Source organism: Pseudorasbora parva, chromosome 9 (genome assembly GCF_024679245.1).
Source record: "Pseudorasbora parva isolate DD20220531a chromosome 9, ASM2467924v1, whole genome shotgun sequence".
In the NCBI taxonomy this organism is placed as follows: Eukaryota; Metazoa; Chordata; class Actinopteri; order Cypriniformes; family Gobionidae; genus Pseudorasbora; species Pseudorasbora parva.
Genome location: NC_090180.1, coordinates 39,902,071 through 40,026,644, shown reverse-complemented (window position 1 = coordinate 40,026,644; position 124,574 = coordinate 39,902,071). Strand labels below are relative to the sequence as shown.

Sequence of the window (124,574 nt, the reverse complement as noted above, 5' to 3'; positions counted from 1 at the left end):
GACACACCTCTGATGCAATAAAGTCACTCCCCCTGTTTCTGCTCCAAATTAAAGGTCACTACATAGCAAATGTTTAAAGGTCACTACATAGCAAAAGACTAAAGCGTCTGGCTTTTTTAACAATGCTTATTTATAAAAAAATAAATAATTATGAATGATTTAGATATAATTTATGTAATATACCCTTAATCAATTACACATTTCTCATTTTAGTTAATCAATCATCAATGGGCACTTTGTTAAAAATAGTTTTTTTTTTTTTTTTTTTTTTTTTTTTTTTAAAGAAGCTTACTGAGCTTACATGTTCAATTTTCCCTATATCAAGTAAACTAATTTTATAACTTTTACTTGCATTGACGTATACTATTTTTTCTTTAAATTGTCCTCTTTCATAGACAGCTTTTCTTCTTGCTGTGTATTTTTTTTATTCTTAATATTTTTCGAACATATAATATTCTGCAGAAGAGAGAAATTAATCTCACTGCTTGTCTCGCGAGAAGTGAATCTCAGTTCCACAGCGTGTGATTGGCTGTTCACTACTGATGTCACAGCTAAACTCCTGAACTCAGGATCAAAGCCTGAGTTGACAGAGCAAGCTGATGATCAGCATCATGGGACCAACAAAGCTTTAATACAATGGTTTGGTTTTGTCAACTCAAAACTAATCCTGTAACCCTGAGTTTGTTAAACTGCCATCATGGTACAGGCCCCAGGACTGCAGGACTAGTTTACAACAAACAATAAACCAGACTATTTACATGTTAAGCAAGCCATCTCATTGGCTGCAGGATCAGCAGAGGCCAATCAGCTTGTCATGTGGTAATGATGCGATTAATTGCAGATTGCATGTAAAGGTCTTATCAGCTTGAGTTTCATAACTGAACTGGATATGAATGTGCAGGCTGAAAACATCTTGAATAGTGTTGTAGTCAAGACCACATAATCTGAGACCAAGTCCAGACCAAAAGCAATGTGTGTTGAGATCAAGACTTTGAGGGGTTGAGAGAACAAGACAAAAACATGACAAGCACTCCTTAAATTCATATAGAATTTAATAAGTATAATAAGAATAAGACACTATATGAGTTCTTATTCAAATAAAACCTATAACAAAATGGTTTGCACTGCAAAGGTGGTACAGAAGATGCATCTGAATTGGTAAATTACAAATTCATAATGTTGAATTTTTTTTATTACATGTTTAAAGGACTATGTTAGTCATGCTCAAATTTGTGAAAACCGCTCTTTTGATATTGTATATCTTGATATTGCTTACAGTATGTCATGTTATTATATAAAAATCCAGACCTCATACAACTTATCTTGTTTAATTTTAGTGACATTTTTGACACAATCCCTCATAAAAAAAAAATTGTAACCCGGCATCTGAAGCATTAGGTTTTACATCCAAATCCAATCACATTAATGTTAATAAATAAATCAGACAATGCACCGGCAATTTAGTAATATTCCAGCAGTTGTGGTCTTGACCAGTCTTGAAACAAAATCCTGAGTCCTTTAGTCTGAGACAGAGACGAGACCAAGACCTTTAAAAAAGGGTCTTAAAGGGATAGTTCACCCAAAAATGAGAATTACCCCATGATTTACTCACCCTCAAGCCTGGGAGACATTCATCTTTAACACTCTTCCAAGCTTTATAATGGCAGTGAATCGATGGGTTTTTGTAAGAAAAAGATCCATATTTAACACGTTATAAAGTAAAATATCTATCTTCCAGCGGACCGCCTTCCGTATTTAACTTATGAAGAAAGAGTAAGTTCAAAATGCTTATGCTATGTCCAACGTCAGTCACACGTTATACTTTTTTTGTAAGTTAAATACGGAAGGCCTCAAATATTGAGCTATAATGCTTGTATTAGCAAGGATATATTTTAATATGACTCCAATTGTATTCTTCTGAAAGAAGAATATCATGACTCGTATACACCGATGGCTTAAATTTTTGGGAGAACTATCCCTTTAAAACCGGTCTAAAGAACAAGAACGGTACTAACACTAATCTTGAATGATCAGTACAGCCAAGAATCAGATTATGTATTCCAACAACAGTAACAAAAACGGCACATCTAACCCAGAAAAACAATATAAAGCTTGGTTATTATATTTATTTAAAAACAAAAAACTGTAACCGTACACAATGCAAAATAACATTTACAAAAATCGTTAAACAATACAGCTGATAATAATTAATAATGGAGAAAAATAAAAATCAACAAACCACATATGTATATGAAAATATATAAATACACATATACAGACACACTTATACCTTGGTCATTGCAGGCAGAAATAGCAATGCAGTGCTTTGGGTAAACTAGCTGCCAGCACTCTGCCTGACACGTTCAGATGAATTGCTGAAAACGAAACTGATACTATGATACCGATGTAAAGCAAGTGCACATCTGTTTCCAGAATTGATCATCACTAGAGCAGAGAATGCAACTATCTAACTGCTAAAAATGAAACTATTTAAAAGGTAATTATTTAAACACGTACATTTCACACCAACATAAGAATTGCAGTCTAACTCAAAAGAATCAGATGCAATCTACAGCTATGAGCATTATTCACCAAGCATGACCTAAAATAATAACACAGATGAAACAAATAAAATAAAATAATAATTATTGTATTTGAGTCAAATGTATTTACACTGAGATATATTACTAACACTAGTACAAGTGCATGATTGGGGCTCTGATAAAAAATAAAAAAAACAGATCAGAAAGGCACGTCCTGGTCGTCACAAAGATAAGATGCTTAAATATGGGTATGATACAAAACACATGAAAGAAAACAAATTCACAGCTGTACGGTTCATTAGGAACCTAAAAGAACCAGACGTGACATTTCATTGACCTAAATCAGAGCTGTCCATCACTGAGCTCCTGCTATGAGCCTTAGGGTTTCAAATGCTCTGAACACACAAAAAACCTCATACAGCATGTCTGATGTACTGTTTAAGTGCTTGCTTTTATTTAATGAGCTCAAAAGTTTCATATGATGTAGAAAGAGTAAATAGCACATCAACCCCGAGACAGAACCTAAAAAACGGTTTCGGTCTGCAGACTTCTTTTCCATGTCGAGAAATCAAATCGTTGTCAAAAAAATAATAGAAATACAAAAAGTTAAAGGCATAAACAAATGAACATTTATAAAAATAAAAATAAAATGAAAGAAAGAAAGAAAAAGTACAGGAGCATTTGTGGAGTCTTTTTTTTTAAATCAGAGACGGTTGTCATAATTACCGCACCCATGCAATTACGCCGTCAGATCTGACACATTCTCTGAATATGTGTTAGTTTAATGATTTTGAATTTGCTTTCAGTTTTATATGTTTACTGTTCATGTTAATTTTAGTTTAATGTTTAGTCATTTAGTTATGTGCTTTGTCATTTTATTTTATTTATTTTTTAAATATTGCTATTCAGGTTTAATAGATTTTTCTTAATAAAAATTAGTTTTAACTAATATTTTTATTTTACTTTAGCTTTATTTCAATGGACCCTTTTCACAAACTGTGATGACATTTCCACAATTTACAAGTTTTTCTTATTTATTTATTTTTTATTAATATACATTTATAATGCTATAACTCGTGTTATATATTACCTTGGCAGTAAATCACAAAAAAATGATAAACGCTTTTGCGAGGGTTTTTAGAATATAATGGCTGAAACGACAATCTTTCCCTCTTCGTGGATATTTTAATTTGTTTTTGGAGCAAACAGGAATAATTATATTTTCCACTCCCGAGAATGGAGTGGAATGGAGTTTCTGAATGTATTTCAGTTATGAGGAAGGTTATGTTTTATATCCGTCTTCTAGAGAAACGAGTAATGACAGGAAACTGTTTTTGACAGGAATGACAGGAAACTGTTCCCTCGTAGATAACGATCTAAACAGCTTTGGCATGATGACTTAATCAACTGTAACAGTTAAACAGTTAATAAATTATGCACATTTGTTTAAAAGAGCACATCCGGTTATATATGTACAGATGAGTCCATGTTTGGGAGTTTGCATGCGTGTTAGTGGATGCTATCATGGTTTGCGTTGTTTCTCGTTGAAACGGTGTATGGTAACACAGCCATGGTAGGAGATGGGACGAGGCATGGCGGCTGTGCTTGTGATGATGCCAGTGGCTGGGTCGTAGCACACGATGTTGTCAGATGCGTCGCCATTTTCTCCCCGTCCACCCAGGATGTAGATCTTTCCATTACAAATTGATATACCGCAACTCTCCTACACACACACACACACACACAAACACACACACACACACACACAATCAGTATATGGGACAAAGGGACAGGATCTTTTCCCCTTTGGGTTTATTAGCAGCTGTGGTTCAGGTACCTGTCTGCTGAAGGTGTGGCCCACATGCATCCAGTGGTCCTGTGAAGGATCATAGTAGTAGATGGACTTGGTGAGCCCCCCGCACACGTAGATGAGGTTATTAAGGGAAACGGCAGAAATATTGGGCTTGGTGAAGGGAATACACGCCCTCAGCTGCCAGCTGTCTGTCTCTGGGTCATAACACTGGACCTGAAACACATATTTGTAGAGAAAGAAGAGAGAAAGCTTTTTTTAATAAAAGGCTTAAAATGCTAAACTATACTTCATTTAATACTTTTATTATAGTATATACCCATATACTATAGTAATCTTTTGTATTAATGTTTATTTACAGTTTTGATTTTTATTAGTTTTAGTAAATTAGTTTTTATTAGTTGCTGTAAGTTCTTATACGTTTATGTAGACATCATTTTTTATATTTCAGTTTCATTAAGGGGGGGGGGGGGTCTAATGTTAATTCATGACTTCTGACATAATTATACTGTTAAAGAGTTGGATTCTCATGCTTTTCTTTGGCAAATTAAAAAAAAAACTAGTTGGACGCATGATAGAATATTTCTGTAGCAAATACAAAAGCACGGCCATCAACAAGCTTCTTTCGGGTTACGAGAGCCATTGGCAGCGCTGTCATTTTGTTTTTAAACCACAAAATCAATCAACAATGTCACAAAAAAGTGTGTTTCTGGTTGCGAGGTAAATATCACCTTGTTCAGCTTCCCAAATAACTAAGGGTTAAGGAAACAGTGGAAGCAGTTTGCTTTTCAGGAGCAGCAACGGCTCATTAGTCGAAACCGCTGCCAGTGAGTGAAACTGCATTAAAGGCAGTGTATGTAAGATTGGGGCCAAAATGGGTACCGCAATCACTTTCTAATTACTGTAGAGGGGTGTATTCCCTCTCCCCCTCCCCCTGACTCGATGTTGCCAGATAGGTTGCAGATTCCAGCAGGATCATTTGTAACTTTGTGTGTGTGTGCTCGTGACTCTAGCTCCACACACTGCACGCCTCCATGAGTTCGGAAAGAATTGGTACAGCGTATCCATCTTATAAAATATGATAAAACTAAAGACTCTTCGGAGATACGAAGGATGCAATACTCCTCTATAGGTACTCAAGATTAAATTGAGATTAACAGAAACTGTGTGCGATATGTACCCTTAACTTATTTTAGTAAGCTGCAAAGGCGATTTCTTTTTCATTTAATATTTATATTTTATTTAAGCTTCATTTCAATTATTAAAACATTTCATTTTTATGTCCTACTTTTCTGCTTATGAAGATTTTACAATTTTTTGATTTTTTGATTTGGACAACTTTCAGCAGCTTCATTTACTAGACAAATCAATGTAGAGCTATTTAAATCCCAATCCTAATACTACTAATAACTGAAGCACACACACACACACACACATTTTTATACACTCTTACTCCTGTGTCCAGAAATTAAACTTACACGAATGTTCCATTCTTTTTTTTTTACATAAATATGCAGGTGTTTTAAGTGATCAAATACCATAATTTTCTTATAGCCATCAACATAGCCAATGTGTAATATAATGAGCTGAAAGCAGAGAACAGGCCCCGAGGGTGAGGAAACAGACAACAAACTAAATCTATTATATGCACTCTTCAGTGCAAGCATTCTTTCTCTGTGCTAGCTGATGTATAGAGTTAAAAAAGATTGACAATATGGATGTCACCGAAGACATGCACACTGACAGAGAGTAAAGATGTATTGTTGAGTAGAAACCATTTAGAAACTTTCTGGTGACAGACGAAGCAATTACATGGAGGAACATTCAGCATTTTGAGGACGAGAGCTTTGTATAAAACTATATCAGCTCCTTCGCTTTCTGTTCCAGATGGTAAGTAAAGAATGCAGTAATTTGAGCACCTGAAAATCAATGAGAAACCTATGTGAGATGTTATCTGAGACAGCAGCAGTGTCTGAGGACAATAAGCTCACAACAGAGGTCCACCTGTTCACTACGTTACAGACCACCTGCATAAACACACACACATTCACTCCCCACCTGCCCTGCCATTAGCAGCCCTTCTGTTCAAAAAGATGCCAACATTCGAGAGGTTGCATGAGACGCCAGATAAAGATGAGTTTAGCAGGATAAAGGATAAAGATGAGTTTTACTTTCGTAGTGTAAACGCTCATGTGTTCGAATGAGTTTGAACACCCACAAAGACTTTGTGCCTACTGATTGAATGCAGGATTTAAACTTTGTTGCCTGGAGACCCACGTTTGGTTTGAAGATGAAAAACGTACCAAGCACGAGGTTTTCTCAACATTCCAGATTTCTAAACACTCACACACACACACACACACACACACACACACAACAGCAAAATTCTGTCTGGTCTTGCGGCTGTCAGAGCAGAAACAAAAGCTGATGCTCTCTTTATGTTTATTCATCATCTCTGTGCACATTTAGCTTATTTTTCCATAGATCCTCCCCTTGAAAAAATCAGGACAGTTGAAAGTGGACAAAAGAGACGGATTAAAACACCAGGTGTCAACGGGAATGTGCCTCCCTCATCTACTTGTGATTCGATCAACCAAAGCACATCTTAATACCAGGTGTAAACAGAACCTTAATAGTCAGCTCATCAAGTTTGCAGCAGAGCCTGCATGACAGGTCGGTTAAACTCTCTCTGGCTCTGGTTATGGTCTATTTGCTTCATAAAGGCATTGTGTTAAAGAAAGAAAAAACATAACAGTGATATTTATGACTGATCTTTTCGTTGGAATGAGTGTGTGGTTATCACAGGTAACAGATGACCGGTTTGAGGAACGGAGCAAAAAAGACATTTTATATGATAAAAGGCAACATCTGTCTTTTTTTCATAAAAAAATAAAATAAATCAAGACTTTTTTCCCCTTTAGCACACATAGTCAAGAGCAATCATTGGAAAAATTAACTTAAAGGGTTTGATCACCCAAAAATGAAAATTCTGTCAATAATTACTTACCCTAATGTCGTTTGACACCCGTAAGACACCCGTTCATCTTCGGAACACAAATGAAGATATTTTTGTTGAAATCCGATGGCCAGGAAGGCTTTCATTGACACCAATGTCATTTCCTCTCTTAAGACCCATAAAAGACGTTATTAAAAGCCCATCTCACTAAAGTGGTTCTACAGTAATTTTATGAAGCGACGAGAATAGTTTTTGTGCGCAAATAAAAACTAAATAACTTATATAGTGATGGGCTGATTTCAAAACAAAGTTTCGAACCGTTATAAATCTGTGATTTTATCGGTGATCGATTCATGATTTGGATCGCTAATGTCACGTGATTGAAAAGTGACATTTCTTCATTTGTGTTCCGAAGATCAACGGAGGTCTTACGGGTGTCGAACGACATTAGGGTAAGTAATTAATGACAGAATTTTCATTTTTGGGTGAAGTAACCCTTTAAAAGTCGGTGCTGAGCTCTGCCTTATTTTATATTATGTGTTTGTTTAGTGTTGTTTCTTAATCACCTTATTGGAGCAGCTGTTTTCGTCAGGTTGTCCCCCGATGACGAAGAGTTTTCCTGCACAGCTGGTGACCGCTGGAGAGTAGACGGCTTCTTTCATTGGGGCCACCTCAGTCCAGCGGTTGGAGAAGGAGTCGTACACCTCCACGTTACTGAGACAACACTGCCCATCAAAACCTCCAACTGCATACACCTGCAGGATACATACACTAGTGAGCCTTATGATGAAACAAGCTTCTAAATCATACAGAATGAGGTCTTTTTTGAACATGTAAAACATGTAGAAAGTTTTCTGTGATGGGTATGGTTAGCGTAAGGGGATAAAACTTATAGTTTGTCCAGTTTAAAAACCATTATGTCTATGGAGAGTCCGCACAAAGATATTGAACTAGATGTGTGTGGGCATTCAATTATTTGTTATTCGATTCATCACATAGATCTAAAATGATCATCATTATCTGTTCCTAGCTCATGGCTGGTGTTCACGGCAATATAAAATTGGTCTCTGTAGCTGCTCAAAGACAAACACTCCTCGTTTCCTCTCCACAAAAACTTTTATCCTCAAACTGACACCGCAGAGGAAACATGGAGGGGCCACAATAACAGCATAATGACACTGACCCACATTAAAGCTGTTCAACAGGAAACCTGTTCAACGGCAATGAAAAACAGATCGCAGTTGCCTAAGGCCTAAGATCTTGTGTAATCTAAACACGCATAGAGACAAATGACCTCTGACCTAGGAGAGTTAAGTTCTCTCATTAACACTTTCTGATGCTTTAAACCCTGTCACACCCTGCCCTCAATGACTGAAATTTATTGAAATATAAGTAACTGTATCCATACCAAAATATCAAATGTTCTCTTTTTCATAGTGAAGATAAATGGCGATCACTGCCAAGTTCAGCTGCAATTTTCCTTGGTAAAAATAAAAAATACATAATAATAATAATAATGATAATACAAATAAATAAATAAATAGGATAAGAATTTAAACCCCACTCTCTTTGCTTGCTAAAAACAGACTCATATGTCATTTCACACACAAAGGTACAAGCAAGATAAGAGAATGATGGATGGATAGAGAGGTAGATTAAATTTTCTAGATTGTAGTTCTATCCTGTAGATGATCATATTTCAGCAAAACACTCAAGAGGTTCTTCTGAAAGATTCTTTACAGGGTCACATAACAGAAAAAGAAATGATTTAAGGGATGAATCTCGTTCATCTGCTGAACATTCTTCAAAATATCTTCTTTTGTGTTCAGCAGAAGAAGAGAATTTTCATTTTTGGGTGAACTATACCTTTAAAAGTAAACCTGAGGGGGAAAAATAGAATGGACGATTGAATGAAATAAACATGTAAAGGGATACTTCACAGGAAATTCACTAACCCTCATGCCATTCCAAACATGACTGACATTTTTTTGGAGCACTAAAGACAGTGGTGTAGAGTTTATACCGGCCCAAAGGGGAATGATGTCAATTTTCTGCTACATCACTGACAATCAACAAGTCTTGTTGCAGGGATATACCTAATGCAAAGGAAACGTATCCATATGAAGTTAATTTGTCTTAAATAAGAGGCTATCTGGCGCTGGAATGGGTTGCTTTTGAAATTATCCTGAGTGTCCATTGGCGCTGTTATTAGTGGCACGGATACATGTTCTCTTTTGGCCTGTGCCTGTGTCTTCTCACAGAAGAGTGCGTCAACCTATCGCTTAATGCCGTTGCGGACTCTCTATTCTTTACAATACCCATTCTGCACAATAGTTAGTGTAGATACAGTAGAATTTACAGCGCCTCAGGAAGCCTCCAGAGCTCATACTCGCTGGTTATGTTAAGGGCCATTACATTTACAACAGTGGTAAACCAATCTCAATAGACTTGGGCTGGCTGACCAATCAAGACTACGATATTCAGAAGACGGGTTTTAAAGAAACCAAAATGAAGTGTTCAGACAGAGGGGGAAGCAGCTGCTGCAACAGTGTAAATTATAATAAAAATATGTGTTTTGAAAAATACATGTAGATGTATTCTAATAGACCATAGAATACCCATAAACAAAATTAGGAACCTGTAAATGACCATTTTTGGGTTTGGAACAAGGGTGGATAAATGTGAATTAAAAATTTTGGGTTAACTATTTCTTTAAAAAGAGGATTTGAAATGAGTTTCCATTTTAAAGCAGTTACAAACATCCTGAAAATCAAGCAAACGTGTTGTAAACAACCAGGAGGATGGGCAATGGGCAATGGGCACTGGGCGGAAGGAAGAGAGAATTACAACTGCTTTTCCAAGGAAAAAAGATTCTCAAGAGAGCATTATGTGCATGTTTATGCCTCTCTGTATGCGCAAACAAATAAATCTATTACATCCAAGCAGGCAGAATGTTATACCCCCCGTATGCGTAATGAAATGCATATGTCTCAAACATTTACAAACACCCACAATAAAATATACATTTAATGCAGCATCAAAAGACCATCAAAACACTTTGCATGAGGAATTACAGGAAGTGGATCACAATTCTTCATAAGACAAACAAAACCTTCAATATATGCGGCAGCTATTTTCTACAAAATTATCAACCAAATGGCAACGGGTCAAATTACAACAGCACAAACTGATTAGAGCTGTAAACATCTGATCGCAACATCAGTCCTAAACACGCACAAAGTCTGGATATAACAATGCCCAAGTGACATCTCCACATTTGTTCACACTGCACTGATTATAAATATAAATGTAATTTCATGCTGCAAAAAAACAGTCAAATTAGTTTGATAACACTTTACTTAATGCCTTTATGTATGCATTATAAAAGTATATTTCATGCATTAATTATGCCTTGTAAGGCATTATGGTCTCACCACAGTTATAATACACCTTAAATCTGTGATTATTATAATGCATTTTCACTTTGGTTCCAGTTTATTAAATTATATAAAGCATTATAATGTACATGTAATGTATTATACATAAAGGCTTTAAGTAAAGTGTCAGCAACTGTTTTTGTCTTGTTTTAAGCATGAACCACACTAATTTAGAACAAAAAAAGAACAATTTGAATAAAGATTCAAATATTAGATATGAAGAAAATATTAATATCTTATGAAATTTTGTTCTTGATTAGTTGTTTTACTGGAAAATAAGATTTAAAAAAATACAGTTTTTACTGAAGTTGTTCTTTCTGTATGCATAATTGATTTAAATGTTAAAATGTGTTAGCCATTCATTAAAAAAAGAAAAGACCAATAACAACACATTATCCCAATACACACAAGAGAGGAAACCATTTGCAACGGGAGATGTTAATTATAATTAAATGGCAAATCTAAGGCTGAAATTGTCGATAAAAACTTTCACTTGAGTCGAAAGTGGCGACAGTCGTTAAGTGCATCAAGCTGAAATATTTGAAGAAAATTTTGGAGAAGAAAGAAGTAATCAGAGGGATAATTATGATAAGGAAATACAAAGGAAGGGGTGGGGATGTCTAAAATAGATGCTGTAACTAATTAGGGTAGCTAAAATTATCTTTATCAAAAGTTACGATTTTTCCAAGCAACTAAATAAAAAAATAAAAAAAAAATCACAAATACTGTATTACATTAGAAGTTTAACCAGCGAAAAACAGTCTGTTCTCCTTATATAGTTCCACTGCTCTAAAGGAAGTGTTCCTCTGATTTAGGAAATGGGACACTGGGACTGGAAACATACACACATGCACACCACACACTCTCTCTCACCTTCCCCAGAAGGACGGTCATCTTGTGTCTCCAGCGTCCCTTATTAAGAGAGGCCACTCTGATCCACATGTTGAGCTGAGAGTTATACATCCACACGTAACTGCTGTTGATGCGTCCACCTATAAAAAAAAACAACCACAACATTAACAGCTGCAAGAGCAGGCTGTGTGTGTCTGCACACCAGCTTAACCATATTCTGGGGGGGAAAATGTGCCAAAAAGTGAGCTAAAATCTTTTACATTGTAAAAACAGTAATATTTAAAAGAAATAATACAAATTACAAAAACATAAATAAAAGCTAATTAAAAATATAAATGAATAGTATAACGGTATATAAATAATCCTAAAATAGCACTGGCAGGTATAATATTTAACAAAAACCATCTGTATATAATCTACTTAACAATAAAGGCAAAGTATTTTGACACTTGCTGGTTGTCGATTAATATTTTTTTAGCCCATATAATGCCATTGAATGGGTGCCACTCGGCTGACCCTTGAAAAACAACGATGGTGACTGTAATCCAAAGGACCCCAGTGGAAGAATCAATGGGTGCGTTTACATGCACACCAGTAAGCTGATAACTTTAAAAAAAAATCAGCTTTTTGAAATAACCAGTTTTCCCCGTTTACATGCAAACCAGTAAACGGACAACGCAAGTAAACTGCGTTTACATGACTATTTTTAAACCGGGTTATTTCCATGTAGTGCCGTCAAAAATAATAATGTCCGTATATCAGACTCTGAGTTTTTCAAATGTTACGTCAGTTGTGATGTTAAATAAAGCATGCACCGTGTCAGCGGGAGATTTACGGCTCATATTAACCCTTATGCAGTTATGAAGCGTTTTGACTGAACCTCTTCTACTTCTGCTGCATGGGTCTTAAACAAGTCTGCGTTTATGATACATGTCCTTATTTCATGCAACACGCTAGCTCGCTCTGTCTGGATGCGTTTAAATCTGCTCTAAATTTGCGTTTTTGTCACCTATCACACATGCGCACCTCAACAAGCCGACATAAAGCAGGTTAATGTGTTTACATGCAGCGCAAAATCGAGGTGAGAGGCAAAAAACTACCTGTTCTGACCGGTTTATGCTTACGCCGTTTATGACATTACTCCAATAAAAGAAAACAGGTTACCGCATTTACATGACCATGTTCATTGTCAGCTTATTGGGCATAATCGGCTTAAGAACGTGCATGTAAACGCACCCAATGTCTTCCGGCCTACTGTCACACGAGCGTTCATGAGAGTGATGCACGCGAGTTGAGAAGCTTGCACAAGAAGTAAAAAAAGGGACCATCATTTCTTGTGTGAGCTTCACAATGTTGTATGGTGGTTTTCCAAGTGTCAAACGAGAAGCACCCATTCAATGGCATTATATGGGCTCATAAAGATGGATTATTTTTATGTCTATCTGAATAAAGAAAGTCATATACATCAGGGATGGCATGACGGTGAGATAACTTTCATTTCTTGCGTGAACTACTCCTTTTAGTGTCAAAATACTTTTTGGAGCCACTGTATTGTTATCAACCACTAGCAGCTTGTTTGTGGTTAAATATTTCAACTTGCAAACCCACAAACATGTTATTTAGTGCTCACTTTGAGATAACACCATGTCTGTAATTACACAAACCACAGGGCTTCACCTGCGTTCCTGTTCAACAGAAATGCTCCATTTGATCTTAACATCCTTTCTTGTTGTCATCTATGTTTATCTAAATCTGCTGAGGGCTGTTCTATTCAGTGCCACTTCACATCTCGCCCAAATGGCTGTTTATCCAAACAGCACGTCTGAGGCATGCTCTGACAGTCCTTCTCTCCCACACACACGCAAAACACCTAAACACCTGGCGGCAGGCCGTTCCACTTTATTTCTGTTAATGGAATAAAAATGTCAGAATTTCTCAAATAGCAAATGAGGCCCATACCTCCCTTTCAATACCCGTGAAAGTCCCTTCAAGGCAAGTTGTTGCATTAACCGGCCATCTTGGTACCACCTTCATTCAACTATTTTCGCTGCAAGAAACACTCATAAGCCTTTTTATCAAATATAATTGAATGCAAATGCATTCAAGAGTAAACATATGCTAAAAATAACTGGCCTTTTTAAACGCAAGCAGAAAAAAAGGAGAAAAGGGAAGCTCAAAGAAGGAAAAAGTGGAGGTAGGAAATAAACGAAGAACATTATTGAGGAAGTACAAGCACCACAGCAAGAACTACAGTGCTCATAAACTCCATTAGTGCAATAGATGAGCAACTGTCTGGTAAACAAAGGCAGAATCTCTGTCTTATTAAAGAAGATGCGTTTGCTTTGTTCTCTAATACTAAGTAAATATAATAAAGCCTGGCTTCAGTCCTTTTAGTTTGCTTTCCTGTCATAAATATCACCTGACAAAGAGCATCAGGCCTTTGTGGGATAAATTCAGACTGAAGACTGGACAAACCAGCATTTAAAGACGGAGTCAGTCTCCCGCCGACACTTCACATGTTGTCACAGAGATTGCTTAAAGCAGGATGTTAAACCTGCGGGTGAACAGTAAAGCTACTCATTAGCAGAGACATTGCTAGACATATGTCTAAGGGATGTAGCTTCAAATACATTTAGGATAGCCCTGAATGAGTTAAGCACATTTATGGCTTGGATTAGTGCACAACATTTTTCAATATATTACAAAATGCCAATTCTTTTCAGAATTCATAAAATTTCTTGCAAAATTATCACAAACACCAAGTCAGAACCAGTATTGGATCCTGACATAAAATCGAATATCTAATACAATAATCTAAAGATAATAAAAAATAATCGATGGAGCCTGTAAAGGGACATGGTGGTGGAAAAAAAATATGAGATGGAAGAAAAAAATAATAGGTCAATGCTTTTCCATTCGCTTGCAAAACTAAAAACAACACAAAACATTTGCAAGAGAAGAAGGCAAAAGCATTGACAAACATTCTTTCCTCCATTTCATGTCTTTTTCCCTGTAACCATGTCCCTTTGGGGCTCTGTAGGAATATTTGAGTTTATTTTATTTTTTACAAGTCAATAATAAGTACCTTTGAATTATATGCAATGGCATGACTATGATTTATGTTTAGTGACGGCCCTGTTCATTAGGTTCCTAAAATGGACAGACGTTAACAGGAAGCAGTGAATCATTCAAAAGTTTTGCATCTTGATCAGGTTTGCACAGAATGATTTATGGTTTCTCTTACAGTGAGAAAGCAAAGCATATCTTTATTTACTCATCATTATGCCATTGCAAGCCTGTATGATTTTCTTCTGTGGAACACAAAAGATGGTATTTCAAACAAAGATATCATATTCTTGTCCATACAATGAAAGTCTATAGGGTGCAAAGTAGAAGTCAGTCAGTCATATAGGATTGGAATAAAATGAGAGTGAGAATAATGACAATTCAACTTTTAATGATGATAAAAAAAATGTAGGCTCTTCTGAAGAAATTCAGATACAAGGCTCCAATGAAAGATTATTTGGCATGTAATATGTTAACATCCAAACTGTCCAAAATGCAGGGAACTTTAGTGTATTTCAAGTTTATTTACTTAAAAAGTCCCGGCTGAAACATCCTCCCCCCTATTGACAGAAATGTGAGAGGGAGGGGGAGATGTGAGGAAGGATTTTTCAGCCGGGACTTTTTACTGCACCGAGTCGAAGTACTCTCAGAAGTGCCATTCCGCCGTACAATATAGTTCTCCTTTGTAATCCGCTTAGAAAAGCGCCACGTTTTATTTGATGTCACCATACTTGATCGTTCAACTATTCGTGTAACTATTTAAATAGGGAAAACATGGAGGTGTTTGGTCGCTTCTAACTTGATCTCTGTTTGGTACCATAGTGAATGAATTGGGCTCAGTGGGCTAAGCTAAATGCTATCAGATCGTCATCACGCGTCAGAGCGATTAAGTGCAAGCACTCAGACGAGAGAGGTATGTATCAACTCGTTTTATTTAAAGGGTTACTTCAACGATTAGCATATGGCGTTGTATCAGTAGAAACCCTGGAGTATATTCAAATGATTGTGCTTCCAAAGGCATGTACTGAAAACGCGCCAGACTGAACACGCGTTGTGAATGTATGCCGCGAACGTGGTCGCAATTACCTCAGCTCTCATCATGAGAGCTCATCAGCTCATGACTTTAAATGTAATCTGACTCCTGCAGTTAGTGCTCAGTGCAAGGCAAGGCAAGGCAAGTTTATTTATATAGCACATTTCATACACAATGGCAATTCAAAGTGCTTTACATAGAAAGGAATTAAAATAGGGATAAAACTCGCAATAAAACTGTGACACTCGCGCGGTGACTCACTCATATTGAATAGACACATTCAGTATTTAATTGTAGTGTCTTCTCCAACTCAGTCACAGTAATCCAGTAGATGGCTTTGGGAATGGCCTCACAGGGCAGCGAAGCATTCTGGGAATTGTTGTCTTTCATCCCCATGAGACAAAAATACATTTTCTGTCTTTTCTCAGTCTAGAAAGCACCAAATTCAAAAATAATGTAACATTTCTACTACATTAATGACCCAGTTTATATACAGATTCATCTTCCCAGCACTGAAGTACCCCTTTAAGGGAATAACATAGTTTAATATAGAAAAAGCGGTGAAGTATCCCTTTAAATGAAACGTGTGGATGGCTGTTAAAAGCATTGTTAACGAACTGCATGCAAAAAAAGGCATCCCCTGAGAATGATTTGAAAATAACTGAACATGTTAAAATAATTTTAACATGTTGTGAATTTACACTTTAGAGTGGCGAAATCCAAGAGTAATGTTCATCAAGGACAGCCACCAAGCCTGTAGTAGGATATGACTTCTGACAGAGGAGAGGGACAGATTTAGTAAGGGGCCTCCAAACCTAATGCTGGAGGCTGGCCAACTGCACGTGCACACGAGAACAGCAATAAGTAGCGTGTGTGTGTGAGAGAGAGAGAAGGGCAAATCTGACACGTGAGAACATGAGCTCAAAAACAGATCTATTCATGGAAATCAGTCACACAAAACACACTTACTTCATGTTTTTAAAGTGCTAAACAATGGCTCTAGAAGGAGAAGAATAAGAATTATACAATTCAGAGTTCCTAGTTATGGTATCTAGCTTGTGCAAACAAAACACACACACACTAACACACGGACACTAACACACACCCTAAAAGAGTTAAAGATCAAGTTGTATAAAAAACCTCAGTAATAGAAACTCCTTGAGAGCATGACCTGTATAAATAATGCAATAACTTCACCAACATCTGAAGCCAAACACTGCAGATCATTCCTAGAACTATTCTGAAACTCTTGGCACAAATATTTCCCCAAGATGCCGCTTGCCTGTGCCAGTTAGAGTTTAATGCCCAAAGCTCTCAGCCAATAGAAGGCTAGAGTTTGCCAGTGAGAACAGCCCTTGACACACTGGCTGGTCACAGAGGCAAATGTTGTTTCCGAGTTTCCTCAAATCATAAAAAGCTGTTCCAGAAATGTCCTCACAAACAAGGCATTTGCTAAAAGCCCTTAACTCACCACAGAAAGCCCAAGACTAATTTGCCCAACCCATTGACACGATAACAGAATTTGTTTAAACAAAGCTCAACAGAACAATGTATTTAGTAGAGGTTTACATTGTCTGAAGAAAATGTGCCTACCACAATGCAAGGATGGTGTGTATGGTTGAAAGGGTATTGCAATGGAGTTACTAAAGGATTCTGAGTTGTTTCAAGCATGTTACTATGCGGATGTTAGGGAGTTGATATGGTGTTATGAATGGTTAATTACTGGCATGATCCTTAAAATCTCATTCTCTAAGAATGTCTGTGCTTGCACATGCAAAAGCAACCGCTACAAAGTCAGGATGATATGTAGGGTTGCCAGGGTGTTGCTATGGAAGTATTAAGGTTTACTGAGTGGTTTAAAACATGTTTCTGTGCAGATGCTAAGGTGATATGGATGGTCGCTTAAAGGTAGGGTGGGCAATTTGTCAACGCTTTTTGTTATACTTTTTGAAACTCCCCTCGCATCCCAAAAACAATCAATAATATAAGTGGCATTAATATATATTTTTATTTTATTCTTTAAATGTACTAATATTTTCTGTGGAAATCTAAGGACCAAAAAAAATGTCAGTCCAATCATTGCATTCAGTACAATGTTGATGTTCTACCTGCCTGTTAACAACATTTGTGTTTCCATACCTGCGCACAGACATCACGTCTTTAACGTGTTCTTTAAAGGGTTACTTCTGCGATTTAGCATCTGGCTTTCTATCAGTAGAAACCCGGAAGTATATTCTAATTAATCGTGAGCCGGTAAGATATTTTATGTTCATTATTATTGTAACATTGTGTGTTTTGAGACATTAAAGGTGCACTATTCAACTTTTCCGTCCACTAAAGGGCACCTATTCAAAACAAAGGCGTAGTTTGATGACGCCAAGTTTGAGCACAGCATCTTGGGACATGTGGTCTTCACCTCACAGCCGGTGGGAAAGAATCGAGATAGGACTCATGCCAGAAATCATGTTGATAGATGCAGTTATTAACATTACTGTAGTATGAAGCAGAGCAGGGCTGAGTGTTGTGGAGCTAAGCAAGGCCGCTGGAGCGATTGTTAATGAGATGAACAACACACACCTCAAATGTTGGAAATATTTGGGATATTGAAAGTACTCAACTGAACAAAATATACAACACTGGCCCAGTGGTTTTTGGATATTTTACTGCAAAAATACTACAGTTCACCTTTAAGATTTGTTTAAAATCATCTCTTATCTCATGGTGCTTTGGAGACTGCTGTGTGTGTTTACGTGTTCGGAGAGTGTTCTGAAGGGAGGGTGGGATCTTATGCTTTCAAAACTAGCTTGATATTGCTAGCCTCTCCAAAATTGCCTACCCTACCTTGCAGTCACATTAGTGTGAAAAAACAGGTCCATTGTCAATAGTGTAGAGATGTATAAAGCACTGCTTGCATAGAGATCATTTTCAAACCAACCAGCTTTCTGTTGATCAGGATGGAGAATTCACCTAACCAACATGAACATAAGCAAAATCTGCATGAGGAACTTTTTCCCGATCGAAATTCTCAAAACTCTCATCTGAAAAACTAGATTTCGCCTGCGATATTTCACAAAGCAACGATACATGTGACTGCACCTTAGGATCTTGGGTCTGGTCTTTTTTAAACAGTTTTCAACCAATCAAGTGGAAATCATGTATGACCACTTAAAGTTAAAGCACACCTTTCCACCACATTTCACACAGTGATAATCTTGGCAGAATTTGAACACATCAGTTGTTTTTTACAGTAAAATTCATTAAAACAGTTCAAACTTTAAAAAATCATTTCAATCAAATATGCATGCTAGCATTTTTTGTTTCATTAAAGAGTTTTTATAATTGAGTTTTTCATTAAATATCATTTATGTTCCAAGCAGACATCAAGACTCCTCTCTAACATGTAAATCTGGGTAAATATACTTTTATAGGAAGTTCCAGATGCCTGTGCCAACAACACAGGTCAAAAAAAGAAAGAGAGAAAGAGAGTGGGTGTGTGTGTGTGTGGGCATTCAAGTTCCGTAGAACTAGCCTCTTGCTGATCAGTCATTGTGACCAAGTGCAGGACACACCAGTACCAAAAGTACAGCACATACCACTATGCATACCAGCATGATGTAAAAAAAAAAAACAATCACAACCATTTAAACATAAAGGGTGTTTCATATACAGCTATGATGAGGGTTTTAGACCAAAAAGGTTTTACCATCAATGGGGCAAAACAACATTTAGCCATTTATCATTTGTCAAGCAGAAATAAGAGGGTCTTACCGGACACAATAATGTCATTGCGGAGGGCGCACACAGCATACTCAGACTTGGTGTACTCAGGATGTTTAGCAAGAGATGTCCACTCTCCCGTCACGGGGTCGTAACATTCCGTGTAAGGCAGATTGAACCCCCCCACTCGCTCACAGCCACCCACCACTACAATGACTTCAGAGAAGCCAGTGGACCTGCAGACAGGGAGAAGCAACATCAACAGATAAGCATAGACTTTGAAGTGGAGAAATAAAGAGATGACAGCATCAGGAAGTAGTTAAGCTTCATTCCTGCTAAGGTACAATGAGTTTCTGCAATGATTCTTTGGAAAATTAAAACTCTTCCTAGACACTTTAATGTGTTTAGTTTGTGTGTGTGTGTGTGTGTGTGTGTGTGTGTGTGTGTGTGTGTGTGTGTGTGTGTGTGTGTGTGTGTGTGTGTGTGTGAGAATAACATTCAATGTTGTGTTTGAGATATCTGACACTATGCAACAATGTTAACAATGACTGCCTGCACAGCTCTTTTATGTGTCTTTAGTGCAGACAATAACTGAATAAGTCCTATACAGTGAATGTTTGTGCATTTGTGGTTTCACTGGGCTGAATGTGTGCGTTTTTAAAATAACCCAATCATTTTGAAATATGACTTTGTGACAGAGGTTATATATGGTAGAGTGGAATGTCTGAAGAAAAGCGAATACATTTTCAGCCCCCAATGCAACATACTAACTCCAAACACAGATAACACCTCCAGAACACAGATACGGCTTCTAAATACAGACACAGACCACATTTCAGGATATGAAATCTAAATACAGAAACTCTATATTAAGATACTGCCTTCAAGTACAGATTACGCCTCCCAACATTTGACTCCTATAAAGAAAGTAATCCAAAAATACAGATACTTCCTACAGATATTTCACTAAATAAATACTGCCTCCAACATAAGACATGCGGCCACCAAACAAAGATGTTTTCTAATTCCAATTCATATTTTAAATGGATACTTTCTCTAAACAAAAGTACCTAATAACCTCTTCACTCATGATATGAATCAAGCGAGCGTTTAGAAATGGATTACATTTGCTTTGAAGAAAACGCGAGCAGTGGCTGCTCATGTCAAAGTCACAGTCACGATTCCAGGCTGTTATGATGCAGTGTTTTAAGTGATTTTTTTTTTTTATAGTAGGTGATATTCTGGTATTATATATTCCTCCTGTAATACAATGCTAATCCTCAAATGTTCAGCACAGTGCAGTGAAAAACTGACCAGTTTCCAGTGGTTTCATTGCCTCTGTGAAATGCATGCAATTTCAGTCCTACACAGGAGGAAAAAGCTATTTCCTAAACAATGCTGACAATGTGATTTGATCAGAGACTAGATTGTACCTGCGCGGTCTTGTACGTGGTGACATCATCTCATTGCCAAGTACATGGTAGCGACGTGCTTCATGCAGCAGTTGGTAACATTCTGGAGCATTCTGGATCAGTTTATCACCTTCCACCTGCAGCCGAGAAATTATCACAATCTTATTGCTCGGCCTCAAAACTGTTCCCTCATATCTGCCATTCAGTAGAGTCTAGCTATCTTGTTTAAATAATCTTGTTGTATTTTGACGATAAAGAAAGAGCTTGACTTGACTAGTTCAGCACACCTGCCAATATTTTTATAGTGAACCTCAGGATCTCGATTAGCCGGTTCAATTGTGTTCAATAGAGCAAACTCTGCAAACAGCCAAATCTCAAGTACTTGCTTTATCTAGTTTCATGATTTTAAGACCATACCATACCCAATGTAGGGTTGATTTTCACTTGAGGACATTAGGAAACAAATCAAGGTTGATTTTATGGTTCATTGATCACTATCTGCAGGGATGACATTTGTATAGGAAAAACCCTGAAACGAGAATTTTAGAACTGGTGGTTCCATTGTCCTAAAGTTAATAGGTTTTTTGTATTGTTTTTTTTTTTGGTTAAATGCCTGAAATAAGGGCTGAGGTTAAAACAAGTTCAAGATATTTTATATTTTAAAATATATTATATTTTAAAATAAAATATATATTTTATCCTGTTTTTATAACTTAAAAAACATTAGTAATACCCACTTGGGATTTATCTTAAATAAACCTTTTTCCTTGTCTTTCTAAAAAGTGTCTAAATGGGACTACAAAGGTTGCCTGGTTTCTGATTGGTTTGTCGAGCAAACCAAGATGATGCTAGCTTCCAGGTTGGCCTACAAAAATACATCACTATGGCACTATAAAAACATCCATGCAGATTTCTGGATTTACTGAACTAAAAAAAGAGCTTCTCTACCTGTCCAAATGAATGTGAATGTGGCACTCACCGTCTGTACAAAATAGTTTGGGTGAAGCAGAGGCAGTCGAACATGTTGCAGCAGATCTTTCAGCATTGGTTTGCGATACTCCACGCTGTGGTAGACCCAATGCATCACCGCTTCAAACACCAACTCCTCCCTGCCAATGGACAGTTCATCGCTGGCCAAGTATTCCTCCAGCTCATCCTTGCGGAGGTCTAGAAACTCCTCATGCTGAGCCACCTCTGGGAAATTCAACAAGGCGAAAACACGGCAACGACTGGCCAGCTGTTTGAGAGAGTGGGCATCTGCGAAGCGCTGAATGCCGAGGCAGTTGCAGGGATCCAGCTGCTCCTCCAGGAATTTTGCACAAGCATCCCGCAGAGTTGCGATCTGGAAGAGGCTGGAGGTCTCGAAGAGGAACTGGACGTTTTGTGTGGTGATGCAGGCATGTCCAGTGTAAACGTACTGCAGGAACATGTCCATAGAGTCCGCCTGGATGCCGTTGATCTCCACCAGCATCTCGCGGCTCTCCCGATGGTCGTTGCAGAACATGGCACGGAAGTAGCTGCTGCAGGCGGACAGCACGGCACGGTGACAGGGGAACTCGCGCCCCTGGACACTGATGATCACGTCCGTGAAGAGGCGGCTGTCGCGGAACTCATTGAAGACCTGGAGGACGCTCTCAGAGTGAGAGGAACCGGAAGAGAAGTTGAACACGTCGTTCAGGGTCTTGGACTCCATCTCAAAGACTTTACGCTTGATAGCTGGCAATTCAGGCACGCCACCGGAGTTCTCATGATTCAGACGGCGACCCAAAATGAGCACCATGACTGTATCTGACAGGAGACCTTCACCAACTAACAATCACTATCAATGCCTGCAGGAAAACGATAAGCGACCATCAACACCTGCAGAGCAACCACAGTTACAATCAACAAACATTATAAGTTGCATTCAGTCCTACTGAGGTCCACCTTCTTAAGATTAGTACCCCTGCTTCAACATGCCAGTCTGTAATTTTAAAGTAAATCCAAGACCTGGTTAAGATGTGTTTATCCCTCACTGTGCAGGAGACTATTGCAGCCATATAATATTATTGGCCTCTTGCATTATTCATTTCATATAGAATGTGGCTATTCTCACACTTTTAAAGTGACTTTTTGACCCTGACATGGAGGCTAAAGTTCAAGTTCATGCTCAAGAGCATTTCAATAGTAACAATTATTTTCCAAATCTATTATTATTTGTTAAAATACCCATAACCTTTATTACATCAACACTATCAAGCATAGATTATAGAAAGTACTTGCAACAATAGTCAGCAACAATGCATAGCTCTTTGGCAATTACATTAAAGGGTTAGTTCACCCAAAAATGAAATTGATGTCATTAATCAATTTAATCACCCTAATGTCGTCCCACACCCGTAAGACCTCCATTCATCTTTAGAACACAGTTTAAGATATTTTAATTTTATATTTAGTCCGAGAGCATATCCAAATGTATGCACACTATACTGTCCATGTCCAGAAAGGTAATAAAAACATCAATAAAGTAGTCCATATGTGACATCAGTTAGTTAATTAGAATCTCTTGAAGCATTGAAAATACATTTTGGTCCAAAAATCACAAAAACTACGACTTTATTCAGCATTGTCTTCTCTTCCGGTTTTGTTTTCAATCCTCAAATAAAGATTAAAACAGTCATGAATCAGCAGATTGATTCATGATTCGGATCGGCAATGTTACGTGATTACAGCATACGCTTGACAAGCGATCCGAATCATGAATCAATATGCTGATTCACAACCTTTTGAATCTTTATGTGCATACACTTGCATACGCTCTCGGGCTAAATATTAAATATCTTAAACTGTGTTCTGAAGATGAATGGAGGTCTTACGGGTGGGGAACAATATTAGGGTGAGTCATTAATGACATAAATTAAATTTTTGGGTGAACTAACCCTTTAACATTATGATTCCCACCTGAGTGGCATAGGTGATGTCAGACGAAAAGTAAAGTAATTCCTGGGGAAAAAGATATTATATTAACTTTGATGAAGCTGATTTTTTTTACCAAAGCAAGTCATTATTAAGCATTGTTTTCAAGGTAAATTGTTAACTTAAGTGTTATTATTACAGTGGTATTATAAGTGTTATAATGCGTCACAAGGGTCATGAAAACCAACATTTAACAAAGGCTGAAAAGCAAACTATTGCACAATCATCACAGAAAACAAAGGTTTTGAGGTCATAAATATCTACAAAGGTTACTAGAGCACACTGAAATGCGTCAAGACGTGACGAAAGACAAAACCCCAAAACAAATCCATTCCTCAAGGCAATATAGTACTGATACAAAAGGTACACTGATTTGTGGCTGAGAGATAAAGTGAGTGAAATAGAGAGTGTGAGTTTGCGCAATCTTTTTTTTTTTTTTCACTCAGGTTTGTTTTGTTGTGGAAGCAGAAATAAAAGAACATGGACGGTTGCTCAATACTTCCCCTACAGCTAAACAACCCCACGTGGACTAAACGGATGACCTCATAGAAATGATATCAATTCTGTGTGATTTCTACTCTACAAAAGGCTTTAAACACAGCAAACCAATTCATAAGTGTTTAGAGAAAGCATCTTATAGCCTGCTGGAAATTCCAGCCCAAAATGACAGCAGTTGGGTTCTAGTGGTCCTTAGCTGGTCTAAGCTGGGTGCAAGCAAGTCCAACAGATATTGTGTTTCAAATAACCATCCAAGTGACGGTTTTGTTGCTTATCCAATATGGTCTACCAGGGCTTTCCAGCAGACAAGACATTTCATGCACACTCTATATAAATATACAGTATGTAGAGAAAAAGTAAGTATATACTGGTGTGTTGTATACTTGTATTAATTAAAGTGTATTAATTACTGATTGCATTGATTATGCATTAATTGACTCTTTATGCATATATTTTACACACACACACACTATATATATATATATATATATATATATATATATATATATATATATATATATATATATATATATATGCTATAATAGTACAGACAGATATTATATAGTATAGTAATCCTTGTTTTTTTAACGCAACATAAACAACTATGACGCAGAATATATGACACGTTAACACTTTATCTTTAAACATAGAATGTTAACGCATTCATCGTATAGCATTATACTGACATGATCTCAATCATCAAAGCTGTTCAAAAAAGTTTTCAGCATTATTTTTCTCACCTTATCCCCAGGAGACCAGCTTTCTGGAAAACATCAAACACAACAGCAAAAGTAAAGGTCATTAAAAGTAAATGCAATCAAACTAATCCAGTTTGTTTCTGTAAAATAGCTCCATAAGCGTGAGCCTCTCTTAAGTTTTCTTTGTTAACGTCCGTATCATAGTGGCTCCTTGCGTGTTCTGGCACAAAGAAAGTACACACCGCGTTTGGGCTTCTGTTTGTGTCAGCTGTTCTGCAGGGTGTTCACTGGAGAATGTAGTTCTTGTTGAAATATCATCAGGCCTTCAAACCAACGAACAAACACCACACCCCAGAATTCCGTGCGCGAGAATTTCCATGTGGATGGCCGTTGTTTGCAAACAAAAAACAGATTATGAACGAAGACAGTTTGTCACATTGTTGTCACGACAAAATATAACAGGCTTTTCAACTGTAGCAAAACCCAGTTCTATAGTGTTCTGATTATTTGTTATTGTGTACTACGAAAGCAATTTAGATGAGAAAATGTCGTGTAAGTTATCTTGTTTAGTAACTTAGCCTACGTGTGTTTTTTTCTACAGTGCATTAAAATGCTGGTGTTGATATTGCGTTCGTCTCTTTCTGTAACAGTAGAAAGCCGACTTTAAAAAACAAAACAAAAAATAACAGTCTATTTTAAAAACAAACAAAACCGGTAAGTTATCTGGACAGACTAGGAAACGGAAAAACCGTGACGCATGACTAGAAACTTGATCTACCTTGTGTGATGATATAAATTTCGAAATATGCAAATAATTATACAAATATTATGTGAATGGTATAAATCGCGATATATGCAAATAATTGAATGAATATTGATAAAAAAATAAAAATAAAATCTCAAGAAGAAATCATCTTTATTTATTTTTTAAATGCACACGTAGCGCCATCTTGTGGTTATTTTATTTATTGTGTGGTGTTTCCCGCGCATTATTTTCTGACATACCGGTAGATTGCTGTCCCACACAAGTATACATAACGATGATGTGGAATAGGTACTCTTGGGTCAACTCTCCAGACTTAATATTAATCGAATTTTGCAGCAGCAGTGAGAGTTCATTTTTGTCAGACGAACACGAGAGAGAGAGAGAGAGAGAGAGAGAGAGAGAGAGAGAGAGAGAGAGAGAGAGAGAGAGAGAGAGAGCAGTGTTAAACATCTCTGGTAAGTGTTATTTATTTATTTTCAGTAACCTTTCAAAGAAGCCATACGTTTATAGCTATTTTAACTTAAGATAGGTAACTTAGGACAGGTTTGTCGCCCTTACAAAATGTATCATGGTTTACATAGCATTTCAGTCAAAATACTCCAGTCACTGCAATAAAATAAGTAACTTGGATTTAGCCACACACATGTTATATATAAAAAAGGGTGGCCTCTTACAATATTTGTACAAAAGTAATTTATAATAATAATAATAATAATAATACATTTTATTTATAATGCACTTTATATTAAACAAAATCTCAAAGTGCTACAATAGGCTAATATATATATTATAATAGGCTTTCTAGTAATGATATGGATAGACAATATCATACATAGGCCTGATAGCTTCTGACTAAACATGCAGGCTGGGAAATAACTTTAGTTTTTATAGACGGCTAGAAATAAAAAGTTTTAGTTCCAAAATACTTTGTGTAAATACCATAAATAAATACATAACACCACAATAAACAAAATTAATGCCTTAAAGAGGTCATGAACTAGGAAATAAAATTTTCCTTGAGATTTTGACATAAAAGGTCACCATACTATAGATGCTGTAAGTTTCAGAACAGAAAACTTCCTTGTTAGTCCAAAAACAACTTTGTTGCAGCTTTTAATAGTATGCGCTTGTTAGTATACAAAAACAGCTTGTCTATGACAGGTAAAAGACTGTCTCTGCAGATGAAAATCAACTCCTGCATGTGAGGAGAGAAGAGCAATACAATATCACTGGACTAAAAATAACATGGCCTTCCAAAGGATCTTAATGTTGGTCTTAATGTTAATGTCTCAGTTATTTATTTGTATGCGGTACATTTCACTGTAGATTCTTTGGTAAATCAGTCGCAATTTCTGTTAGTTATGATAAAAGTATGTCGTTAGTATGCAAAAATTTACTTACAATGCTCATTACTGCGACCTTTCAAACCACAATCTAAATATAATGCTATCTAAATAACAATGCTACAATCAACACTTTTCACAATTAGTTAAAGCTACACTGTGTGATATTTCCCCCCATCTCGCGGTGAAAAGGTATAGACCATCCAGTGAATAATAGTTTCTGTTCCTCTCAATTCTGATTTCGTTTAACTCCTACGGTGGCTGATTTAGTCCAAGATTAACATGGCAATCCCCATCTTCACATTCGACACGGTGCCATTGAGTGTTAAAAACACGAAAGACGAAGCTTGAATTTATGGGTATGTCCCTCTCTGGCTAATGTACTTTCAAGATGGAGGGGCAACATGGTGACCAGCATTCGAACCCCTCACCTGTATGTATTTTCAATGGCATATTATAAACTTATGAGAATACTGTATTACACGAAAGAAGTAAATATACATTAATGAGCACATATTTTTTAAAGAACTAATTGTTTTTAGCTAAGAATAAACTAAAAAAGTTACACAGTGTAGCTTTAACCTTGAGATCTCTAATAGTAAAAACGTGCAACAAAATGTAAGAGTTACACATGTAATACTTAGCTATTGCATATGCATAGATTACATTGAAGTCTCACAGCAGACATGTCTCTTCAAACAGAGCGTTCAGAGCAGAGGACTAAAATCAGGGTAGGAAAAATGCCTTTTATTTCTAAATTATGACTAATTTTGATGTAAAAATCATGCTAATATTAAAAGTGCACCACATGAAACATTATAAAACAATAAAGCAATGCAGTTCATGATCTCAAATATTATTCTGGCATCATGAATTATATTACTTTCCCCCTGTGAACAAAACCGCAGTTGATCATCATTAGAGCTAGCAAATGTAAGGTTTTAACTCAACGAGTTGATTAAAAGCTCAGCAACACCCGTTCAAAGGTCTTTTTCACATGTTCAAATAAGCGTCTTTATAGCACAGGTGTGATAGTTCTTGGCCTATTCAGCCGAAAGAACTGGAACAGCACGCCGCACAGTTCTCTGTAGCGGAGCCCGTACAGGTACGGAGCTAAGGCTTTGGGCAGGATGAGTAAGACGTTACACACCACCAGGGACATCCACAGGTTTGCTCTGAGGTCCAGTGTCTCACTATTATGGCAAAGCATCAGCTCGATCACCAAAACCAGCAAGGGACAGAAAGCCAGGAACAGGTGGAGATAATGGATGAGAAATGTTCCTTTAGCACGGGACGAGGCCTGGCCTTTCCACACGCCTGAACTCCGTGCATAAAAGTAGAGGATGAGGTAACCAGACAACACCAGGAGGAGGATAAAAATAATTCCGGTGACTGTCAGCAACATGGAGACGTGGAGTGGGCGAAAGTGGCTTACAGTCAAAACCATCAGCAAAGGCAGGGAGCAGATGTGGAGGGCGCAGGGGCCCGTACTATGGTACCACAAAAACATGCCAACAGCTGCCGCAGGGAAAAAGACTGAGACAGCCCAGATGGCAGCAACCGCTCCGTAGGTTCGCGACACAGGCCACACCACCAGGTAGCGAAGGGGTGCTAACACGGCAAAGCAGGTATCCAGCACCATTGCTGTAATACTTAGTACACCAGAACTGTATAATACCGCGCATAGATAGAGCACCACGGCACACGGCCACTCTGTCATCAACACGCCAGATAAGTTGATGCAGGCACTCAGGATATTCATGCAAACAAAGAGTAGGTCGCTGAGAAGAAGATTGGCCAGGAGAAGGTAACGCGTCTGCTGCCGCAAGTCAACTCGGGACACGATACGTACTAGAAGAACCGGAGTGGTCAGCAGAATGGCCAGGAAGGCCAAAATGGGGCACATCTGAAGCAATTTCATGTGGCAGGGAGGAATGAATCCATGCCATTCGTGCGCAAACATCTCCGCTGGGCTTTCAGAGGAGTTCGAAAAATTCGTGGAACGCCTGTGAAGCTCAGCTCGACCAGACTTGTTGTACCAATTTCCAAACGAACAAAGCATAGATAAAAAAATATCTTCCGAAGCCAGGTAGAAAAGCTTAGACTTTCCCTCCATCAGAGTTTCCATCTCTTGGCACGTGTTTGTGCGTCTAATCCAAGGCAAAGAGCGACGGACAGGTAAATGTGTCTCTCCTTCCCTCTTCCCGCAGATTGTGCTAAGTGATTTAGGGGACAGATTTGTCACAGACACGCTTGTTCTGTAGATGGTTTCCGTGGAGATAGAGAAACAGGTAAATATCACTCTGCAGCTAAAAGGATCAGAATGACACTCTGGGATTTTGCCCCAAGGCATAAATATTGATGTCTTCCTAGAATCAGCACCATTGCATAACATTTATACTGTTGTGTTAGGACTGATTGATTGTTTAACTTAGAGGACTAAGTGCCTCATAGGTTAAACATTGAATGCTTATAGGAAATTGGAGAAAGACACAATCATGTAAAAATCTTGAAATGTACATTTATTTATCTTACCAAGAGAAAAGCAGTACTATCGACCACTACTTTTGCACACAAGAGTTTGAATCAATATTGTGGTCATGAATAACAACATAGAGTATATAGCTGGAGAAATCTTACAAAAATGGTCAAGAAATGTCCTTAATCAATAATTGTTGCATATATGAAAGAATTAATTATACACACGCGCACACACACACTCAAACACGCTATATTGACAAAAGTTTTGGGATGCCTGCCTTTACATGCACACAAACTTTAATGACATCCTATCTTAATCTGTAGGATTTAATAAGGAGTTGGCCCACCCTTTGCAGCTATAACTGCTTAAACTCTTCTGGGAAGGCTTTCCACAAGGTTTAGGAGTGTGTTTATGGGATTTTTTTAATCATTCTTCTAGAAGCACATTGGTGAGGTCAGGCACTGATGTTGGACGAGAATGCCTGGCTCACAATCTCCGCTCTAAATAATCCCAAAGTTTTTCTATCGGGTTGAGGTCAGGACTCGGTGCAGGTCAGTCAAGTTCCTCCACACCAAACTCACTTACCCATGTCTTTATGGAACTTGCTTTTGCACTGGTCATGTTGGAACAGGAATGGACCATCCCCAAACTGTTCCCACAAAGTTGGGAGCATGAAATTGTCCAAAATGTCTTGGTATGCTGAAGCATTAAGTGTTCCTTTCGCTGAAACTAAGGGGCTAAGAAAAACAACCCAACACCATAACCCCCCTCCACCAAACTTTACACATGGCACAATGCAGTCAGGCAAGTACTGTTCTCCGGGCAACTGCCAAACCCAGACTCGTCCATTGGATTGCCAGACACAGAAGCGTGATATGTCACTCCAGAGAACATGTCTCCACTGCAATCTCTCTTGGTACAACAATTAAATTCACTGAATTCAAATTTGACCAGGACATTTCTTTGTGAGATTCACCCAGTTGCACTCAATATAGTTTCGTTATGATGAATTACAGCACAAACCATTCAATCTTTAGTTTACAAATGAAAAATTATATAAAAATATGTAAATATATGTAATATTCTTTCGTGTCAGTTAAAATGCTTTAATAGAACATTAATGCTAAATATAAAATGTTTCTTTTGAGATCTCTTTTTTTGGATCAAGAGTAATTAAAAATTTTCCTTTTGCAAATGAATTCAGAGGAACTTGATCCAGTTATTTTGCAGGGTGGCTCTGCTCTAGCTTCAAGTCCCCTCTTCTAGGTTTCACTCCTCTGACTTAGATGTCTTTTCTTCCACAACACCTGCTGGACAGTCTCGTAAATCTCACGATATCGCAATATGTACAGGTAAGGGGTGCAGCAGCGTGGCAACAACATCAGTACGCACATATTCACTAAGTCAATCCACACTCCCACATCATCCTTGGTTTCTTGCTTTAAAAGAGCCAGCTCGACAGCAAATACCAATGCAGGTACAAAGTACATCATGAGCAACAGAGTGTGGGCCAAAAGTGTCATACGTGCCCGGGAATACCGACTACGCCATATTCCAGAAGTCTTGGTGATGATGTAGAGATGTATGTAACAGTACACGATGAGAGTAGTGCAGAGGCTGATGGCAATAATGAAGTACAAATGAACGCCAACCTTCCTCTTCTCCAACGAGTGCAGTGCAATCAGGATCAAACACACTGGACGGCTGTTCTGGTTCTTGTCAATCACCGCCTCAAACATCACTAGCAAAGACACCGGACACACTGCGGCTATCACCCACATGATCATGATTATCTTCTTGGTCCGAGATGGTCGGACAATCTCGTTGTAGCGTAATGGCCAGCGCACAGCCACATACGTGTCGACGACCATCAACGTGACGGTGAGCACAGAGCAGCTGTACGTCATTACCATGCTCACCATCATAAACTCACACAGAGAGTGGGGCATGTACAGGCCCACGGAGTTGCAGGAGACCATCGCAAGGTTTACGGTGAGGAAAAGCATGTCGGCGAAGAGCGTGTTAGCAAGGAGCAGGTAGCGGGTCTCTTGACGTAGCGAAGGAAAGCATAGTATGCAGAGGGACAGAACGGGGTTGACCAGCATTGTGACAGAGGTCAGCAGAACCGTGGGGATGAGAAACAGATCCATGCGACTCTTCTCCATTATGTTGTACCAATCCACAGAGATGTTAAAAAGGAAAGATTGAGTCATATTTATAGTACAACGACACTACTGAGAGAAAGAGTTGGGATAACGAACAATAGCTCCTCTGTATGCTGAGACTCAACGGTGGAGCACATATGCGGCTTCTCTACCTAAAGAAAACAGAAAACAACAATATTCAAAACACATCCTGCTCTGCACAGTTAATGGGAATTTCCTTCCTAATATTACTGGCAACCGACTAGCAAATTTTTAAAAAGGAACTATCCTGTCAATATGTCGCAGCTAAACTTCTTGTTTCAATAGTAAGTCAACAGGAGATGATGATCCATTTCTGGTGGACTTTAAAAGGATAGTTCCCCCAAAAATGAAAACAGTCATCTTTTACTCATCCTCATGCTGTTCCAAGCTTGTATGTCTTCTTCCTTCTGTGGAACATAAAAGAAGCCATTTTGAAAAAAAAAAAAAAAACATATTTTTTTCTTTCTTACAATGAAAGTGAGTGGTCACCAAATTACCTACGTTCTTCAAAATATCTTCTTTTGTGTTCCATGGAAGAAAGAATCACATAAAAGTTTGGAATGACATGAGGTTGTGTGAAGGGGATGACCGAATTTTCAGGTTCGAGTGAACTTTCCCTTTAAATGAATTGTAATGGCCAGAATGAATATTTCCAGTTTGCAGTTTCTCCCCAAAAGATAAATAAATAAGGATGGATAAATGTTACACTGAGAAACATTAAAATCAAAATCAAACTAATTAAAAGTATCAGTCATCAAATAAAGCACTGATTAACATTTTATCCCAACACACAATTTGACAAACATAAAAGTCAATTGTTTTGTAATTGTAACCTTCTTAATTTCTATGCATCTCATTCCAGTATCTAGTATATGGACCAGAATGATAAACAGCTAAAAGCAGAATGATAAACAGCTAAAATACTCCAATCACTATACCTCTAATTAGAACAAAACGTTGATTTGTTTTTTCTTTTGTATTCCTGATAATACTGCACTTAAAAAGAGAAAAGAAAGAAATGCAGAAAATGGGTGCCAGTCCATATATTCATGAAAACAGTAAGACAAATGTAAGGGTTAACAGAATACAATTTTTACAAATCTACTTTTGAGTGAAACTAATGAGCCTTATAAACCATCTTAAATTTTCAACGATGCCAGCAGCATCAAAAGTCTGACAAGCAAAGCAAATAAATGCAAATAATATGTTTATTTTGTGGTAGAAATAAGTCCTGTCTGTAATAATACATTAAACATTGTGACATGGCAGAGTTCCAGGTCCACAAAACACTTCTGTTCGTTTCAGCGCCGTTTCACCGACAAACAGTCCACAGAGGAAGAATGAAATACGAATGCATTGACTAACAATCGATTAACTGTAAAAATGACTCACGTACCTGTACCACTCATCCACATGTGCAGTAACCTCTGCTTCCATCCAGACCTCCATTAGACTAATGTCGCCCCAGATCAATACCTCACGACTCCGTCCTTGTTATCAGAGAGCAGGCGTTCCACTGATGCGCACAGATCCGTAAGCGATCGCACGGCACTAACACTCTTTAAGCTCTCTGTGGTTACTCAGCATTTGGTGTAAATTGTGCTGACCCTCCCCATGACAGATAAACTAACACTAACACGGTTATTACCTCAATGTCCCTCAACACTATTATGCACTTCATATCCGGAGCTAAAAGCTTATAAAGCAATAAATGAGATGGAGGGTTGAACAAACAAATAATATTCAAAATTTTTGGCATGAACACCGGCCCTTAAACAAATTTATGTTTGCAAAACATGCAAATCTGATGTTCCAATGTACCACTTATAAACAACATTAAGGAATCTTGTTGAATGAAAAAGTTTTTAATAATTTTGAATACAGAATGCCTCATTTCTTGTCCTTCTTGTAACCAGTGTTCCAGTGATGCTTCCTCCTGTGCTGTCCATCATCATCTTTATCTTCCCCTAACTCTTCATCTTCATCACTGCTATACTCGTCCTCCCTCCCTTCTTCTTCTTGCTCTCTTGCCTCCAGTTTGCAAAAAACATGGAACTCCTCTACAGTTGCCATGGCGACCTGCGTCAGGTAGGTTTCCTCAGAGACGCAGAGGACGTCTTTGAGCGGGGGGTTGACGATGAGTGTTTGGCCCTTCTTGTCTGGCGTCTGGTACAGTCCCCTCCTCTCCAGAAAACTGTGACGACACCGCAGCTCAGACAGAGACAACCTGAACAGCTTCGCCTTCACCATCTCTGCATGCCGCACACCCATACGGAAATATGCATACTGCGGAGGGGAAACAAGCTGCGAGTCATTTTGCAACTACTGTAAACCCTAACAATACCAACTACAATGAGCCAAAATGGCTCACACAACAATCATAAGAAAACCATTTATGAGGACAGTTTACCCTCCAAAAATGTGCGATATTATTGCAATATTCTAATAATTATTATTATTACTATTTAGCTATATAAATAAGATCATTGGGCTATTATTATATTTATAACAGTTCTGACTCTCGAATCTGACTTGACGAGTCTTTCGAGCGCTGATATTAGACAGGCTGTCAGTCAGCAGTTACATTGTTAGGCCAGTAGGTGGCGGCAACAGACTGTCTTTATGAGTGAGTCATCAATAAACCAGCCCAGAAACGCTGACTCATGTATGACAAGGGCTGCTCCGAAAACCTATTCTGACAGACAATGACTTGTAAGGCAGCGTCTGTGCATGAAGGATAGACTTCTGAGGCAGCGTAACAGTTTAAAGGGTTAGTTCACCCAAAAAGGAAGTTTATGTCATTAATGACTCACCCTAATGTCGTTCCACACCCGTAAGACCTCCGTTCATCTTCAGAACACAGTTTATTTTATATTTAGTCTGACAGCGTATCTAAGTGTATGCACACTATACTGTCCATGTCCAGAAAGGGAATAAAAACATCATCAAAGTAGTCCATATGTGACATCAGTTAGTTAGTTAGAATCTCTTGAAGCATCGAAAATACATTTTGGTTCAAAAATCACAAAAACTACGACTTTTATTCAGCATTGTCTTCTCTTCCACGTTTGTTTTCAAAACTCAAATAAAGATTAAAACGGTCATGAATCAGCAGATTTATTCATGATTCGGATCGCCAATGTCACGCGATTTCAACAGTTTGACACGCGATCCGAATCATGAATCAATCCGCTGATTCATAACCGTTTGAATCTTTATGTGAGGTTGGAAAACAAATGCGGAAGAGAAGACAATGCTGAATTAAGTCGTAGTTTTTTTTATTTTTGGACCAAAATGTATTTTCGATGCTTCAAGAGATTCTAACTAACTAACTGATGTCACATATGGACTACTTCGATGATGTTTTTATTACCTTTCTGGACATGGACAGTATAGTCTGTGTACAGTTAGATACGCTCTCGGACTAAATATAAAATATCTTAAACTTCTTACAGGTCTTACAGGTGTGGAACGACATTAGGGTGAGTCATTAATGACATCAATTTCATTTTGGGTAAACTAACCCTTTAAATGATCTACAGAGCAAAATCGTTTTTTCTAGCTCAGCTGTCACAGAATGGAATGCACAGGATTGAGGGATATCAAAGGCAGCAAAGAATACATTTATTCTCCCTTCAAAACTCGATTAGATGAAGGTATCTCAGGAGACCGGAAGTGAAGGCAACATTAGATTCTGACGTGGCTTGATGGCTTCCTACCTAGCATTTTCCAGGTTTTGGACTCAGAAAAAGGTGTTGAAATTAATTCAACTTTGAGTAACACTTAACTAGGCTCAATTAACGATCATCACGTCACTTGGTTAACGCTGAAGCTGATATGTCACTTCATAGAGATCAATGTCATGGGAAATCCTCTCAAACGTTGAAAGGGATTCTACCCCAAATATATTTATATATTTAATGCTTATCTGTAACGCTTTATCTTCTGCCAACTGAAGGCAAACTGATTTTTTTTCTCTTGTTGTCGCAGCCCTGCCTCTGGCTCCGTCACGGAGAGCAGACGAGACGACAGGCAAGCGTGATAGGCTAGAATGTTTGTGAAATAATTTTTTTATGTAAACATAAAAAATGCATAAACAATGGTATATTGCGTCACCAAAATGTATCATGGTCATGTCCCTATATTGTGCGTTAAGTCGATACAATGATTATCGCCACAGGCCTAGTCATCAGAGCAAGGGAAAATTTTAGTGAAGAATGGTTTAAACTTGTGCAGCTGTAATCCTGGTCGTACCTGAAATTTGTGCTCCAGCTGGGCCAAATCCTCCTCCAAAATCTCAGGTGACTCTCTGAGGATGTCTGTGACCTGTAGGACGGTGAAGAGGCATTTCTCTCTGAGCAATCGGGACACCATGTTTACTCGTTTGATTGGCAGGACCATGACCTTGGGGTAGTGACTGATCATCCTCTGCAGACTGCCTGTGGACAGATTTGAGTGTGGTACTGTGATAGGTTGCCTTGCCATCTGTGCAATAAGTCAATTTGTGAGATTTCCTCACTACTAAATATTCCACGGTCAAATGTTGGTGGTATTATAACAAAGTGGAAGCAATTGGGAAGGAAATCCCAGAGCGGGGTCAGCATATGCTGAGGGCAAAGTGCGCAGAAACCGGTAACTTTCTTCAAACTTTCAGTCAATAGCCACAGATCTCCAAACTTCGTGGCCTTCAGATTAGCTCAAGAACAGTGTGTAGAGAGCTTCATGGAATGGGTTTCTATGGGCGAGCAGCTGCAACCAAGCCTTACATCACCAAGTGCAATGCAAAGTGTCGGGTGCAGAGGTGTAAAGCACGGCGCCACGGGACTCTAGGGCAGTGGAGACGTCTGCTCTGAAGTAATCTAAGTCTCTAATGTTCAACTAAGGCTGCCTTTATTTGATCAAAAATGACAATAACAGCAATACTGCTAAATTGTATTAAAAAGTTTAATTTTTGGGTGAATGATCCCAAGTTAACTGGACACACTCAAAATGATGTCAAGTGATATCTATTTTATATACAATGTTAATGGGAAAAAAAGAAAAGAAAAAAGTTTGGGGTCTGTAAGATTTTTTTAAATGTTTTTAAATGTCTCAAGGCTGCCTTTATTTGATCAAAACTACAAAACACTAATCCTGCTAAACAGTATTATTTGTGTATTGTGTATGTAATTTATTCATGTGATGGTAAAGCTGAATTTTCAACATTACTTAAGTCTTCAGCATCACATGATCCTTCAGAAATCATTCTAATTTGATGATCTAGTGCTCATGCATATTTCTTACTATTATCAAATGAAAACAGCTGCTCAACATTTTTTCAAGTTCAAAATAACAGCATTTGTTTGAAATAAAAAAGTACCTATATAAATGTCCTTACTGTCAGTATTTATCAGTGCATCTATGTTGGACAAAACTATTAATCAAAAAAAATCTCACTGACACCACACTTTTGAACAGAAGTGTTATTTGGTACCAGAAAAGATGCATCACCTTCTACCAATCCCATCTTCCTCAGATGATCGAGGCGTTGATGTAAGTCTGCAGCTTTAAGTGAATATACCTCTGGACACTTCTGCATTATTTTCAGGATCCTGGAGGGATTTAATCCCAGGAGAAACAGTGCTGTCAGAACAGACGGAACATGTTTCCCTCGGCTCTTCGTTGCACCTTCATGCATCTTCTCTGCTTGAGTTTCTGAGAAGCCCATCTCAAGCAAAGAGGACAGGGTGAGCTGGGTCACAGGACTCTGGGTGACCTGACCGGTGCGAGATGGATTCGCTTGATGGAGCTCCTGTTGTGTGGAGCAGAACGGCATATGACCTCTGCTCACAGCCACAGGACAAACACTCCATCTCCACATCCATTGCACCACCTGTGACTCAGAGAGAGGGAACAAACGCTGTTCAATTGAATACACAATGGTGCCAAATAGTGTTTGGACACAATAAATCTAAGGCCTTGTTTCACAGACAGGACTTAAATTAGGCCAGGACTAGACCTTAGCTACATTGGGACATTTAAAGGGATAGTTAACCCAAAAATGAAATTAGCCCATAATTGAATCACTATCAAGCCATCCTAGGCGTCTGTCTATGACATTCTTCTTTCAGATGAATACAATCGGAGTGATATAAAAAAATTGCCCTGGCTCTTCCAAGCTTTATAATGGCAGCCTAAAATTTAAAGACCAAAAAAGTGCATCCATCCATTTAAAAAGTAATCTACACAGCTCCAGGGGGTTAATAAGAAGGAGCGCCTTCCATATTCACCTTAAAAAGAAAGTGTAGCGCCTCTCACAGTTCAAAATGCTTACGTTATGTCCAACATTATCATCATGCCAGTTATGCTTTTTCTGTAAGTTGAATACCTTTTTTTTCTTTTTCATTTTTGCCCTTCTGCCATTATGAAGCTTGGAAGAGCCAGGACATATTTTAATATAACTCTGATTGTATTCGTCTGAAAGAAGAATGTCATATACACCTAGGATGGCTTAAGGGTGAGTGAATGAATCATGGGGTAAATGTCATTTTGGGGTGAATATCCCTTTAAATAGCTTTTATAAACGTGCCTTAAAAACATTACTGTTGCGTGTCTTGAGACAAAACAATGGCACTGAGATATTTTAAGATCCGCCAACACAAGTTGCTTTCAGTTAAAACAGCTACAAATTTATTTTTAGTGAGAACTAACTTGAAAACTATTCATAACTTGAAAGCATTTGCGTCATTTGACTTTAAAACTGTACTTTAATTTTCATCGTGACAAATAGCCCTTCTCCCGTATGAATGCATGTGCATAGAGATGCTGCAACTGTACTAGAACTTGTTTTAATCAGTTTCAGCGAAAACAATTAGAGGATAGTTTGTGTAAATGACTGTGACCTTGCACTTCTAAGCATTCAGGAATTTATAGTCTTAACTTTGATTTAGGACATCCAGATTTTCTAGCAATCACACATACGGTTATAACACAAAATACGCTATTAAGCCATTTTTATAATGCGATTGAACACAATTGCTAATCTGGTTCTTCCCACCAGCAAAGCACTGGCGGAATTCGCTTAATACAAAGTTACAGTTGGCATCCTCACGAGTTTCTTGGCAACTGTAGATCATTCAATTTAGCATCCAATTCGGATTTTTTTTTTTTTATAATTTCGTCCTCACCTGTTTTCTGCATACATGTGTACCCATCTCTGTGCCGCCTCAAAATACACCCGAGCTGCAACAACAGGCAGAGCTCAAAAGTTCCGGATGCTTAAAAAGAAAACCACTATAAACTGCAATCATTTTTATTGAGGAATTCCAGTGACATTAACATTTGAGAGGCTTTACAAAGCCTGTGAGCAGTCCGAAATACAAATTACAGACAGCCAAAGCAAACAAATTATACCAATAATTTATTCAGAAGATAAATATCAAAATGTTAAAAATAATTAATATATTCATTATTTAAAAAGTTTAAAAAGCAACCTAAAATATTTTAAAACTCTGAGGGCCTAATAACAAACATCTTAAAGCTCAGGCAACCTTCATTGTTTTAATAGGACAATCCTTGCTCAACACCGTTACAGAAAAAAACAAAGAACTTTCTACATCTCAGAATACCATGTTTTAAACCTCTATGAAAGATGAAATAAACACATTTGATAAATACACTCCTATTCCTTCACCAAACAGAGCTAAAAGGGTTTCTTAGCAACACAGATGGCTTCCATTCCCAGTCACTTTCCTTTGCTCTTTGGACGGACTGGTATCATCAAGGACAGCAGCAGGTGGATGGAGAGTTCTGCATTAGTGTTCATGGTGACATTAGATGTAATGTCATAATTAGCTGGTCAGAATGCATTAGCATTTCTTTCAAAATAGTTTCTCACTCGTCGGTGAGGTACTTCAGCAGCTCAGACTGCAACGCCGCCATTGTTCTCTTCTGTTCCTCATCCTCCTCCTCATCTTCATCTTCTAAAGGAGTGTCTTCGAACGTGCTCATGTTGTTTTCGGGGTCAAGGTAGAGCATGTCTGCTTGGTGCACACATGTCGAGTTGGACGCCAAATGCTCTGTGGATTTGGAGATAAAAATCATACATCGTATGAAAGCTGCAGCACTGGATTTAAAACAAAATGTGTTTGACTGAGCTGAAGATTATATTTTGGTAGCCAAAAGAATAAATGGGCACAATTTTTTTTTAAACTAAAACCAATACCGTTTCTGGAGGGAAAGACCTCTCCCCAAGAGTACTCTGCTAGATTTATGGGTTGCTGTATCCACTGTGACTCCACAAGCTCCTCTAGAGTCATTCTTTGATAAACCACTGGGTGCAAAAGACCAGCCAACAGTGCATGCAACTCTAAAACAAGAACAAAGCAATAGGTTGTACAGTAATAAAGCCACAATTCGCAAAATTTAGTCACGCGTCTCTAGTCGATCCTTATGGCTGTGACGAAGCAGATCTTCAAACCTGTAGATATCTGGCATGGAGGGCTGAGTCGGGCCTGCAGGGTTTCTTCCACATTGCAAAATGGGTTTTCACTGAACAGTAAGGTATATAAGAGCACTCCTAGAGACCACATCTCCAGCTCTGGACCCTCGTATCTACATACATCAAGAAACATAAATTAAATATGAAGCTTGTCATTATTTTTTTTTTAACGGAACATTGCAGTATTTACTATTTAACAGTGTACATAATATTTTTAAAATTTGAAATACATAATTTAATTCAGGTGGCCTCAGGTGGGACAACCCGTCACTCACACGAGAACTTACTGCCATTATAAAGCTTAAAGAGCAAGGACATTTTTTATTTACCGGTAACTGTATTCGTCTAAAAGAAGAATGTCATATACACCTAGCATGGCTTAAGGCTGAGTGAATAATTGGGTAATTATCATTTTTGGGTGAACTATCCCTTTAAGGTGGACTTTTGATTTCTTAAAAGCCATAACAGCACTATATTCATCTTAGTTTTGCTGTGAAGTTAATGTGTTGCTCCTTTTATAGACAATACATAACCCTTAAGTTACCCTTCTCAAACCCTTAACCACCTGATCCTATCCTTTATTCTGTCATCAAGGTAATAGCGCTTTTCCACTGCATGGTAACGCTTGGTATGGCTCAGCTTAGCTTGTTTCGTATTTGCTCGACAGCGCACAAGAGTAAACTGATTTGTATTTAGCAATGTGTTTAGGGTCTCAACCGCTATATCACGGTTGCAAAATAATATATTGGTAGTGACGATTCGTTCTAAACAATCAGTGATCTGCAGTGTTTACACATCACTTTTTAGTATGGGTAAGGCACGCTTGGAACCTTAACCGAGGTGGTACTATTTAAGCGAACCATACCGAACCAAACCATGCAGTAGAAAAGCACCATATAGCACACCAATGGAACTGAGACGGTTTGTGTGATGGTCCAGTACGTACGGGTTTCCCTGAAGCACCTCTGGTGAGCAGTACTCCAGAGTTCCACAGAAGACGTAGAACAATTTTCCAGGTTGCAGCACGGCAGCTGAGCCAAAGTCGATCAGCCGGATATGAAAGTTTGAGTTTATGATGATATTTTCATCCTTTATGTCCCGGTGAAGCACACTTTTCCCCCGCAGGTAACTCACCGCGGCTACCAACTGTGTACAGACACATACAGATGCATCAGGAAAGTGTGAAAGAAATATTCAAAGAAACTTTACTGACTACAAACACATCTATTCTGTGCTCAGATCTTCCTTCTTTCTCACCTGTCTGAAGATGTAGCTGGCTAGAGGCTCGTCCAGTCTAGGCTGCATGTCGATGAACTCAAACAGGTCTAGTCCGTCCCCGTGTTTCTCCATGACTATTTGGAAGAATCCCTCATTCTCAAACACCTCTAACAACTGCAGCACAAATTTAGAACACTAAACACCAACCTCAGTGAACACTAAATACTATAGCATATTTTTCTTTGATGAATGTTAATTTGTGTGAAATGGAAATCTTTTGCAACATTATAATTGTCATTATATACAGTCACTTTTGATCCATTTAATGCATCTATGCAGAATAAAAGTATAAAAATAAATTAGACAACTTTTTTAACAAAAGTACAGTAAAAATGTATTTTCAAATAAGGCACAATGTTTCATCACACTGAAGCCAAGGAAGATTTATTCATATAATATGCACCAATACACATAATGTATATATGGAAATTAAAAAGAGATTTATTGAATTTATAAGAATTTAAGTGAATCAAGCTGTGATGCAAAAAGTGAGCAAGAACTAGTCTGCTGTTGTGTTGAAGTACCCAACACCTCCACGTTTTCCCTATTTAAATACAGCAACACGAATAGTTGAACGATCAAGTATGATGACAAAATAAAATGTGGCGCTTTTCTAAAGGGATTAAAAAGGAGAACTATAATGTACGGCGGAATAGCACTTCTGAGAGTCCTTCGACTTGGCGCAGTAAAAAGTTCCGGCTGAAAAATCCTTCCTCACATCTCCCCCTCCCTCTCTGGGGAGATGTGAGGGAGGATGTTTCAGCAGGGACTTTTTACTGTAATTAAATAGGGAAAACATGGAGGTGTTAAGTTGCTTCTAACTTGATCTCTGTTTGGTACCATAGTGAATGAACTGGGCTTAGTGGGCTAAGCCAAATGCTCATTTCGTCTTAGTTAAGGGAATAACATAATTAAATATGAAAAAGCGGTGAAGCATCCCTTTAATATATAGTCAAACAGTTCTCAGAGTGTACCTTCACGATATTGGGATGTTGCAAACGAGCCAGTATGGCCACTTCCTGAACGACCCGACCTTGAGCAGGATCATCCACCCAGCATTCACTCACCACCGAACTTTTCCTAATGAACTTCACAACCACCTGAAAATGAAGTGAGATAATAAATTCAACATCTCTTCAACAGCTCATGTAATTGTCCATAAAAGACTGGATGGACCCTACAGCAATGACACTGACTCAGTGTGTAAACATCCTCTCTAAAGAACTCTGTCCAAGGTTTGAACGACTGACATCAACATTATCAGGTTATTATCTCTCAACCGAATAAATGTAAGTGTATGAACAGTGAGTGCAGAAAGGGTGTCACTGACTTCCTGCCCACATATCCGTCTTGATGCGAGCCAGACAAAGCCAAATGCTCCCTTTCCAATGGAGCGCAGTGGGCGGTAGTCTTCCTCAAAATGACCCTCAAAGGCTCCAGACTGCTCCAAGTCCACAAAAGAGCGCAAAGGATCTGAACAAAATGCCTAAATGAGGAAAAAAGTAGTTCCATAATCTTAAAGACAGGCTTTAAAAAGCTACCTCTTTAAGACTCATAAAGATCACCTCAGCAAAGCTGCAGGCAAAGGCCTCCTGGTCTGGGGTGCCTGTCCTCACTGTAGGAGACATTGTGCTCTGTAGCGCCTCCTGGTGGTGGAGCAAGAGATGACTCCCACTCAGCCATAGGCAGACCAGAGAGCTGCCGCTGGACAGGGACACCCATCGCACATCACACTGCACCTCTTCACAGACAGAGTAAGAAAGAGACAGTGAAAATTACCACTTTATCAGTCGCATTCGTGCATTGAAAACATACATAAAGAGTACAGTCTGAAATTGAAAATTTAAGTACAGTAAAAGATAGCAGTCATTATCACAGAACATTTGAATTTAAATTATTTTGTGTCACTTGTGGTTTACCTCACACCTGCTACAGACTGTGCGATTTCACCAGTCCTATAAGAACATTACAAATTACACTGTACAAAATCAATCTAATAAACTTGGGGACGACATGCATGTAGACTGCACGATGATGACACCTATTGAATCATAGGGTTCGGTGCAAGTTAGTGTAGAAGAATAAAATATCATCTTGCTCTTTTTAGTTTACCAATAGCGCATGCTGAACTACTTCACTTTGGCAATTGCGGTAGAGGACATGAAAGAGGAGAATATGGAAGCATTCGTGGAATAAAGGCCAACTTGACATGCCAATTTCGCAACTGGAGCTTGAGGTAAGTACTTTTAAGTTTTGGCTAGTAGGTAGAGATGAGTCGTAGCAGCAAATACACAGAGATGATCATGCTAAATGTATGACACTCAGAAAAATTATCGGAGTCTATATTTGATTACAAGACTGTGACAACAGCTGACTTTGACCCTCTATCACTGTATGACGTAGGACCTCCGTAGGAGCCACAAGCCACTTTTGGTCATCTTTTGTCTGGGACACAATGGCCCTCATTTATCAAAAGTGCGTACACATAATTTCCAGCCCAACCCAACCCCACGGTGACTGAGATTTATCAATATGGACGTTGGCATACGGCACGCTCAAATCCTACGCCAGCTCGGGAGGTGGTGTACGCACGTTTTGAGTTGGTGCGAAAATGCACAGAAAAACTATTCCTAACACCACAAAACACACTGACAAAGATATGCTATATTATGACCCACTGTAAAAAACAACAACATATTAATCATAAACTTCTGTGTTTATTTTTGTGCAACGTAGACTTCAATGTTTAATTTGTGTGACTATATATAGGCTACCAAAGCATTTGAGGCATGTATTCTGACTGGACCTGAATAATTCAGACTGACAAAATAATAAATTACATTCTTCTTCTTTTAAATAATAAAATAAATAATAACGACATTCTTCTAAATAACAGCGTCATTAATAATAAAAATCATAGGCCTAATAATAATAATAAAAAGAATCTTACAAATTGTCATGCAATTATTAATGTGAATAAATGGTAGGCTACTCCTCATCACCATCATATCGTACACCCCAATACATGTGCCGTGATACAAATTTAAATGCTAATTGTTTCAAAACATGTGCTGTAAAATAATACATTGTGATAGGTAATTTGTCATCCAAACAGCTTTAAACTGCTGGAGTGCGCTTCTCAACTTTCACACTATTAACAGTAGGCCTACTCGTAATTTTGGTACATATTTGTTTGTTTTTTTGGGTGCCTTTAATCCCACTCTTTAAACTCCCAAATAATACTATTTCGGTTTTTTTCCACTTCCCTGGTAATGGTCTCGATGGGCGCGTCTCAATCATCTCACTAGTTCAGTAGTCAGGGCACTGATCAGGGAGTCAGCCGTTGACTCATGTCCTAATCAGTGCCCTGACTAGTGGACTAGTAAGATGATTGAGACGCGCCCGATCTCCAGAAGTTTCGCTTCTTTGCCGTCTTCTGTTTGTCCATGGCGTAAAATGAGGCCGTGGAGGAGGCGGAGACTTCAATATATAGGGGCGTGTTATTCTAATGACGATCGTTTTCAGCCGCGGCATTTATCAAAGGCAAGTATTGTGTACACCTGGATTGCAGAGGTGCACAGTTTCCTAAATCAGGCGGTGAGAGGAGTGTAAGCATAATCTTAAGCCAACATATACGCCCGTTTTTACGCAAGATTGATAAATAAGGGCCAATGTGTGTACCAGGCACTAAAGGGATAGTTCATCCAAAAACTAAACATTCAATCACCCTCATGTTGTTCAAAATTACAGTATTAAAAGAGACCACAGACAGTGATATGAAACAAAAGTAGCAGCAGTATGATGCTATAGAAAGCTTAATCATTATACAAAAATGTTTGGCCACTCAATGCAGCATAATTGATATTAGCTAGTCCCAATATTAGCCTAATGGCAAGTTAAAAAACAACAACAAAATCTCTATTATTTGAAGTTCTATACAATATGACAATTGTGCATCTAGTATAATTAAAACAAGTGAGCTAGAGGGACACATACCGATCGGCGATCCGTCTCTGTTGTAGCAGGTCACATGAATCCTGCCTTCTGGAATGGAAGTGTTCGCCTTGACTTTCTTAGGAGTGGAGGTGGCAGGAGTGTGACCTGACAACAGCATTCCACCCTTCACCCTCTGGAGATCCAGAACACGGCCAATAGCATGTTCCGAAAAAGAATTCCACTGTTCCAGTACTTTGGTCAGATGATTTTTTGGCAGATGCTCTAAAGTCTTCTGCTGAGGGCTTGCTTGCCTTTCTTGCTCTTTCTGTGATGGGGCAGTTTCTCGTGTTGCTTCTTGCTCAGTCCCGATTTGAGCTTCTGCTTCAGAGTCCGACTCTACAATAAAGGGTGAAGGAGAACGCAGAAGCTCATCGGTGTCACATGATGTAAGTGAATGGTTAAGATCTACAGGTGTGCTTGGGATCTCAATGCTGTCGTTCAGGTCCATCGCTGACATGGCATGAACAATGACATCTCCGTTAGAGTTCAAATCCAGAAATGTGCTGCCAGATTGCACTAGCTGATTTCCCTGCTTAGTCATATCCATCTTTTCAGGACCAGAACCACCCACAAGCCGCTCACAGAACCCAGATGATGACCTACTGCCCAGGGAAATCACCTCAAAGCTGGAATCCTGAAGCCGGGCCTGCTCTGAACACCGGCAGGCTTGCGTATGAGTTTCAGGATGTGGTACAGAGTCACAGGACTTTACTGGAGCTTCTTCTCGGCCTGAGTTTTGAGTCTTGGAGGCATCTCGCCCAGCGAAGAGCTGCTCACATTGAGCAGAGACCATAGACGTGTGGCACGCCTTGTAGACCTCCAGGGACTCCACCAGAGCAAAGGTCTGTAGCAGAGCGGTGGTAGAGTTGGCGGAGTCAGACTCAGACACTTGAGTGGTCACATCTACAGTTTGCTCGCAAAGCTCTGTAGTGTCATCCAACCTGAAATAAACAAACAGAGAAATGTCAAATCATGGAAATCTGCATTAGTCCATTTATTGTCTTCTTTTCTGATATACCGACCTTATTCAGAGCAGCACCATGAAACGTATGAAAGCAAAGCTGTGAGGTATAGACTTTTCAAAGGCAATCGCTATAAAAAGCTGTATAAAGCTCCTAGATCACTTATTTTTCACAGCTCATGTTGCCTGGAGTTTTTTGTCTACTGACAACTTTTCTTGGAAATATATTTTTGCAGCGTTTCACCAGAAGAACAAACCAAAACACATTAAACAACCCACTCAAGAGATGTAGGACTGTCCCTCACAGCCTGGCATTCATTCCTGTTAAAAATCAAAGATGGCGGTGCTTTGAAGAAGGTCTACAGAGTGCTTATTTTTTGTCATAAACAGAAAAACAATACATTTTTGTGTGATTTAAGTAAGAAACCACACAAAGACATGCCCATATTCATGTTCATATTTCATCAAAAATCAAAACAATTGATTTTTCATAAATAAAATGCAGCCTACGTTAAGACCAATTAGGAAAATTAGAAAGTGTTGTTGTTGTTTTTTTTGTTTTGTTTTTTTTACAAAGGGTTAAGTTTATTGTTTAAAAAAATGGAATCATTATGATGAGCATTAAAGGTCCCGTTCTTCGCAATTCCATCTATCAAACTTTAGTTAGTGTGTAATGTTGCTGTTAGAGCATAAATAATACCTGTAAATTTATAAAGCTCCAAGTTCAATGCCAAGCGAGATATTTTATTTAACAGAAGTTCCCTTTCAAAGCCTACAGCGAACGGCCGGTTTGAACTACAGCAGGAAGTGCAGCGATGTAATGATGTCACTAGAACCGTTTGTTGACTAACCCTCCGCCCACAAGAACACGCAAAAAAGGGGGCGTGGTTTTGTGAGCGCGCATTCAGAACTTGCATCTCCCCGTTATGGTAGGAGGCGGGACCTTTCCGGGCAAAGTGCGCTGAGCTGCTGTCCAATCACAACACGGGAAGCGCTGGCCCAATCAGAACTTGTTACGTATTTCTGAAGGAGGGACTTCATAGAACAAGGATATCATCAGGCCGTTTTTAGGACAGAGAAAGCAGCGGTGTACAGATAAGTAAATTGTGTGAAAAATAATGTTTTTTTACACACGAAATATGAACTCGTTATATTGCACACTGTAAACATAATCAAAGCTTCAAAAACACGCGAAGAATGGGGGAATCTGTTTTATTTAAAGGTCCCGTTCTTCACGTGTTTTTGAAGCTTTGATTATGTTTACAGTGTGCAATATAACAGTTCATATTTCGCGTGTAAAAAAAAAAAAAAAACAGTATTTTTCACACAATTGACTTCTGTACACCGCTGCTTTCTCTGTCCTAAAAACGGCCTGATGTTTTCCTTGTTCTACGAAGTCCCTCCTTCAGAAACAAGTAACGAGTTCTGATTAGGCCAACGCTTCCCGTGTTGTGATTGGACAGCAGCTCAGCGCACTTTGCCCGGAAAGGTCCCGCCTCTTACCATAATGGGGAGATGCAAGCGCTGAATGTTGCACTCTTCTCCACGTGGGAGAGCAACAAGACCACGCCCCCTATTTTGCGTGTTCTTGTGGGCGGAGGGTTAGTCAACAAACGGTTCTAGTGACATCATTCCTGAAGGAAGTGCAGGGGTGTAGTCCAAACCGGCCGTTCGCTGTAGGCTTTGAAAGGGAACTTCTGTTAAATAAAATCTCACTTGGCATTGAACTTTGAGCTTTATAATTTTACAGGTATTATTTATGCTCTAACATTACACACTAACTAAAGTTTGAAAGATGGAATCGCAAAAGAACGGGACCTTTAATGCCATTTCAGCATCTAAGGCTATATTCATAAAACAAATCCAAAACCATTTCAGGCATAATCTGAGTGAACTAACTTTATAAAAGAGCATTCTACTTGTATTTAAGACATGAGAATACAATAAAATATGATTGATAGAGAAAGGAGTCTTGCAAAACATGGATAAAGTTGAGTCTTCACCTTTAAGCAAAACAAATTATGAGTAAAACTTGTATGACCAGCACGGCATCTGGTGAAGACAACTTGATCAAATCTAGTTTAAAAAAAATTAAGAGTCTGTCTGATATTTTTGGATGGATTTCATATTGCGTATTATTCTTGCCACTTATTTATATAATGTTAATATTAAAACATTAAAAATTAAGTTTTAATTTCCTTTTTGCAAAGTACTTATTGTCAAGTACAATATGACCTGGACATGTTTCAGACAGGTTAAGATATTCACTATTTAACTCTGCACATCAACAAAAACGAAATGGGAGTTAGTTGAGTATCTAACCCATTCAGCGGTGTGGAGGTGACAGCAGGAGAGGTCATGGTTGATGGGACGCTGCTCTCCTTCTCCAGTTTAGCGCTTGTCCCAGTAAAGATTCTCTTCCCTTTCCCAAGACCCGCTCTCCTACGCATAGCTAGATGCACCATTACACTGTCACCAGCAAGCACTGTGTTTGGATCTGCACATATCATCCAATTAAAGACATATCATTAGTTAATACACAATGAAAACAGCAATAATTCATCATTAAGTTTCACAAAAGAAATCTCATTCAAATCAGTAAAAATTTAGTTTTTAAAGGATTAGTTCACTTCAAAATAAAAATTTGCTGATCTTTTACTCACCCCAGCCGAACTTAGCCCCGCCCACAAAATGTTTAGGTCGGGGGGTTTGGTCTGGCCTCAATTCATAGAGGAGTAATTATCTCCGAACAGAAATTGTTCAGACCAATGAAATCATCAGGGCAGGGTTTAGACGATGACGGACAGATGATCAACAGTAACGCAATCATGCACGTCATCAAAGGGGCTTGGAATTGGATTTGTTTGAATCCTAAACGGAGAGCTTGTTTGTCTATGCTTTCAGCTTCACAATTTCTCTCAAAAATGATGATCATGTTGGGTAAGTACTTGTGTATCCTTAAATTATTTTATTTTTTTACAACACCGGCAAAGATAGTTCAACCTGAGGACATAGAAAACAACCGGCGGAAAAAACGCGGACATGGCAACACAGTGCAGTTGAGCTCTGTTGACATTTGACAATGCGTCGCTTCGTTGCTCTGATTGGTTGTAGGTCTAGCCAATTGAGGGCTTTCCTGGTTTGGTTGAAACACACCCCATAATCACAGCCCAATGGAGCATTTTCAGACTTATATTCTGACTAGACTTGAGTATGACCACGTCAGGCTATTCACCCCCATCTCATTCAGGACGTTCGTCTCTTTCCTCAGTCGAAAATAAATTAAGTTTGAGGAAAACATTCTAGTGCTGCGTTCCACTCCACTTTAAGTCACGCACTTGCAAACTTCCCTAAGCACTTCCCCTTGGGGGAATCCCTGCCGCCATTTTTAAGTGTGTTCCACTTCGTGAAGTGGACAAGGGAAGTTCGTATGGACAGACCCTTGCTCCCTCGATTTTGACCGAGTGAGCGAGTCTACTTCATATGTACACTTCAGGCAGCTTCATATACCACAATGCAACGCGATTGTGACATCACCACATATCACGTTTAATTTACCCCACCACAAACAACTATAACTATTTTTAAAAACATTTAAAACAACCCAAACACATCCATATACATATAGAATGCTATGAATACCTTTTTTGCAAAAGGATGTTTGTATTAATCTTCACCTCTGCGCTTTGTAAACACAGGGGCGGTACTTCTGCCTATATCTAGCGTGACCTCTCTCACATGCTTATGTAATACCTGGAACACGGAGAGTAGTGCAAGATGAGCAATTTAGGATTAAAAAGTATATTTATTTTTTGAAAATGACCAATCGTTTAGCTAGATAAGACCCCATTCCTTTTCTGGGATCCCACAGAGCCTCTGAAGCTCTTTAAAACTGCCTTGATCCGGACATTCAACCTAGTTGGTTGCCACTGAAGCCTATGATGTGGAGAAAAATCCTGGATTGTTTTCCTCAAAAAACTAAATTTAATTTTGACTGAAGAAAGAAAGAAATGAACATCATGAATGTGATTGGGGTAAGTAAAGTGAAGTGAACTAATCGTTTAAGGGACAGTAATATAATGCAAGTATATTGTGTACTGAGCAGTAATAACTCACAACATGTCTCCTGTTGATCTTCCATAGTTGAGGGCATGCCATAAGAGGGGGTTAGAACACCAGGGGGGCAGTTAGCACTAGGAGAACATCTAAGGGGGTCTGAATAGTAGGCAGACAGTATGAGAGAATGGCATCACAAGCTAAAGTGTGTGTGCATCCTTACAGCGCATCATGTCTCTGTACCTGTGTGGTTCACAGAAGGGCCAGGTGGGTCTTGTGGATGAGATGCAGGGTGGTCGCTTCGTTCTGCAGCACGAACTCGCTCAAAAAAAGCTGGTATCAGGTACGTGATGTTCTACACAGGTGCACAGGACTGCTGTTAGCATGTAAACTACCTTTGACACATCCCTTACAGGTTGGATTCAGTGATGTTGTCATTAACTAAAGCCATTTTTAAAACTCCTTTTGTGTTTACTGAAATTAAACGGGGGGAAAAAAAATATAAAAAATCTCAGACGAAATCAAAACTTAAACTAAAGACAATTTTGAAATGTTGGCAAGTGTAAAGACTAAAATTACTAACTGAAATAAAGCTCATAATAAAAATCACAAAAGCACATGAAAGAACAAGAAATTAAAGGGGGGGTGAAACACCCAGTTTCAGTCAGTGTCATGTCAATCTTGAGTACCTATAGAGTAGCATTGCATCCTGCATATCTCCGAAAAGTCTTTATTTTTTTAATAATTATATAAGAAAGATGCGCTGTTCCGAGTCTTTCCGAAAAAAGCCGAGCGGGTGGGGGCGTGTCGTGTGAGCGGAGCTAAATAATGACGTGTGCAGCAGCGCGCTATGTGTTGAGTCGAGTCCGTCATCCCTAACAGCGGGAAAAAAACTTTATTCAAAATAAAAATATGGCTTTTAATCAGATACAGCCATACATCTATGATCCGGAATCAGACCCAGAGGCTGCAGTTGAACAGGAGCAGCAGCAAAAACGACTAGAGCAGGACGTCTGTATGTGGTAAGTTACAAGTTATACACTAACTATATAATATGCTTAGCGGCTTGTGTTATTTACATATTTATACTTGAATTATATCGTCGTATTTTTGTCTTTGAAGGTGTACATGTGGGAAGTGCAGTTGTGCACGTGTGTTTACGCGTGGTTTGTGTAGACAGTAAGCGGACTAAAAAAAAACACAGACATTTGAAGCAGTCTCACTCACCCTTCTAACGTTGGGACTGCTCCATCCTTCAGCATTAGGCGATTGGGAAAATGCGGCGTCGAGCTGGGCCTTGTTTATGAAACAGTCGGCACCGAAATGCAGCGAACAGATATAAACATTCGCGCAACTCAGTTGCTGATCCGGAAAAGCAAATTACATCCACTGTTGCCTTAACGCGGGGTTTTGGAGAATCTGTGCAGGACTGTCTTGGTCTGGCAACCAAAAACACACTTTTTTGGTGACATTATGTGCTATGTGTAATTGTCACCTGTCCAGCATCCTACAAACCAGCGCTTTGATGGGCGTAGGCTGTTGCTTTCGCTCTCTCCCTCGCTCTCTCTCACGCGCTTCCGGTAGAATTGTCCGTAAGGCCCATACAAGGAAATTCCGCCCCCACTAACGTCAATGGGGACGCATGATCTCAAAAAACTTGCCGAAACTTATGACTAACCGGAAGTAGTATTTTTGACAAAGAAATACTCCCATCAAACGTCCACCTTAACTTTTGAAACTTTGTCTATGTTTAGTATGGGATTCCAAGTCTTTAACAGTGTAAAAAGATCAGTATGCATGAAACAGCATTTCACCCCCCCTTTAAGCAAATTTAAATAAACCGAATTAAAAAAAGTAAAATACATAAGATAATGCTAAAATAACACTGGTTGGTAGAGGTGCAAAGGATCACAAAACACAAGGTTCACATTCTATTACGCTTTTTGAGTCACGGATTGGATTGTTTTTCAGATAAGAAAAAAAAAAAAGGGAAATGTAACATTATTTTCTATTTATTTTTTGAACACTTTAAATACTTTTTCGATGCTACAGCAAAAACTAATAGACTAACTAATAAAGTTCAAACATAGATGAGTGAAAAGCCAGTAATACATTGATTGAGTTGTCACTTAAGACATAACCAACCACATTTACTAGAATACTTGCAGAGACAGGTAATTTAAAATAATTGTCTGTATAATCGTTTAAGTACTAGGACATGTGAAAGATGACTCAATTCTGTATTTGTACGCTGTCTGAAACATGACTCCAGCACACAAGTACAGGATTGATTTGTTTTTCGTCTATACATGTGCTTAAATGGTTTAAAAATGCTTGAATGTTTAAATTGACCAGACTTAAGCCCCATTCACACAGCGACATGTTCCCATTATTTTCAATGCAGCACTGGCAACTTGCGCTGAGTGACCATTGGTTACAGAATATAGGCGTGTCAAGCGGCGGGAGACATGCGACATAAGTTCACTAATATGATTTGACTAACCACAAAACATGGATATTATAAAATAACGCGTGGAAAATAAAATGTTGGCATTCTTGTGGGTTTGATTCATATGTTGATAGTTTGCGTGTTGTTAAAGGGATACTCCATCGCCTTTTAATATTAAACTGTTATTCCCTTAACTAAGAAGAGTTGATACATACCTCTCATCTCAGTTTGTGCACTTAATCGCTCTGACGCACGTTGACATTCTGATAGCATTTAGCTTAGTCTACTAAGCCCAGTTCACTCACTATGGTACCAAACAAAGATCAAGTTAGAAGTTCACGGGACTACTATTACCACAGAACCTCAGTGTTCGGCGAAATATGGTAATTTGTCAGGGAATTTTTACTTTACAAATTACAGACATGACCTATTCCCACGGGATTAAGATCACAGACAACCTCTGCAATTATGAACGGGGCTTTAGAAATGCATACCAGTGATAAACTTTCACTCTAATGGTTCAACTTTGAAATTAATCCGCAAATCACATGCATGCCGACACATGGGGCCAGGTCCGTAAGGATCGCAGGTACACTATGATCTATTACATTTGGTTGGATTAGATAAATCCAAAAATGAACATTTTGTAATTACTTGCTCACCCTCAGGTTGTTCCAAACCTTTACGAGTTTTTAAATAATGTTGATGCCAATGGCTAGAGTCAACTGTTTGATTACCAACATTCTTTAATACATATTTTGTGTTCAACAGAAGAAAGTAACTTATACAGGTTTGAAACAACTTGAGGGTGAGTAAATTATTACAATTTTCATTCTTGTGTGAACAATCCCTTTAAAGAGTTCAAGAGACCTTTAAGTAAATCCCAGCAACACAGGGTAATTCAAAGGGAATGTCTCACAACATTTCTACCTTGCCAAGCAGCTGACTGCTGTTGTATCCGAGCATCAGAGAGCTGAAGGGATTGCTGAGACTGTGAATGGTGCCATTGGGCAGGAGCGTCAGAAGACAGCTACTGGGAGCAAACACATACACTGACCCAGAGTACAGCACACCGGCGCTGGGGGACAGGAGACCATCTGTACCTGATTTACCACCTGTAGGACAAGAGTGCACTGCATTGATCATACTAATAGCAATTTAAAATGTAATTGAAATACTATTAGATATAATTACATTTATCGGCAACTTAATTAGATACAAAAAAATACCAACAAAAAACAATATAAGATTTTCTTTATGTTAGATCAAATATTGGAATTGCACTATAACTAGCAATTCTGGGTTACAAATAAATCCCCACAGATAGAGAAATCGGCACATTTTTATATTCAATGTCAAAGTACAAGACAACACACACTTAAGATTGACTGTGTTTGTGACTTCAGTCTGTTGAAGCAGCACAATAAAGGTCTGCAGTGAATAAGAGAGGACTGACCACAAGGAGTTCGGTTGAGCCGTTGAGAGCTTGGGAGTGAACCGTCAGAAGGTTCTGGATGTGCTGATCCATTCATCCGGAGCGGTGATCTTCCACAGGACACAGCGGCCTGCAGACGGACACATGCTGGAACCACTAAACCAGACCTGGCTTTCACACACAATCTCTGCATACGCAACACCTGAGGTACAAAGCAAAGAAACAAGGTTCACAATGGGGCTGTTAAAAATAAAACAAACTTAAATTAAAAAACATTTGTTAACTTAATTAAAGCTGGAATAAAATATAAATATTGTATATTTATAAAATATATATTTTTTATAAAAATATTTGTTTTTTATTATTATTATTTTAGAAGACAAGATCATGACCTTGGGAGTTGTCCTGCAGTGGAAGGGGATCTGTAAAGATGGCATCAGAGACATAATTGACAGGCCAGTCATCTCCTCAGCAGTTTGGGAACCATAGAGATGGGCAAAAGTGGCATCACAACTGAGGATTTCACCCTGAGGAAACAATAGGAGCTGGAACTTTTCTGGTCTACGGAGCAATAGCTTAACAATACAATTTTCTAACGATATACTACATTCCCCCACCCCTAAAGTTTTGGGTCAGTAAGATTTCTAAGTCTCTTAAGATGACAAAAGGCTGCATTTATTTGATCAAAAATACGGTTACATTTTTTTTATATATATATCGGCCAAAAAAAGTAATATTCAAATCTAAAATAACAGTTCTATATTAATATATTTTAAAATGCAATTTATTCCTGTGATGGCAAAGCTGAATTTTCAGCATCATTACTCCAGTCTTCAGTTTCACATGATCCTTCAGAAATTATTCTAATATGCCAACTTGGTGCTCAAGAAACATTTATCATCATCAACATTGAAAACAGTTGTGCTATGTCAGAAATAGAATGGGGCAGAGGTTTACTGTTGGGCATTTCGCACCGCACCACACCATATTCAGGGAAGACAGCGAGTCACTGATTATAATGGATTCCATTTTCTTTTGTCATCGCTCACTTCCGGTAGAAATGGTGCAAGTCACTTTTGCTTAATTTAATGCATCCTTGCTGAAAAAAGTAATTTAAATATCTTACAGACCCAAACCTTTTGAACAGTAGTGTATGTTTCAGTTAAACTGATATTTATGGCATACAGTCATTTTAAGCTTTATTAAAATAATACTAATAATCAACATTATGCTTACAAATGCTTAATGCATAAACTTTTCAGTGCACAAGGGAATGAATCTCACATTTTGACTGAAAGTGACGTGTGCCGTGATTCTCTCCACTCTCTCCAGCAGGAGCTCTAAGATCTGCTGCTGCTCCGGTATCTGAAGCCACACAGACACAGGAAACTCAGCTCCTGTCAAACTCACTGCAGTCACCTGTGGAGAGAATGAGCCAGAGCCGTACTTTAATTAGTGACGCTCACATCCAGCACAGGAAAGCGGAGATCAGAGCCAAAAGCCACTTTTCCACTGTCAGGCCAAAACGTTCTCTTTGCTTAATCGTTTCATTCCGTGCGGATACAGCCCATCCAGTACGGAAATATTCATTTTCCACTGTGGGGCTGTCAACAAAGCTTGTTGGAATGCAATACAAATATTTGCATATATATATATATATATATATATATATATATATATATATATATATATATATATATATATATATATATATATATATATATATATATATATATATATAAGTCATTGGCTTGTTAACGCAAGAGTTTACAGATACAGACAACATGAGATGTCAAAATTATATATTTTTTATTTTATTCTTCATTTTTGTTTACACCGCTTAAATTACACGCTTAGAGACACTGGTAGCCAGACAACAGACAAAAAGAGAGATCCTGAGTGGTGACTACACGCTTTCTACCAGCACAGTTAGCCAAGAACAGTTATCACAGTTAGCTGATAATTCTTGGCCAAGAATGGTTTGTAATCGTGCCATGCCATACCAGGCTCAAGTGGAAATATAACTGGAACCTTTCTATACCATTCCTGTTACTGTTCAGTTTGATGGTAGAAAAGCAGCTAAAGACAAAACATACAGCATGGAAGAAATTGAATATTCATGACTCAAATTCCTAGCATTAAATGCAGAGTTTCATACCATTTTGGCAGAAACAGCAACTACGTTCCCATCAGAATCCAAAGTCTCCTCCTTCAGGGCTTCCTCTATCATATGATTGGCTTTTAGTAAAGAGGACAGCTTCCGGCCAATCAAATCACTGTATGTGCACTCAAACAGCTTACAAGCATGTTTATTGGCATCCAAAACCTTGCAAAAAAAAGAGTGAACAAATATATTATAATAAATAATTGAAATCCTTCATATTTTAGTCATTTTATTAATAAGAATGCAGCGAAAAGACCAGGGGCCTCATTTATAAAACTTTGCGTAGGATTTGCATCAGAAGTGGTGTACGGATGAAACATAGGACGTGTACACGCACAAATATTCGGATTTATAAAACCGTGCGTTTTTTTCCTACGCAAAGCATCCTACGCAGCTTTCCCCTAAGAAATCACAATCAATTCTAAATGCAGTGCAGCTTTTGCGGCTTCATGTCACGCCCATAATTGCCCATAAACTTGAGTGGCAAAAGGTGGCAGGCGCTGTAAATCCTGTAGCCTCACAACATCGGACCGTGGCCGAAAGAAAAAAGAAATGGTTGGACATCAAAGTTGAGGCAAAAAAAGCATCGAACGCTCTATCACCAAAGTGTGTGTGCCACAGGTGGGGCAAAGGGGACACCGGAGCTGACCCCTCTTAAGGAGAATTTCTTATTTTCTTTCTGAATGTTTGAAACATACGTCATAAGTTATTTTATCAAAAAAACTAACTAAAGGCATAAGCATGAATACCATGATTCCGTAGCTGATGAAGCACTTTTTACTATGAAAAAAAAAAAAACTTTCCTCAGTGGACAATCTATCTATCTATCTATCTATCTATCTATCTATCTATCTATCTATCTATCTATCTATGCACCGCCAGATAGACACATTGACAAGAATATCCGTTTTGTACATTCATTTCGTTCTGTTTACCATATTATTTATGAGGATGAATTGCATAACATGCCAATATTGTCGCAGAAATGTGTTAATTTGCATTTCGGTTGTAATTTTTGTTTGATTTTTTTTTTTTCACTGCAGATCGATCAAATTGTTTTTTTTGTAGGCTGTTAATTAAGACTTGCTTTGTGAAGTCTTCTAGCCTAGAAATCTAGACGCACCCTAGCGGCAGCGCATTTAATCTGCCCGCAAGTGTCGTCTAGGAACTCTCAATACCATTCTGAGCTGTATTCCTCACAATCTGGACGGGCCAATCACGTCGTGTATAGTCGGCGGGCGGGGCCATAATGACGACGGCCGAGTTGCGTTTGCGTGCTTCTGTCGTCTAGTAAACACAGAAACTGGCGAACGGCGGTCTTTTGAATCAGCTTTGACTGCGACTCTGGAAGACTTGGAGTTAAGCTTTTCTCTGAGAAAAGAACGGCACTGAAGTCATTCTTAAAAAGGGAAGATGTGTTCGCAGTTTAGCCGACCGGATACGGTTAATGTTTAATCTATCAACAAGCTCTGTTTCACCTTCGTTGCTCTGGTTGGAGTAGCGCTATCCTATCGCGTGCAGAGGGAGTTTGAAAGACAACCGTTTATCCCGCCTCTCAGATTGAGCCCTGTCTATGGTGAGTTTCCAGACCAAACATCTTGATGTGGGTCTGGCTTGTCAGGCTAGAAGTCTTCATCTCATTTATGAGAGGGAGTATTGGCATTTCTTTTACAAAACGGTAAGTTTTACACTTTCACGCGTTTCGTCTATCTGCCGCCATTTCTCATTTCACCTGTTTTAGTGCGTACAATTATTGCATTGTACGTGTTCTTTTGTGTGTACGCAATGTTTATAAATGAGGCCTCAGGTGAAGAATGGCCATTACATATAAAATGTTGGCTTAATCAGAAAAAGGGCTTTGATGAGCACAATTGTCTGATACCTGTGATGTAGTGCAGTTAATGGACAGGACAGCTTTATTAGGGTTGATTGTGAGAGCAGCGCCCCTCTTCTCTGGAGCGATACAGATCAGCTGTCTGAGCAGAGAGTTCTCAACCACAGGAGACCCTTGATTTGATGACGGAGGCACAGGCTGAAAGCAATGCAGATCAGAAATCTGAAGATTCCTCATCGCCACTGATGAACCAACATGGGAATCACCTTTTGAAAAAGAAACAAGACAGAAGTTTGTTTTCCTATAGTGTAACACCACAACATTCACAACAAGACAGATTTTTAAAAAAGGACAATTGAAATATGTTTTTAAATTATCTTGGATAATAGGTTTGAGGACTGGTGGTTGTGGAATTGGGCAAAGAAGTCAAGTAAAAATAAATAGTCTGCCACTATTTACTCCTTTCCCTACATTTGAATTTCTATCTGTGGGACAAAAAGGCAGATGTCTGGCAGAATGACAGCTTCAGTCAACATACACTTTAATTACATACACATATTTACATACAAGGATGCATTCATTTGATCAAAAGTGACATTAAAAGTGACATTAAAAGTGCTGTTCTTTTGAACTCCCTTTTGAATATTACTGTTTATACTCTATTTTTCATCAAATAAATGCAGCCTGTGCAGAAAAAAAAGGAAAAACACACACACACAAACTTTTTGAACAGTAGTGCATTTTTTCTCACACATTGAAAGTGAATGGTAACTCATTCTGACAAACATCTTTTTGTTTCACTGGCTTACAGGTTGTTGGGCAAGCTGTTTCGGAACACAACCTATTAAGAAACCACTCTGAAATTGAATAATCATATTTTAAATGTGTTCTAAATCATTATGCATCAATTCTTCCTTGTGATAACATTTTATTTGCCAACAACTACTGCTGTATACTCCAGTCTAGTGCTGTAATTTTTGCTAAAGTTTATTGTTAATATTTTATATTATCCAATGCTTTTTCTTGTCCACACATTGTGCCACAGGTGCAAGTTAGAGGCTGCGTTGCCCACCTGATGAGTCCGTGCGGCTGAGAGTGCAGTTGCGTGCAGAGGGGAAAGACTGGTTCGTGCAGAAAGAGTCACTTTTCATCATACGGCCATCGTCGTCATCATCATCAGCAGCAGAAAGGCAAACACTGTCGCCCCTCGGGCTGCTCCTCCTGCCGTGCATCAGCCACATCCCCGATAAGGTTCAAATCAAAGCGGACAGTCAAAACCTATGGTCAAAACACGATTCTAACCAACGACCTTATTGTTATCAAGACGAGCGAGAAAACCTTGCTCATATATCGCATAATAAACGGAGCGCGCGCGACTCACCCACCGCACCGATTGTTTTAACAACACACTTGCTAGATTTTCAGTTTACTGCCTGCTACCTTGGAGACAGAGAGAGGGATTGTTCCTTCTTTCCTTTTAGACGACAAAATCGAATAATAAATAACCAAACAAACACTTGCTTACAAATAAAGTTCTCAATGGCCATAAACAATGTATTTTCGAAATCTTTGCATGAGGTATATATCGCGGCCTACAATGTTTGGCGCGTGTGGAATCGAAATTAAGATGACGGGTGAGGGAGCGCCAATGAAAAAGCGAATTTTTAAACTGACAGGGAGTTAGTCCAATAGAAAACAAAGTGGGAGGAGCTTGTTGCATCAAGGGCGGGATGTCGCTTCTATGGAGACCATAATAATAAGGTAATGTTTGTTTATTCAACATTTTCTGCTGCCTCTTGTGACCTAGTTTTCTCCTTTCAGTTATGCCCTAGTTTTTCTACCTTTTAAATTAGTTATGATTCGTTTTTATTTTTTAACTGTAGCACACACTTTGCAGTTTATTTAATTTCCAATAATAATAAATACTAAAAACACATAATAATAAAATATTAAAAACACAAACTGGAGATGTACATTTTTATTTTGATGTTAAAACACTGCACAATGCATTCATTAACACCTTCATCATTTTCATGTTTTGTAAACATTTTGACTCCATTTGTCATGGACATTAACTAGTTGCTTACAGTAGTTGTGCAGTTCACTCTCTGGACTCAAGTATGCACTGCGTAGCAGTTCAAAAGTTACTAATTACAGCAGCAAGCATGTCTTTAACCAGTGTTTATCAACTTTATCACTGGAAAAGCATTTAAACAAACTAAGTTTCTTTTATAATCTTCATTTAAAATGATGGAGAAATAAGAAATTATTGAACAGATTAGACACAAACTGTAGGGATTACAGAAGGAACATACACAAACAGTCTTTTAACGATGGATGGAGCAACTTTCTGTTGAACATTTAAACACAATAGCAGCCCACTTTGTTGTTGATGGCTTTTTAATCCAACACATTTTAACTAATGCAAACATCTTACACAGTTCAACTCCACATGCCATACATCACAGTTCTTAGCCATTACATTCTCAGTGTGATATGCAGTGTGTTTTCCTTACTTCTTTTCATAGACAGTAAGCAGGGCCTGTCATTCGCCCCTTTTCAAAATGAATATCCAGAGGTTAAGGGTCAAGAGTAGGTTCACTTTGGCACATATGGGCGATGGACAGCTGAATGCAAAACCCCATGGACGAGGGAGTCCTGGAGCTTCACAGGCAGGTGTGTCTCCACAGAGATTTTAATTCAAGGTTGAGCTCAGGTTTAGGTCGAACAGAAGCATACATAACACTTTAGCATTTCTACTGTAATGGTAACAATGGCTCTCTGCAGGACAAGTTGACATAGACACACATTGTGGGAATCACCCGCCGACACAAGAGGGCTGGCATGGGATCCTGAGTCTCAAGGCGTACAGGTTCACAGAAAGGCCTAGTGATGGTAGTCCTTCTTGCTGTGGGGACGGTTACCCAGGACTTTGTCGATGTCCGAGGCCACTTGAGTGGTGATCTTTGGAAGAACCTGTCAGCAAGAATGTAATCAAAGCTTAACATCATCATTTATTCAAAAATTAAAAATCTGTCATAATTTACTTTGTTTTTACAGTTCTTAATTTTTTTTATTTATCAAACAGTTTGAATTGAAAGCAAATAAAAATAAACAATAAAATGAATAAAACAATAAATCTAAAAAACATTCAAATATTTTTTATTAAAAAAAATATTTTTTTCAAATAAATTAAATTCATTCTAAATAAAAATATTACTACAAAAATAAATATGTTTTATTATTAATATTATTATTATTAAACAAAAACATTATTGACTATTTTAACATAATTTAATTATTTTAATTAAAATATTAAAATTCTGTCATCATTCACTCACCCTCATCTTAATCACTATATTGTTATTTATTGTCTTTATTTGATTCATAATTTTTTTTAAGTAAATGAGAGTCAGTAAAAGACTGATGGTCTTTTCATTAAATGTAATAATACTTACTTCTTATTAAAATTATGGATTCCGAATTTAAAACATTTTGTATAAATAATGAAACAAGATAATGGACCATTTCAGTTAACATAATTTGTATTCATAAAAAAAGAAAAAAAGAAAATATGTTAACATTTATGAATATGAATCACATAAGCATAAACAAAATCTTAAAGGGATAGTTCACCCAAAAATGAAAATGTGATGTTTATCTGCTTACCCCCAGGGCATCCAAGATGTAGGTGTGTTTGTTTCTTCAGAAGAACACAAATGAAGATTTTTAACTCCAACCATTGCTCATATCAGGCATGTCACTGGGGTCTAATTCTAATCAGACCCCATTGACATGCATTATACAACCAACGGTTGGAGTTAAAAATCTTCATAAACATCAAACTAAGCAGATAAACATCAAATTTAAATTTTTGGGTGAACTATCCCTTTAAACAACTTACACAAACTTTTCAGGTCTGTTGTTGAGGGGGTGAGATATAATATCAGATATAATATCTTGAGTTTTAATTGTTTAAATGGATAGTTCACCCAAAAATGAAAATTGGATTTGATGTTTATCTGCCCGGATTGAAAACCACTGGTCTAAAAATATTTGTCCAACCATTTAGCCATGTTAAAAACCACATAAAATCATCTTCTGTCTGAAGCTTTAGTTGGATCTCCCATCAGTGTGTGAAAGTTTACCATAGCACGTACAAAAATAAGAGCAGAGAGCTGTAGCAGGCTACCAGAGTTTATGGGATGGCAGTGATTCCACATTGTGACAGTGTATTTGAGATGTTTTGATGAATCTCTTGCCTGTATCGCCCCCAGGTTTTCAGTGAGCTGTGCAGGGTTGGAGGTCCCCAGGAGAACCGAACTCACTCCTTCATTACGGAGGCACCAGGCTACAGAAGAACACGGAGAATAGATTTATGAGGAGTCTGTGCTTTGCTCCTATATGTATGAAAGTGTCAAGCCAGATCGGGTGCTGCAGCCAAATGTTACTGTAAGGATTGTTCAAACAGGACTTTTTAACAAAGGTTATAATTATTTTTTGTTTATTAAACTATTTAAATTAAAATAATAATAAAATACTAAATAAAATTACAGTTAAAACAATATTTTTTTAGACAAAACATAAATTATATTTAATATCAGGTGAGTTTGCTGGCCAATTAAGAACAGGGATACCATTATTATTATTACTAACAAAACAAAAAATAATTATATATACAGGTCCTTCTCAAAAAATCAGCATATTGTGATAAAAGTTCATTATTTTCCATAATGTAATGATAAAAATTAAACTTTCATATATTTTAGATTCATTGCACACCAACTGAAATATACAGCTCATGAAAACCCAAAATTCCTATATCAAACAATTAGCACATTTCATCCAACCAATAAAAGAAAGGTGTTTTTAATACAAAAAAAGTCAACCTTCAAATAATTTTGTTCAGTTATGCACTCAATACTTGGTCGGGAATCCTTTTGCAGAAATTACTGCTTCACATCAGCCTGTGGCGCTGCTGAGGTGTTATGGAGGCCCAGGATGCTTCGATAGCGGCCTTAAGCTTATCCAGAGTGTTGGGTCTTGCGTCTCTCAACTTTCTCTTCACAATATCCCACAGATTCTCTATGGCAGTGTTACTCATTGCGCGGCTCGCGAGCCTCATGCGGCTCGCCAAGCTTTAATTTGCGGCTCGCATTATATCACATGTGAATGCGTATCAATAGTACGAGTGTGCAATCTCGTGGAATGTATATGAGTTTTGGCGTGCATATGCTACGCAGTTTTTCACGTGCATATGTTTCTACTCCAGACTCAGTCCACTGCTTCCGCAGGTCCCCCAAGGTCTGGAATCGGTCCTTCTCCACAATCTTCCTCAGGGTCCGGTCACCTCTTCTCGTTGTGCAGCGTTTTTTGCCACACTTTTTCCTTCCCACAGACTTCCCACTGAGGTGCCTTGATACAGCACTCTGGGAACAGCCTATTCGTTCAGAAATTTCTTTGTGTCTTACCCTCTCGCTTGAGGGTGTCAATGATGGCCTTCTGGACAGCAGTCCGGTCGGCAGTCTTACCCATGATTGCGGTTTTGAGTAATGAACCAGGCTGGGAGTTTTTAAAAGCCTCAGGAATCTTTTGCAGGTGTTTAGAGTTAATTAGTTGATTCAGATGATTAGGTTAATAGCTCGTTTAGAGAACCTTTTCATGATATGCTCATTTTTTGAGATAATAAAATATTGACAATAAAAGACCTGAAATATTTCAGTAGGTGTGCAATGAATCTAAAATATATGAAAGTTTTGTTATCATTATATTATGAATATACATTCATTATATCAATATATTTGGAATATTTTGGTCAAAAGTTACATTACAAAGACCAAAGAACATGCTATGTTCTGTAATTTTAACCACACCACCGTAAAGTAAACTGATGCATCATGTTTTGTTTCTGTATGAAAAGCCGCTTTTCAGAGTGTTGCCATGTTCAATTATAAGCCTTTTTGGGTTTGGTTCATAAAATGATCAAGTTTATTGGGATTAATTAAATTGAGAAGCTCCAGTTCCATTTAATTAGTTCAAAAACAGGTAAATATGCATAAGCCTTCAACAACAACAACAACAAAATATTCCGAAACAACCCAAAGACTTGGTGACTTTAAAGCCCTTTGGGTTACGTGCATAAAATCATAAATTCAGCCTTTTCCTCATGTCTGTACTGCGTAAATAGTGACAGAACAGTCACTCTGGCAGTGATAATGTGAGGCATATCGTGACAGTTGAAGTGAAAATAAGTGAAGTTCTTTTGACCTACCGATGGCAAGTTGTGTCAGGGTACAGCTGAGCCTCTCAGCAATGTGGGTCAATTCCTTAAGCTTCGCCTGCTGCTTTCTGCCATCCTCACTCAAAATCTTCTCCTTCAGCCACTGGTACGACTACACGGAGAGAGAGAGAGTGAGACAACCACAGCAAACCTGCTCTAACAGACGTGTACACCCTCATCGATGGATACTAACTGAAGGTGTAATCTAATAACTATTATCTTATAACTGTAGAACTGTAACCCCGCCCCTTTTCAGCACTGCACTTTTTGTGTTCTGTTTTTTCGGTTTGTATTTTTACCACATGAAGGTAAGACCATACGAATTTATGAATGAGCTGCTAGTTTTAAAATCTTCCTGTCTACTGACATTTGTTATGACATCTGCTTCAAACATTAAAAACACTCATGATAACTTTCATTAACTCAACAATAAGTAATACCATTTCACCAGCTAATTACTCTCCAACAGTGATAGCATAGAAATATATAAAGCTATCGCAAAAAAGGAAGATCGAAGACAAAATTCTAAAGATGGCTGCACACTGTTTTCCCTGGCGCATAAGGTCTATATGAGCTGTTGTTTTGGAATAAATCTGCTTTACACACAAATCTGGCACTATTTCAGTTGGATATGGATCAGTTTACTCAACAGATATCCATCCTTATGTCTTGAGGAAATGATGTTGCTGCCATGACACACAATTAAAGTACCTTCAAAGAGGCTCTGGAAGATTCTGGGATGCCATTTTCATATTTTCCTGTGATGATGCCACAGGCCAGAGGAGACCAGGACACTACTCCAACACCTGCGGGACAAGACATATTTTAAGGTTGTATTTTAATCATGTGTGTTTATGTGTGCATATTTCTATACAATGTGTGTTTGTCTTTACCAATCTTATGGTAAAGCTCTGGCAGTTGCATCTCCACTTTATCCCTCTGAAATAAATGATATTCGGCCTGTTCACACACAGGAGGTATCAGATTAAACTGCCTCGCTACAGAATACGCCTCCTACATGGAGAGAAAGAGATGGCAAAAAATAAAAAAGAATGATATTAATACTGTTAAAAGAGACCTATATGCCCTATTAAAGGTAACATATCTCTAAGAAGTCCCTCCTTCCGAAAAGCACAATGTGCTCTGTTTGGCTCGACCAGTGTGTGGCGATTGGTCAACTGCTTTGAGCATGTTTGGGAAATGTCACGCCCCTTTCCGCGAGTTTCAAAACGCTGGCTACAGCTGACTTGAAACGCAGCATAAGCAGAAAACTGATTTCGGACAGATTTCTGAGGCAGCGTACCAGTTTAATGATCTACAGCAAAATAAAGCAAACTTTGGTGGGGAAAAAAATAATAATTTTTTATTACTATAGTTGTATTTCTCGCAAAAAAATGAAATGAAAAGTAGAAATTGTTGTTCAAAATCGTTCTTTTTCTAGCTCAACTGTCAGCGAATGAAATGCACAGGATTGTGGGAAATCAAAGACAGTGAAGGATTCATCTATGCTGCCTTCAAAAATCGATCAGATGAAGGTATCTCAGGAGACAGGAAGTGAAGGTAACATTGGATTCGGACGTGTCTTGATGCTTTTCTACCTTGAAATGTGTCCTTCGAAGGCAGCATTTTCCAGTTTTCGGACACAAATGCTTACTAATGCAACTTAACCAGGTCTTGCCCCTTTTTTTTACTTGTCATATGACTTGAGCTGGAATTATTTAAATGAGAAATATTGTGGTGTGTATGTTCCTCGAAGAAAACTGAAGACTAATATTGAGGAATTTCATAGAGAGTTCAGAAACAGCGCTTACTGTTACTTCTGTGAAGTTGGTACCGCATGAAATAAAATATCCCCAAAAAGCTGCCAATCGTTTTGTACAGATTTGTAACACAAAAACAATAGTTGTGCTGTTTTTTTATTTTATTGTGTGATGTCACTCTTATCAAAGACAATTTAAAAAATAAACAGAGCAACAAAACATTTGAACATTCTTGATGACAGGCTTAATATGTATTCAATTTTACAATATCATCAGGATTGACTTAAAGTGTCAAAAGTAAGCATTAGGAATGAGTGCACAGAAGTTTGTCCTCTCCACTCACCATGATCTCCATAGCTGACCAGCGTGACGTGCCCCAGTACATGGACATACCATGGTTAATGACATGCGTCATGGCTCTCACTATCTCTGAAACACACATGCACAGACAAAAATATCAGCCAATCTTCTGGAATAGTTTGCTCTAAATCCAGAGAAATTATTTGTGTCTGCTCACCATTAGATGGCGCTATGTACAACTAGATTAGAATGACTTTGGGCTTGTTATTTTCATAAAGTCATTTAAAAAAGGGAATTCCCCGGATGCATATTTTAGACTTATATCATTTAATTTAATAATTAATTTACAGGTCCAGTTGTACATGTGTATTTATTGGAATTCTTTTTATAAAATGATACAGGAACAAGGAACAATGACATTTATGAAAATTATCAAGCAGCATTACAGATAAAATATGTCATGTTTATATTAAGGGCACCTTGAAGGGCAACAAAACAATTCATAAACTAATAAAATCAGATAAACTTAAAGGGATAGTTCACCCAAAAATGAAAATGCTGTCATCATTTACTCGCCCTCAAAGTTGTTCCAAACCTGTTTGAGTTTCTTTCTTCTGTTGAACACAAAAGGAAGATATTTTGAAGATGGACCCCATTGACATCCATATGGAAATTATGGGAAAAATATGAAGTCAAAGTTTCACATCAATTGTTTGGTTACCCATATTCTTCAAAATATATTTTGTGTTCAGGTTTGAAAAAAACATTTATACAGGTTTGAAACAACTCGACGATGAGTAAATGATGACAGGAATTTCATTTTGGGATGAACTAACCCTTTAAATTGGCTTTTTAAACAATGTTTTGTGATTTTGCTGTTGTTTTGTCAGAACATGTTGCTTGTTTTTTTCTGTGAGATCTGGCAACACTGACAGAGTTTCACAAAGTATAAACGCTAATAATGCAAAAGAGCTGAAGCAATTTCACAGATGTCTGATTTAACAGGATTAAACATGAGAAGCATTTCAGCAGCAAACTGACACAGCGGCTCTATATCTCACGAAGCAAGTTGTATTGTACAAAGTACAATCATTTTAAACTTCTCTCAAAGTGTTCTACACATTCTAATGAGAGAAAATATTTCTCTATCATTTACACATTCTTTGTTGTAAGATTCTTCATTCTTAAAGCCACAATATGTAATTTTTCGCTGCTAGAGGGTGCTAATTTAAAACAAAGGCTGGGTGGCGCCTGCTTGATTTATTATGCCACAGACGAATGCTTCCGTTTTTTCATTCATTAATAGGCAACGCATAAAAAAATTGTTATGCCTGGTTAAAATTGGTTATTTCTCTCGATTTAAAGGTATCATGAACTAGAATTTTTATACTGTTGTCTGACGTCAATTTATGATGTTTGCTTAGTTTTTACATTAAAAAAACATCATAATGAATAAGTAATAGGCTATTTTGTACTCTGTTTTTGAGGCTCTCTCCTGAACGCTGGGTTTTTATGGGCATGCAGCAATGAAGACATGGAAGTAAACGCCCACGGCTAGGATTGGATAAGATTTGCATATTTGCATAATGAGCTTCAGCTCCTCTAGCTGTCAGTACATGTGAGGGATTGGTCTGAAAGCGTGTGGGGAAACAGCAACCGGAATGAATCGCCCAGGGCTCGCAAAATGTCTTTATTAAACAAGCACAATGATTTATCTCTCATCCATCCGCATTTGATTGGAATGTTATTTTTTTATTACTTGGCCTACAAGATCGCTGGATATAACCGCAAACAACTTTTAATTTTTAATCCAAAAATCTTACATGTGCCTTTAATTCATATCATTTATGTCATCAGAAACGTTCACAGATGATGCTGTACAGTCCCAGTGTTTAACAGCAATAGCATTCTAAACTACATAACATTCAAAACCAGTCTGTATCTTAGAGAACTGCAGTGCAAATAGCTATCAGTGCTATTTTCTTGGCTGTTTTTACATCATTATCTGATTTGCATAATTCCTTAAGTTAACTAGATGGTAAAAGCACATGCAAATAAACAGCGCCTGGGGCAATTATTTCATACTGAAACCTCACCAGAGAATCACAAATGGGCATCAATGGCTTGTTAACTCAACTTCACCCTAAAGAAAATGCTCATAAATCATGGTCCTTTTTATCCTTTTTAATCAATGACTTATAATAAGGATAATGGTCCAGAAGATGGCCTTTAAGAGGAGATGGGCATATTGAACCTTAACACACTAAGGAAGGTTCTGTACCAGGACAATTGTGCTTTTATCGTCCAGAGGAATTTAATAGAGCAATTTAAACATCCATCTGTGTGCAGACCATCACTTTTTTTTTGACTAACACTCAAAACATGGGCCGAGCTATAAACATTTTTAGTGGTCTTCTAATGGTCTATTTTCAATGGGGCACATCAACTGTTTGGCTACCCATATTCTTCAAAATATAGTCTTTTGTGAAATATCCCTTTAAATTGGCTTATTTAGCCATGTTTTGGGAGTCTTGTTTTTTAATATTAATTTTATCGTCCAGTGGAATTTTATAGAAGTGAGCAGACTGCCATTCTTTTTTTTTATATATAACTTACGCTTATAGAATTGGGTCATACTATAAACTGTAAAATATTTAGTAGTCTTTTAATGGTTTTAACTAGGCCTACTTTAATCACAAACCACTGGTCAGGAAATTAGCAAGAATATTGCACAAATACTTTAATTAAAGTAACTGAGCATGGAATAGCCTTGTTTAAATGTTTAAACTCAGACAGCTTTTACCAGGATGAACAGTCAGTGTTGTTCCACTTAATGTTGATGGGTAGTTTGAGTTTAATGCGAGACAAATCTAGATTCAAATCTGGACTCTGATCAGGCCAAAACATGACTCTGATGGACTTTTTCTCAAGCCACTTATTGGTTGTCATTGCAGTTTGGACATGAGCATTGTCTTATTGAAAAATAAAAGCGGATCATTCCTCTTTACCCTGTAAAAAATGCTGGGTTGTTTTAACCCAATGTTTGGTCAAATATGGACTAACCCAGCAATTGGGTTGTTTTAATCCCACGGTTGGGTTACATATTTGCTTAAGACAACCCAACCGCTGGGTCAAAACAACCCAACTGCTGGGTTAGTCCATCTTTGACCAAACATTGGGTTGTTTTTTACTCAGAATTTTTTAGTGTGTAGATAACGTTTCATTTGTGGGAAGCAAGCCATACTGCAATATTCTCCTGTACTCCAAAGCATTAAATGACTTATCACAACAAATTAGCTCACTAACACATTAACAGCTCTTCCTCAATGCTTCACTGTGGTGGAGATGCATTTATCATTAGATTTCTCACCAGGTTTTCAAAGACTCCGCTCTGGAGCATCACCATGCAACTCGTGTTTCATTATGATTCATCACTCCACACACAACTTCCCGTATTCTGCCAAAAACTTCATTCAGTCTTTGATGTTTTTTCTGAAGCTTCCTATAACGCACCCTGAGATCATTAGTATTTGTTCATATATACTGTACAACGTTTATATATTTGGTTAAATGCTGAAAGGTATTGCCGACATATAGAATTAAAATATGCACAATTTAGAAGTGTAACAACAGTTACAAAACCTTTTTTTAGGTTTTGTAGTAAAAAAAAGCCAAAAGCCATTTTCATTATAAATAAATGTTAATAGTAACATTTTATTGAATGATGACATACACTGCAGGTCCCTTATAGTGAAGTCGACATTTTGCACTGCCCTTGCAATGTAGTAAACCAGGGGTGTCCAGAGTCGGTCCTGGAGGGTCACTGTTCTGCAGAGTTTAGCTTCAACTTGCCTCAACACACCTGCCTAAAAGTTTCTAGTATGCCTATTAAAGGTGTCCTAGAATGAGTTGAAACAATATGTTAAATTATTCTCTGATATCTACATAGAGGGTATGTGGCTTATTTAAGGGCAAAAATTGTCCAGATACAGTTTTACAGGTCCATTTACAACCCTATAAATTGTCCCTATGTAATGCTCTGTTTTTGCCTTATTTGGAAGAGTCATGAATATTAATGTTGAGCTCTGCTCTGATTGGCTTATTTCAGCCGCTCACACAGCAGTTCAGCTGTTCAGCAAAGCGGCTCCTGAGTCCTGACCGTCCTGACAGAACACAGACCGACTGAATGACACTTTAAGCAGAACATCTCAAATGGAGATTGCTAAAATGCAGCCTACTTGTTTATTGGTATTTTCAGATCATCCGTGCCCAAGAAAGAGCTTGCGTGCTTGCGGTTGCCAGATTTCAGTAATTTAAATCCCCCAAACAGAGCTTTTCTGTCAAAAGAAACTTGTATACTATTCGGTGTTTTACCTAAACATGTACAATCTGGCAACCATATGCACGCGAGCTCTCTCTCGCACACGGATGATCTGAAAACACCAATAAACAAGTAATCTGCATGTTCTTATAACTTTCAATCAAATAATCCTGAAAAATGTGCCATGGTTTCCACAAAAAATATTAAGCAGCACAACTGTTTTCAACAGGTAAAATAATGTTTATTGAGCACCTAATCAGCATATGTAGATCAGTAGATTGATTTCTGAAGGATCATGTGACACTGAAGACTGGAGTAATGATGCTGAAAATTCAATTCTGTCATCACAGGAATAAATTACATTTAAAAATATAGGCTATTCAAATAGAAAAGTAATTTAAAATTTAATCATATTTTACTTATTTACAATGTTTACTGTTTGATCGAATAAATTGAGCCTATATGAAAATAAGAGACATCTTTCCAAAACTTTAACATGAACAGTAGTGTATGGTTGCTAGAATGGACAAATACCTATAAGTATTAATGACATCATGTATAATGATAAATAGAAAATAAAAATCATGTATCATGTAATGTCTACAGACAACAGTCTTTGTGTCGTCTTTTGCTTGCAGATGATGTCAGTGTGTACATTTGACAGAGCTCCACTCTGCAGCAAACAGGAACACCATCTGCTCTGACATCCTCAAGGCGTTCTGGGCCATTACCAGCAAAGCCCTTTGTTACTCTTCAACTCTTCTGCTGTGCTTTTGAACAAGAACAGCGAGTACCCGATCTGCTCTAAAACGCCTCCGTCATGAGATTATAAAGCTGCTTTATTGCTTCATCGTTCAGATTTTCATATACAAAGAGCTGCTTTTCTCTGTCTTATCAGAGTTTTGACTCATGGCGCTTCACTGTGGCCATTACTCTGGGTTCTGTCGTGTGTCCACTGACTCTGCGTTTCATCTTCACTACACATGCCACCCGTGAATGATGTCTGTGGGGAGCTCTTCATCTGACAGTGGTGTAGCAGGGCTGCCCTAGTCTCATCAAATGGCACGCCTGAGGACTGCTAACACTGTTCATTGACTGTCTGATCATAGATATACACATATAGGGGTCATTGACAAAGAAAGCTTCAAAAATCTTTTCAAAACGTATGTAATGTTCAAAGAGGGAGTACAACGATCCAATACGAGTTCACCAGTGGAAACTCACAGGTTTAACGGCCATTCCAGTCTATTTTTAATGGGTAGAAGGTTGGAAAAACACGGGTTGCCTGAAATGCAGCATTAGCTCCCTCATGTGTTCTAGTATTTATCAGGTATCTATACTTCTTGGCTGAATCCAAAATCGCTAAACCCTTATTTACTATTCCCTACTTTAGTCCACTAATACAGTTGAAGGAGTAAATGAAAAAGATTGCATGAAGTCGGTTTGTACACTCATTATTGCAGTGCAATGTGGGATTGGACGAGTATAGGCTACTCAATAATGTCCACTATGGTTTCGGACACCACTACAAATGGTTGTCCCCTAAAATAGTGCCTTATTTGATAGCCTGGATTCCAGCCGAATTTAGCCCTGCCCACAACAATGGACGGGCAAATCAGTCTGGACTTGATCCGTTGTGGAATAATTATGCCCAAACAGAAACTGTTCGGACCAATCAAATTGTCAGAGTGGGCTTTATACGATGATTGACAGATAACGCAACGTAATCATCCACGTCACCAAAGGGCGCTTGGGTTAAAGTTGTTCTAATCCTAAATGGAGAACTTGTTCGTATATGCATTCACCTTTACTATGAATGCGATGCGTTTGTGTAAGAAAAATATCCATATTTATATAATAAATATAACTGCTGCAACATGACGTCGGATGTAGTTTAACTGTTTTGAATGGCGAGAAGCGTTACACTTATTAATATAACTTCAATTGTGTTTATCAGAAAGAAGAAAGTCATACACCTATGATGACTTGAGGGTGAGTAAATTATAGGGTAATTTTCATCTTAAAATGAACTAATCCTTTAATGCTAAATTTTACTGCTGCTGCTGGTTGAGAAATCAATTTTCTTTATTTTGTGGGTTTATGCCACCTATTGTAAAGGCATGAATTAGTCGAAGGTGATCAATTGTTTCACACTCGTTGAGAAAGCACATTCCGCTTCGCTGTATTGCACTGCGTCAGTGTGAAAGGGCCTTAACTCTGGTCAGTTTCTTGTCTAAGTGGGAAGATCATAGGCCAATGTGAACAAATCCTGTGAGATCAGGGTAGCTGACTGCATGAATGTGAGAAACAAAATAACTTGAGAAGGAAAATAGAGAAGGTGAAAAAAACAGGAGAATAGAAAACAGAAGCCAAATTTACCTCAGTACATAATGAAAATGAAAGCCCACACCCACTCGCTAATTACGAACTCGCTCAGTACGAATGAAAAGAAATGTGAACGTGTGGGTGAGAAAGGAGGAGAAAAAACCAAGTAAACGTCAGCGAAGCACAACAATACATCTGTTCAAGAAAAGAGAGAGCAAGACAGAAACACAGGAAACCAAAGGCAAATCAGTGAGAAGAAAAATGAATGGTTCTTCAGCAAAACATCCTAGGCCTAAAGCTTCTTCTCACAAGAGATTGTGAACTCTAGCTCAGTTCTGCTGTATCTCGAAGAACATTCGAACCCTGAAGTATTAATCTAATGTAATGTGATGTGAATGTCTGGGGTTTCTGCAGTGCGTAGGCTGCAGCGTGCATGTGCTCAAGTGTCCCCTCAGATTTTCGAGACAATTTTTGATTGCAGTTTCCCAATAAATCAAGGGGAATGCTTGTTGTAGACAAAAGATAATGTAGGTTAAAAAAAAGCCACAAAAATAAACAACACTTGGTCTGGAAACTCACCATTGACAGCTCAATCCGAGGGGTGGGATAAACGGTTGTCTTTCAAACTCCCTCTGCAGGCGATAGGATAGCTACACCAACCAGAGCAACGAAGGTGAAACGGAGCTCGTTGATAGATTAAACTTTCGCTTTATACGGTCAGCAAAACTCAGAACACATCTTCCCTTTTTAAGAATGACTTCAGTGCCGTTCTTTGTTCTTTTCTCAGAGAAAAGCTTAACTCCAAGTCTTCCAGAGTCGTGGTCAAAGCTGATTAGAAAGACCGCCGTTCGTCAGTTTCTGTGTTTAGAAGCACGCAAACACAACTCAGCCGTCTTCATTATGGCCCCGCCCACCGACTCTATACACGATGTGATTGACCCGACAAGAGTTTAGGCGAATACAGCTCAGAAGGGTATTGAAAGTTCCTAGACGACACTCGCAGGCAGATTAGATTTGCTGCCGCTAGGGCGCGTCTAGATTTCTAGGCTAAAGTTTTATGCATAATTTTATGATTCATTCTAATATGCTGATTTGGGGCTCAAAAAATATTTCTGATCATTATCATTGTTGTGCTGGTTATTTTTGTTGAAACTGTGATCATTTTTTTTGGTTTAGGATTCTTTGATGAATAAAAAAGTTAAAAAGAACAGCATTTATTTGGCATAAAATGGATAGAATATACAGTTTGTACAGTATAAAGACCATTACGCCTATGGAATGTCCCCGTAAAACCACCAAAACCGTGTGTGTTTGTCCGTGTGTAAAACAGGATGTAAGATGCTATTTCCATACATCTCATGAAGCAGCGTTTTTCACACTGTTATCCTAATCCCAGTCTAACCTATCTCTCAGTCTCTTTCAATTTCTGTGGCACTGCAGCGCTCAGGAAATCTACTTCTTACACACTCTCTCCATCACCAAATCTGCCTCTCTCTCTCTCTCTCTCGCTCTCTCTCTCGCTCTCTCTCTCTCTCTCTCTCTCTCTCTCTCTCTCTCTCTCTCTCTCTCTCTCTCTCTCTCTCTCTCTCTCTCTCTCTCTCTCTCTCTCTCTCTCTCTCTCTCTCTCGGGGGATTATACGTAGAGTTGCACATGTTGTGCATTGTGTATTTTTAAGCAGCTCTTTCCCTGCTTTGTCTCCAAACTCTAAACCAAAAAACTTCATTTTATTTGATTTTCAGATTTAGCTCACTTCTATGGACAAATTTGTTAGTAAACCCACACACACCTGATTTCTGTCATTACTTAAGGATTTTTGCTGTCTGCATGAGCGAGTCTTATCAACACGTAAACACATTTTACATCAGGGTTACAAGCCAGAAAAGTAATGCATAGACTTCCTAGAGTCTGAGGATAATCTCAAGAGGACTCTCCATACAGATCAGAGCTTCAGAGCCACTGCTGCGCTAAAGCAGAAGATCTATCAAAGTAAAACGTTTAATCGTCATTCTACCATCAAGACTGGATTGATTTGAATCCAAATTGTGCAGTGTGTTCTTGGCACATGCAGTTTAATCCTCATGGGAAGATAATAGGGTATTTTAATAAAAGAACATTTTGAACTGAGAACAAATTTTACTACCCATGTTCTCTCTGGAGACTTGTTTATGTGTTTGCTCCATGCTGTCACTGAGCTTTGTGAGAAAGACATAAGATCAACATTGTGACGCTGGTGCAGATATATTGGTGCTGTACATATGGGCTTCAAAGAATGTTCAAAAAAAAATATACATACATGCAGATAAGGTCATCAAGATTTAGGGCACTATTCTAATGATCTAAGTCTTAAGTAAATGGGATGCACTGAATCCACTCAATCCGCAGCAGGCACAAGGTCCAAAAGGGTTGTCCCTTAAAGGGTTAGTTTATAATTACTTACCCTAATGTCGTTCGACACCTGTAAAACATCTTGGGAACACAGTTTAAGATATTTTATATTAAGTCCTAGAGCTTTCTAGTCCTCCATTGAATGGTATACTGTCCCTTTCCAGAAAGGAAATAAAACATCATCAAAGTAGTCCATATGTGACATCAGTTTGTTAGCTAGAATCTCTTGAAGCATCGAAAATACATTTTGGTCCAAAAACAAAAACAAAAACTACTACTTTATTCAGCATTATCTGTCTTCTCTTCCGGGTCTTCTCTTCCGGTTTGAACGGTTATGAATCAGCGTATTAATTCATGATTCGGATCGCATGTCAAACTGCCAAACTGCTGAAATCACGTGACATTGAATCCGAATCATGACTCAATACACTGATTCATGTCCGTTTGTTTGCGGATTGAAAACAAACCCAGAAGAGAAGGCAATTATTGACAGAATTTTAATTTTTAGGTGTACTAACCCTTTAATGAGTCATGGGTGTGTTTTGGCCGTAATGTGTAATAAACCAATCAGAGTCTCTTCTCCCAATCCCTTTATAAGCCAGTTTCACTGGCACCATGGCGGAATCGCTATTAATCACTATCGCTATTTACATGGCTGAACGCTTCTCCGGAAAGGAATCCTTTTATTTGTAATACGAAAAAAGGTTTGTGTGCTGCTGCGCTTCCCTGTGTGTGTAATAAGAAGTGTACGCACGTTGTGCACCCGCCTATAGGCGCATATTACTAATGTGCTCTTTAATATCACAAAAAAATACTAACCATTGACTTTAGACCAGTTTTTTTGTTGTCAGTAAATGGCGCAGCCGTTTTCAATGTACCTGAACACACCTCTTTTTCAGACTAGCTGAAAACGAGTCTATGGGTGAACAGATGGACGTGAGTGCATGATAACAGTGTTGGGCTGAAACTAGCAAAAAAAACACAAGCGTCCCGCCTGGCATCGCATTGTGCCGGGTGTAGGATAGGGCCCTTAATTATAATGTTAATTTCGGTGCTCTATAGACTTTCAGTGCATTAGTGTTATTGTGATTTTTGTTTGCTTTTTACAAACTGAGGGGCATAATTAGTTTCTGTAATATTTTAAAAATGTTATGGATGCTGGTAATAGAGCATAACTTATATTGAAGCACGGTTGGATACCACACATATAAACATACAAAGTCTCTCAGAGATCATTCAAAGATCTCTTTTAGGTCACATTCATAGCTTAATGACTAAAGAATTACTCCATAATGCACTCACGGTCTGTAACATTGGTTGCTGTTTTAATAAACACCAAAAACACATCTGTGTTTATTAGTGTTCATCTGATATTGTAGACTAAGCACTGATTGTTTTCACAGACCTCAAAAGACCTGTTTGTGCTAGTCATCCACATCAGTCTACTGTAGAGATATTAAAGCCACAAATCAAAATCATACAGCACTGTCTCTCTTTCACACCACCACACACACACAAATCAAATCAAGCTATCATATGACACAACATGCAGCACAGAATGACTAATACCTTACAAAACATTACTGTGGTGGTACCAGGATGATTTTTAAATATGACAGAGTTTAGTATTATAAGTAATGATTAGGCAAAATTCTGTTGGGCCCTGTCTGAAATGGCACCCTTCATATGCACTTTCAGTCTTGTGGACTTACTTGTTAAGTCTATAAGGACATAGGGTGTCATTTTAGGAACAGAAGGGTGCTCGTGAGCTCAATGAAAACTCAATGAAATTGGGAATTACCTTGAATTATTGACAAACCACTAGTTTTAAGGGACAAAATACAGAAATCAGCTTTGTGGATGAAGTTTGCTGATGTTTTCGGATTTTCAGGTAAGATTTTAAACAAATTCAGTTAATGTAAGTCATGCCCTGAGGTAAATGTTCAGGCTGCAGACTTAGCAACGATTGTATTTAATTGAACAGTACAATCATGACATATAGACATTATCTTAATTTCATAATCTACTTCATAATAAGAAGTAGATTAATTTTATATATATATATATATAGAGAGAGAGAGAGAGAGAGAGAGAGGGGGAGAGAGAGAGAGGGAGAGAGAGAGAGAGAGAGAATACAGTTCGAATAAATGACTATTATGTTTGTTAGACTGTGTTCTTTTGTGTTGTCATTATGCGTTTTTGTATATATCAACCACCCCCCAGGATAGTGGGGGTCACGAGTCAATGGCAACAGAATTTTGGAGGTCATAGTCTGAAAAGTTTGGGAACCCCTAAAGCACCTATCAGCGCTATAAAAAATCTTTTGTGCAATGGAAAGTTTCTTTGGATATTATAGGTTCCTCATAGACTGGGTAAACCGGCCTGATCTGCCGGCGATTTGATTTCATCCTGCAACTCAGTCTGGAAACCTGTACATTCATTTCTACTGCTTCTGTTACACTTTTGCGGGAACCAATCACAGACTGACTTATCCACCTGGCGCGCTATTGGCGGGTTTAACACGATGACAGATAGAGAAGTGATGGGTTGTTGCCCATTGATCATGCCTCTTGTGGTCTGATTTGTTGAAGGACTATCCAATTGCGTACAGAGTAATTTGAATAATACTCGTTTATCACGCCTCTTGTGCAGTAGAAAATACAGAGCAGACTCCCCAGACCAATGTTCAATTTTAAATTGAGCTTGGTCTGGTGATTAGCCCAACAAGGTTCCTCATGGAACCATACACGTCATCGAAGAACCATTTAAGAACAATGTGCACGTCCGGTGTGCGATACCTGTGAGTTGTCGAGACACGGGTGCTTCTTGTCCGGTGTGCGACCCCCTTTAAAGGTTTTTTTTGGACTGGAGCAATGAAGGGAGGGGTGTGTTTAGTTCAAATATCAATAGTGTTTCTCAGAAATCGCTTACTGCACCTTTAATTCACCTTTAAAGTTTGTTTTATTCAGCTATAAAAAATCAACTTTAACTAACTTGCTCAGCAAGACTCTTTCAAACTGTTGCTCCAGCATGTCAGTAAAGAGAAAACCTGCAGATTTATGCTAATGACCGCTATAGCTGCTCTTGCGACAATGCTATTGCTTTATGAATTGCCTCTAACTTATTTCAGAATTCAGTGATGCACAAAATTGAGCTAGCAATGCTAGAAGTATCTGCGTAATGACTTGCTTAGAGGCCAAAGCCTCACCTACCCTCCATAGGTGTGTTACTGTCAGGGCGATTGGCGAAAACCACATCCACATATTCCAGCTGTAACCTCTGCAAAGAACCCCTCAGACCTACAGAGAGAAAGAGAGGGAATATGTAAGAGCATTTGCATGCTTTTGTTGTAGTGAGAGTTTGATTTGTGAAAGCAAACTGCACCTAAAACCGCTATAAGATGGTCTGGGGAACGAAATACATTAATCAAATAATGACTTAAAGGAAGTGTATGTAAGATTGTGGGCAAAACTGGTACTGCAGGTGTATCCCCTCTCCCCCTTCCCCCTGACTCGAGGTTGCCAGATCGGCTGCAGGATCATCAGGAACGTTTGTAGCTGCAGCTGTGGTAACTAGAGCAAAGCTGGCATCCCGAATGCTGCAACACTACTGACTTTGTGATTGGTCGATAGGTGGAGGGCGGAGCTTCAGCCCAAAACATGTCAACATCAACATCAGTTGAGGGCTACAACAACAACTTAAAAATGACAATATCCTGGCCGAACTGTTCTCAGTGCTATAAGTATTTGAAATAAACTTGATTTCTTAATGTCTGATGACAAATCAGGGCCGTTTTATGATTCATTGAAATACATTTCTTACATACAGTTCCTTGAAATGTTGGTCTCTCCCTCACACAGAACTATTGTATGGCTTCAGAACACTTGGGATATGGACCACATTTATAATACTTTTATTGGGGTGTTTTGTCTTTTACTCAAACAGTGTAAATATTATGTTTAATAAATTATATTCTGGTTTATTAAGTGGGAAACAGAATTAGGAGCAACATGAGGGTGAGTGCAGAGAGAATTCATTCAACTATTTTATAAAATAAGAAAGATAAAAAATGAAGACACAAACGTAAATGTAGTTGCCAAACGACTTGCATTCATTCTGAGCTGCTAACTGACAGGCAGAAGTGTGAAAAGAGATGGAGGGATGGGAGGAGAGGAGAGAGGAAACTCAGAGAGGGCAGAAATAGGAACACGTGAGCAGTTGAGAGAAGATTAGAAGAGTGCAGCTTTGCAGGCAAAAGAGGAGAGGAAGAGAAAAAAGATGAGGAAGCAGAGAAAGGATGAATGATTCAGTCTGACTGCCACTTCCTTGTCCCATTCAGAAACACAAAGAGAGAGAGACAGAGAATAAAGACTGAGGGACAGTATATAACATACAGTCAAACCAAAATGTATTCAGACACATTCAGACATTTCTCACATTATCACAGTTTATCCGCTATAGTTGAGAAATCGGTAATAAAATATGACAAGACCTCAGAGTTAAACTGTCAGAATAAATTCATCTTGATAATGCCGGATAACTTTGAGAGAAATCTATGTAATGGACTACATTTAACCAATCAGCTGTCAGCTGTTAAATTTTAATAAACAATTAGATAATACCAATTTAGTCCAACCAATTACCAAGCAATGCTTCATTTTGTTCAGTCTGTTTTGTAAAAGGTCGAATTCAAAATTACAGAAAAAACACTTACACAAAACATGGTAAAATGTCTGATTAATTTTGGTCCCAATTCTTTAAAAAAAAAAGATTATTTGCTGGTAGTCCACTGTATGAAGAATTTTTGGGTATAATATGTCACAGTTTATTTTTGCCATCCTTACATAAATGGACTAGTGTCCTGCACCCACTAATAAAAAATCTGGTGTCTGAATAATTTGTGATTTGACTCACTGTAGCCTATAATTGACAATATTATGTTACTATATTATGTAGATATAATATATCTTTATTTTAGTATATTTATTGACTAGTGATCATTTCTGTATTGTCCAATATTAGGTTAAAAATGATGATGATTGTCCTGATTTGGGTGATACTGGAAGTAAATAATACCAGGGCTTATTTTAAACTTGAAGGCTTTTAAAAATTAAAGACTGGAGTTAACTATCAATACTATTGTAAACCAAGATGTATAATATCATTAAATTAGTTATCAATCATAAAAATAATATGTATTTGTTGGTATACAATTCTATATGATTGACCAAATTTGGTAATCCCTTATACGTATTGGTGCTGTTTCGGACTGTTTGAATGATTTTGATTACTGGATCACTGAAAACTTTCCCAGAGTTTAACGGCTTAAAATGGCCTGATTTTATATATATATATATATATATATATATATATATATATATATATATATATATATATATATATATATATATATATATATTCATTAAATAATATATATATTCATTAAATAATAAAAGTTTCCATATATATATATATATATATATATATATATATATATATATATATATATATATATATATATATATATATATATATATATATATATATATATATGGAAACTTTAATTATTTAATGAATATACATTTTCTTTTTAAAAATCTTTTGTAACATAAATTATATATTTGATATAAAGATGGATATAAAATGATAACATGCATTATATATTTCTACATATGATATAAAAATATATATATTTCTTGTTTCTCCATTCTTGTTTCTCCAAGAACCTCACAAACATCTGTTTTGTGAAATATTTTGCTTGAAAAGTGCTGTGTTTCTTTTAAATGAATGCAACTTGATTTGACATTTTGTTATTTAATGCAATGGCATTCAAACTTTTTTTAAACGTTGTAACACTTTGGCAAAACTGTTATGCTTTACAGTCATGCCAATAAATCTTGGATGAGAGAGAAAGAGAGAAAGCAAACACCAGGTGTGTTGAAACAAAGTCAGATAGCTTTCAGGTGATCAAATGCTGACGTGATTAAATTAATCTGACAGATAAACCGCACACCCATTCATCACAAAAACACTGTAATCCAGCCAATCTCAGACTCATTAATCTGCCCCTTGCTCACCGAGTGCGCCCTCGCATCCGCCACGGCTCTAATCAGTCAGAATTTTCTGGGTTTGTGGAGGAGATATTCTTAGCAGGGAGTTTTTTAAAGGATAAACAGACGTTTCTTTCTAGCCCACAAACAATGTCAAACACGAGCTAACGAGAAGGGAAGAGAGAAGTGAGCCAGGAAGGAAACTACACACAAGTGATAAACTTATTAAATTTATCACGAGTGATAAAAATAACTTGGAAAATGGGATGGAGGGGGGATGAGTGAAGTATGCAAATTATTCAATTAGTTTCATAAAATAAAAACTCAAGCTGTATTTTTCTCAAGCTGAAAGTGATACAGAAATAACATTACAGATATTAAACTCTCTTAAAATCTGTCGTCTGCCTCCATCTCATAGGAATATAGTAATAGAGCAGAGATAAATCAGAATATTATTACATGTAGATTTCCATTCAAATAAAGCTTCTAATCTGAAACACTCCACATAATTACATGCTGTGAATACAGCATAAATATGTTAAAATAAAAATTAAATTACAAAATAAATGAAAAGCCTTATAGGTTTTAAAAAGTTAACAAATGGCAGCTAAATCTGTATGCGATCAAAAAAAAAAGTTTTGTATAGTTTCCAGAAGAAATATCTAAATATAATTAAAACAAGATGAATTTATTTGAGATGCAAAATTTGCCAAGGGGGTAAGAAAACCATAAACAAACAAATAAATAATTCTTCCTCTGCTTCTCATTTGAATGTATATTGTCCATCTTACTGGAAATTATATTTGGAAGTGTAATAAAAGTGAATGGTTTCTGTGTGTCCGTATACATACTGCAATTGAATCATTGCCTTGGCTTGCATGTGTTCTCTGTAAAATAATTTCCCAAGAACGACGCAGAGAGAAAGAGAGCGAGAGAATCTCACACTGTTAAGAATGAATGTTGGTGTGGGTGCTGAGCTTTTATTAGGAACAAGGCCACACACAGTCTACTGCAGTGAACGAGAAAAAAAAAATCAATAAAGGAGAAGGCAATGAGAAAGAAAAGAAGAAAAGGGGTTCAGGTCAATTACAAATGACGGGGGGATTAGAAGAAAGAAGAAGAATATCTACCTTCAATAATGTGCTTCCTCGAGAGCCCACGCTCTGTCTCTGCCCTAAAGAAAGAAAGAAAGAAAGAAAGAAAGAAAGAAAGAAAGAAAGAAAGAAAGAAAGAAAGAAAGACAAATGCCTAAATTTTAAGGAGAAAATAAGAGTATAGTTGTTACTAATATAATGAATAGAGTAGACAGACAGACAGACAGACAGACAGATAGACGTAGGAAGATAGATAGATAGATAGATAGATAGATAGATAGATAGATAGATAGATAGATAGATAGATAGATAGATAGATAGATAGATAGATAGATAGATAGATAGATAGATAGATAGATAGATAGATAGATAGATAGATAGATAGATAGATAGATAGATAGATAGGTGATTGTATTCACTCCACTACTTACTTTCCTCCCCAATACAGTTTAGTAGTGATGACCAGACTGGATCTCCTATACACACACACACAGATTATGGATTATGTGTGAAGGCAGTGGTTTTATACATTTACTCGGTGAAATTAATGAATGGGATTCCCCCTTAAAGGAGTCATGAACTGCATTGTTTTGTAACGTTTCCTGGAGTGCACTTATATAATTATGATTGTTACATCAAAATTTGTTATAATTTGTCCTGATTTTAGCCCCTGATTTAAACGCTCTGTTTGAAGGGCGTATCTGCTGTGAGATTTCAGTGTAAATGCCCATTTCTGTGATTGGCTGACATCTTTGCATTTCATCATGATTAACAGTGCAAACACAGTGCAAATAAGAGATTTGTTTATTAATATGGGAGTTTTGGTTAATGGGAGTCCAAAACTCAGTCACCGATAAAACTTGTGCTGTTTGATTGACAGCTCCAGTGATTGAAAAGGGAGCGTTCTTTCTATATATATAATTTAATCACAGTTTATATAACAGATTATTTTCATCCTACTAAAAGAAACAATGTGACAATTTAGTCACTGATTTTCTGACACAGAGACAAAGAACATCTGACTGTACATGAATCATTACATATCAGAATTCACTGGCCACAGATCAGGCATTAGAATTAACATGGTGACTTATGTTACAGAGTTTTATATATATATATATATATATATATATATATATATATATATATATATATATATATATATATATATATGTGTGTGTGTGTGTGTGTGTGTGTGTGTGTGTGTGTGTGTGTGTGTGTGTGTGACGTGTATCTCACTTGCTAATGATGCTTTGTTAAATAATCACACTGGAAGATGATTGGATCCAACAGGGATTAACAGGGCTTCCTATTGGCTACCTGCTTCTCTTTGATGGGTGCGCTCTTTGTTGCACTTATCAGTTTATGTGTGTAAGGTCAGCGCACCAGCACGAGGAGTGTGGAATATGCTGGAATACATCAACTCACTTGGTGTTATAATGTGTTTTCAGGGAATAAACTGATGGGAGAAGATTTCTTGAAGCACAAGCTTTATAGATACACAACACGACGCAGAGAAGAAGAGAGACTAGTTACGTTGGTGCCGTGACCCGGGTGGGAGTGAGGTTCAGGGGGGTGAGTGTAACGGAGGCCAGCTAGTAGTCACTGTGCGAGTAAATTTCAAAAGACATTCTAGTGACTGACGTTAGATGTTGCAGCCTTTAGCCTTCTTGTTAGTGTGTCCATCTCTCATGCTGGCGGATCCGGGTTCGAGCGGGGCAGTTAGAACAGGACGGGTTACACTTGCGATGGCATTACTATCCAGTCCATGTCATAAACATTTTACCAAAGAATCTACAATGAAATGTACTGAATACAAATAAATAATGCTCAACTGAGACCTTTACATTGTTGAAACCACATTCCTAGCATTAGTATCCTTTGGAAAGTAATTTTATTTTTAGTCCTGTGATCCTGTATTGATCTTCTCTCCTCGTCATCTCACTAACACACCAGTGGGCGGGGCCAAAGGCGGTCTTTTACCTATCTGTCATAGATAGGCAGATTCCAGAGTCATTTGCGGGGCTTGCTAACAATAAAAGCTGTTTTTGGACTAAACAGGAAGTTTTCAATCCTGAAATATACAAGATATTCGTATATGATGACCTCAGAAGTTTGAAAATTTGATTTCTCAGTTCATGACCCCTTTAAATAAATGATAATATTAGAGAACTAAGATAAATACCTCCAACACTTCTTCTTGATAATGTTTCCCAGGATTATTTCAGCCCTGTGAATAAGAAAGACACATTTGAGTTTTTATTGTTTTATATGGTACTGTGGGGTGAATGCACTAAACAGCAACTATAGCACTGTGCTATGCCTAATTAAACTTAAAGTTACTGTCATTCTTTTCAGGGCAAACACCTCCTTTGTATGCATGAGTTTTTTTTGTAGAATTTGCAACATTCACAAGTGTCAGCACTATTTGCCTGACAAAGTTAATGTTGAGCTATGGTCACTGTCCACGGAAAGCTGGAGGAAATTTAAAGCTTATTCAAAATAAATCTAAATGTACATTTATAGTGATTATGGCAGCAGTAATTTATCAAATGATGCTCAAAAGCATTACAACCAGACACATATCCAGACTTTTGGCATTTAAAATAGCCAATGTAGGAGCATGATCACAGTGGTGGAGTGACACTGTACAGTCCTAAACAAATATGGCTAATATAGTTTGTTGTATCCTGCGTTACAAGGTACTCAGAACTGTCGTGCAGGTCTAAGAATTGTCCCATTTAAAAGGAAGTGTATGTAAGATTGTGGCCAAAACTGGTACTGCAGGTGTATCCCCTCTCCCCCTTCCCCCTGAGTCGAGGTTGCCAGAGAGGCTCCAGGATCAGCAGGAACGTTTGTAGCTGCAGCTGTGGTAACTAGAGCAGAGCTGGCAACCCGGATGCTGCAACACTACTGACTTTCTGATTGGTCGATAGGTGGAGGGCGGAGCTTCAGGCCAAAACACAACATGACAACATCAACATCAGCTGAGGGCTGCAAAAACAACTTTTAAATGACAATATCCTGGCCGGACTACTGTTGTCAGTGATTTAAGTATTTGAAATTAACAAAAAAAATTTAATGTCTAGTGACATATCAGGGCCATTTTATGATTCATTGAAATCCATTTTTACATACAGTTCCTTTAAATTGCATTTAGTACAAAATTTGTGGCCGTTTCCATCACAACCTGAATGCATAATTCCTTTAGTGAATTTGATGCAAAAGCATTGCAGATACTGTGCACAAAAAGGATGATATCAGTGGGTGAAATTGAATCATATTGACTTCCCTTCTTCCATCCCATCTTCTAACAGGTTTAGATAAATCAGCAGGCAAGATGGAAGTTGGGATATGACGTTTACAGACTGGATTATTCATACTATTCATTAAACAGGCTATAGTATGCAATATTTAGAATAGTTAGATGATATGTTAAGGTAGTAAAGTACTCACTTCCCAGCTGAGTAGACCTCTGCAGTGTCAAAGAGGTTGACCCCGTTTTCATAGGCTATAGTCATCAGCTGCTCTGCCACCTGCAAAACACACACACACACACACACACACACACACACACACACACACACACACACACACACACACACACACACACACACACACACAATATATCACCATCAAGCTGTCAATCAGCAATGCAGAGTGCCTAAAAGTGTGTGAAACAGATAATTGAGCGCTCACCTTTCTGAAATCTGCATTGCTTAAATCCACTTCACATGACTCAGCCATGTGAAGCACTTTTGTAACATTCATGTCCATCACACTTCATGACCTAACCGAATTCAGGGCTGAGCTGAATTTGTTTAGTGTTTTTTTGACATATTGTGTTGAACCTTTGTAGAATATATTTCCCATTTGTATTCATGTGGACAGTGCAGTTAGGATAGGCAATGATGGAGATAGGAGGGCCACAAAATACATGTTATTCTAAAAAAAAAAAAAAAAAAAAAAAAACTGTTTATCTTTGTAATCTCTCATCAAAATATAGCTTGCTCTGTCTGTAAATCGATTTTCCTTATCAGCTGATTTCACAGAGCGCTGTTATTTTTCAACCCCTTCCTTCCATCTACTACTTGGCTCCATCCTGGTATTTAATGCCCTCTTGTCACTCTGTAATATAGAAATATGCTATTGCATTGGAATTAACAGCTTCTGACAGCAATTTCATTCTGTACACCACATATAATGCAGAAAAAATAACGCATGCCTTTCTCAACAGATTTCTCGGCAGATTTACAAAGTATAATGGCATTCATGTGCATATTAACACAAGATTATTATTATGCATGGATGCTTGGCAAATATATCCTTTAAAAATTGTGCACATCATTTTATTAATAGTAACACAACAGCTAGCCGTGACGTAGGGCGAGATAAATTAAACTGCCATGCAATATCACAAATATCTAAATATCTTTAAAAACACAGGCTATTAGACACATGAGTCTTCATTATTAATCTGAAATGTGATGCAATGAAATGATGAAACGATTTGTTTTATTGTTGTTTTGTGCAAACAGGGTAGGCGCTCGATGGACATGTTTGATTAAAGAGCATTCTCTTTTGTTGCATCTTGCACATTGCACAGCGTTCTAAAAATGCAATGTTCAAGTTAAAGGTCCCGGTCTTCGCGATTCCATCTTTCAAACTTTAGTTAGTGTGTAATGTTGCTGTTAGAGCATAAATAATACCTGTAAAATTATAAAGCTCAAAGTTCAATGCCAAGCGAGATATTTTATTTAACAGTTGGTTATGACGCAATCGTTCAAAAACAGCTTTTACGGGGCGATATAGTGTAAGATACAAGGTAATGGAGCATATTATGCATTGTCGTGTTTCTTTAGAAACAAACAATGGACAAACATTGGTCAACAATGGCCTTTAAACGCCTCAGATGTAAAGTTATTCACTGTCAAAGTGACTCAAAAATGAATGGGAGTCAATGGGATGCTAACAGCAGGTGATGGCTTGGTTAGCAATGGCCGCCCCTATGGGTGGAATGCTTTCCGAGTGCTAGATTACCCCCTTGCTTGCATCTCCCCGTTATGGTAAGAGGCGGGACCTTTCCGGGCAAAGTGCGCTAAGCTGCTGTCCAATCACAACAAGGGAAGCACTGGCCTAATCAGAAATCGTTACGTATTTCTGAAGGAGGGACTTCATAGAACAAGGAAATCATCAGGCCGTTTTTAGGACAGAGGAAACAGCGCTGTACAGTAAATTGTGTGAAAAATACTGTGTTTTTTTACACGCGAAACATGAACTCAGGTTATATTGCACACTGTAAACATAATCAAGGCTTCGAAAACACGTGAAGAATGGGACCTTTAATATAAAATAACATTTACATGTCTCGAGACCTTGTGTTAATTCCATTCTACCGCCCTGCATCTTGCATTTCATGCACTGTGCTGCTTTTTAATAGTTTTTTTCGTGCAAACATGTCCTATGTTTTTAACCATTGTGCTTGCAGCGTCTTGTAGAGCTGGCCAATTAACCGTAAAAAAAAAAACCGCAATATCGATTTAAACACCCACGCGATCTCATTCCTAAATGACAAAGATTCACCTGTGTCTATTAAACCTTTGACAAAAATCACACTGGAACATTCAAATCTACGTCGTCACTGCGGCTTAGCCAGATAGAGCCGTTGTCATATGTAAAACATGGTTATTTTAAACACACAGTATTATTATTTTTGTGTTAGAAATATTCTTATCATCACAGAAGTACTCTGATAAGTGTATAGTTTTTGTATTAACACTGATGTAAGTGATCAAAATAAAGTAAATCACCTTTTGAAAGTAACATGGCACTTCAAATAACGATTGCATTGACTCCATCAGTACACCAGTAGGTGGCGACAACTGATTGGTTAAAACATTTATTTGCATTGAATCATTCATTCAAGAGATTTGTTCATAAGCGCTGATCCATTTAGTAATGAAAGTATTTATGACTCAATTAAATAATTCAGATTATTGAATAATTTAAAATGGACTGCAGCAAATAACATTTTGTTAGAACCTCTAATTAATTTTATTTAGTTGTTTGTTCAAAATCGTGGGAGAATCGTGATCTCGGTTTGAAAAGTAGATTCTCAGTTTATCCAAAATCAGCTCTACCATCTTGCATAAGACATTGGGCCCTATCATAATCCTGGCGCAATGTTTTTCTACTAGTTTCCACTGCATGAAAAGTGGGATTTTCGTCAGTAAGCGGCACTGTAGATTGTCGTGGAAGATCAGGTTTACGACTGTACACGGCAGTTTGCAGGCGACACCGAAAACTGCCGTGAATTGTCAGAAATTGACGTGGGCCTTGCTTGGCAGTTGTCCCCCCCAAGACCCCCCTTCCCTTAACTCCAGGGGAGGCTTTAACATGTAAATGAACATGCTGTGAGCTATACAAATGCAAATCAGGGTAGCAGGAGTTTTAACCCATGTGACATTTAAAAGGTATTAACTTCCTTCTAAGAAAATCTCTTAGATAGATCAGGCTCAGTATAGCCTAATTGTAAAATCTTAAACTTAAGCTTGAATTTATATATTTGATGAAAGTATTCTAGATTATTTATTGTGTGTCATTTGCAATCAGTCCCCGTGAATTCAGTGCGACTCGCAACTTTGACCAATCATTGCGGTCTCCTGCTAATAAGCGGCGTCATACATCAGCAAACTTTATATATCATATATCATTGCCTGTCAAAATTAACGTGTTAACGCAAATTAATTTTAACGGCACTACATATATATATATATGTGTGTGTGTGTGTGTGTATATATATATATATATATATATATATATATATATATATATATATATATATATATATATATGTGTGTGTGTGTATATATATATATATATATATATATATATATATATATATATATATATATATATATATATATACATATATATATACATATATACATATATACATACAGGGGTTGACATTAACTTGCTCACCGGCCACCGTGGCTGGTGGTTTTCCAAAGTTACTAGTCACTCAGCATTTTCACTGGCCACAATTTTGCTGTTTGGAAATTACATTGTTTATGTTTAAAGTTGACTTTGGCATATATAAATTACTTGATTTTGAATCATTTTACTTTATTTAGAAGATTTAAAACCCTTTCAAACTTTCAAATGCAGAATGACCCCCCAAATCTTGTATATCAGCTGGGATGTGCAGGTGGGCAAGGGGTGGGCAATATAATAGATTATAATAGAATATAATAGGCTAATATGAGAAAGGTAATATGACAGGCTATGAGTTATTTTAGTTAGTGTATAAAATAAATAAAAATTCCGATACTAATACGACACAATGTAATTTATTGAATGTAATTGTCATTGGATACGACTTTCATCGAAAAGAATGTAACAAAATGTGGGCGTGGTCTGTGTTGTGAAATGAAACCACATTAAAAATTCCCTTAAACTGCGTTTGAAACATACAGCAAAGCAGCGACAGAGGAAAACACAGAGCCTGATATTATGCAAACATTTACCAATAATGTGGAACGCGTTTTAAATCTGTTCAGTGGAAAATCCGCTGTGACGAATCTGTCCTCGTCTAACATCTGCTGTAAATCCAGGTAAAACTAGCTGCGTGCACGCGCCCGTCCCCAGATAACATGATCCCCAGTTGATCCGTAACACCGGCGGGAAGAAACAGCTGAATGCAATCAGTGGGCTATCTCGTCAGCTTGCTCAGTTTGCTGCCGATTTTAACGAGCAGTTAACTTTAGTAATCTCCAGGTTGCTGTCCATAGATGATAGGTTGCTTGCTTTGGAGTCGAAAAACTGTGTGGAAGATACTAACTTTAAGAAGAGAAGACGAGTGCCTAAGAGAAGACCAGTCCTAAGATTGCGGTAAGACTGTTATCTAAGCTAAAGTAACCTAAAGTAAAGCTTTTTAAGTAGCACAAGCTGAAATTAGCCTTGTTTTATAAAAGTGTTTTCTTTTTCTGGTCATTTTACAGGAAGCAGTACGCCGTCTTCACAACTTCGTCATAACACTCATTTAATTGTTTTCCAGCTGCATGTAAGACAGAGAGACAGTACGCAGGAGGTAACTTTACAAACATCCAGTTCTTGCATCGCACGCAGAAGCTGTGAAGAGTTCAGCTCGGAGTCGATTGAGAAGAAAGAGGGTAAGATTTATTAGATTGGATCCGTTTTTGGTCAGTGTGACTATTTTTCAGGTGCATTTTACGCAGTACATCGCGCAATACTGATTGTCTTTATTGTTTGTTTTTACAGCTGCTACAAGCAAGAAAGAGTGTGTTAGCTGAGGATGAGGTGGGCCTTTGGAAGTGCGCTACCAGACCTGATGTCTGATGAGGAAGACGGCATAGTTCGCGCGGTGTCTGGATGCACTGTTTGACCAGCCAGGAGCTCGCCGAGCTCTGTGCCACGCTGCAATCGAGATTAGAGGCGATTCCAAAGAACAGGGCAACGCACGACAGACGTCTGAAAAATTGACTTAAAACAGACAGAATGGCGCTAGTTACAGCTCTGAAGCGGAAAACAGAGACTTTATGGTGCTGTAGGATTTTGGGCTTCTCGTGAGCTTCCTATTGTTGTGTGGGCAGATCTCAAACGTTTTGCATTTGGTTGTGTGTTTGTGTTTGTTCTAATAAAGCTCTTTCTTTGAATAAACTGCACGTCCCTGTCATATTTTCCTTTCCTCAATAAATGAATGTCCTTGATGGTTATAATAGCGTAGTCCATAGGATAACAATGACATGAATATAAAACATAATCGCATATCACATGAATATGAATATATACAATTAAAAAATAATATGCAAATCATAATTTTATATATATGTGTGTAAAATTATTATAATTTGGGGGTTTAAATTTATTAATTTATTACCCAGGTTGACCAATAGTAACAGATCTGCCAACCAATCACGAGTGATATTTCTTGTTTCAATGTAGTAGTTTCAACCAATACTGAGTGAGGAAATTCAAGCCATTCCGGCAAGGCGCCGCCCAGAGCTGCTATTCATATGCTAATTAGAGCCATTAGCGCCGGCGCCAGCATGCCTCCGCAAGCTCCACATACGTCATGGTTCGTTTCCGTCAATATGTGGCACAGACGAACGCGACGTTCACAGGCTGTAAACTGACGTTAATTGTCGAAAATCAGGGAGATTTCCGGCCGTTTACGGGGACGAAAATCCCACTTTTCATGCAGTGTTCAGCCCAGTGCAGTTATCATTTTCTAACCCAGCGCTATGTTGTTTAAATAGCAAATGCACCCATGGGCGTTTTGGTCTGAAAACGAGGTGTGTAAACCCGGTCTTAAGTCAATGGTGCAGTATTAATTTTTCTGTTATTCATATAGGGCGCGTTATGTGCCTATAGGCAGGTGCACAATGCGCATGCACTTTTCTTGTTACACACAAAAACATGCAAAATATTAAAAATAAAAAGATTACAATGTAAAACATTATTATTGTGTACATAAAGATAAAAATGCCTACATGTAATATGATCTATTTGCAGTAATGACGACTGAAACTGGACTGAATCAGGGCAATACATGTATATAAACTGACTCGTCAGGTTGAGAGTGTCTATATTCCGCCATGTAAATAGCAATTAGCAATGGTGCAGGCACCTGGCTTTTAAAGGGAATGCGAGATGACTCTTTGATTGGTTTATTGCACGTTACGCCCAAAACAACCCTTTTGGACCATGTGCCTGGCTCTCAGACTATTGTTAAAGGTATTATTGCAGTAAAATATCCAAAAAAAACACTAAGCCAGTGTTATAAATTTTGTTCAGTTGAGTTCTTACAAAATCACAAATGTTTCCAACAATTTGTAAATTGTGAGAAAATTGCAATTTTAAACAAGGAGCCGGGACGTCTGAGCATAGCATCTAAGGGAGTCGCCTGTTAATTGCGTCATATCTGCGTTCCCCTTGGTGTCCAGTTTTATTTTTTGGCAGTGCTTTACTCTTAGCAGTGTGAACATGTGACAGCAGTCACTGAGGGAACTCACAGAGTAACGTCATAACATAATGTTAAACACACATGAATGTATCTAATATGAATGTATCTAATATGATAAACAGAGCTGCATTACCTCCGGAAAAGCAGAAATAGCACCGGCGACTGTGTCCCGTCCCATCATAATAAAAGTCCCGTTGCTCACGAGCCGTGTGCTGCTCAGCATTCGCTCCAGCAGCCGTGCTCAGCTCTACAACATTCAGTCCTGCTCTGCTTCATACTACAGTAATGTTAATAATCGCATCCATGAACATGAGTCGTATCCCGATCCTTTTCCACCGGCTGTGAGGTGAAGACCACATGTCTCAAGATTCTGCACTCAAACTTGGCCTCATCAAACTACGCCTTTGTTTTGAAAAGGCGCCCTCTAGCGGACGGAAAAAGTATTGTGCACCTGCGCCATGTGCCATGCTCTCTTTAGACCATGTGCTTACTGCTGCTTAGATTGTTAAAATAGGGCCTAAAGTGTTCTAAAAATCCAATTCTCAAGTTAAAATAAGTTCAACATGATACTCCATATTTTTCCATTCCACTGCCCACCGTCTAGTGCTTTTCCATTCTCCTGTGCTACTTTTTCATGTTTTTTATGTAAACATTCGCATAGTTTGCAGCATCTTACACAAGACATGGTGTTCAAGTTAAAACAAGTGAATAAAATGTCTTGAGGGCTTGTGCTTTTTTCCATTCCACTGCTCGCATCTTGCGTTTGTGCATTCCACTTTGCTGCATTTGTGCTTAAAAAAGTGAGATGCGGGCAATGGAATGGGAAAAATGTTTTTCAAGAGATCTTTAAAAGTTAAACTTCTTTTCACTTGAGAACTGAATTTTTAGAACACTGCGGTCCCTATTTTAACGATCTAAGCATATGGTCTAAAGTGCACTAACGTCTGAATCCACTGGAAAATGGTCGGCGCAGGCCCTACACATGGTCTAAAGGGGTTGTTCCTATTCTCTTAATGAGTAATGGGTGTGTTTTGGGCATAACGTGCAATAAACCAGTCTCATCTCCCATTCCCTCATTTACATGGTGGAGTTTGGCCATGCGCCTGAACACACCAACATAACACACAATGGTCAAAGACATTCATTTAGCACATGTTTCTGTGTGAACAGCACATTAATCCGGAGTCACACTAGACTTTGAGCACACACCATTTCTACGGACACTGCAACGTGATATATCAGCTATATCATGATATGACGTCACACACTGTGCACTCTAAAAAAAAAACATTTTTTTTTTAGAAAACTTAAAAGTTGAAGGCAACCAGCTGCAGAACATTTTTGAGTTTTCTCAACTTAGGGTCAATAGTTGTACAAACTTTTAAGAGTTATCTCAGCTTTTTCCATGTTAAAAAGTAGAATAAACTGTAAAAGCTGAATTTGTCATACAAAACACAAGTTATATAGTATATACATTGAAAATGTTAAAATATACAATCTACTTAACTTTTAAGTTTTCCGTTCTGACGCATTTGCATGTGTATGAATGGACTGAAATGTGTAGTGTGACCGCCCCTTTAATAGGTTTTGGACTAGACCATCTGTTTTTCTTGTGTAACTGCTGCAATGATACAATGATCTTAATTTCAGAGTTTGATCTTCTGATGACATGGTGGTTAAAACCATTGCAATCTCAACAATCCATCAGTCTTTCTCGCTGTCTTTGATGGAGAGATGTCAGCAGGCATGTTGACAGTGATCCGTTCTGCCAGTATAGTTGTATATTAGCAGGCCGATAAGGGAAAACCGTCTGTTCAGCTGCTGATGAGATGAATTATGACATGTGGAGAAGGGGACCAAACTGGGACGTCCGCATCTCACATAATTTGATTAGACAAGAGGAATGATTGGACAAAAGAGGAGACTCCGCCTCTGGGGAAAGACAGGCTTGTCGTGGAAGTTGTTGCCACAGGGACTTTCATGATGTAAGAACTGCTAGTATTTATGTGCATTTGCCTTGGGTGAGTGTCAGAAAGGGGCACTGGCAGAATGATGTTATTGTTTGAATAATGAGGAAGACCACAGCATGATGTGTCTACGAGTCTTCCTCTCTGTCAAGACTGTCAACACAGAACATGCTTATCTCGGATAACTCTACCCAATTTGTACTTGTGGCTAGAGTGGATTTACAAAGGGAAATTATGGGTGAAAACTGATGATTCAGCCCTAAATTATGTTACAAAATTGTTTATTATTAGCAAATATAGTGTTTAATCTGTTAATTGCCATTGAAAATTGTGGCGAGGTGGACGAGCGAGAGACATGGGAGGGAGCGAGCATGGTGTGAGTTCAAATGAGTATCACCTGCAAGCAGGGCCGTTTCTAGCCTTTCTGGCCCCCTAGGCAAGACCCCCCCCCCCCCCTAAACTATAACTTATAAAGCAAATATGACTTCCTTATTTCATGGCCATATTGTACATGCATTAATCCAATAATGTAGCCAGGTTTATTATCACTGAGATCACAAATATTAAAGGGGTTTGGGGGCATGCTCCCCCGATAAAATTTAGATTTCTATGATCTACATATGTGTATTTTAAGATATTCTGAAGGACAAAAAATTAGATAACAATAGCTTGAAAACCATGTCACACGACGCCGTTGCGGATTGAAGAACACAGTGACACAAAGACGGGATGAAGCCGTAGCCGAAGCCTCGCACCAGTTTCATATGTTTTAAAGGTTAATCACATATTTTTTTAGGGGGGGCTGAGGCATAAGTTCATAAAAAAAGGGCCTAGTGACACCCATGGTTATGACAGTATTACTTGATCAATTTACAGCTATCTCTGATGTAATGTTGTTTTTATTCAAATTAACTATGCTATAATGTTCTGCATCTGACATAAATGAGCATGGCATTTGGTCCGCCCAGTAGGCTACTAATATCCAGTGTAATGTTTTGCTCAACGTTATGATACAGCGAACAGCTTAGTAGAGAACAAGTAACCAATAAGTAGGCTAACATACCTGTATATTTCGCTTTCTTTTTTATATTTCCTCTTTTTTTAAATTTTTACAATACTGAGCCCCTGATGGCTTTGACGTTTTCATGATGATGAAACTAAAGCACGGATGATGACGTTCCCTGCCGCCCTCTACATGATCTCATTACAGCAGCGCCACTATCACCATAGCGACTTCACTCCAATAAGCGCAACTAATCATAATGCCTTGAAATAGCAAAAGTACGAAATATTAAGGGGGGGGGGGGGGGGGGGGTGAAATGCTGTTTCATGCATACTGAGCTTTTTACACTGTTAAAGACTTGGATTCCCATCCTAAACATAGACAAAGTTTCAAAAACTAATGTTGGACGTTTGATAGAGTATTTCTGTGTCAAAAATACTCCTTCCGGTTTCTCACAAGTTTCGTAGAGTTTTTTTCGAGTATGGCTCGACTTGACGTTAATAGAGCGGAAGGTCCTTGTATGGGCCGCACGGGCTCTTCTCCCGGTAGGGTGCGCACGCGCGTGACTAGAGCGAGAGAGGAAATGCACGCCCATACACTCCCGCCGCGCTCCACTTTATTCCTATCTGTGACATCAAGCGACTTCAACGCTTCAGCACAGCAAGTCACTGCTGTCAGGACTTCACTAAATCATACCAAAGAAGTGTGTTTTTGACGGAGCGGTCCCAGCGATAAAGACACACAAATGTTGACAGGCCGCTAAATACAGTACATGCCACAGAGACGGACGTCCTGCTGTTGCTGTTTCTCCTGTTCAATTTATTTCAGCCTGGATCATATATCTATTAGCTGAGCTCGATAGCTATGGGGTTCCTCCACGCTTGAGGACGTCATCGCTTTGTGCGCTCGTCATTCTTTAGCTCCTCCCACTCGATACGCCTCCAGGCGCTCGTTTTTTTATATATTAAAATATATACAATTATATTTATATTTATATTTATAAAATATATTAAATATTTTTTTAAATATATATGAAATAACTAAAAAATCTTTTTGGGGCGGGGGCTCCCTGGCGCCCCACAGCTGTTGGCGCCCTAGGTGACCGCCTAGTTTGCCTATGCCTAGAGACGGCACTGCCTGCGAGCCACATCGGACTCGAGTCCTCTCATGAGGGAGCTCGGAGGCATATAAGGAGAGCGACACCAGTAAAGGACGAGAGAGGACCAGGCCTGGATTTATGTTAGGTTTTGTTGTGTGTGTTACTTTCGTTTTGTTTATTTATTTTGAATTAAAAGTCTTTGAATGTGCGCCGGATACCGCCTCCTTTCTTCCCATCCACGAACTGCTTTACAAAAATGTATTAGAACTTTCTGGTTATGAATATACAAACGTGAAATACTCACCTCATCTGAAATCTGCCCCCCAAATGTCACCCATGTGCCTGAGAGAGAGAAAGACATTAAAAGAGGAAGTGTCAGAGTTATCCAGCGAGTTTATTCCAAGCAGAGCTTGATTTGTTTGCTCTGGTGCCTGTCTCAGAAACCTTCAAAAATATTAGAAAAAAACACAGACCTGAATCAGAATGTTTTACAGAAATAATACAAGTTAAAGAAGAATTTAAGAAAAAAAGGCCAGTGATATCTCTTTAAGGGTTAGTTCTGTCATCATTTACTCACCCTTATGTTGTTCCAAACCCAAAAGACATCTGTTCACCCCCCATTATTGTCCTTCTATTGACAGCTATACAACTAACCAGTTTTTAAGCCCAAGAAATTAGTTAAATACAAGTATAATTCAGTCTTCAGTGTCACGTGATCCTTCAGAAATCTGATTAGATGTTCAAGGAACGTATTATTAATGTTAAAAACAGCAATGCTATATAATGCACTCGTTGATTGGTAAATTTAAACCATCAAAAATAAACAAACAGACAACAAACAAAAGGCCTAGGTAAAGAGACAAAAATTAGGTTGATTCTTGGGAAAATCTGTCCCAGGATTTCCTGAGGACTCTGTTATTCTTGGCCTGACTCACACTGCCGGCAGTTTAAAGCACCCATGATTCATTGCTGTCAGGGTAAGACTCTGCAGTCACTGCCCCAAATCCCTGTCAGAATCACCTACTATCACCCTAAAACTCACCCCCGCTGCAGAATGAGCATCTCTCCAGCAAGCACTGGTGTCCTGGGCTACACTATTATGGGATCAGTTGGCATCCGAAGAGACACCCGACTGTGTTTCAGGGTGAGGGGACCCGTCGGGGCTGATCAGCTGTTCCCATGGCAATCGAACGCCCATGTGTTGTAGGACAAATGAGGAAATAGTGTGGGCGTTTGCAGCTACGTTCTCTTGGTGACACCTATGCAGCGAAAAGAAGCATTTGGCACCTTTCTTGTGTTTCAGACGTGACGTAAGAGTCCTCGTCCTGCCAGATAACTTTATGCACACTGCTACTATATGAGCAACGGTGTGCACCAGGGTCTTCGGCAGCTCATCAACTGAGAGAAACAAGGGAATAACAGGATCTTTCCGCCTAATCCTGAGTCTCCTCACATATTACTGCATTAGATCTGACTGAATAGATAAGTAAACGAATATAAAACATACAAAAACCCCTCTGATATATGCTGTGTGATATTTACACTTTTATTCACTAAAATATTGGTGTACCAAGAGTGATATTTATTTAATATATAATATAAATAATACAAACAAGTCACAGTTGTGCTTCCATCATAGTCTTTAAACAAACGCACATGAATGAACATACATTTATACATGCACATATGCACACACAAGGCCATACAAAAAAATTACTGCTGCTTTGGTGGTTTCCACTGAAAGTAAATGTATTTAGTAAAGTGCATGTCTGAAGCACTGAAATCTTGTCGGCCTGCAGTGCTCTTGTTAGATCAAGTGGCTAATGTTTGCGATGTCTGACCTGAAGCAATGACCTTTGACGTCTCAATAAAATAACAGCTACAAGCAATGAAGGGTGAGTTAAGGGTTTTTTGCAAACTATTTCAGCACCAAAACATGCAACTCAGTCATTAACCATCAGTGAATAAGCAGGCGTGAAATTAAGTAGTAGTCTAGTAGTCTATTCACAAAAAAAGCTGCAAATTTCATTCAGCACAGCTTTTTTGAGCATGTTTGCTCTGTCAGGTGCTGAACTAATACAGAAAGTGTATGTAAATAACACTAAAAGCCACTTAAATCTATTTTATTCTTTTTCATTAACAGTTGTTGATTTCTGCTGACAGCAACAAGCAGAGTCAGTGTTAAAGCTGCATTTTGTCATTTTTACGTGTGCTTGAGGGCGCCTATTCAAAACAAAGGCGTAGTTTGATGACACCAAGTTTGAGCTCAGAATCTTGGGACATGTGGTCTTCACCTCACAGCCAGTGGGAAAGAATCGGGATAGGACATGGATGTGATTATTAACGTCACTGTAGTATGAAGCAGAGCAGGACCGAATGTTGTGGAGCTAAGCAAGGCCGCTGAAGCGATTGTTACTCAAACACACACCTCGCGAGCAACAGGACTTTTATTATGACAGGACACAATCGTGGGCGCCATTTCCGCTTTTCCGGTCATGAGTATGAGGTAACACAGCTCTGTTTATCCTATTATATAGATTTAAGTGTGTTTAAAATGATGTTATGACGTTACTCTGTGCGTTCGTTCAACGCTGCTGTGACACTTGTTGCACACTGCTATTGAGTAAAGTGTTTCTGTAGACAATATGACACACTTATGATATGATGCAATTGACCGACCACTCCCTCAGTCCAGCTCTTTGGTTAAAATAGCAATTTTCTCACAATTTACAAATAGTTATAAACATTTGGGATATTGTAAGAACTCAACTGAACAAAATATATAACACTGGCCTAGTGGTTTTGAGATATTTTACTGCAAAAATACCAAATAGTGCACCTTTAAACGTGGAAAATGTCATTTTCACAGTTAGCGGTTGCTTATTCAAAACAAAGCCGTAGCTTGATGAAGTTTTGATTTTGCAGAATCATAGGAGCTGTTGTCTTCACCTCTACAGCCGGTGGAAAAGAATCCGACAGGACTCGGGTATTAGTCATATTCATGGATGAGCTAATGTATTAAAGATTCATTAATGTTACTGTAGAGTATGAAGCAGGGTTTGGCTGAAAGACGCTAGAGCGATTGTTAATGAGAGACAAGCGTGGCACATGGCTCGGGGCTTTTATTATGCTGCAGATGACTGCTTCCGCTTCTTCTGTTCATGTGTATGTGGGATAAAGCAATGCTGTTTTGATTCATATTAGATACATTTGAGTGTGTTGAAAGTTGTGTTACAATGCTACTCTGTGCAGAGTGAACTATTTTACCTTAAAGTGAGTCGCACATGCTTACTCATAACAAAAAGTGTAATTGGAACAATAATCACAGGAACTGCAATTTATTAAAAACAGCGACAGTCAGAAATCAGATATCCCCTCATGCTTAGCGCCATGCTCCAGTTCATGGGATTCTCCTTATGAATCTGTCCTGACAGAAAGATTTGCGGAAACTCCTACAAACTCCTCATAAGACACTACTAAAATAAATGATTTGGGACTGATACAAGATGAATCAAGATTGACATTTATTTGGGCCAGACAGAACTTAATATCATTAAACACAAATCCATGGTACGCAACTGTCAGCATAAAAAGGGCGCAGGGCAGTCCCACTCTTTCTGTGAGATCTTCTCTCCAGATTAGTGAGTTTTATTGCTATATTGCAGGGCATTGGGTCTCAGCTATTGTCTTAGCAGTAAAACCCATTCTTACATTAGGCATGGTAAAATATGGTACTTACGGTATAATTTTACAATGCAACGAAAATAGTTAGTGCGCACAAAAATCAAAATAATGACTTTATCCACCAAGTTATTGACATGAACTCGATGTATGCGCGAGAATATGACGCAGCTCTGCCGTTCGAATACATGACCCTGAAGAGGAGGAGCCGCAATCGCGTGAGTTCCAGGTGAGTTCACGTCAGAGGCCTACACGGAACACAATAACTTGGTGGATAAAGTCATTATTTGGATTTTTTTGCACACAATAGCTATTCTCGTGGCTTTGTAGAATTATTGTACAGCCCCTGTAGTGAGATGGACTTTGTAACCTCGTCTTTAGTGCCTTTAATTGGTCTTGTGAGTGGGTCAGTGGGAATGTACTGAATGCCAATGGAGGCCTTTCTGAAGCCTTTCTCAGCCATCAGCTTTCAACAAAAATATCTTCATTTGTGTTCCAAAGATGAATGATGAAAGATGAAGTTGTGACAACGACATGAGGGTGAGTAATTAATGAAATAATTTTTGGGTGAACTAACCCTTTAACTATATCAAATAAATGCAGCTTCGGTGAGCGTAAGAGACTTTTTTGAAAATCTTACAAATCCCAAACTTTTAAACAGTTGTGTATATTTGGATGTAGTATGGAAGAAAGACTCGTACCAAGGAATATTCTGATCTAAGATAAGAGAGACAGCATTTGGAAATGGATTGTGAAGATAAGCTTGGGGCTTTTTTACGATGGAATAGCAGCTGTTTGTTCCTCACTGCTCTTTCTGAATGCCTTTAGTATGACAACAATAAAATCCAACTCACTTATCCTAGTTCAGTCCACACCAAACCAATTCAGTTTTCAATGCCCTGTGGTTTTCATGTGAGCAGAAAATATTTGCCCTTGGGGGCGAAACACAACATTTTCAATACAGCATTACAACTCTTGCATTTTATAAATCACTGCAGAACATCAGACCAGAACTGACGCTGCTTTTTTTCTGTCATTTTCTTGCGTATCTTGCATTAGTTTGTAGCGATATAAATATAGAACAGCCCAATTGGAATAAACCGCATGTTCTCTTGCATGGTGTGCTGGAGCCCGCAGCATTTTAAATGCTGCTATATAAGACACTGCGTGATTTTATCTCAAAAAGAAGTCAATAACGATTCATACAGTCATTATGTTTGCGTTCACAAGGCTTGTTAATGAAAGCATCTAATCGTGAAACTAAAAGGGAACAGAGAATAAATTAAGCGTCAACCCATCATACTCCCGCTGTTTGTGGAGTGTGTGAGGCAATTAGTGAGCTTGTGTTTTAATTCATGATAAATTAAATATGAATGGAGGGAGGATAACATTTTCAAGATCACATGACTCACAACACACAATATTGTGTGAACGTATCACAGATCTGATACTTATACTCAGCATGACCTTTTGGTGTTTATGGTTTATGACTGCTTGTTTATAAATCAAAATATACTCACCAAGTCCAAGGCATGACACTCGCAGTCCTGACTTCCCAAGATTCCTGTGGAGAAAGTGAGAAATCTGTTGTTTTAACAGTTTAATGTCTTTTAACTAAGGACATAACATTCTAGTATCTTCACTTCAGAAAGGCCAGTTTTTTTTTATTATATATATATATATATATATATATATATATATATATATATATATATATATATATATATATATATATATATATACTGTATATATATATATATATATATATATATATATATATATTTCTTTTTTTATGTGCTAAATTAATGTGAAGTTTAAAAAACCTGAATATCTGTTTTCCTTTCTGAGCAGAATACTAAAAATTACATAAATATATATAAAAACATATATAATTTGTGCAAATGATCTTCCAATCATGTGTAGGAATTTTAATTGGCCACAACCCCAATTCATATAAATGTGAATTGGACTAAAAGAAAAAGAAATTAACAAAGTTATGATTCAATATAGTATTTTAATTTATATTTCTATACAACAAAACGTACAGAGCTTTGGAGTCCAGGCACTGTAGCAGATAACACAGATGTTTTCATAGTACACTGAACACTTTGATTTCAAAAGTTAAAGGAAAATAACACTTTTAAACAGTTTTTTTCTGCTATTTGGTTTTCATAAAACGTTTCCTGACCTCTCTCTCTCACTGGGACTGTGGTGCCTGTGAATAATGGACGTCCTTTTTGGACCCAGAGGAAACTATTTTAATTTTCTCTCAGTACAGATGACAACTGAATGTTTGATCCTACTCTTACCACACTTCATTTGATTTAAGATAGCTATTACCAGATAACTGAATTGTAATAGCTTTAAAAAAAAGTACATGTAAATTCACACACACAAAATGGCTGGCTGGTATTTATGCCCCAGAGATCTACACTTTTTATGGCTTGGGCCTTGCATTTAGATTATATTATTGGCTACAATATAAAAACATTAGCTACAGCTCTATTCATCAGGGAACGGTTGAGACTTTAACAGTGGCCCTGGTTTCAATCTACAGTAATAGCTCAGCAATCCATTTTTACTCCTCTATCAATAAAATGTCCTGTACTGTGATATGTGGAGTCCTTTTAATGCCCGGCTGAGTCAGAGATGACACCTCATCAGTTTGCTCTATGGTTCACCGTTACTATACGTATCTATCTATCTATCTATCTATCTATCTATCTATCTATCTATCTATCTATCTATCTATCTATCTATCTATCTATCTATCTATCTATCTATCTATCTATCTATCTATCTATCTATCTATCTATCTATCTGTCTGTCTGTCTGTCTGTCTGTCTGTCTGTATGTATGTCTATCTATATCATCCATCCATCCATCCATCCAGAGTACATCCATCCATCTATCAATCCGTCTATCATACAACCATCTACTAATTATCCATCCAGAGGCATCCAGAGAATCAAAGCAACCAGATAGAAAAGCACTAAAAAACACTCAGAACGCCTGCAACCACATAGCAACACGCTGACAAACACCCACAAAACCTTAAAGGAAAATGTCAACTTTTTGGGACATTAGCTTATTCACTGTATCCCTCAGAGTTAGAGAAGTCCATACATACCTTTCTCATCTCTGTGTGTGCCATAACTCTGTCCAGCCTACTGCTCAATAAGTGACAAAATAACGCTAACATTTTCCTATTTACATGTTATGTGTATAGTTACATGGTGTACTAGGACCTACAGAAAATTAAAACTTCACTTTTTAGACCAATATGGCTAGGAACTATTCTCTCTGTCCTGTGTAATCATAGAACTTTCCTGCCGTACCATGTGTGCCGAGGTGCAATGACATTGCAAAGCGCCCGAAAATAGACTTTCATCAACATAACCAACCTGCTTTCACAGGGAGCGTGCTGGGGACTATTTTCACTTATTGATCATTAGGCTAGATGGAGCCGTTTACCTCCAGTCTTTGTGCTAAGCTAGGCTAGCGGTGGGTGCATCAGACAGAGTTATGGCACGCACGGAGATGAGAAAGGTATGTATGGACTTTAGGGGTTGCACCGACTAGTCGACCTTATTGCTCTGCCATGACGCTTTAAGCTTGACGTCGACTAGTCGCTGGCCTATAGAGGGCGCAACAAGATTAACAATTCCAGACACGCAGGCTCTGTTTTGAACAGTTAAAAATGACAAATAAATGCATACTCCGTGAGCTCTTCACAAGACATGTTTGATTACCATCTGAAGAATGCACGCTTATTGTACAGGTAAGTTAATCATCACGCTAAACTGCGTGCTGCATTGCAAAGCACACATAGCCTGATCACACGGAGATTGCGTGCACCTCACACAAAGCCATTCAGTAGCGCAGAAATGTATTGTCAACACTGTTCAGTGATTTATCAATAAAATAGAAGCTAGAAAAGTTCTAGCATATATTTCTTGATAACGAAAACTCACAGCTTCACTATTAATAGAGACGCTGGCAGGTAGAATTAATTCACACACAATCACTCACTAATGCATTCATTTACATGTAATCTTTATTGTGCTACTTTATCTGTATCTTATTCAGAACGAGCAGAAATCTGTGAGAAATATAACGAGCATAAGACAAAAGAACTGATACAATGTCGACTCGACTTTCATCTCATAAATGTCGACTTTAAAAAAAATGGAAGTCGTTCAACCCCTAATGGACTTATCTAACTCTGGGGGATACGGTGAATAGTTAAAGTCCCAAAATGTCAGCGTGTTCCTTTAACATTATAAAGTGGCTTTTGCATGGACAACGCAATTCACATTTTCTGTTTTAGATCAAAAATAACAGCGCAACAGCTCCTGATGTCTGGAACTAAGGAACTAACTCTTCCAGCCTCAAAACCTGATTTTGTATCGTAATAAGATAATCAACATGGATTTTATGAATTTTGGGGAATTTTAAGAGGAACATCCAGACAAGGTACTTGAATATTCCTGTGCGTTTGCAAAGCTGTGCATTGCCTCGCAAAAAGTGAGTTGGAACGCATTTGGCGGGAAACCAAGAACATTGATTTTGGCTTGCGGACACCCTCCCCCTGATTCTCAGTTTACGATGAGAATACCAAATTAACATTGGACCATTCACATTCTCCTCAAGTATCTGCATATCAACATCCTTGAAACTAAATTAAAAGATAATGATCTACTTTATTTTTCTACTTTCTGTCTTATTCCTGCAGGTCAGGTCAGGTTTCTCAGATTATTGCCTTTTCAAATAATACAAATCTGTTGTTTTTATAAATGTTTTCTTCATCCTTCACACTGATGATACATGTCCCCCAAAGATCATCTCCCATGCCATATTGTTCGTCTGACGTTTTTTGAGCCATTATTAATTTGTGTGACATTACAACCACAGCACATTCTCAGCAGCAGACATATATAATTTAAAACTCCCTTTTCTCCACGTGATGGGGTGTGCATTTTTTTCTGGGTAGCAGACAAGCACGCTGTTGGGTGTCGATAGATCCTTCCTCATCACAGCGAGCTGAGTCAGAGAGCTGAAGAACTGAGAGACTATGTGACAAGACCTCAGAAATACCTCAGCAAGCCAATGGAAACAGTGTGTATCGTCTATGTGTGGTGTGTGAAGAACAGATGACAGGAAAGCAGGACTCTTTTATTTGTACTTGTGCATGACTGGGTATATAGGAACACAACAGGTTTTTTTCTTGTTTGACTGGATGCTCAAAACAACATAACACAGAATAACTTCTAGTTTACAAAATGTGGTATCACCATGTGTCTGGACATGTTTTTCTGAGCATGGTACCATTGTAACTATGGTTGGTACCACAGTTTAGACACTATCATAGTATCACGATGTACCACGTACCATAATTTATACCATACATTTAAAAAGTACCATAGCATTGGTCGTTTTTCAGACATTTACCTCAGTAATAACATGGTATTTTTGGAAGTAACATATAAATACTATGGAAAATGAATGTCAGTACCATGGTATATTCCAAACTACCATAGTACCACCACAGTAATTGTTTTTGTGCTTAAATTCATGTACCATGGTAGCCTAGAAATCTAGACGCACCCTAGCGGCACCAAATCTAATCTGCCGTGAGTGTCGTCTAGCAACTCTCAATACACTTCTGAGCTGTAAAAACCAAACTCTGGTCGGGCCAATCACATCGTGTATAGAGTCGGTGGGCGGGGCTTAACATAATGACGTCCGAGTTACGGTTGCGTGCTACTAGTAAACACAGAGGCTGGCGAATGAAGGTAGGTCTTTCGAATCAGCTTTGACTGCGACTCTTGAAGACTTGGAGTTAATTTGCAAATCGTCATTCGCGTGTGAATTGTCTTGGATTTTTGTGTGTATTACTACAACTGATCTCTAACTTCATAGTTTCACTAAACAGAAATTAACAGATCAAATTGTGCATACCTTTGCCTAGCCCCATGACGAACTGTGGGCAAAGGCTGATGACGTAACACCAGGTGGGCCTGCCCTCACGCGATTATGATTGGCCGATTGATCAGCCTAAATCTGATTGGCTAACGTATACGACTGCTCCAGGTGGGAGGAGAGCGCTGCCAGGAGAGTCTCAAAAATACACACACACACACAAATCCAAGACGATTTACACGCAAATGACGATTTGCACATTCACGTTCAAGGACAAACTTGTACATTTTAAACATTCGAAAGTTTTTATGCACAGTTGTAAATCTACAAATTGTGTTTTGCATTTGTGTACATTGTGTTTTTTGCGTGAATTATAAATTAGTCTTTTCTGCTTCCATAATAATTTGATTTCTGTTTTAAAATATAAAAAATATATTTAATATTTTAGAAAATTACTTTATGCTAAAGCTTAATCCAGCGGCCATAAAGACCTGTCACATGATCCTTCACAAATCATTATAATATGTTGATTTGCTGTTCAAGAGACATTTCTTAATCAATGTTGAAAAAAAAAATTGCGCTGCTTAATATTTAATGGAAAATATGACTTTTTTTTTCTACAGGTATATATAATAAAGTACAATGATACAGTTGCAATACATTTTTGTCATGGTTTTAAAAAACTGATCAACATGAAGCATTTGGAGGACCAGACAAATAAAAGAGAAGCATTTAAATATTTTTCAGTATACTGTTAAATTTGTATGCACCCTGCATAGAGTGTTTCAGTAAGACTGTTGTAAGAGTATGAGCTTGTGAGAGTGTGAGGCCTCATTACTGTCTCTTGTGATACTGTAGTCGTCGTAAAACAGAATTGATAACGAGTTCAGAGCAGTGAGGGACTGCTGCAGTGTGATAACTAACTACCACGTGTGTGTGTTTGTGTGTGTGTGTGTGTGTGTGTGTGTGTGTGTGTGTGTGTGTGCATGCCAGTGCATGTGCACCGTCTTATCTTTTAACATAAATTCAGTAGTTTTAAAATAAAACTGTTAAGCCTTCTCAGAAAATGAATAATGCAATATGATTATTAACAGATTGGAAACTGTGTGCAGGAAGGGATTTTCTAGGCACCACACGATGTTCCTGAGTTATCTCTAGCAGAGCTCATCTGACAATTAAAGGCATAGTCCCCCTGAAATGAAAATGCTGCCATCATTTACTCACCCTAATGTTGCTTAAACCATATATGAACCAAACCAACTGAAGATTAGTTTCATCATGACAACTCTATGAGTGATGGTAATGGATATGAAAATGTTTGGTCTTGGTTGTATAGATCTGCTGCTGTTATTGCTGCTGCTGTAGAGCAAGTATGGGTCTAGCTACTGCCTATATTCAAAACACACTGCTGTGAGCACGTAAGACATGGTGCTGCTGTACAAGCCATGGCAGTAGCCAGCTATGAGGTCACAGAGGTCCTGACCATGGTATTTTTCAGAGCTGTATATAATAAAGGTTGTGAAATCATTGCATAATATTAAAAGGGTCCTATAATGCCCCTTTTTACGACATGTAAAATAAGTCTCGGATGTCCTCAGAGTGTGGATGTGAAGTTTTGTCTCAAAATACCCCACAGATAGTTTTTTATAGCATGTTAAAATTCTGTGTGCTTTAGGGTGTCTGTTCCTTATCCTGCATTTGCTTCAGAAGATTCTGGAACACAGTGACTCTGCTGCTGTGTTTCACTCACACACACACAAACACACATTAGCACAACAGACCATTATAGTGTAAAGAAAAATGATTGCAAGCTAGACAAAAGTAACACATACACGGATTGATTTCTAATAGGCCAATGGCCAGAAAAACAGACCCACACAAAAACAATGACAAGGACAAATGCATGTACACACACACACACACACACACACACACAAATACAGCACGACTGCCCATCTGGACTGTGCAACACCGGCCAATGAAGCATGAAACACTGTAACTGTTTGCTTCAGTGCTATGAATTCAGAAATACCAGGCAAAATTACACTTCTATAATTTGAACAAATAAAAGAAAGATAAAACACACACACACACACACACACACACACACACACACACACACACACACACACACACACACACACACACACACACACACACACACACACACACACACACACACACACACATTAATGCTTAATCCCTTGGACACACTAAGATATGGCCTTTTACAAATCTGTGGACATCAAAGGTTTTTTAACTATATCTTAAGCCTTCTTGACATTTATATATATATTTATATATGACATTTATATAGAGAGAGAGAGAGAGAGAGAGAGAGAGAGAGATGCTGCAGAAAAATGAAAACAGAAAAATGCTGCTCAGAATTAAAGGTTAAGCAGAAGCATGGCCCAAATTTATCACTCACCACTATGTATTTATTTAATTATTATATTATATATTATAGATCTATTGTTATTGTAACCTGAATAAAATTATGAACAAAATCATTCTGTGATGATCAATTGAAAATGTTAAATAATTCCTTTGTCAAAAGGGACTAAATAAATAAAGGAAATTATGCAAACAGTAAAACAAAGGCATGTATATTTTCTCAAAATACTTCCCATTAACGCATGCAGCAAAAAAAGCAAATTACTTTCATGTTGAACAATTTTTCAATTAAATCCATTTTATGCATTCTGACCACTCACTACAAACACACTCTTAATCACAGGCACATGGTGCAACTGAAAGATGTTCAAAATGCAAGAACTTTCTAGAAAAAAGTAGTGTTGCAAAAAGACCCGAGGTTCTACGCTGTCAGAGCAATTGCTATTTCTAACGATTAAATCACTGTGAGTGGCAGATGATTAAACCACAGAGACAGATATTTTTTTCTTCAGGACATCCGACATATACGGATAAACAGTGTCATTACTCATGGTTAACTTTTCCCTGTGAAATCAACCTATAAGAGGCAGGTTGTGCCCTGAAAGGAGTGTGTTTTTATCTCTGATGGTTTGAAATAACAGTTTTGTTTTGTTACTTCATTATGACCTTAATAAGAAAAATATGTGTGTGGTGCCATGTGTTCCCCATGTAAGCCATGTGTGTGCTTTTTCTCTAACGTGTGTGTGTGTGTGTGTATATATATATATATATATATTTATATATATATTTATTTATGTGTGTGGTCCCATGTGTTCCCCATGTAAGCCATGTGTGTGCATGGTGCCATGTGTTCCCCATGAAAGCTACGCGCACACACACAGCTGTTCGCATGATTTAAAAGAAAATGTGATTCATTAGACCAAGCCACCTTCTTCCTTTGCGCTGTGGTCCAGTTCTGATGCTCACGTGCCCACTGATGGCACTTCCACCGGTGGACAGGGGTCAGCATGGGCACCCTGACAGGTCTGCATCTATGCAGCCCCATACACAACAAAAACTATGATGCACTGTGTATTCTGACACCTTTCAGTCAGAACCAGCATTAACTTCTTGAGCAATTTGAGCTATCTTGTCTGTTTGATTGAACACACGGGCTAGCCTTCGTTCCCCTACAGGTTTTATTTTATATGCAAAGCTAGCAGGAATAGCATATATTGACTACAACATAATCAGTTAATAATTAGTTTGTTCTCTACTTTAATTCACTCTTGTTTATTCACAATTTCTTTGTTTGATTCCCTGACAAAACTTATGTGAGGCCTACAGTTTTACATGTGTATTGCGTTATCACAAATAAAACAGTTGAATCCAAGCATACAAAATCTTTAGCAAATTGGAATAATATTTGAATAAGGGGCGAATATGTCAATTTTGCTAGGCTGGACATCATTTTTGGCCACTACTTTATTTGAAGGGTAAAGAAAAGAGGGTGGGAAATTATTAAATGATTTGTGATTTCTAGAAAGGGCGGCGAAATAGTCTTGAAACCAGTCTTTTTAAAAATTACAAGTCATTTAACCATTCCCCACCCTCTTTTCCTTACCCTTAGAATTAAGAGGTTTTTTGTTGTTGTTGCTGCTGTTCCTTTAAGATCTGTAATTCCTGATCAGCAGAAGAGCAAATGATAATATTAATATAAGAGAAACCTTGTGCTGCTCCTGCTGCTACCTGTATATATATATATATATATATATATATATATATATATATATATATATATATATATATATATATATATATATATATATGTGAACATGAAACAGCACATTCACCCCCCCTTTAATATAAGAGAAACCCTGTGCTGCTCCTGCTGCTACCTGTATATATATATATATATATATATATATATATATATATATATATATATATATATATATATATATATATATACATATATATACATATATATATATATATATATATATATATACATATATATATATATATATATATATATATATATATATATATATATACATATATATATATACATATATATATATATATATATATATATATATATATATATATATATATATATACATATATATATATATATATACATATATATACATATATATATATATATATATATACATATATATATATATATATATATATATATATATATATATATATATATATATATATATATACAGGTAGCATATATATATATATATATATATATATATATATATATATATATATATATATATAATATATATATATATATATATATATATATATACAGGTAGCAGCAGGAGCAGCACAAGGTTTCTCTTATATTAATATTATCATTTGCTCTTCTGCTGATCAGGAATTACAGTATCTGCTCTAAAATTTAAAGTATGTTTTCATAGAACATCAAACTCTTATTTCAAATGATCAAGACAAATGAATTTCCTCATGAAATAAATCACTCAAAATAAAATAGTCACTTAATTCATTGAAAGTATAGAATACATTTATAGCATAGTAATACATTTCAAACATGAGTGCGTAAGCTGGACATCAGCGGAGGGTGTTCAGGTTTACCCTGCTGCCCAATTATGACCCGTCCGATGGCTAATGTGTCCAATTAGACTAAAGCGCAGGCAAACTGCCAGTTCGCTGTCGTTATGGAAACTAGTAGATATGCGATAACTGTTGCATGCTTGTGGTATACTTGTGTCTCAGATGCAATTAATTATTTCCAGCACAAAAACCATTAGTTCACACCTCCCCCTCATACTCACACATATACGCACACACACCGAATGTTTTCTGCTCTCTGCACCACAGGCTGTACTCTAATTCACTATTTCACACACGAGACAAGAAACCGCTGTTCGATTTCAGTGTCAATCTCAATTACTTTTCACTTCATCAATCACTCCAGTAAATCTCATTAACTACACAAGCAAACAATAAAGACTTCTATACATTTTTCTTCATGAACTATAAACTCTTTACTCTTTCACTGCCAGTTTTTTTTTTAAAAGTTGCCAGCTACTGCAAGCTTTTTTGACCATTTTCACAAAGTTTTCATGGCCCCCAGAATATTTTGTTGTATAAATATCTAAACATATGATATATCAAAGGAAAGAACACTCTTTGTTTAAAAAATAATAATAAAGAGAAACATTTTATTTTAGCTTAATGTATTCTTTTTATGTCAGTACTTGCATGTGGGTAAGTTTCATAAAAAAGCAACATTTTGAGTAAAAAGCTGAGTCCTATATAGCTCGTCCTGGGTCGACATTTCAATGTTGATTATTACATTATTTTACATACAAACATTATGATTACATATGAAGAGTTCAGATGCAAAAATATTTTAGTCTGTCTGACGTTTTCTTTTAAATGAGCATTATCAGGCTCATGTGTTTAGGTTCAGTAGTTTCACTTTAATGGCAATGAAAAGGTTATTAGTCAGTTATTGAATTGTCATATTTTCAAAAATGTTACTTTGATCAATTCATTGGTTGTCTTTATTCTGGATTGCAAAAACCTCTAAATCCACCTCTAAGGACAACAATAACAGTTGCAAAATCACGAAAGATGAAACTGGAAACATTATGAATGATGAAAGCAGAATTTAAAATGTAACAGAAGAAACTGCTCAACAGAGTAGCTGTGACGCCACGTCTGTTTCTGTCAGTTTTACAGAAGCACAAGTAATACAGTCGTGTTTAATTGCTAGTTGCTACTCACGAAATCCTGCGACTTGCAACTCTTAACGATGGACAAAACATGATAATTACTTACAGCTCTGCAATTAAAACCTGGTTCATTTTTCTTTCCTTTTCATAAGTCCGGTAGTGTAGGTCCAGTGTTGATTTGGACCACAATGACTTTTAAAATATTTTAAAATATTTTGTGTTCCACCAAAAAAAGTCATCCAAGTTTGGAACAACATGAGGTTTAGTAAACTATGACAGCATTTTCTTTTTCAACTGAACTATTCCTTTAAGATTTCAGTAAAATGAGTTTGTTTAGCACTCTGTTCATTCAGAGAGTAAACTGCTATTTTTTAAAAAACAGAAACCTTTTCCATTTCTTATAAAAAGAATAACAAAGATCATTACATTATAAAAACTCTAAGCTGTCAGTGCAGATACTCGAACTGCTTCAGAACTGATGCAACAATACCATCAGGGTTGTCTGTGGTTGCCGGAAGTTTTCCGTACCTGTACTTCATGCCGGTGAGTTTTCCAGTGGACTCTTTCAGGGAAATGTGGTGCCTGTGCGTGAAGGAGCCCAGGCTGCGAGCGATCAGCGCCACCGTCCGGAACCGTGCCCGTGCCGCGCTGGCCGTGTTCGGACTCGACGTGTTCTGCTTGTTCGGCTCGCTTGTGCGTGGGGCCTTCAACCCGTGATCCGTACACGCGAAGGACACCTGCATGGCTGTTGGCTGCAAAGGAACTTGAAGCAAGGAAAACTGACACAGCTTGTCCTGAAAGTCCAAGAGAATCGGGATGCAGTTCTTTGCTGGATCTCAAAATATGTAGAGTTTAGTTGCTAGTTTAGAGTTTAAAAATTCTAAACTCTCTCTTCTTCTTAAACTCTCACTCTTATTCCCAAGCAGGAGCTGATCCCGTCTGTGCCGCCGTTTGATGCTCTTCTTAACCTGCGGGGAGCTGCTTTGCCCTTCACTCTCCTCTTCGTCTTTCCTCCTTTTTGTGACTCTCCTCTCCACTGATCTTAGCTGACCCTCAACGGTGTTTCTCCTCAGGCTGAACACAGGCAGAGGGGGGTTTTCTTCAGCCCACGCTCATCACAGACTCTATAAGAGCAGTCCGAGTGCACCACAGGAGACGCAGAGCTATGCAACAGACTCCGGGACTCTGGGAAAACACTCGGCGGGCAGCAAACCGGATGATCGATGTATTCCTGAAAGTCCAGGACTGAACAGGACCCCTTTCCGAAAGCCGTCCGGATGAGTGAGCTGCAAGGTGAAAAACAGGTTGCGTCCCGCATCTAAATGTCCTCTCCCCAAAAACCAGGCGAATGCAGTTCGGCTGGCATATAAAAAAAAAAACAGTCAGTTTGATGAAGATATATGTAAACAGAAGCAGAGAGGTGGAGGAGAGGACAGAGAAAGAGAGGGATGCGGCATGATCACTGGAGCTGTAAGTGAAGGAGAAGCTAACAGAGATGGAGAGAGAGTGAGTGTGAAAGAGGAGGCATGAAAGCGTAGCATGTGAGAATGATGCTCAATCAGAGACGATAAGGAGAGAGGAAAGAGAGAGTGGGAGAGGAAGGGAGAGAGAGACTGCAATGAGACTGAAATAACTGCAGTCTCTCACCGGCGGCTCAGTGCTGCTCTCAACAGCGAGAGTGAGGACAATCCATCTGGATGGGACCATGTGTGTATGTGTGAGTGTGATACGTTTATAATGCAGATGGCATTCTCATTTCATAGTGTGTCACATGCAGTCCGCTGCAAACACTTGAAAAGGGTGTGATTTGATTTGACATCTTTTGCCATAAACCCCTGAAAGATGTTCCTGACTAATGTTACTGACATCTGGTTGTCAACTGAAATGCAACATACAGCATTAATGTGAAAGCTAACCATCCTAAAAGCAGTAAACGAGGCTTGTGTCAGGTCACACAATGTCCAAAAATGCATTTGGCACGTGTCCCACTGCTTTCCCAAATACTTCATTGTACCGCAGTGGGATTATGACAATGATTGAACAAAACGTGCCATTCAGCAAACAAGCTCAAAACTACACATCAAGTTGAAGCGCAAACTCGGCCCATGTGATTCAACCTGACGGGTGCACTCAGATATTAAGACTAAACCCGAAAATATTTTGATTTCCTCTCTAGGCAAGTAGATCCAAATGCAAAGACTCTCACACAAAATAAGTTTGGGTTTTTTATAGGAATTACAAATGTCACAAGTCACATGGGCATATTTGTGGCAATAGCCAACAATACCTTTTATGGGATTTTTCTTTTATGCCATCAATCATTATTTTCATTGTTCCATGAAATTATTTTGTAAATTTCCTACTGTAAATATATAAAAACTTTATTAGTAGTAGTAATATGCTAGCCTGACAAACCAGACGCACATCAAGATGTTTGGTCTGGAAACTCACCATTAGGGCTCAATCCGAGGGGCGGGATAAACAGTTGTCTTTCAAACTCCTTCTGCACACGATTGGATAGCGCTACAACCAACCAGAGCAACGTGAGGCGGAGCTAGTTAACAGATTAAACTTTCGCCGTATCCGTTCGGCAAAACTCAGAACACATCTTCCCTTCTTAAGAATGATTTCAGTATCATTCTTTGATATTTTCTTAAAGAAAAGCTTAAAGAAAGTGTATGTAGGATTGTGGTCAAAACTGGTACTGCAATAACTTTCAAATGACTGTAGAGCGGTGTAGCCCCTCTCCCCCTCCCCTCTGACTCGAGGTTGCCCGATAGGCTGCAGGCTCAGCAGGAACGTTTATAGCTGCAGCTGGTAACTAGAGCAGAGCTGGCAACCCAGATGTCGAAACAATACTGACTTTGTGATTGGTCGATAGGTGGAGGGTGGAGCTTCAGGCCAAAACACAACATCAACATCAGTTGAGGGCTGCAACAACAACTTTTAAATGACAATATCCTGGCCGGGTCAGTGATATAAGTATTTGAAATTAACATGATTTTTTTAATGTCTAGTGACATATCCGGGCAATTTTATGATTAATTGAAATACATTTCTTACATACAGTTCCTTAAAGGTGCACTATGCAACTTTCCATTCACTAGAGGGCGCCTATTCAAAACAAAGGTGTAGTTTAATGACGCCAAGTTTGAGCGCAGTATCTTGGGACATATGGTCTTCACCTCACAGCCGGTGGAAAATAGGACTCGGCAGAAATCATGTTCATGCATGCGGTTATTAACGTTACTGTTAGTATGAAGCAGAGCAGGACCGAGTGTTGTGGGGCTGAGCTGCTGGAGCGATTGTGATACAAACACACACCTCGAGCAAAGGGACTTTTATTATGACGTGACACAGTCAACGGGTGGGTGCACTATTTCCGCTTTTTCCTGTCATGATTATAAGGTAAAGCAGCTCTGTTCATCATATTATATACATTTAAGTGTGTTTAAAATGATGTTATGACATTACTCTGTGTGTTAGCTCGGCGCTGCTGTGACATGTTCACACTGCTAAGAGAAAAGCGATTTTGCCAAATAAAACCGAGAGTAACGCAGATATGACGCGATTGACAGGCGATTCCCTCAAACGCTATGCAGACATGTCCCGGTCCTTGGTAAAATAGCAATTTTCTCACAATTTACAAATAGTTGGAAACATTTTGGGATATTGAAAGAACTCAACTGAACAAAATATATAACATTGGCCTAGTGGATTTTGGATATTTTACTGCAAAAATACTACATAGTGCCCTAGACCCTATAACCCTTAAAAACCATGTCAAAATCCCCATGAAATCAAAATGAAAGATTTTTATTTTATTTTAGAATGCATATGTAAGCCTTAAGGATATAAGCTAGTATGCTCCAAAACAATGACAAAGAAGATGCAGACATGCAGTCTCTTATTTCCGCCAACATAGATCAACCATTTTGATGAATTCACTCTGCTCTTCAGCAGATTTCCTGTCCAATAAAATGCTCTCTAGAATCTGAAGCATCCTGCCACCTACGTTTTGCGGCTGAAACTGTGGCTGAAATAGTCACTTGTTTACATGTTTTCTATATTGTAAATAGCACATAATGCACTATATAGGGGATAGGGAACGGATCAGACAGTGCTTTCCCTTGGGCCAAATGAAGTCTGGTTTCGCATTAGCGTCACGCATAACACTGCAACGCAGAGAATGGATTTGAATTCCACACAGAAATGCTATATTTTAAAGCGGTATGGAAGAGATTAGGAGGAGAACCGGTTAGACAGACTCTGCCTAGAAACAGCACTGACGGGAAATAAACAATAACAAAAGCACAAAACTGATTACTAATCAATTACAAAAAAATATATTATTAAATCAAACTATAATTGAAATAAAAAATATAAAAGAAATGATTACTCACAAAATTAATAATACACTCTAAAAATGCTGGGTTAAAAACAACCCAAGTTGGGTTAAAAATGGACAAACCTAGAAATTGGGTTGTTTGAACCCAGTGAATGGACCCATTCAAACAACCTCATTTCTTAGGTTGCATTAGCATTTTTTAGAGTGTACTATAATGTTATATAAATAATAATACTATAACCAACAAGTGACTGTCTTGATGAGTAAGCCAGTCAAACGATTTGTCCAATAACACGTATTCATTTAGCAAAAATAACAAAGCAAAAATAGACTCAACAGACAATATTGTGTCTAAAAGGTCTCAATAGTCACTTCTTGTTTAATGTTGTGTAAAATCAATAAGATTATATTATGTATATAAATGTTATTATTGGCCCATTTTCCTGAAAGAGTTACTTTTAAAATGTTCTATTTTAGGAGATTCATGCACTTCAGTGGTTCATTATGTGACCCTGGACCACAAAACCAGTCATAAGGGTAATTCTTTTTTTAAATTTATACATCGACTGAAGGCTGAATAAATACGTTTCCCATTGATGTATGGTTATAGGATAGCACAATATTTGGTCGAGATATAACTATAAGAATATCTGGAAGTCTAAATATTGAGAAAATTGCCTTTAAAGTTGTCCAAATTAAGTCAATGCATATGAGTAATAATAATATTGTTTAATACATTTACTAGGGATGCAACAATATAGTTAGTCTATTGTTCAATACATACCTCAGTTATTAACCGCGGTTTTCGGTTCGGGTCGGTTTGTTTTTTGCTATTCCATTCTTAGGCAATAGGCAAATATGAAATTAAATGAATAAATGTAAAATTAAAACTACATAGTCTTCAATATGCAATATACATTGTTTAAAACCTACTGTATTATTACTTTATTCAAGAGCTGTGAGTGATTTTCTCTTTGTTTTTAGTTGTTTTATTAACATCATTTTAGAGGTAAACTGTCCCTTTAAGGACAATTGTTCACAATCATTAGGCTGTGCTGCTAAAGCCTGCTTGCATCTCATATTCAGACACACGCAATTTTACTTTCACTTTAGACATCACACAACTGACTGTGTTTATATATGTGTGTGTATTTGACAGTATTAGCGCAGTAAGATTACTTAGTCCAGTAACCATGTGTGTTTGACAGGCTTTTAGCGCACGCGCTTAGCGCATTTAAAACGCAAATTAAATGTTTAACCGGCAAGGCTTTAAAGCGCGGCTAAACACCCCCTAACTTTAGTACATATGACTGGATATTTGCTCATATCAGTGCATAGACCCACTGCCACACTCAAAAAGAGCCGAAATAAACTGAGAGAAATATTTCAGACGCAGAGAAATAGAAATAATTAATTCACAAGTGTGCATTGAACCGTGAAGGCTGTACCGAACGGTTCAATATTATATTGAGAATTGTGACATCCCTAATATTTACTGTAGGAAATGTACAACATATCTTCATGGAACATTATCTTTACTCAATACCCTAATGATTTTTGGCATTAAAAATGGTAATTTTGACTCATACAATGTATTGTTGTCTATTGCCACAAATATACGCATGCGATTTAAGACTTTTCTGGTCTGGTCTGGTTTTCTGGTCCAGGGTCACATATAGATGACCTCAAACAGGCATGAGCTAAAGTCCCATAAAGGTTTTGGAGCTACACTCCGCAGTGCAGTGGCCCTCCAGGACTGTAGCTGAATAGCTCTACTCTGTCTGACAGTCTTAACTGAGTGTAAGTGTGTCATTAAAGTGAGTTTAATCTGAGACTGTCACACTTTGGCGTCCCCTGATGGAAAAACTATTCTGGCATCCTGAGACAAAGATCTCTCTAAACGTCCCCCTGATAATGAGACTCAGTCAGAGATCACCCACTTTATTATACTCTCATCCAAATAAAGAGCTCTAACAGGAAATTAGTTTAGTCAAACATGGTTTTGCAAGAGCCCTCTGAGGACACAGCTCATTTTTAACGTCTTAGTTTATCATAGTCATAAGTTAAGAAGTTTCTCCTCTCTATGAACAGTCGAGAAAGTCACTGATCATAATTTGAAATAAATGTATTGACATTATACATCACATACAAAGAATACATAGCTTCAGGCCGGATCTCCAAATCAGTCTTGAATATTTGCATTTTAAAAATGTCATTTAAAACAATAAATAGTTGAGAAAAATGATTTTTCTTTTTAAAGATTTTCCTCTCTATGAACAGTCGAGAAAGTCACTGATTTAGAAACAATTAAATGTGAAAATTGGACAGCACTATAAGATAAAAAGTAACAGATACACCCATCTGCATGCACTGGAACTGAGGGGACTAACTATTTTTTAGCTGATATTAAAATATGTAATTCTATTAACCTCATAAGACTTTTGTTCAACTGCAGAACAAAAGTGAAGATCGTTTTAATGAAATCTGAGAGCTTTTTTCCCCTCCACTGACAGTTTATGCAACACTTTCAAGCCATCATAAAAGTAATTCAGAGTTTTATCCTCAATTGTATGAAGTGATGTGAGTGTTTTGTTTGCGCAAAACAAAACATATTTTATAATTTTACAAAATATTAATACCCAAAGTGCATTTACGAGGAGGCATAGGACGCATGCTGTGTTGGTGTAAGAGTAGACATTTTCTGTTGGAAATTTATATTTTAAATTAAGTGCTAAATTATGTCGTTGTTTTTTTGTTTGTTTTTTGCGTAAACATAGCACTTGCATCACTTCATAAAATTGTAACTTTTTGTAGCTTAAAAGTAGTAGTTGCATATGTCAATGGAAAGGCAGAAAGCTCTCAGATTTAATCAAAAAGATCTTCATTTGTTTCACGAAAATTTTACAGGTTTCGAATGACATGAGGGTGCGTATTTAATGACATAATTACAATTTTTGGGTGAACTATCACTTTAAGACAGATACAATGCAGACATAGCTCACACAATTGTATCATTTAACTTCTAATTACATTGAAAAGTACCCAGTCAAATGTATGCCAATGTACATTTTTTAACACATATTTAACTTATTTCTGATCATAATTTGAAGTAAATGTATTGACATTATACATAACAGACAAAGAATACATAGCTTCAGGCCCGATCTCCAGATCAGTCTTGAATATTTGCATTTTAAAAATGTCATTTAAAACAATAAATAGTTGAGAAAAATGATTTTTCTTTTTAATATCGTCATGGTACACTGGAATATGGCATCATGAAAAATGTATTTAAAAAAAATAATTTTAAATGTCAGACTTAAATATGATCTATTTATTAATATTAATTAGTTCACATAATTAGCAGTTCACTTATAAAAATAAAGTTATTTTATTTTATTTTATTGATGGTTCCAATTAGAATCTTTAACATATATGGAATCTTTCTATAGTACAAAATGTTTTTTTGTTTTTTTTTTAGATAATTGAAATATTCTTTGCAGTGAAAAAAACATTATTTTAAAAACTATTATCTTAAAGGTTCATTGGGTAATCAAATATGGTTCTTCTATGACATTGCTGCAAAAACCCCTTTAGAACCTAGTGTTCAGGAAGGTTACCTTCTTATTATCACGTATTGACGCCATTAAGCAGAAAAACTAAATAGAATAAAAAAGAATAGTATCTGGTGGGTGTACAGTACAATGTAAAACATTTTTTTCTAATTGAACATTTTCTAGTGACTGATGACATCTAAATTTTTCAGTTGGCCGAATTGAAATTCTGTGAATTGATGCAATTTAATTCACAGAAATTCAATTCGGCCAACTGAAAAATTTAGATGTCATCAGTCACTAGAAAATTTGGGTTGGAGACTTGAATTTTTTTTTTACAGTGTATGAATGGGCTGGTAAACCAGATCATTATCAGCACTGCTTCAGCATGGCACATAGAGTATGGGTCTGTCAATCTGGCTATAATAAAATGCACAGAACCCCTATAATACATCAAATATCACCGTATTATGTAAGAACAGGTTTACATTTTGTCTACATAACCTTTTCCTTCTGCACAACTATGTACCTAACCTAACCCTCATCTCTCTCTCCCTGTATCCCCCCAGAATAATCCCAGCTGTCATATGGGATTAGTTGTATTGCTAGTCATTAGCATAAAGAACCAGTGTGAGTCAAAGCAGATCAAGCTGGCTTCTAATCAGAGCTAATAGCTTTATTTTACCCAGCAGTAGCCCCTCCTTCTACGGCTAGAATAAAACCTCTGGCTCATCCTGGTGTTTCACCTCATAAACAAAACCTTTGATCTTTGACACATGCTTTCATGCTCTGATTATACAGTACGAGTGTCTGTATAATTGATTATACAGTGATTATACAGAAAATGTAAAGTGTCTACATATATAATAAACATGTCAAGAATGTAACCAAACATTCTTCACATTTTTCAATCATGGTTAAACACTTTGGCCTGATTTTTCCCCCCCCTGCTTTGTGAAGTCTATTACTGTAAATCCCAACTGCTTAATTTTAATCAAACAGAAACTGAATCCATGGCTCATTTAATTTGCTAATTTTCTTGTGTAAGCCGTTAGAGGTCATGCAATTTATTTCGTATAATGAATAAGTAAATTAATATTACAATACACAGCTGATAACTGCAGTTGAAAAAAACATGACTGCAAAATAAACCATGCTGAACGGGCTATTCAATAAAATCAGGGTTGTACCTGAGCAATTTAATTATACTTTGGTTCTAAGTATTTATTTGGGCAATTTGTACTTGAATTATTGTTTGAAACGGAATATATGAAACGGATATACTTTACTTTTTTTGTATCGGTATGTTTATTACGATAAACTGTAACTTATGCCTTTCTCAACCGATGTTCATTCAATTCGTTCAATGACGTTCAATTCCTTTCAAAGGATGCTAATTTTTATAAGGCAGCTCTCTGACTCTGATATGGCGAATGGGAACATGGTTAGTGTTAGCCTGACAAGCCAGACCCACATCAAGATGTTTGGTCTGCAAACTCACCATTGTCAGGGCTCAATCCGAGGGGCAGGATAAACGGTTGTCTTTCAAAATCCCTCTGCAGGCCATCGCTTATAACCAACCAGAGCAACGAAGGTGAAGCAGAGCTCGTTGACAGATTAAACTTTCGATGTATCCGGTCGGCAAAACTCTAAACACATCTTCCCTTCTTAAAAATGACTTCAGTGCCGTTCTTTGTTATTTTCTCAGAGAAAAGCTTAACTCCAAGTCTTCCAGAGTCGCGGTCAAAGCTGATTCGAAAGACCGCCGTTCACCAGTTTCTGTGTTTATTAGAAGCACGCGCACACGCAACTCGGCCGTCATTATATTAAGCCCCGCCCACCGACTCTATACACGATGCGATTGGCCCGACAAGAGTTTGGCGTTTACAGCTCAGAAGTGAATTGAGAGTTGTAGATTACACTCACGGGCAGATTAGATTTGCTGCTGTGCGTCTGGATTTCTAGGCTAGGTTTGTGTAACATTAGCAACATATTATTAACTGTTTGATAACGTAGTCAAGCAAAAGCCTAATTATATGAATTAGCACTATATGTTCGATATTGTAAAGAGCGATGCGTTGTGCAGCATTTACTACAGTAACTTAAGTATAAGTTGAGCGAGTTGGTCTCTGACCTGCGTTCCAGGTTTTTTAGTCTGTAAGTTACGACTTCAAACCCTGAAACAACTTTGTAGTGCTCCAGGCAAAGTCACACCAAACTGCCTGAGCACAAGGAATTGTCGTAGCTAAACCATATGTAAACAAAACATGGCAGACCGTACGGGGCTTATGCTCATTTACAATTATTTATATCACCAAAGGTGCTTACCTCTTGCTTATTTGAGAGAAACAGAGGAGAAAAAAATGGCAAGAGAAGCTGTTAAACCTTATATTTTTATATTATCTGTTAGGGCTGCCATTGTTGTTTCACTGGCTATGACGTCAGAGCTCATAGCTGGGAGTACATCGATCTAGTACGAGTTCACAGGTGGGAAGTCACAGGTTCCAGTGCACTTTCATGGGTAGAAGGTTGGAAAAACACAGATTAAGGGTTTCATGGAAAGCGGGATTACATTGAGGGACTTTTAACACATCTTCTTTAGAACAACATGGAGGTGAGTAAATTATGATAGAATTTTAATTTCAGGGTGAACTAAAAAAACAGGTCATCATGGCTTAAAACTTTCCTCTTAAGAAAATTAGATATGGATCTAACGAACCAATCAAATAATTGTACTGTCCTTTAGTTTGAAATTCAGTCAAAAAGTTTCAGTCAAAAGTTATTGGAAATTTAGAAATGACTGCTGAGTTTAATAAAATCCGAAAAGGCTTCAGGACATATACACTCTCAGAAAAAAAGGTACAGTGGAGAAGTACAATTTTATTCTCTGGGGAACAAAACATAACTGTACCTTTAAAGGTACACAATTGGTCCTTAGGGTACAATTATACCATTGTTTTCCTCAGTTCGGTCCTAGTGAGCTGCTGTACTGCAGAGTTTGGTTCCAACCCTGAAAGACATCTATAGAAGCTCTTATTGAGAATTAACAGGTTTAGACTTTGATGTTTTATTGAAAATGTTTAGTCACCATTATGGTGATCAGTGTTTCCTTTAGTTGGTCAGTTTGACTTGGAACTTTAAGTAAGTTTGTGTTGAAGTGTAAACAAAACACAATTGCTCAAAACAAACTTTATCAGGAAGAATAATGTTTGACTAAACTCGTCACTAAATAATAATAAATAATATTCACCAACAATACTTGCTTGTCACAGATCAGACATTTTAAATATTGATTTTTAAAAACATTCTAAAGGGGGAACCGTATAGACGCACATATATATCAAGAATCATCATACGAATTTCAACAATGGTGACATACTTAATGCTGCAATCCATGCTGGGAGCCACAATATGTTATACTGTGGAGGCTTAGTAGGGTTGTAGCTAAACTCTGGAGGACATCAAATCTCTAGGACTGAACTTGCCTATCCCTGACTTAGAGGTACAAAAATGTACCCTTAAGGGTACCACCCCAGTGACGGCCCTTGTACCTCAAAAGGTACAATTTTGTACTCTTTTTTTCTGACAGTGTATGTCGTATATAGTATCACTGTTTCCACAAAAATATTAATCAGCACAACAATTGATAATAGTAATTGATAAGTAGTAATTTCTGAAGAATCATGTGACTGCAGACTGGAGTAATGATGCTGAATATTCAGCTTTGCCGTTACGGGAATAAATTACATTTAAAAATACAGATAAAATAGAAAACTGTTATTTTAAATTGTAATAATTTTTCACAATATTACAGTTTTTACTGTATTTTTGTGTCAAATAAATGCAACCTTAGTGTGCATAAGAGACATCTTTCAATAACATTACAGTACATTACATTTGACCAGTACAGTGCAAGTTCTATAAGTATAAGCTGTAGTACAACAATAAGCTGTAGTACAACAAATTCTGCCAGGGGCACAGAGCCCCCAGATGTT

At 37.8% G+C, this 124,574-nt stretch overlaps 5 protein-coding genes across 8 annotated transcripts; all 5 read right to left on the bottom strand.

The window, feature by feature from the left end:
- Positions 1-3,201: 3,201 nt before the first annotated feature.
- On the bottom strand, positions 3,202-33,473 carry klhl24a (kelch-like family member 24a). 3 transcript variants are annotated; one of them, XM_067452629.1, is made up of 10 exons: positions 33,151-33,473; positions 31,296-31,885; positions 23,745-23,766; positions 21,806-22,608; positions 20,848-20,963; positions 19,466-19,650; positions 11,620-11,738; positions 7,876-8,064; positions 4,381-4,569; positions 3,202-4,266 (listed from the first exon to the last, which is right to left on the bottom strand). In XM_067452629.1, the coding sequence occupies exons 2-10, from the start codon at positions 31,779-31,781 to the stop codon at positions 4,066-4,068; spliced, it is 2,310 nt and encodes a 769-aa protein (XP_067308730.1). In that variant the 5' UTR covers positions 31,782-31,885; positions 33,151-33,473; the 3' UTR covers positions 3,202-4,065. The 3 variants fall into 3 exon arrangements, with proteins under 3 accessions (XP_067308730.1, XP_067308728.1, XP_067308729.1); XM_067452627.1 differs by lacking the exons at positions 23,745-23,766; positions 31,296-31,885; positions 33,151-33,473 and adding an exon at positions 25,020-25,238 and having other exon boundaries at positions 21,806-22,686; XM_067452628.1 differs by lacking the exons at positions 23,745-23,766; positions 31,296-31,885; positions 33,151-33,473 and adding an exon at positions 25,020-25,238 and having other exon boundaries at positions 21,806-22,655.
- Positions 27,901-29,214, bottom strand: LOC137089134 (probable G-protein coupled receptor 148). The gene has a single exon (XM_067452630.1). It carries the CDS (start codon positions 29,212-29,214, stop codon positions 28,102-28,104), a length of 1,113 nt encoding a protein of 370 aa, XP_067308731.1. The 3' UTR covers positions 27,901-28,101.
- A 127-nt stretch (positions 33,474-33,600) lies between the features above and the next one.
- On the bottom strand, positions 33,601-38,982 carry mterf4 (mitochondrial transcription termination factor 4). The gene is made up of 4 exons (XM_067452631.1): positions 38,921-38,982; positions 37,245-37,626; positions 36,009-36,193; positions 33,601-34,040 (listed from the first exon to the last, which is right to left on the bottom strand). Exons 1-4 carry the CDS (start codon positions 38,945-38,947, stop codon positions 33,645-33,647), a joined length of 990 nt encoding a protein of 329 aa, XP_067308732.1. The 5' UTR covers positions 38,948-38,982; the 3' UTR covers positions 33,601-33,644.
- A 57-nt stretch (positions 38,983-39,039) lies between these two features.
- On the bottom strand, positions 39,040-60,027 carry pask (PAS domain containing serine/threonine kinase). Of its 2 annotated transcripts, none has more exons than XM_067453283.1 (19): positions 59,479-60,027; positions 58,455-58,672; positions 56,567-56,734; positions 55,693-55,827; positions 54,801-54,935; positions 54,430-54,610; positions 53,904-54,088; positions 50,768-50,879; positions 50,585-50,683; positions 48,791-48,965; positions 45,508-46,448; positions 43,077-43,252; positions 42,842-42,997; positions 42,486-42,611; positions 41,491-41,625; positions 41,180-41,379; positions 40,213-40,346; positions 39,958-40,101; positions 39,040-39,820 (listed from the first exon to the last, which is right to left on the bottom strand). In XM_067453283.1, the coding sequence occupies exons 1-19, from the start codon at positions 59,645-59,647 to the stop codon at positions 39,627-39,629; spliced, it is 3,783 nt and encodes a 1,260-aa protein (XP_067309384.1). In that variant the 5' UTR covers positions 59,648-60,027; the 3' UTR covers positions 39,040-39,626. The 2 variants fall into 2 exon arrangements, with proteins under 2 accessions (XP_067309384.1, XP_067309385.1); XM_067453284.1 differs by having other exon boundaries at positions 39,041-39,811.
- Positions 60,028-60,369: 342 nt separating this feature from the next.
- On the bottom strand, positions 60,370-114,305 carry kcnab1b (potassium voltage-gated channel subfamily A regulatory beta subunit 1b). The gene is made up of 14 exons (XM_067452622.1): positions 113,206-114,305; positions 102,181-102,224; positions 97,284-97,321; positions 86,379-86,458; positions 85,108-85,152; positions 83,354-83,398; positions 82,959-83,002; positions 78,991-79,077; positions 66,790-66,875; positions 65,580-65,700; positions 65,398-65,492; positions 64,678-64,798; positions 62,669-62,757; positions 60,370-61,382 (listed from the first exon to the last, which is right to left on the bottom strand). The coding sequence occupies exons 1-14, from the start codon at positions 113,418-113,420 to the stop codon at positions 61,293-61,295; spliced, it is 1,200 nt and encodes a 399-aa protein (XP_067308723.1). The 5' UTR covers positions 113,421-114,305; the 3' UTR covers positions 60,370-61,292.
- Between the last annotated feature and the right edge of the window lie 10,269 nt (positions 114,306-124,574).

What these genes read in the sequence shown, in the direction of transcription:
- kcnab1b (XM_067452622.1), bottom strand. Translation starts at nt 113,420, where the DNA reads ATGCAGGTGTCCTTCGCGTGTACGGATCACGGGTTGAAGGCCCCACGC. An exon ending in AAACTGTATTGGGGAGGAAA is followed by an intron (nt 83,003 to 83,353) that starts GTAAGTAGTGGA and finishes TTCTTTCTTTAG; the next exon opens with GGCAGAGACAGAGCGTGGGC. An exon ending in GGTCAGCTATGGAGATCATG is followed by an intron (nt 65,701 to 66,789) that starts GTGAGTGGAGAG and finishes CTCTCCATGTAG; the next exon opens with GAGGCGTATTCTGTAGCGAG.
- mterf4 (XM_067452631.1), bottom strand. Translation starts at nt 38,947, where the DNA reads ATGGGTACACATGTATGCAGAAAACAG. An exon ending in CACATGTATGCAGAAAACAG is followed by an intron (nt 37,627 to 38,920) that starts GTGAGGACGAAA and finishes TCTGAGTCACAG; the next exon opens with GTGGTGCAATGGATGTGGAG. An exon ending in AGCTGGAGCACAAATTTCAG is followed by an intron (nt 34,041 to 36,008) that starts GTACGACCAGGA and finishes TCCCCTCCGCAG; the next exon opens with TATGCATATTTCCGTATGGG.
- klhl24a (XM_067452629.1), bottom strand. Translation starts at nt 31,781, where the DNA reads ATGACTCAATCTTTCCTTTTTAACATCTCTGTGGATTGGTACAACATA. An exon ending in GGGAATCATAATGTTAAAGG is followed by an intron (nt 22,609 to 23,744) that starts GTTAGTTCACCC and finishes TGTCAGATACAG; the next exon opens with TCATGGTGCTCATTTTGGGT. An exon ending in CAATGACATTATTGTGTCCG is followed by an intron (nt 11,739 to 19,465) that starts GTAAGACCCTCT and finishes TTTTTTTTATAG; the next exon opens with GTGGACGCATCAACAGCAGT.
- pask (XM_067453283.1), bottom strand. Translation starts at nt 59,647, where the DNA reads ATGTGGCTGATGCACGGCAGGAGGAGCAGCCCGAGGGGCGACAGTGTT. An exon ending in ACGTCACTTTCAGTCAAAAT is followed by an intron (nt 54,936 to 55,692) that starts GTGAGATTCATT and finishes TTGTTTCCTCAG; the next exon opens with GGTGAAATCCTCAGTTGTGA. An exon ending in GAGGTGCTTCAGGGAAACCC is followed by an intron (nt 40,347 to 41,179) that starts GTACGTACTGGA and finishes TGATGTATGTAG; the next exon opens with ATACGAGGGTCCAGAGCTGG.
- LOC137089134 (XM_067452630.1), bottom strand. Translation starts at nt 29,214, where the DNA reads ATGGAAACTCTGATGGAGGGAAAGTCTAAGCTTTTCTACCTGGCTTCG.